The following is a 115489-nucleotide window of genomic DNA, read 5'->3' as shown; positions in this document are numbered from 1 at the left end:
TTTTACAGCATTTTTTCACACCTGCCTAAAACTTTTGCACAGTACTGTGTGTGTGTGTGTGTGTGTGTCATATATATATATATATATATATATATATATATATATATATATATATATATATATATTTTTTTAAAACAACAAGCCTACAAAAGACCCTTTTGCAATCCTGTCACCACATTTAAAAAAAAAAAAAAAAAAAAAAATTTCTTTGTTTGACAAAAATGAAGCTTTGCACAGCCCCAGAATCAGCTGCTGCTGTACGAAAAGAAAGTTTATTTTCTTTGAGTGAACTAAAAGGACAATTAAAATTCAAACTCAACTAAGTGTAAAGGCGCTCCAGAGATCCTCCAACAGACCTGTTTGGTATTTTCCATTTCACAATTTGATTATACCGCATTACTCAAAGACTGAAGAGGCTGCCTCTTCTTTTGTGTTTCATTCTTTGAAATTTTCCATTTCACAATTTGATCAAAATAATTTTTCTCAAAGACTGAAATAACCTTTCATTTCGTTCTCTGATAATTTGTAAATGCTCACATCACGAAATGGTTATTTTTGTTGGTGATTGACCAAAACCTGACTATGAGTGTAACGTATATATTTTATTAGTTAAGAGCAGAGATGAGTGGTTTAATTTAGGCATGGGATAAATAAAATAGGTGCATGTCAACACCATTAAAAATGTATTTGAATAAAAACGTATGCTATTTTATGTTAAGTAACCTTCCAATATTGTTACTAATGACAATACACATGTGGAGTTTGTACAAAAAAATACATACATGTATTCACTTACCGAAAAAAAAAGTTTGAATACTGCAAATAAGAAACATAATTACCTTGAGAAAAAGTTAACTATCCTACTGCTGATTTTAATTGAGATATTGAAATATCTATGTGTTGTTGACAGTTTCCTTCAAAACCATTATCAAAATCTTCCTCAGAAACTTTGTTAGTAAGATTGCAAGTAAAATTGCTTGGTTTAGAAGGAGCTTTGCAGTTTTGGGGCGAATGGAAGTGATTTTTTTTTATTTTTTATTTTTTGCTAAGAAGCTCTGCTAAAGTTAATTTTTACTTTTCAATCTTTTTCAAGTTACTGTTTTTGTAATAGTAAACCCACAAAATTGGACAGGTGTTTCAGAATAAAATATAGAATACTTACTAACTGAGCATTTATCAAGTACAAACACAAGTAACACCAAATGGCATCCGAAGCTATATAACTATCCACCCCCTCATGAGGCTCTCTGTGAATGGAAGGATTAAGACTGGTTTCAAACTTTTAAATTTAGGTCCAAAAAACATTACCACAGTTTTATTTTTATTTTTTTGTATTAAGCAATATGTATAATATTGAAAGTCTCTTGGAGTTGTTTAATTGTGTCTGTGCCAGAGTACCATTAGTATAAAGCACAGTATCATCCACATATAGGTGATAATGGGCCATTCAGATTCCAACACACATCATCAATATACAATGAAAACACCGTTTTTATCTCTTAGAAGACAATACCTCCTCCCTTTACCTGTTGTTGTCTATCCGTTAAATAACTATGAAACCAGTCAAAGGCTTTATCAGACAAGCACAATGCCCCCAACCTATCACATACTAATGTGTGGTCATTTTCAAACGGAGCTTTACTATGAGACAATCAAGATGCAAACTGTGTTAAAGGAAAATAGCTATTCCTAATAATGTGTACAGAGGATTTATTTATTTATTTATTTATTTTTTAATGTTAGACGTCTGAACTAACAAAACACGATTAGTATTTACACAATGTGCGTCCGAAAATAGTCTTGAGAAACAATATTCTATAATATGCATATATCAGATCGATCTATCAGACTATTATAACAGAAATGAAATACTACAATGTCACCATAACAATGAAATATTAGATTATGTTGTAAACATAATCTGTATACACCCACCTTGTCTTGCCTCCGGGAAAAATGACGAGTCCTGCAAACAACGTCGCACGCTTGGTGAGATCACAACACAACCACGTATAATTGCCATGCAAATCAACGACCCTGTCACGTGCTAAGGCACTGAACCAATCACCATCCAGCTCTGTCAGAAGCTTACTTCGAGGTATTGTGGATTTTCAGAGCTAAGTGAGAAAATGGCATCCCTGGGTAAATGTGTGAGTTTGTGTGAAAAATTACGCAGTAATAAAGTAGTCCGTGAAAATATGCAGTGGATCTTTCTGGCCATTACGGTGACGGGGTCCCTATTGAAGGAGATGCAGCTTCTCCCTGATTGGTATTTTAACAACACAAGGAATGTCCTAAACGTGTGAGTACTGTACTGTTGTCTCTGAATTGGGAGTATTGTTCACCTTGTCATTGGTTGAGAATGACAGACCAATATTTATTGGGACACGTGTGTTGTGCACAAATACATTCGAAGTAGGTTTCTGCTGTTTTTAAACGCATGTAAGAAGAGAACTTTGATCAGTTTTTCCCCACGATTGTTTTGGGATTTATGGTATATTATAATAAAAGAAAAAACATTTCTCGGAATTATGTCAAAACAGGGATGGGAATATGACTCCCACTGCATAGCAGTTTGGTGGATTCTTTGTTTTACTACGAGTTTAATAAGACAAACCTGAGCTTGTTAACTGCACACTGGCTAATTCTTGTGGTAAAATCTGGAATGGGTAAAACTGCCAATGCAGTAGGAGTATTATTCACATCTGTGCAAATCGCACTTAAGTTCAGGTTTCCATGCTTCTTAAAAACGACCTGTCTTGGATTTCGATGTAGCTGCACATAAAATGTAAACTTTACCTAAACGTATTGGAGTGAGCCCTTGTAGGTATAACTCTAACAAATAGCTCAAAGTTTAGCAGTTTCCTGTGATAGGCCTCTCAGAGGAAGTACATGAAAGCTCTAGTATGTTTTTAGGTCTGAAAATAGTCCTGCTTTTTATAGCATCCTTTCCAAAGGACTGTGGGATCCAAAGAGGCAGTACATTTCGATTGGACATTGTTTCAGTGACTTTGCAACAATGAATTGATTTAAGTCGCCAATGTAAGTCCACTTGAGCTGCAGTGGTCCTAGTATATTTAATTTACATTCAAAGTTCTGAGCTGTTATATATTGAGGGGTTATCTTTTACATGTAACAAATTTGCCTTGTGCTGTAAGCCACATTGTAGTTAGTTAGTTTGTTTTTTGACAGGTACTTTGTCAAGCTTGCCTGGGGCTGGACGCTGGGGTTGCTGCTGCCCTTCATTTCCATCTCTAACTTTTACATCTCTAAAAAAGATCCCATGTTCGTCCTGCAGCGCTTGAGTTCGCTTCTGGTTGGAACAGTGGTTTGGTACACTTGCACTCATTTGTTTGTTTTTATCGAAGACCTCACAGGTGCTTGTTATGAATCGAAGTCAATGGACGTTATCAAAATGGACTACTCTTCTATGTTAGAGTGTAAGAAGAGCGGCTTGTTCTGGCGTGGGTATGATATCTCTGGGCACTCTTTCTTACTTGCATATTCAACTCTTATAATTCTGGAAGAAACAGCGTTGATGAGTGACTTGAAGAACATAAGCCAAAGACCCCCTGAGTCTGTTAGTGCCATTGTTAGTGTGTTTTATATTGCTTTAAACATGCTAGCAATGACCTGGATCTGGATGTTCTTTTGTACCTCTGTATACTTTCATGACTTTACTCATAAAATCTGTGGGACATCCTTTGGAATATTGGCGTGGTACATGACTTACCAGATTTGGTACCAGAAACCATTTTCTCCAGGACTCCCCCTCACTAGTCAAGAAAGAAAAGTCATGCCTAACCAAAGACGATACTCTCAAAATTCTGATTAATGAATAAGTTGTCAAAAGTTTTTTTTGTTTGTTTGTTTTATTGTTTATTTGTCCATGTTTTTTATTTGCTTTACTGGGTCCAAGTCACAAATGGATTTAATAGGTCTATTTATTTAGTATTTCAGTGGTAGTGCCCTATTCATTTTAATTCCTCAATTTATGGTCTGCCTGTTATAAAACAACACAAAATTGTCCTCTTGTGTATTTCGTGTATAGCGATTTTCTGCCAATTAAATGTTTATGTTGTCTACTTTTGCAGTGTGTTATAATACTGAAGAATAAAGTGATGCAGGTGCCTCTTTCTTTAAAAAAAAAAAAATAAAAAATTGTAAGTTTCTTCCACAGATTTTTGGGAGATATTTTATCTTGATTCATGGAATTGGCAGTAGTTTTTTTTTTTTTTTTTTTTTTTTTTTTTTGTCTGTTCAAATGTTACAGCTAAGAACACTTGATAAACTACATGCTAACACCTTCATTTAGAAATAACAAAGTATTTTATGCTTGAAATATAGAATGCTGCTGTAACTATGATTAGAATAGAACTGCATGTGTGTGTGTGTGTCTATCTATATATCTATCTATCTATAAGTTATGAAACAATTTATATTTTAGTTCACTCTCAATTAAAATAGATACATATTTGCTTAAGCTTTTGTAATGTGTTTTATTGACATGATTAAAAATACAGAACAAACTGATTACAACAATCGAGTGAGCTGGCTTCATTTCTGTTTGAAATGCCCATGGGATGTTTTAAAAAAAAAAAAAAAAAGGTTTACTTGGCATTAAACTAGTTTTGATAATGGACTAACTATGACGCAAACATGTTCTCTTTAACATAACCTGACAGGCATTTCTATACAAAATTAGAATCTGACTGTAACAATGATGATTTATTAAATAACAAAACAGTATATATTTATTGTACAAATTAAGCATGGTTCATGACTTGCTATTTTGTATAGGATCTTGGTATTCAGGTAGAACAGGGGAGTATGTTACATCAAGATATCACTAAGACTGTGGGTGTTACCCAATTAATTACTGAGGGTGTGGTCACTTGGACACTGGCACTATTGTACCAGTATAGAGTTTTAAACAAGAGCAGCCTCAGGGATCACACTATTACGCTGTTCTTCTTGCACAGGTTTGTTTATTTCTTTATTTATTAGTTTAACCTGGGGCAGTAATGAAATTAATATTTGACACTACAGTTAATTTTGAGTCATTTTAATGACTAGTCAATGATCAAATGCGCTTGATATTGGTTCATTGGTTTTGAAAGCCTAAGATTGAATGAAATCTTTGGAATGTAGGTAGTCTTGTACATTTAAAGCGTTCATACTGTGTATGATAGAATATATACCATCCTAGAATGAAAATGATTCTGCATACAATTCTGTTGCTTTACTGTGAAGGCCATTTTCCACCTTCTGCCCAAAAGATAATACAGTATCTGTCCTATGGGGAGAAAAAAAAATTATTGCAATTGTATTTTGTCCACTGGGTGGTGCAATTTTAAAACCTTCTGTGTTGTATACCACAAAAAATAGCATCGCAATATAGGACCTTTTATTCAAGCTGTGCGCTGAAGTAGATGTTCTGTTCAAATGAGTTAAAGTGAAGGGAGACTGTGATAAAAGGATGGATATGGATTACAGTCTATTTCTGATGCCTCAATGTACTGTTAGGTAGCTAGATCCTTAGCCTACAGGCTGAAGCACCACATTGTGCCCAGTAGTTATTGCAATGTTTTCCATTTCAGCACGATATTAATCACCTTAATCTGATCCAATGTGAGAACTCAATTCTAGCTACACAAGACTCTTGTATATTACATCAAAGCAAGCTACAGTAACTGTATGTATTGATGTAAACATTTCTAGGTTTTCCAAATTCAGTACATCTTTGATTTAGAAAATGTAAACTGTAATAGTTCAGCCATCTTTTGATGCTTAAAGGCATTTGGAATGGCCGACAGTGCAATATTCACGATCATTGTAATTTTAAGAGCTGCCTTCTTTTGCAGAACCCTTATAGTAAACTGCTTAAAGCAGGTAGCAGCCTAACCAACTGTGCCACCCTGCACCTTCTGCATTAATTATGCAGAGCAGACTGAGGAATGTAGGGCACATAACCCTCCCCTGGAATCCAAACGCATGCATCACAGTCCAGACATATTTAGCAAACCTGCAGAGTAAATCGAATGCTTTATTGTTTTGTGTCAACAGAATTGTACAACTTCCATTTCTTTTACTACAGTAGAAGAACTACTATTAGTATGGAATGGTCGATCTTCCAAGAACTTCTGAAATAAACTGTTAGTGGATCGAGAAATGCAGTTTAAGTAATGCTGTTAAAACAGCATCAAAAGTGACTGCAAAGCTTTATTCAGATGATACTGATGTCATTGTGACTCAGGCTTGTGGTTGGATCTAGTACCCTCAGGGACAGTTCTGCAGCTTAACAAAATGACAGTATTACAAGGTCATTGCATCGGAGAATACACACTTATCACATCAGAAATAGCTTTTAAATATACTCGTTCTTTCTGATGACACAAGCACAGAGTTTACAGAAAGACTGGCCCCAGATAACTAATTATATTAAGTGACTCAACCTGAAAACAAAATAAAAATGGGCATAGATTTTAATATATTAGATTTGTTTACTGGCAAGCTGTTTTCAAGATAGAGGTTAGGGTCTTATTCATAAAGCTTTGCCAGTATTTACATTGAACTTGTGTGCATTTTATTGGATGCTAATGCTTAATGAATAAGGACAACAGATAATGAATAACCAATCACAAGCCAGAAATAAGTTAGCTACAATGAGTCTGATTCTCATACTCTGAAGAACCAAGTTTCGTCACGACTGGATGATCACATCTTAAACTGTAAGTGGGACATCCCTATGTGAGAGGACAAATCAATGCATACCATTACAGAATCAAAACTAACTGCATATGAAACGCATGTTTCTCTAAATCCCTGTCCATGGAATAACACAAACCCGAGTCCAATTTAAGTTTTATTATTATTATTATTATTATTATTATTATTATTATTATTGATGGCAACTTAATAAAATATGGCTTGTGAACAGACATCATTAAAAAAGCACCATAAATCCATGCATATTTCTAAATATAAAAATAAAAAAATACAAATTAAAAAAATACATACCTTACATTGTAGCCACATTAACAATCTAGTATTTTATGTTTGTAGCAAAATCTATGCCATTATTTTTTCTTAATTTTGGTGTGTTTGTGATCATCTACGTATTTGGTAGACTGCACTATTCTTGGCTTGACAGAAACAATACACCAATAAACAGTTGTTAATAATAGATGTGGCACAGATATTCTCAAAGGTAGAATCTCATTTACAGATTCTCGCTCCACTTTTCTCCTGTCTGAAAATACACTTGCTATCTGTGCCATATTATAAGCCTTGCAAAATAATAATAAAAAAAATGTTCTTGTTTGTTTGCATGCAAAAGAAAACATGAATTTAGCAACTCAGCATTGACTCTTTATTGAATTACTTCTGATCGCAATGCATTTGAATTATTCTATCAGACAAAATCATTATTCAATCATTCAGCTATTACCAGCAATAGTAACATAATATATATATATATATATATATATATATATATATATATATATATATATATATAGAACAAATGTCACTGATATTGTACCATCATACTATTGTTATACCATTGCAATGTCAAAATGTATTGCCCCATGTGGTGCAATACTGCCAATGGCTCTTACCATTGTAGCTGCCTTTATGCTTAGACATGTGTGCACAGTATGAAACAAGTTGTTAAATAGCTAGCCCCTTGTTTGCTACCATTGTCAGGCTCCATGAACCTAACAATGCTCTGAGCAAGAACACTTATATTTTCTGAGTCACAATATCTGACAATAAGCTACAAGTCATGTGTCACAGTTTCAGTTCTGTTTCTGTTATGGATGAGTAGCAGTGACATTCTGTGTGAAATAAGCTCTCCAGCTCCTACCATCTCTGCTGCAGATACCCAACACACCGCGGAACCCTTTTCTCCATCACGAGGTTTCGTATCATCAGCCACAATCGGACACACTTAAGAATTTGGTCCACTTGAGCTAGAATGAAACATGTATTTATAACAGCTTATGATAGCAAGTTATAAATATGTCTGGTACATTAACAGGCTTTAAAGGTGCTGGCATCAGTATTTAATGCCCAACCAGCACAAGTAACCACTGATGATTTTTTTTATTTATTTAGTTTCACTGGTGTATTTTCATCTCGACCAATTACACCAGTTAGTAGCCAGCTTTCTAGGAAAGCTAGTAAAATAGCAGTCAAGGCAGCATACTACAGTTCTGTCATAGTGGTTTTCTTAGCCTTACCATACCTACAGAATTCTAGCAGCCTGCATGGCCTTTGCTATAAGTTGCTTCTAAATATACTTTGGTAATAGTTTTTTCCTATTCTAATGCATGATCGTTGAATTAAACCAAAACCTTGCTCTCTCAAATGCTGATGTTATATTTGGATCTTGCCTTACCTAACCTTAAGGAGATTTTACAATAGCAGAAGTAATGGTGACATTGTTTAATAGGTCATTTTGACATTTATACCAGCAAATATTGGACACTGCTGGTAAAAACTGTGCTGACGGTCACCTGAACTAAGTGACCAAGGAGTCATTTTCAAAATCATTGACATTATCAGTAACTTCATACCTAGCTTTTTGTGTTATCTTAAAAGCATTCAAGTACTCACTGTTAAAACACACCACTTCTATAAGGGCAATTTTCTTTTTTTAATTATAAACATTTTCATCGCTGCTTTATACTCAGTTGTTCTTGCATTTGTTTTTAGATAGCTATGAAATAAAAAACTCATTTTGCAGAAAAAATATCACGTAAAGTAAAATGAAAAAAAAAAAAAAAAAAAAAACATTTGTTTATTTCTATGACAAAATCTAAATAAAAATAAATCAATCAATAAATAAATCAACCATAAACATAAGCAATTATTTTCTGATAACAATGTGGTGTTGATATTTCAGCGTCATGGAACGTATGTGTTCCCAGGTAAGTGTTAATATTATTTAATTTTCATTTTTTAGTCAAACATCGTTACAGTTAATAGGCTAAAATGCCACACAGTACACAGACACCAAAAAGAACAGAGTGTTCCCTACATGTATTTCTTTTTTAAATACCAATAGGCAAAATATCCCATCCCGCCGAGGGAACCCATTAGAAACGAGGCGCCAAAGAAAGAAGGGGGCTTTCTCTTCACCATTCGAAATGCGTTTGGTAAAACTGCAGAGAGAAGCGTGGTGTGGATGTCTCCCAGGACCTTCCGAAAGGCGAATCGCTTCAGCACACGCTCAAAGAAAGATTGCAAATTGGGCCGGCTTCCATCCTCCCAGTATTTTTTTGACAGTCCCAGGAATTTGAGGCGGTGTAAAGTGGCCCCTAGTGAGATATCGGCTAAGGTGAAATCAGGTCCACACAGCCACAGCTCACACTTCTGACCTGGAGGAGAATACAGAAAATACAGGTCCAATGTGGAACATTTATAATTGAGGCCACCAGTGCAAACATTTTGAAATGTGTTTCCACATTGAAACTGGGGTAAACCATGTCGTATTCTGGCAAGGTATCATACCCAACTCCAGTTCTATGCCTTCTGTTTAAGGCACTTGCTTACAAAACAGGCACTGATATAACTTCTAGACAGACACTTTATGAAAGCTATGCAATAAAAACAAAATTTTAGGTTTCAGAATGTGAAAATATCACATAAGGTAAAATAGAAAAAAAAAAAAAAAACTATGAAATTATTTATATGAAAAATAAATACAATTGTTAATAAATTAATAAAAAATAGATGTCAAGATGAGACGGATGAACAAGGTGAGGAAACCATGTAAGGATGATGTTGTATTTTATATATATATATACACACACACACACACACACACACACACACACACACACACACACACACACACACACATATATAAACAATAACAATTTTCATTTAAAATTTATCCACAACTTTAGACACTCAATCATAAAATAAAGAAGTAATAATATAAACTTTTAGACAAATGTTTTTCCGTTTACTTTAACCTGTCTTGCCTGGTGGTTAAATGTAGTTGAAGTTTCTCTGAATAAGATTTTTGCACAGAGCCTCCTCCTCCTGACTCAGTGCTTGAACTGCATGTTCTTTTTGCAAGCAAGCATCTGAATGGCGTTGTGACTTTTACTGAGACATGTAAAACGAGCAACAATGCCCCCACACCCAGGCGCTCTGTATTTACTGTCCCGTTACCTGCTGGAGGGGTGTATCTGCATATGCACCTGGTTGATGTGATGACAGCATCTGCCTTACTCTCTGAATCACACCACCTCGAACCCCAGGCAATTGGTTACCAACCTTCATATTCTAACTTCCTCTTCTCCAGCTCAGCCTCCACTTGATCCAACACCATCCCAAGTTCACTGAGGATTTTCTTCAGGTAGTTCACATTGTCATGGTCCAGAATCTTGGCCTAGGCAGAACAAGCAGCATGAGCTGACCCGCTAGGTGGCCTATTCAAAACAGCAACAGCTTCGGCCAAAAGCTTTGCACCGCTCTATCAAATTAACTCATTTTGCTTCGTAAAGTCGAATGAAACCTGCTGAATAATGTTACGTCAACATATTGAATTACATACCGCTTTGTAGTTTTCCATATATTTAACAAAAAACTGAGAAAAATTGAAAGAAGTGACATTTCGAAATCGAACATGAAATTCTGTACTATTATTATGGCTTCTGTTAGATTTTTGCAAGTTTTATTGAGTACACAACGGTAAATAAAATATCTTATGTTTTTTTTTTTTTTATAATTATGCTCAATCCTAAAATTCTAGGTAATGAAAAACTTTTGGCCAGTGCTGTATATGTAGAAATGGGGATTTTATCCTGATAATCCCTGAACAGTCAAGTCTCGCTCTTGTTCTGGTTGCACACAAACAGAAACCAGAATCCAGAATCGCGTTACCTGTAAATGTAATGCCGTTCTATACAAATAAAACCAGCAGGATCAAACCATTTGTTTTTTCCTTGCAAATATTGTTCACTTAATAATTGCTCTCAAATAACATATCATGAATATGTTTTATTTGTGCTAAAACAGACCAGAAAAAACCTGACTGAGCTGACAAATAGCCACTGCCCTTACATTGTCCAGGCACTATCATCAGCATACTGCCTTAAGCTGTGAGGTTTGCAGTAGATTGGTCACCCACATATACTGCTCTGTAAATGAATAGCATTGCTCTATGTGAACACATTGCATTGTGGGTTTAGCAGCTCCACTGTGCATCAGATGGTTTACCAGCCTCGGGTGACACGGTCAAGCAGACACACGCTCGCTGCTTAATCAAGCCCCTTTTATAGCATTTTTGTTTGTGAGAAAATGGTGTGAGAAGTAGTATTACAAGATAGGGACCCTTTCTCCATTCCCCATGTGCTAAACAAGTTGTGTTTAATTTGGGTAGTGCAGATCATTTGCAATGCTCGGCCGCCAACGTCTGCTTTCATAATGTGCAGGAATTCATTTCTCAGAGAGCTGCCAGCTGCAAAGTGTTAGCAGGTGATGAGGTTGAATTACACGCTTACTTTAGGAGAGGGTAGCAAATCTCGATCCATTGTACAAGTAACAATGTACAGTGTGTGGATTTTGAATAGATTTCTTACCATTAGTTTTTTCTGCTTTGATAGATAAGGCTCTGTCAGCTGAGGTTCCTCGTGGTCCAGTTTCATCAGTTCTGAGGCAGCGTTGGCCAAGTGTCCTGTAGAGAGACAAACAGCACATTCTGTGTAAGGTATATTGACCATTAATCCTGGATAGCCCTAGCATTGTAGTTTGTAACTTTGTATCCGTCAGTTGTAGTGGATTACTACTTTTTTCAATGTTTTTATGTACAGAAAGATGGCCAGGCAGGAGTCTCAGAGATGCTGATACTTTCAATAACTTGTAATAAGGAATGTCCTGAAAACGTTTTTATTACAATTCGATAAGCAGTGCTAGACTTACATAAATGTGTAAGCCTGTAGTGCGTAGGATAAAAAGGCTTTAAGTATCAATTTTGGCAGAGCAGGTAAGAAAACATTTGTATGACACAAAACGCAGCCACTTGTTCATAAACTCAAAAGTCCACTCATATATTACTATAGTGCATTACTTGTCTACTAGTCTTTCAAAGCTTCCTTTCTGGTGTCTTGCTCTTTCTGTTACCGTGTGTACTGCTTTGACAGCAAAAGTTGCATGCAATTAAGCTAAAACCATTACACAGCAATTTCCCAAAGGCTGAACAAAAATCTATTTTATGTTTTAGTGTGCAAGGGATTAGTGAGTGGGTGTCCTTCTGTGCTTGAACTTTGAAACTGCAAGTGTATTGGTGCGAAACATTCTGCAATAGAGAACCACTGTACCAATACAACAGCAGATCAACTGAGATTCATATGTTGAATATCTTTTCAGAAGATTTATTTTAAGGAGTTTAACATTGCAATAAACTACAGTTTATTCTTTTCACATCTCATTTTTCTGTAAAAAAAAAAAACAAAAAAAACAAAAAACCCAAAAGGAACATGCAAAAGAAATCAAATCCAGTCAACTCTATTTATGTTATTTTGACTTACTCCAGTGCATGATCACTGCTTGAACTCCTACCACTTTCCTGAATTAAAATACCAAATCATTTTGTGAGCACATATTTTTTGACTGCTGGTGTTGCTTGTTGCTTTTTTCATGCAATGTGCTGCTGCCTTGCACTACAGGTGTCAGCATCCCAATAAGCAAGTCGAAATCCCTGACCCTTGCCATTGTCCAGAAATGATTTGATTGGGCTATTTGATTACATAGACACATTTCTGTGACTTGAGCTTGTGATATGATTGCTTCATGAAATCACTGAAAACGTTCTCCCAGGGGGTCCCAACCCCCACTTTAAGAACCCCTGGTCAAGCTAAACATCCAATTAGATATTGAGCAAGCTGCAGATCTTTACTACTAAGTCTCTGAACTCTTGGTTGGTCTTTTGAGTGATTGAGAGCCACCTGTGTGCTGTCTGTAGCAGGCTATGCTATTGGAATACTTAATCTTGCATCATCTGTGCTTAAAGGAACTGCCCAGGTACTGTTCCGGATGGTGCAACGGTTTATATATGTACTGTCTAGGTATCATTATTTTCTTCATTATCATAATCTTGGCCTTTGTTTGCCTGAATGAATGTATTGATCTGATTGTTATTGCCTGTATTAAATTTACGGTGGTTATTAATATTCGTAAACAAAGAGATAGTCCAGACAACCTTAGCATTTAGGCTTGTGATTTGTTTCATAAATGCTGAAAAGGATTTAGAGATGTAAGGCATTGCACTGACTGCAATCATAAAATGACTCGATCATGTTCACTCTCCGGGTAGTTAATGACAAACATCTTGCAAGGTTTTCAGAGTGTAACGATCTGGCCGGCACAGGGGATGAGGTCTATGCAACTGGAGCAACAGCGAGAGCTGGGTGAGAACCATCAACCTTACGCTCCCTTGAGAAACCACCATTTAACCATTGCACAAAAGAAGCAGGAAAGTTAGAAATCTTTTTTATTACATCACTTTATCTTAGCTGTAGGAGTCAGTCACATTCTGAGACTTGCACAGCACTTTTACCTTCATAGCCCGACCCCTGGCCAGTACAGTAACAAGCTGCTGTTATTTAAACCTCCAAAGATCTCGTTTCTAGAGGCTGTACAGTTATTTTTCATAATACACTGTATATTTTCACCCTATGAAAATTACCTATTACAACATCACTTAGATGGAAACAAAAGACTAAAGTCTACCAGTATTCACACATTCACCGTAGGGTAAGAAAGTGAATAATATTCCAGATTGAACGCATGCTAATGTTTATTAACATGGTTCTTTGTCTGATTTAGGTTTAAAAGATGTTTGCCTCCTTCTCCCTGCATTTCTGCTTGATGGTGTGTTTAGGCTTCATCTTCATTAGATCAATACCCTGTCACATTTCCGTTTGCAAAGCACACTAAAGAGCTCTTTGCATTAGAGTAACACTGCTTCCCAAACTTTTCCTTAGTTACATTTTCAATTAAAGTAATTTGAATATGTTATTGAAGAAATCTGATCCAAAACACTAAGGTTGTTTTCAAACTCAGCAGGCTATGCATCAAGACAAATGTAATTTAGCAAGCCGATTCACAAGTTGCCGGCACTAACAGACAGATTCTTAGAAATTACATTTAGCTTCCTGGGGTAACCCATATTTACAGTATCACAATCTGATCAGGTGTTCTCTAGATGCGTAAATATGTAAGTGAGGCTAATGCACGGATACCGCCACTAGATCCCTGTTGCTAGGGACATGCAGCCCCTGTAGGACATGATGATTGGATCCCTGTCGCTAGGGACATGCAGCCCCTGTAGAGCATCATGATTGGATCCCTGTCGCTAGAGACATGCAGCCCCTGTAGAGCATCATGATTGGATCCCTGTCGCTAGGGACATGCAGCCCTTGTAGGACATGATGATTGGATCCCTGTTGCTAGGGACATGCAGCCCCTGTAGAGCATCATGATTGGATCCCTGTCGCTAGGGACATGCAGCCCCTGTAGAGCATCATGATTGGATCCCTGTCGCTAGGGACATGCAGCCCCTGTAGAGCATCATGATTGGATCCCTGTCGCTAGGGACATGCAGCCCCTGTAGAGCATCATGAATGGTAAGAAAGACACCTGAACAAGAAATTACACTTCAAAACTGCTCTTAATGTGAAACCATTCAATTACAATTTATAAAGAAGCACTAATGGCTGCATAAAGCATACTAACGTTGGATCAATATCAGCCACAAAGCCATAAACCAGAGCCTGCAGTTGATCCTGTATTATCCTATACACAGCAATAGTATGTGAGCCCCGGAAGGAGCTAGCATCACTTACTACGTATTTCAGCGGTGGCGTACTTTGGGATCATGGAGTCGGTAGTTAGCTCTGGGTGGAGGATGCAGCCGTGGGTATAGGCGTCCATTGGCAAACCATCTAGAAGCTCTCGGTACTGATTCACTCTGGCATAAAGAGGAGTCTCAGATTCAGGTATCAGCTGAGCAACATTCTCTACAACAGAAAACAGTAGGAATGTTACGGTACACAAACCTGACAGAAGTAACATTTACTGGCATGCAGTATTTTAAATGCACACTATATCAAGGCGTTTTAACATGAATAATGAGGATCATTCTGATCTCAAAATAAAAATAAATATTTTTATAGATATAGATATTAGCTGTTATTAGCAGCTACAGTTCAGGTCACAGTATGTTATATTTATTGAGTCTGACAGATTATATCTATCTAGAAAAGTTACAGAATTACAGAAATAATGATTAAACATATCAAATACAACATAAGTACAGCAGCAACTGCCTTTCAGATGTATGGGTCAAGTTACATTAAAGAACTATGATATCACACAGGCATTACCACAATAGCTACATCTATCCTACCATAGCGCCAACAAAACAACATAGCGGTAAATCACTACGCCTGCAAAATTACGTTCACCTAATGTTACTTTTCAAAAGTCCTGAATATTTTTTTATATACATATGCATACTCTTTCGTCAGCTTAGAATTGTGGGTTTAAAAAAAAAAGCATTAACTTGGGAATCGATCTGTAGAATTTTAACCACTGACGTGTCCAGGCACATACAATTGAAATTTTGTAGACAGCACCATTCCTTATTAGTTTAGCAAGGGAATGTGGGTTCGAATACAACCAGCGAAGGCATTTAAAAACCCTGCCTTACTTTAAAAAACAATAATAACCACAAGTGTACAAATTTGATAGGAGTAATAATGAACACCTTATGTTTTCTAGTTTTCTCCATTGAGGCATCCTTCCCAAATTCATGTATGATCTGAAGAAAATTTAACACACGATCAGAAGAGTTCATTCCACATTTCAAGCGGTAGATTAAAACTTCTAGCAATTCATTTCAGATGCCTCAGGGAAACTGTTTCCAGGAGCTCTTTCCTCTTGAAATGTTTTTTTAAATGAGCAGCAGCTAAACGCAATGGGAAGTTTCAGATGGCCCACTCCCTATTCATCGTGTTTACTGCAGTGCTGCTTGCTCTGCATTCACAAGAGAGTGTTCAGGCTCGGATCGTGGTTTCGACAACAGCAACAAATGTCAGGTTTAGAACATATCCACTATTTTAGGAGCAGCCATCAGCCTTTTCAAAAGAGAGCTAAGAAGATACACACTTTGAAACCTTTGAAACCTAATAAGACAAGCCTTTAAATTTTGACATGGGCCTGGGGCCCATTCTGATATAATTAATCGAACAGCGTTGGAGTGTACAGAACACTTTAGTAATGTTCTGAAATTGATTTCCCATCACATAAGGGATAAACAACAATTCTAATTCAGCTAATGCTCATTTAAAATGCCATCAATTGTCCACCACTTCTTGGCAATTAAATTAGGTTAATCCTAACAATTTAATTTACTTTCAGATATGTGCAATTGACTGATTCCTTGACAAATACACTTTTTTAAAATAACTTACAGTCTGAATTAGACAGTGAATATTTTTAAAAGGACCAAAGACTTCATTTGAAGTATTGTTTTGCAAATGATATGTGACACCTGTATTTCCTCATCCTGTTGGCAATGGCAACATTTTACAGAAATGTAAAAACATGCTGGATTTGCTCAGAAAGGCACAGGCCTGATCAGGTAACGCATTTGTTAATCAACCTCAGGGTCTTTGTTTCGATCCCCATCACCTACACTAACTGTTAAAGGGACCCAAGTTCCTCTCGTACACAAAAATAACATTTTTTCGTTTAAAAAATGAGTTGATCCAGAGCAGTATGTTTAAATGGAAATTGGATTCTTATTCTAGTTTGAATTCCAAACAAATTTCAAATAGGACATGTGGAATTGTGGCTGAGTGTCCCGCCCCTTTGTTTATTATTCTATTATTATATATATATGTATATATATATAGTCGTCCAATATTATTATTTGTTGTGTGTGACCGGCGAAAAGCCAGTCTCATAATACAGTCACATGAATGGGGTTAAAATCCCCATTCATAAAAACCTTGTGCAGAAGGTGACCATCTCCCGAGTTAATTCATTGATTAATTGTTGCTAATCGGGAGATGGTCACCTGTATAAAAGCCTGCAGCTCTCTGCACTCAGAGATGAGGGTTCGGAGTAGAGAACGAGAGACCGGAGGTAAATAACCACAAATATAACAATTGCTAAGCGGGTTGGCTTACACATCAGCACGATACTTGTTTGTTATTTGTTTATTTGTTTGGCCAACACACCTTTTGTTTTGTGTAGTTTTGTTTTGTTTAAATCTTTTATTTTCTATTATTTATTAAAATACATGGCGCTGTAGCGTTACGGTCTCGCCCCGCCATTCACTGTTTAGCAGACAGGATCTGTGTAGCCCAGTGTTCTACATGACCTTGCCAGCCTTTGCTACATTTATTAATGGTATTCCACATACATCATTTAAAGATTACTTTCCTTTGGATCGTCTAGCACTCGTAAGATCAATGTGGCCTTGAGCTGACACATCGACTCTGGCAAGAAGTACCTACATTATCAGTATAGTTATGTACATACTCTTGATTGCCAATAGTTAAAATTTGAAAAAAAAAAAAAAATCTGCATACATCATTACCCCTCAAAGTTATATTCTGTTTGTGCTGTTCTTCTTTGAAAAGGCATCCCTGTTCAACTACCAAGCAGTCAAGTCAATTATAAAAAATAAATTAATAAATAAATAAAAATAGCAGTCTACAATTAGTTTCCTAGTGGAAGAGTACTATTAGTTATTAAAAACGATTATGCGATTACGCTATAATACACTGCCTCAAATTAAAATCGCTTTTCCTACCTCTTAGGATAGGAGATACAGGCCAGATACAGATACAGGCTTCGGTTTAAAAAAAAAAAAAAAAAAAAAAAAGTATATTCTATGTTTTCAATATACAGTAGTTTCACAATTCACTGAAACATCTACACTTATAACCTCCATTGGGTATAGCACCCCGCTGTAGAATTTAAAAACAAGTGCTACTGATGGTTAACTACCAGTATATTGTTCAAAGTTTTAAACATCTAAAAATAAACAGCCTAATGTCATGTTGTCATTCAAAAACTCTGTATCGCTGTTTGTTTCACTTTATCTTTTACTGGTGTTGAATTATCAAACAGGTTCAGTCGTACCATGTACAGTCATTTCTGCTTCTGTGGACCACCAGTAGCACCCACTGGTCTAAACTAGTACCGTATCACTAATGTACTGGACAATAACCCCAGAAACTGAATTCCAAGCTGGTGTAGAAGCACATAAACCCTGTGCTCACGAGGGGTTTCTTCCAGGGATTTAGGTTCATTAAATACATGAGCTGGGCTGCATACCAAATGATGTAATTATACATTAAACTTGAGAACAGGATTAATCATCGAGCAGAGAAAGGTTATCATATAACACCTGGAGGTATAAACGTACAAGAAATATTCATGCAATGCACTTGCTATAATACCATTCGATGGACTGAAAAAGATTTTTAAAAAACTGTTGCTATTCATTTAAACACCACAGGATAAATTGACCAACCATGGATATTTGACAACCCCTAATTTAAAATGTTTTTTAGCTAGCTAAATCATTTTATAAGTTATTTCCTAGACAGGTCTGAATCGTAAAGTTTTGAAAGAGAGACATGTTACACAAAACATATTTTGCATCATTTTTTTTTTTTTTTTTTTTAACACGATATCTGGTACTGTACTAGATTAAAGAAGCTGTTTGCAAGCCTTGTTTTCAGGTTATCTTGCACTTCCTTGGTCATTTCATCCAGAGAGTGAAATTGTCCCCACCCCTTGAACACTTTCTTTCCTGTCATTAACATTCCACCTGCTTCCCCTTTTGAATGACATGCTTTGCAGCCAGTAACATGCTTGATCCCAAAGTCGGTGTAGAGGTGAAACGACCAAGGAAATGGAACAGTAACAGAGTTTCTGAGAGCAAGACTTAAATCTTGTGCAGTTCCAGACATCGTGCGTTTCTTTCAACACTTCACCTTTGAGACCTCCGCAGCAAATGTAGGACGGGCTGGATTTAGGGAATCATTTTTCGACAGTTTCGCTCCCCCCCCCCCCCCTTCCTTCTTAACACAAACTGCAAAAAATAAATAAATAAATAAATAAAAAGACTGTGTTATGTTGAATTCAAATACCTCCCACAAAGTTTTTCTCTAAGTAATCAATAATCTGGTTGTAGTCACTGACAATGGTGTCGCCATGGATGAAGACTGGTACCTCCTCCCCCAGATTGAGCCTCATAAACCAGGGCTCTTTGTGCTCTGTCAGAGGCAGGCTGACATCCCGCTCATCGCACACCAAGCCCTTCTCATTAATAACCAGGCGGACCTGCAACGACAAAGGCAACAGCATTTTAAATGTATACCATCTCCAATCAAATACAAATACGAAGAGCAACCTACCTTTACTCGCTTTCTCATTCCCCACCCTCCATCTACCACCTTCAGGTCTAACTATACAGATGTATGTGAAGGCTTTATAGTGTTGAGACAACTGCCCATTCGAGTCCACTGTGATGCCATGCTGTTACACCAATTTAAGCTAAAAAAAAAAAAAAAATGTCCATTTACCCTAGTTTGCATTGTGTTATGAAAACAAAACACAATTTTAATAGTGATTGACAAAATACACACACATACTCTTGCTAAGATACACCCATAGTCATCAACACATTGAAATTGTAGCTCATTTTACAGCATGCAGTTTAACTCCTTGTGACAGACGCCCTTACAAAAAAAAAAAAAAAAAATCCTGTTTCCCCACTTCTATATTCCCAAATGATTCTGTTTTGGTGTCCAGCCAGGATTTCTATACACCCCATTAACAGCCTTCAAAGATTGTATCACTGTGTTGAATGCATTGACCTATTTGCTTCTTAGTTGTCTCATGCTTTCTTAATATTGAGTACTAATGCTCATTCACGATCAATCTGTCAGCTGCAATGGTTCTTCCTTAATGCTATACACACACTCAGATAAACATATGGCTTATTTTGAACAAGTGCAAATGTGATGGACTTCCGAGAGGAATAAAACAACTAATTGCATAAAACTAATAAGAAACAGCAAACTGTAGTGGTAGTCTGGACCAGTTCATTACTGTTCAGAGCAGTTTCTTGCCAGTCAAAGTTAAAATCATTTTAATCCATTGTGATCATTTGTCACTGTCACCCAGATTACAAGTTTTCCACTTTCAATAAGATATACACACTATCCAACAGACTACACATTTAATAGATGATTTTTGTTGGGATAACACTGTGAAATTAATCTGTAATTTGAACCTGTTAAATGTTATTCAAGTCTTTGATACAAAACTAGACAAAACGCACTACGGTGCAGTTACACTGTTCATGTCTAGTGTTATAAAAAAGGATAACTGCATATTTTCTTTTAGAAAATAATACAATTTGTGGGAATCTGCCAATGAGTGTTGTCCATTGAAACGCAGGTGCTGGGTTCAGCACCCATTTGTCTGTGATTCAAGAGAACCGTAAAATCCTTCCTACATAGATGCAACAGAAAACTTGAATAAGATGGCTGTGCAAACCAAGAAATAAAGTAATAATTTTCCTCTGACCTCCTGCCTATCTGAACTGCATTTGTAGTCACAGCATGATTTACAGCGCATTTGCTTTATTAATCAGACATCCTCCTTTTTCAACCCCGTCATCTCAAAACTACACTTCTGCAAAATTCCTCGGATGCACATCAAAATCTTTTTCTTTTCTAAGTACAATCAGGACTAGGTTTCAAATGCAATACCAATCCCCCGACCTCTGTATCATAACACAGAGCATATTTACTTCCACTGTGCTTGCAATCTCTTCTTCATACTGTTTTTACAAAATAACAACAAACAACATACTATAGGAACACTTACAAGTATTAAAATGAGTCCTTGACTTTTAGCTTTTTTCAAGCTGAGACTTTTTTTGATGTTTTTATTAGTTTGTATCTCGTCGTGCTAAGGTTATGCTCGTCATGCTTGGAACCCTCTCCACTTGTCAAACACCTGTCTATTCAGTAAGACTTATCTCTGGGCTACCGTTTAAGTAATACGACACAAACTGCATTTTACCACCTGCGCAGCCTTGCAAAGATTCATTCTCACTTGGACTTTGACAGAGTTGCTATCCAGTCTTGTGTTTAGACTTGATCACTGTTAAAGGGGCTTTCTCAGCTTACCAAGACCCCAGTGGCATGTCTTTAATAAGAACTAAAACATTTGCTCACATTATCACCCTCAATACTTCCTATCAAATGCGTTTCTTTTTTTTCTGAAACTTCCAATACTTTAACAATCTTGTACTGCATATGTTATTTCTGACAGAACCCTTGAAGGTGCATTCCATCTCCACAATCTTTTATTTGTCAGTATACTACATCAGTATCCCTTTTTCAAATGCCCTGGCTTTCCTTATTCACAAATGATGCATGCTGACGCCAGGAACACTACAGAAAGCTATGAAATATCACTCAAGCTTTACTTCCAAATTGAGGACAGGGAAGGACAGTTTGTTTATGTTGAACTGGATTGAAATCAAAGCCAGATTTAAGCAGGGAAAATGCATGTCTTCAACTAAACAAACTACTAGCAGGTAAGTGCAGTGGTATTCATTTCATCCTTTAAACATATAGGGGTAGATTCTCAAAGCTATTTACTCTAAATTATCATTAGCGCAATATCTATCTGAAAGAAAGAAAAAAAAAAACTCATTACAATTCTCAATCCACTAAGAATCAAATTAACACTACTGACAAGTTAAAAGTCTTGGTTGTTTATATCCGACTAGGTAACTTTGTTGGGTGTGTTTCTCCTTTCTGAAAAGGATGTGCTAATGAAGATCTGGAGTAAATGGCTTTAAGTTGGTATCTAAGATCACAATTAATTTATCTTAGACGCCTTATCAAAAGTAGAGTTAGGTAGCTCAAGATTAGTTCTAATCAGAGTTTGTGAAAAGAGACATAGATAATAATACATACTCCAATTAAATCCAGCTATGGCTTACCCTGTCAATTTTAGTTTTGGGGCATGTTACAGTACCTGGGTATCCACCTGGACTGCATTAAAAAAAAAAAAAAAAAAAAACGAAGGTATTTAATTACAGCAAGATCTGTTCTGACTAACTGTTCATGCTTTAGGGCATCCTTTGCTTACATTAAAATTCCACTCATCTCCCACAGCGATTCCACAATGACATCTCTTGAAAATGAGTAAGACAAGATTATTATTTTACTAATGAGACAGGCTGGTATATGTGCTCAATTAACCTCTACCTGTCTGCCAATAAAAGGGCTTCCTTCAACAACAAAAGCATTTCTGAAATGTCTGGGAGAAGAGGTAGGACTGGGTATGATACAAGACCAGATATCTTTTTTAATTAAATTACATGTGAGACGTACCGTACATGGTGCATGACAGGTCAGATGTAAGAGTTAGATATAACCATGAAATAACCCTATTGCAACATTGTAATAATACATACCTGGGCTATCAAATTGTTGGTATTATATAAAAACAGTCAGGCACGACAATTTCCATAGAAATTACTAAAAGGCAGCTAGAGAGGGAAATCAGTAAAAGCATTTGGAAATCTGCCCCTGTACTAAAAAGAGAGAACAACCAAATGGGAAGTTATGCAGAAACAGTGCTTGGGTAAAGCATAGAACACTTGCTGCATATCTCTTTTTAACATGTCAGCAAGCAATTTGGTTTATTAGCAATCAATGCCAGGTTAAAGGAAGCTCTCAGTTTGCCTTAAATCTCTCTAGCCCTTCAATGCCTTCTTTCCTGTCATTAACCAACCAGCTGCTGCTTCCCCTAATGATTTGCTTTGAAACCACAACCCCGAAGGTGCTGCTGAAGTCGAACGATAAGGAAGTGCAAGTGCAAAAGACAACATGCAAGTAAGCCATGCAAACTGAGAGCTTTCCTTAACCCATTATGGTAGCAAATGAAAATACTGGTTTGCTCTAAAGGATGCTCTTTCAAAACTGTTACCTACATGCATATGGCAATAAGTGTCACAGTCATTGAAATGATTGTGGCATATGGGACTAATCTCTACATTTTCCCCTCTAATTTCCAGTTTCCCATGGATAATGGCTAAAATAATTTGACTGGACAAGAACTAGGAAGGGACACACTGGTTCAGCCTGTCTAGCTAGCAACTCTTGCCTGAAATCAAAGTTCGATCATCCTGCCTGAAGGTGTCTTGTAAGATTGCCGCCTTTACCTCCAAAGAGGTCACCAGATTACCCTGAAAGGTGCCCTGTCAGTCAGAGAAAGACTTCTGTGTGGGCTTGATCAGGACCCTGCCTAGTTTGCATGTGCAAATGGTCAGAGGTTCAAATATATTCTGGGGGAAGGGTGTGGGGGTGCTAATGTAACAGGGCAGACGAAGGCTGGTTACAAATTGATCACCATGCAATCCGCAAACCAGCGGCTTAACCATATGCAAAAAAGCCAGTGTTGTCTGCATGTGTGGTTACAGAGCTGGGGTCAGAATCTGTAATGATGTGCATCATACAACATGCCTGTTATACTCTTCAACCTCAGCAATGAGCTGCAGGTAATCGATGAGAACAGAGTCACAACCCCAGTGACAGGGCAGAGGCTGGGTGTGAACAGGTAACCATGCCCACTGCAAGCTAGCATCTTTACCACTATGCCACTATATAAAAAAGCCCAATCACCCTATTGCCTAAGTGCCCAAATGTGCGCAGGCCAATCTACAAATCCACCACAGGTGTCACTTTCTTTTTTGGATTATTGACAGCAAATAAGGGTTTATATAAAGAAAGCAACCTTTTGATATAAAGTGCCGTGAAAAAGTATTTGCCCCCTGTCTGATTTTCTGCATTTTTGCACATTTTTCACATTGAATTTGGTCAGATCTTTTTGTGGGTTCTAGTAGTATACAGAGTGAGACTGAGAGAAAAAAATGACACCAAAGTTTGGTGCTTCTTTCATTTGTTTGGTGTGCAAGGTAATCAAACAGGTAATCTTCCGGTGTTAAAAAGTTATTGCCCCCCCTAGTTAAATCAACCCAATTAAAGGGATAATTATGATCAGCTGTTTGAATACTTTGGTTAGCAATCAGGCCTGATTTAGGCCAGCCCTGCCCAATATAAATCTGACTAACTTTGGCCCTTACCATCAGTGAAGTTGTCAGCACACAGGTTCTAGAAGCACAGTGCCACGATCAAAAGAAATTCCTGAAGACCTCCGGAAAAAAAAAGTGGTTGATGCCTATCAGTCTGGAAAGGGTTACAAAGCAATTTCTAAGGCTCTGGAGCTCCACCAAACCACAGTCAGAGCCATATTATCCAAATGGAGAAAGTTTGGTGCAGTAGTGAATCTTCCCAGGAGTGGCCGTCCTGCCAAAATTTCTCTAAGAGCTGGGCGTAAAATCATCCAGGAAGTCACAAACAACCCTAGAACAACATCCAGGAATCTGCAGGCCTCTCTTGCCTCGATGAAGGTCAGTGTTCATGACTCCACCATCAGAAAGACACTGGGCAAAAGTGGGATTCATGGCAGAGTAGCAAGGTGGAAACTATTGATATGATGAAGAACATGAATGTTCGTCTCAAGTTTGCTAAAAAGCACCTGGATGATCCTCAACAGATCTAGAACAATGTGCTATGGACAGATGGGTCAAAAATGGAACTTTTTGGCCAACATGGGGCTTGTTATGTCTGGTCAAAAAACAAACACTACATTCCACAGTAAGAACCTCATACCAGCGGTCAAGCATGGTGGTGCTAGTGTCATGATTTGGGGATGCTTTGCTGTATTAGGACCTGGATGACTTGCCATCATTGAAGGAACCACGAATTCTGCTCTGTATCAGAGAATTCTACAGGAGAATGTCAGGCCATCCATCCGTGAGCTGAAGCTGAAGTGCAGCTGGTTCATGCAGCAAGACAATGATCCAAAACACATAAGCAAGTCTACATCAGAATGGTTGAAGAACAAGAAACTTAAAAGTTTTGGAAGGGCCTAGTCAAAGTCCAGACCTAAACCCCATTGAGATGTTGTGGCAGGACCTGAAACAAGCAGTTTATGCTCGAAAACCCACAAATGTCACCAATTTGGATAGAACTATGTGGCACTTTAGCCTTACCAAAGTAGCCATAAGCAATGCTCGAATGCATGACAAATGCATCTTCAAAAATCAAAAATCCCGGACACCATAATATTTTGCTTGATGTTTGTTGATCCCATCAACATCTATCCAAACATATCATTGGTTAATATTTTGGAGTGCCCAGCGCAAGTTATTACGGCCTAAACTTGGTACAAACAGAAAAAATTCAAATTTCAAGGCAGTTTAATGACCAGTGGTGGGACCAGTGGTGGTACAGAATTAGGATGACTGGTACCTAAAGGTCTTACAGCAATATTTACATTTTAGGACCCACATCCCCTACAGGGTAAAGGGTTAGTCTGAAGTTCGAATAAAACTTGGGAGTTACCCCTCGTCTGGCAATTTCCCAGAAGTGAGTAGGGTGCTCCTAGTATTTTATTTCTAAAAAGCCCTATTCAGTACGAGTAGAACGAAGTGGTACATATGATGGTTGCATCTAAAATGCGCCCAGGGTGATTTTTCTGATCAAGTTCCCTTTCTCGCTTTGGATTGACCTTTGCAAGGTCACAGGTCGAAGGAGAAATAATAATAATAAAAAAAATGGCTATCATTTCTGAACTCAGCATGTCAGAAAACCCCCAGGTGAATTTTTCTAGGAAAATTTGAGACGGACGAGCAACAAAACGTCCCTTTTCTGTTGAGTTGCCGTGGAATAACACGCATGCATAACCTCCGATTGCTGCATGTTGTAGCACGGACATGCATTTTTGGTTCACAGAAGACTCCAAGAATTACACCTCAAGACTTGGCAGGTATGTTTCTGCAAGCTTTTCAATGCTACTGTACATTGGTTTATCAGTATGCAAGATAGCCCTCAACACTGAATGCAACATTGACAGAAAAAGCAAAGTTCAGTGGACAGCTCATCTGGAATGTTTTGTTTTCTAAGCTATATCAAAAGGTTGAAGATATAATGTACAACATCCTACAGCTGCAAGTAACAGCAGTACCACTGTCCCCATGGAATGACGTAACGGCAAACTAGCAAGGTTGCAGGGTGCATATGTCCATACGAAAAACAAACTGGACGGCAACATATCAGACAGAGGTGGCTAAAACATGGAACAATGAAGGAAACATACGCCAAAAGGTACTCAACATCATTGTTGGGCACTGCCACTTTAAGGGTGGGCCTGTATTTTGTATAACTGCACTATCCTATAGGCTGCATCTCCTATGTTTTAGTCTTGTCAGTTTGTGCAAATGCGACCACATTATGTGAAAACTGTAATATAAAGCCAGTTATAATAAGAACATTTGAAACTCATTTACCGCACAAAAGGATGCATTCCTACTGTATAATATAAAGTCATATTTGTGATTTTTTTTTTTTTTTTTTTTTTTTTTCCAAAAAGTCACATTTAATGATTTCATATGTTCAAATACATTTAGCAAAATAAACTAAACGATTATGGTCTCCTAGCGTGAAATGTATTCAAATCATATGCAATGTCATCTTCATTTGTTTGCTTTCCACTTTCGTTTTAATATTAATTATTTATAATTTGTGTAATATTTTAGAAGCACCTCCAGCTGACATTAAAGGGCGTACAAATTCAGGATTTACAAATAAAACGTGATTTAAAAAAAAAAAAAAAAAAAAAAAAAACATATTCTTAGGAAAGAAATACATTCCACCCATTAAATCCTTGAAATGCTGTTGCAATAATGGAAACAGTGGTATTGACCACGACCCTGCAACTGTATACACCTGCTGGAATAGATATGTGTATGCATTTATTCAATTACTACCGCTTCTTGATTTTTATGCACCCATTAACCTGTGGTAATAATATACAATCATATATAATACTGCTGATAGGTTGCATATACACACACACACACACAGCACAATTAAATGTGTAGAAGCTGGAGTGCCAAAACCATGCATTTCATACAAGACTGTACCTTTTGTGAGCTAAAAGATTGCGTCCAGTGATACAAAACGAGCCTGTCTTTTGAATTGGGTTTGCAGTCTATTGCTGGTTCTTGAGTTCCCTCCTCGTCTGCGATTTTTCCGTCTTCGTCTCTGGCAGAAATTGGCCACCAACTACAGTTAGTGGGGGTTACATTATTGGAGGACGCCATGACAGAGTATTACTGGGAGCGAAAGCGGGCGAGCAGGAAGAAAACTCAGCACCACAAACTGAGCATCATCATCACAGCACACACCAGCGAGCGCTCTTACCACCCCACACACAAAGCAGTAGGGCAGGAACCAACAACAGGGCGGTATGTGCTGCTGACGTTCCCAACGTTGAACAACCTTACGTTCTTCCGCCATGAAAAGACCACAAGGTTACTTAAAACGTCATGGAAAATAGACATATAGATCAATATAATTTGGTATGTGTGTTACAGCATAGCAAAGTGATACGCTGAATACTTATTAGAACACTTAGGTCGGAGAACAAGGTCACGAAGAGCTGGTTTTCCTAGAGCTGGTAACTGTTCAAGTTTTACCGGTCATGGGGCTCCACTATAATGATTCAGAAGCCTGCAATGCTGGTTGAGGAGCTAGGGGTACTGGTTAATTTAACGTTAATTTACTGTAAAAATCCAAATTGGTGTATTAATCGAACTGCCGTATGCCTTAAATAAAAACATATTAAATGCATAGACTACCCACTAAGTCTGTTGTCTGGATATCACACACATGCACACACAGGTAGAGCACAATTGCCATGGCAACCTTCTTTCTCCCACCCTGCACTGAACACACACGGCACCCAAGAGAGCTGCAGGCCAGTTTTGTTCAGGGACCCCTGGAATCATACCCTACTGGAGCACGATCTCAGTGTCGATAATTCCAACATTGCCTTTCTGCACAGTGTAAGGGGGACTCAACAGGGGTGGGGCTTCAAAGCAACCATGCCATATCAATGACCTGCTTTGGGTTGGGCTGCACTGTTTGTTTAGTGTCGCGTGTTTGTCCATCTCCAATGTTTGCACTGCTTTCAGCCGCTCACCAAACGACTACTGCTGAGATAATAAACAAACACAGTTGTGTCGCCCAGATTGGTTGCTGTCTGCATTATATTTGGGGGGGAGGGGGGTAATCCTGTATCCCTCACAAGAAAATGCCATAACTAGTTAAGTATATCAATACACATTCAGCAAACCAAATGTTTAAGGATTACAAAACAAAAACAAATAAATCTTATGCAAGATACACCATATTTTAGTGTTTTCTTTGTTTGCTCCTAAACAAATAAACACTAAGATGCATAGCTTATTTTTATGCATACAATACAATTTAGCTTTTTTTTTTTTAGTGAAAATAAACATATTTAATCACAGCAATAAACAATACAAATCCCCTGTCCCAATACGGACTGCTGTGACTAGGCACTGCACGTTTTTAAAGGCAGTTGCTGTATAGGACCCAGTGTACTTTCAAATGTTAATTTAGACCTTGTCTCTAAATTGGCCGCACTGCCAGTTTATTGAAACAGTTCAAGTTGATGTTGGCTTTGTATCTTACGGGTGCTGTGTCCCATATCGCTTGTTAAACACGCCATGTACCATAAATCACCAGGAAGTGACCCCTTAACATAAGGAGAAACTAAAATAACAGGTCGCTTTATTAAATGTAAGTTTTCAGATACTTCATCTTCTTACCATTAGAGGGTGCTATTGAGTTAAACCTCTGATCCAGGTCAGCAAAACACACCTCTATAAAGTATTAATTAACTTTGGTTGATTAATATTGTTTACAATGCTCTTTTGTTAAGTATACAAACATGTTTATTATTCTGCATAACCAAATAACATTCCATTTAGTAAGGTATAGGCTATAGTCACACTTTCTGTATTTAAACTTTCAAATGTTAGTGTTAATTTACATTGAATTTGTTTTCATCCCTTTAAATTGAATATTTAATTTAAAACGTTTTCAATACAACCATTTTTGCTAACTGTGTGCAGTAGGTATACTGCAAGTAACCCTAATTGACTTTTAACTGATAAACAACATATTTAGCAATAAGAAATCCATTCCGAGTGGCTTCATATTACATTTTCGTGTTGTTTAATGTCCCTTTACCTTCATTTGGTGTTTGTAATTATTCAGAGCGATTCTTACTACAATCGCTCAAATGCCGTGTCCTGAATTTATCAGTTCTTCTGTTTTAATGCCAGCCATACACATCTATAACATAGGTTAGATCAGCCAGTGTCTTTACAGTAGTCAGAGTCAGCATCCTCTATTGCACAGCTGCTGTGTATTTCCAGCATTACAAAAGTAAGTCCACAGTCTCTAGAAGGCTTGCACCACTATAAAGAGAGACTAAGTTAGCCTGTATTAAATATGACATGACTGTCTCCTAGAACTGAAGAGCAGATTCTGAACTGGATGAGACACCAACACTGACGGCACATCAAGGAAAATGTTCTAATGTCATTTACTGAGATATTTTACAGTTCCGCTCATGAGGTATGTTCAGTTCTATCTATGGTAGAATATTACACGATGATGGGCATTTGTTTTGACCTGCAGACATGTTTCTGCCAACTTGGCATCTGCTTCTACGTTATCAAATGCAAGAGACACCATACCAGAGGAAGGCACCCTGATGAGGAATAACCTTGTTTGAGAAGAAGATAAATAAACATAGACATGAATGGATTCGGTGGGGGGGTTCCTGGGGGTCATCGCCCCCCCCATCAAAAATGTCAAAATACTGTTTCCTTTAACCGTATGTTTCGTACCAGGTATGCCCCCTTCATGAAAGTCTGTACCCTGCATAGGCTGTCATAATACTATTAACTGGTGAATCCAAACACAATGTATTTAAACATTGGAATAATTAGAAAAGTACAATATTGAGGTGGTAGCTGCTTTATCTGTTAAAAATCTATCAACTTCCATAGACACTGTGGTGCTCACTAACTGCATTCAGTGCTTGCACAATCCCTCGGTTATGGGCTTCTCTTAAAAGTCCCCAGTTGTTGAGACAATTGCCTTTCCATAAAGACAAGCAAGACAGTTCTTGGTTCCTATTTGTTCTGCAGTTTGGGATACACGGGACGCACAATCCCACAGTGATAAATCTCCGTTCAAACATTACAGGGGCACATGGCTCAACTGCTTTGCATACCTGTGACCTCACAGTTGTATGCCTTTTATGGTATGACCCTGATGGCATGCAGTCCTGTTATTCATTGGTGACTGCTTTGCTGGAAGTACCTGATGTTTTAAGCAAACAAAATGGAAAACCATCCCAAAGTTATTAACAAATTACAATATTGTGTTCCTCCATTCTTCTGGCAAAAAAAAAAAAAAAAAAAAAAAAAAAAAAACATCAAATACATAAACGATACATACATAGAATCACATAGGCAAATTTCTTTCCAGGAACAGGTTGTTTAGTTTTGAGTTTGCATCCTAATGTTCTGAGTGACTATAACTTGCGCATGCTTGAGAGTCTGATGCTAACACTGATTCCAATCTTATTCCTCACAAACAAATGAATGCATTATAATAAAGCGTCTATAGGCTGGTTTAATTATATAACAATAAGATATACTCTATTATGATCTATTAATGTATGCATGCATGTTTTATGTTTTCCGACAGACTTCAGATAAACCATTATCACCACCTTAATACAGTACGAAGTGTAATTTCTAATTATTCTAATTTTTAAATAAATTGAGTACAGATTTACCAGTCGTGCATTTTTAAACAATAATTGACTTTTTGAAATATAACACGTTGTTTACAACTTGACGTTTTTGAAAGCTCTTAGCAGGTGCCAGCCAGCTTCATAGAAACCATATAGAAATTAACGTACTCCTGTTGCTTTTCAAATGTCCTATTGGTCGATATATATATATATATATATATATATATATATATATATATATATATATATATATATATATATATATATATATATATAATAAAAAAAAAACACGTGTATACTGTACAAATATTTAAAGGTCTGCGAGTCAATATTAAACTTCGAAAGAAAGTCATCGTAGCGATCTTCTAATGAGATCATAGTATGCACAGCCAACCCCCCCCCGCCCTCTCATTCCCATGACGAGTCCATTGGCAAGGCTTTTAAAAAGGCCATGGAGCAGCGAGGGGATTGGGTTTTATTTTTGGAACCGAGTGGGATCTGATCGCCTTGTTAGGTCTGTTATAACATTTCCAACACCCCCGTCTGAAAGCAGGAGAGAGGGAAAGAGGGAGGCAGGGACATACGAAAAGTGACTTTCCTCCCTAAAATCATTACAATAATGCCTGGCATGTTGACTGAGAGATTACAATCGGATCCTCGGAAAAACACGTAGCCAAGATAAACTTCGTTTTCCACCAGAATTCACAAACCAAACAGAAGAAGGAAAATAGTTGAGGAAGACCCACAATATTTAATTTATTTATTTTTTTTTTTTTTTTTTTTACTTTTCTCTTAAAGGAGCAGCTCTTTTTTGGAGGTTAAATGGCATACGAGAAGTCGCGTTGGTTTAACATTTTGAGAGCTTTTGAAAAAAAGCAGTGAGAGACTGTAAATATACAGTAAAACAAAACTAAACAAACACTCTCTTTGAGTGCCTAAAAGCAACTACATTTTTAAATGTAACATTTTCTATGGGCTATTTGTTTATTATTACATTTTGATTATTATTTAGATAAACCGCAGTTTAATGATGTCATAAAAAGAAACAAACACACAAACCATAAAACAATTGAACAAGTCAGTGGTTCTATTCTGTTGGCTACCGAATTATGCTCAGATAGAAAACCACTCTATAGTGGAATTATTAATTTAAGTCTTTAAATTTACATTCAGTTAGAATTAGCGCAGTGATAAATAGAAGCCATGAGTGGAGGGCGCTTTGAGTTCGATGACGGCGGCGCTTACTGCGGGGGCTGGGAAGGGGGCAAAGCTCACGGACACGGTATCTGCACCGGACCCAAGGGGCAAGGCGAGTTTTCCGGCTCCTGGAACTATGGCTTTGAGGTAGTCGGGGTGTACACTTGGCCCAGTGGAAATACTTACGAGGGCTATTGGTCTCAGGGCAAGCGGCACGGCCTGGGTGTTGAGACAAAAGGACGGTGGGTTTATAAAGGTGAATGGACCCATGGGTTTAAGGGAAGATACGGAACCAGGCTAAGCCAAGGGAGTGGTGCTAAGTATGAAGGAACTTGGAATAACGGGCTGCAGGATGGATATGGTACAGAGACGTATGCAGATGGAGGTAAGCGCAAGTACTTGAGTGTCCCGCAAAAAAGTGTTGTAAGCGTTTCTTGTTGAAAAAATAAATAAATAAATAAATAAATAAAAATACAATACATTAGTTAAAACATAATTTAGGAAACGTGTTATATAGTAAACCAATGCTGACAATGCAATCCATCCTAATCTCTTATTTCTGTATTGTTTCCTGAGCTGTAGCAGGCCTTGAAGTGGTCATTTATAATCAATTCGTTCTGCAAGTAGGAGCAGGGGCATGCCAGTGGGTGATATGAAACACAGATGAGACACCGGATCCTATTTTTCATGTTAAACAACCGACTTTAATAGAAAGAGAAGTACAAAACATGTGTTTAATACCCAGCCTTTGTTGAATTATCTCTCTGAACAGTGAACAGGTTTCAGTCGGGAGTGAGGAATATTGCGACTGTAGAGTGGGCTATCAACAAAGCCTGCCTAGTGACAAACTCCACAGAATACGAACATATAGAAAAATGTGATGAACATGCACTAATAATAATAATAATAATAATAATAATAATAATAATAATAATAATAACTTTGGTTATATGATATGTGCAGTTATGTTGTGTGGCTCTGGGTTGTGTTGGTCTGATGTTGAGTAATTATCATGCTGTTTTGTATCTTTCATGACCTCCCTGCTCAGACGATCTCAAGGCTATTCGGTCACATGGTTCAATTCCATTTGAACCATGTGACCGAATAGCCTTAAGATCGTTGTACTGGTTGGGCCAGCATAGGAGTTGAAAGGTTACACGGTCGGATTATACAAACAACCTCAAAGCAAATTCAAAAACAGATAGAGAGGAAATGATAACACTATGTAACACAATTTTTGTTCCTGGGTAGTAAGTGTTATTTCCTAATTGCTTATGCCTCAAAAGTATAGAAAATGGCTATTATTTCCCACAAACTTTGCTTTTGTGACCAGGACAGTGATTTTTCAAAATATCACTATTTCCAATGGGAAAACGGGCACATGTGTGTCTTTTAGTTCACATAACGTCAGAAAAAAACAACATATGAATCCAAATTAACATGTATTTATACTAAAGTAATACAAAAATGACTGCAAAAAGATTTAGAAGTGAGTAGTTTTTTGAAATTTACGATTATACTGTATTTACAGTATAATCATAAATCTCGAAAAACTACTTTGTTACACGGTGTAATAAGTGCATTTGTGGAGCAAAGAACCCAGAATCACTCCCAGTGAGTGCAAACATCATAAAAAGACAAGAGAAAGGGGGATCAAATAAATACTAAAACGACTTGCTCGTTAGGTGTGGTACATGTGCAGTAATGTACATTGTCACCTTGATTTTACTGTGTTTTAAAGATTCATATTTTTTTTTGTTTAATTTATAACATTTTATTTTTTAGGAATCAGTGAGGGTAAAGACTTAATAAACATTGCCTAGCGGGCCACATTGCAAACTCCTGGGTGATATTACTCGGCACTGGACGACGTTAAAGCATTTTAATTCATTTTGCTTGTCAGAAGGAATATTTTACCCAAGGCTTCTGTAATATTTATTTTGAGGCAGAAACATCAATAACATAATTGATATTCACTTCGAGTTCCTTCGAGACATATTTGGTTTGGAGTCAACGCGAAAGTAAATAATGTGTTGTTTGTTTAAGACTTTATTTTTTTTTATTATCCAAAAAGTTTGGCTCAAGAGTCAAACTAGCAGCGGGGTCTCAAATTTCAAAATAGTAGCCTCACAAGTCAAACTAGCAGAGGTGTCTCAAATTTGAAATACAAATGAACCATTTGAACCAGTATTAATAGGTACAATTACAATAGAAATGTACTTTGGCAACCTGTTTTGATAGGAAACATTTTTTTCATAGTTTATGCCTGGACCCTAAAATAAAGCTGACTGGGCACAAATTAATGCAACGTGAAGATGTAATGTGTTAAATGACCAGCAGGTGGCTTTATCCTACAGGTAGCAGGGGAGAGTATAGCCATTGGAAGACTTCAAAAGCTGTCACCCTGTATTGAAGTAAACCTAAAAAAAAAAAAAGAAAAAAAAAAAATCTGTAATTTGTTAAATGACTAATGAAAGGCTTAGGGGCACTCATTGTGATGAAGCATTAATTCCAACAGGGACAGGAGAAGATGAAGAGAAAGACTTCAAAAGAGGTCAATCTGATAGAAAATAGAGACTTACTGAAGTTGCTAATTTGAAGTCAGTGTCATTTCTTGGAAAGTTCTATTTTTTATAGTTTCTGAGGCTGTGATTGCAGTAGTCATTAACAACTGACTAGGTCTAACTGCTGTGATGGTATGGCTGGTTAAAGACACCATAACGAATAGATATGCCTAGCTGTGTAGTTTGAACATTCTTTTGGAAAAGGCCAATCACATGGAAGATTGCTTGTGAGAGAATCAATAGGATTCTTTATTTATTTTGATTTTAGAATTCTGAAGGCAATTTGGCTGTGAAATAGTTAAACGAGAAGCAGTGTGTCACCACAGATGAGTTTTGGTATTATGCCCATTGCCAAGGTAAGCACCTAACAAAGAAATAGGGGACAGTCTAAAAGTGACTACGATTAGTATTCTCAGTGAACTTCTGGGTTGAATAGCACGCTCACTGAGTGTCATACACATGTAGTTTTTTCAGTGGATTTGTGGTTCAGTTTGACCTCAAAGTTCTGCAAAACGAGTGTCTTATGTCGTTATGGTTTTAAGCTGGTAATATTAGTCTTCAAATGAAAAACAAGCAATACAAAAGCGGAACTCAATCATACAAGGCATGATGTTACACAGATGTACATGTGTATATATATATAGAGTACATCTGTAGTTACACTGTGTGGTTAACATGTATGTAGTGTACAGGCGGGGTTATACATACAGTACCTTGTTTCTTGTGTTTTCATAGGACTGTATGTAAACGGGTAGATTTGAGTGCCATTTATGTGTTCAGATTTACATTTGTCAATTTATTCCTTATGGATTGTGAGACAAAATGGCTCTAACTGGATTCCGGATTGCTTTTGTATTGCATTTCATTCATTAGGGAGAGGCATTCTGTCTATGTTAGCCTACGTTTGCTATGTAACTGTTCCCTAACTTCAAAACACTCAATCAGAAAGGTAAAACTACAGAAGACAACCCTTCTTCAGTGTACTGTTACTCTGATGAAGGCACGGGCTGAAACGTTTGTGTAAATGATCCAGTTTCCTATAGTTTCACCTCTGCTATATTACTCTGAGCCAGGGGATGATATGTAGACTCAAGTAGGGTGCCCTACAAAATAATGTGTAAAACAGTGTATTATTGGTTGTCTGATTATTCATTTCACTCTGGTTTAAACTACCTATGTGTGTTCCTTCATCAGTAAGAGTTATGGGCAAAGAAGCCAAGCATAAATTAGACGACCCCACAAACGCACACCCACACTAGTATTACTGAATAAGGTATTGGTAACAGTATATAGGCTACTGCTCATTTTTTAATGCAAAATTCAAATAAAACAAGTGAAAAAATAGCACCTGTATTATTAGAGAGATGGTTAATTGCAGGCTGTATGTTTCTAGTGGTATTTTTAAAGCCCACAATGGAATTTGAAACTGCTGCTTACAGCTTGTGTTAGTGTGCTGTATGCTAGCTATAACTGATGCACAGTTTTTTGTTTTTTTTTTGGTAGCTGGGACTCTGAGATGTATCTAATTTCCAGCTAGGCTGCGCCTCCAATGAGTTTTACTTCCCGGGCAATGAAGGGAACACAAGGTCAAGGCACACACCTAAGGTCACACAGGACAGCCATTGCCTGAGACAGAATGTATTTATATATTCTATCTGGAAAAACATTATCATAAAGTTACCAATACAGCTGTCTCATATTGACAAGCAGTATACATGCTCAATTCAATTCACTTTTATCTGGGAAAGGGCCTTTTAGGAAAACAGAAGCAATAAATAGTGTGAAAGAGTGGCAGTATTTTATATATACACACACACACACACACACACACACACACACACACACACACACACACACACACACACACACACACATATATATATATATATATATATATATATATATATATATATATATATATATATATATATATTTATATATATAATATGTTGAACTCAACTACATTATTTTTTCCTTGTAGTTTTTATCACTGGTGTAATATTTTATTGTGACTGCAGTTATTAAGAGTTTCACAGTCTGTGAATATACAGAGGTGCATGTCAACCTGTGTTTATGTATGGGTGTTTTACAATTTAAAATATAAAGAGAAACTCAAGTACTCATGTAGACAACATTTTGGCCTGTGCCAGGAAAGGATCTCTTGGCTTTACTTCTGCTCTGTTGTCAGTAGATGATGCTTTGTAGCAAGCATGTCACGAGAATCTTCCTTTATACTTGCATGCAAGTTAAGAGATGAGAATGAAGCCCTGCTGACTGCAACAACATTCTGTTAAATTTAGACTAGAGCAGCACGGTATGAGTTACAAACAGACACCAATCTTTTGGGTTGAAATATATATTTATATTTAGGGTTTTAATCAATTAATGATTAATCGATTCATCACACCTGTGGGCTCTGATTGATTAAAAGTAATTGATCGATTATTCTTGTTTACCTGAGTGCGGTATTTAAAAAACGGTGCGTGAAAAAGAAATCTTGTAAAATGACTGAGGGGACTTCTAAAGACCTTGGCAAAAGGACAACTGGAAGGTATACCCGATATTTCACAATACCTCACAGTCTCACAATGAATACAATACAGTGTATCAGAATGAAGACAAAAAGACTGAAACTTGCAAAATGTGCTCATCGGTGCTTTCCTTTCTATTAAAGTTGTGCATGGACAGCTAATTTATTGTAATCAATACTAGTCAGTGTATAAATTGTCTTTTACCTTTAAAGGAAGTCTTGTGTTTCATCAACTACTTGATCTATTCTACACACAATAACCCATCGTTAGTAAAGCACTGCACATAAATTGACTAAATTGAATCTTGCTGCATGTGGATTGTTAAGATAGTGTTAAACTATGTGTCAGGAAATAATAGAAATAGATAGATCCTGCCGATCCCTGAAGATGGGATACAGGTGTTGATGGGATGCAGGTGTTTGTGGGATGCAGGCGTTTGTGGGATGCAGGTGTTGGTGGGATGCAGGTGTTGGTGGGATGCAGGTGTTTGTGGGATGCAGGTGTTGATGGGATGCAGGTGTTGGTGGGATGCAGGTGTTGGTGGGACGCAGGTGTTAATGGGACTCAGGTGTTGATGGGATGCAGGTGTTGGTGGGATACAGGTGTTTGTGAGATGCAGGTGTTGATGGGATGCAGGTGTTGGTGGGATGCAGGTGTTGGTGGGATGCAGGTGTTGGTGGGATGCAGGTGTTGGTGGGATGCAGGTGTTGGTGGGACGCAGGTGTTGGTGGGATGCAGGTGTTGGTGGGATGCAGGTGTTGGTGGGATGCAGGTGTTTGTGGGATGCAGGTGTTGATGGGATGCAGGTGTTGGTGGGATGCAGGTGTTGGTGGGATGCAGGTGTTTGTGGGATGCAGGTGTTGGTGGGATGCAGGTGTTGGTGGGATGCAGGTGTTGGTGGGATGCAGGTGTTGGTGGGATGCAGGTGTTTGTGGGATGCAGGTGTTGGTGGGATGCAGGTGTTGGTGGGATGCAGGTGTTTGTGGGATGCAGGTGTTTGTGGGATGCAGGTGTTTGTGGGATGCAGGTGTTTGTGGGATGCAGGTGTTTGTGGGATGCAGGTGTTGGTGGGATGCAGGTGTTGGTGGGATGCAGGTGTTTGTGGGATGCAGGTGTTGGTGGGATGCAGGTGTTGGTGGGATGCAGGTGTTGGTGGGACACAGGTGTTGATGGGATGCAGGTGTTGGTGGGATACAGGTGTTGGTGGGATGCAGGTGTTGATGGGATGCAGGTGTTGATGGGATACAGGTGTTGGTGAGATGTAGGTGTTGTATTCACAGCATTAAGAAAATTGTATTAATTCCAGACTATTCTCTAAAAGTAAGCATCCACCATACATTCAGCAATACAGTATATGCAAAATACTGGTATATAAAAAGCATATGTCCTTTAAAAGTACTATTTTATATTAGATTTTTTTTGTTCATGTTATATAGAATTGGCCTTGTATCAGATTTTCTTTGTAAAAAATAAATGAATATGTAATTGTCAAGAGGGTCAAGCTAATAACTGTACATGATGCACAGCCTTTAGTTTTGTAATGCTGTAAAGTTACTGTGACTACAGAAGCTGGGTCACCCAGAACTTCAGGATAAAACACTCAGCAATGCTTCATTTAGAAACAGAAATATTTAGAAAGAAACATAATGAAATCAACCACAGAGTATTGACTAGAGATATTTTTCAATGTCTTAAGTATCTTTAATTGAAAATACACTGAAATATACCTCTGGTCAAAATGTTTGTCATTTATTTGGGGATTTCTAAATACTGTGGGGTTACAAAGTCTGTGATTTTAATAATATTTCTATATGGGAGGCACCTAGTTTATTAAAAAAAATAAAAAAATCAGTCTGTATGTTTGAATGTAAGTTTGTGCTTTCTAGAAGCGTATGCAGCGATACTCTTAGATTACACACATTGTTTTTTAAATAATGCATGAATAGTTCCTCTCTTCATTACCCCCAGCACTGGGCGTTAGCAGCGAGACTGCTCTCTTTCCAGTCAAGTGAGATTAATACAGTGTGAGGCAGTGGAAGGCAGCATGTCGCTAGCCCTTCTTGCCAGCATAAACAACTCAGCAAGTCATGTTGCCAAACATTGTGAAACCTTAACACCATTGTATGAATGATAATGGCAATATTGTATTTGCTTTTTAAATTCAGTTATAAAGCAATACAGGGCTTCACAAACATCTGAATAACCGACACACACACACACACACACACACACACACACACACACACACACACACACACACACACACACACACACACACACACACACACACACACACACATATATAGATGAACATTTATTTTACAAATCAAAACAAGAAAATGTAAATAAATAAACATCTGAACAGGTATCGGTTTACAACATACATATTTATAAAACTGAAACGATAGCAATACATTTTTAACTTTTCAACAGCAATCGGTTTATTATCAGATGAGCAAAAGCAACTGAGCAACGTAGATAAATAAACTTAGAAAAAAACATTTTACAGAAGCACACAGCACAAGAAGTTAGAAAACAGTCATTTCTTTTTCTTTTTTTTTTTTTTTGACAAAAGGGTATTCCTTTACCTTGTGTCTAAGGCTGTTCACAATAAACACAGATAATGCACTTCTCCACACCTCCTTTCTGCACAGGGCACAGCTGTCTGAAGGTTTATTGCACTTGCGAACCTGGCATTGGCGTCTCTTGCTGCTCTCAACAGGGTTGCCAGCTTCAGCTGTGGGTACACGCTTGGCAGTCTCCCTCTGTTCCAAATGCTTCTTGTGAAGTTCCTGTGCTAACTGTAAAATATATTCTGTCCTTGGTAAATTCTTCTCTGTGCGTTCTTTGTAAAGTACCCAGGATTTGATGGCTGCTAGGCCCAATACATTGTAAAACACCTGAACAGACCACCGTGCCATCTGATCCAAAGCATCATCTCCAAATTGTGTTGCGTTGTAAAACTCCACGGTCTCTGGTGTTTATTTTCACTAGTCCCGATGCTAATTGACTGAACAAAACAGCACAGCTGGCAAGCAGGCGCCAGCTTTCAAAAGGCTGATTGAAAACAATAGACTGTCAATCATTCACTCAGACAGAGAGTAGAGACTAATCTGATTACAGCTAAACACATTTCGGACTGGTAAATAAAAATATAAAGCAGAATACCGTTCCGTATAATCAAAATACAGTTGTTTTCTGTGTGGCCGTCAATGTGTCTGCTCCCAGGGCTTTTAGGTATAATGTAATAAATCTCCTTTATTTCTGCACTCCTGCATTTCATGCTTTGTGAGAATATTGAATACATACAGACAGAAAGGTAGATGAATGCACAGCCCCATATGTGTTACATAAGCGGAGAAAATTATATTTTGAAACCCAAAACCGCCAAAATGACTGCAGCTAGGATTCTAGTGTTAAGGGATATTTAAGCAATGAGTGTTGAATCAATAAAAATAACTTGTTAGCTGTTGTTAATCCTACTTACAGATTTTCTGATTCAACTGATAATCCAGTCCATGATTTTAATTACTTAGCTGAACACCTTACGAGGCTTCACACTGCTGTTGAAGCATTTGGTTGGAACAAGTGCTAGACTGGAATGAGGTGTACCACAAATCTAGATCCATCGAGACTTTTCCCTTGACTTTTCCCTTGGAAAATTCCCCTTATTCTTTGATCACATAGATCAATACCACCCTCATATTCATGTACCCTATGGAACTGGAAATATTTTACTGTTTTACTAGCCCATGGGATTATTTGGAAGTTCATGGTATTATAAAGATTTTTTTACCACTGTAACAAAACAAAGTTCCTTTGTTTTCCAGGAACTTTTCAAGGCCAGTTCACCAGTGGGATGCGTCATGGCTACGGTGTCCGGCAGAGCGTTCCTTACGGGATGGCGGCTGTGGTCCGCTCCCCTCTTCGCACCTCTCTCACCTCCCTGCGCAGTGAGCAAAGCAACGGCACCCTTCTGCAGCAGGACATCCCTATCATCACCACGACCCCTGCCTCCCCCAGCCAGGACGCCCCCCCAGGCCCTGTCTATGCGACCCCCACCCGTGGGGGATTCGCCCTGACCCTCCACGTGGATCCAGAGACCACCAAACCCAAGAAGAAGGGGCTTTTCCGGAGAGGCTCCCTGCTGGGGAAGCTGAAGAAATCCGAGTCCAGGACCTCTCTCTCCAGCCAGAAGAGCAAAATCAGCTTCCTAAAGAGCGAGTCTGGCCTCAGCTCTGCTGCCAGCGATGCCAACTCCACTGTAAGCTTCGGGGAGGGGACAGAGGAAGGAGAAGACTTCCCACCTGTGGAGTCGGACATCGACGCCACCACCACAGAGGTTTACGCTGGGGAGTGGAAGAATGACAAGCGTTCAGGGTATGGGATCAGTGAGCGATCCAGCGGGCTAAAGTACGAAGGGGAGTGGCTGGATAACCAGAGGCATGGATACGGCTGCACAACACTCCCAGAAGGGAGGAAGGAAGAAGGCAAGTACAGGAATAACATGCTTGTGAAAGGGATGAAGAAGAGGGTAATACCCCTGAAGAGCACAAAGATACGACAGAAGGTGGACAGGAGTGTGGAAGGAGCCCAGAGAGCAGCAGCTATTGCCAAGCAGAAAGCAGAGATTTCAGCCTCAAGGTAGGTACTGGAACATGATGCAGCATGCTTGAATAGACCGGTCCTCCCCCCCTATGAAGTGTATTATGTTTCACATTATGTTCTGCGTGGTGCTATTCTAATGCGTTGCTCTTTAGCCTTTTTTGTTGTTCTTTAAAGAACAATGTTACATTTTTTTTGATTGAATCTACCCCTGAGTGTTTGAAGGGGCCATGTAGGGGCCATTTTTCTAAATGCATTTTTAATTCAATGAAGTTCAGTGATTAAATAGAACTGTTAACATCACTGTTATACATGTACTAAATAAAAAGAACATCTTTAGACAGCAAACAGCATGCAGAACAAAATGGGAAACACAGTAGGGTCAGCGTTTGTTAAATGAAGGAGCGTTCCAACAGACTATAATTATAATTAGCAATAAGTAATTAAAGTGCCTGGATTACACATTAAAGTAAGTGTCAATAATTCCTATTACAAGTACTGATTGCTTAAAGTTTGAATTTAATAGTAAAATCATACGAATGGTCATGAGTGTTACCAGTGCATGTCGTATTTTGGATTAGCATAAATGATGCTCGTGAATGTCAAATGTATTTTAGTATGCCCTTTTTAAGCTCTTTTCACAACATTTAGTTGCAGTCTGTGGCACACAGGTTAGACTGATACCCTTGAAATTTAAGGCTGTGTGGTTTGTGGTTGAAAACATTATCCCTTGACTCCTCCCACAATCCTATCAGTGCAGTAACTGTCTGAATGTGGCTGCAGGTAAATGGATCTGCAAACATACATACACTTTACTGTATACTGTGTAATGCTTTTTGTGTGATGCAACTGCCTTAACTTAAGTTACAGACTGGAAAGTGTGGCTTTTGCGAGCTTTATCAAGTTCTCTGCACTTAATGCGAATTGGTCCGCGTGGTTATGCAGTAGTTATAGGTGCTTTCTAATAATCCACAATCATTAGGGAACAACAATTGTATAAGTGGGGTTCTATTCTAAAACAGTTGCACAGTCGAGTTTATCGCAGGATAGAGTCCTGTGTGGGTCAGATTTTTACGACCTGCTTCCGACCCAGACCCGCTACTACAGGACCCAACCCGAACACACAACCCACTGCAACACCGTCTTCTTACCCGCGACCCGACCCGACCCACAAGTGTTTGTCCTTTACCTACTGCCTGCGTCGACTGAGTCTCTCACGCTCTCATTCACACACAGATATCTCTACCATTCTCCACAGATTGAGTTTATTCAATAGGCTATTATTATGCAGTGTGGTAGCTTTTTCTAGTGGTCTGGCTATATTTTAACATTGTAACATTAACTATCTCTCCTTAATTTACTATAAAATACCTGTCTTCCTTTCGTACCACCAGTTGAAAACAGAGTTTTGTGGCTGTCGTTAACAAAAACATAATGACACTTTTTACAAGCAACAAATCCAGTCATGTTCATTATTTTTATTCGTTCACAGGCATTTTTAATATCACCAAGCAGACATGATAAAAAGATCTTGCTACTTATCAAACAAGTGATAGCAACACTGCTTAGTGAGCTGACGCCTCTCTTATTCGCCTCCTGCTTTATTGCTGGAAATACCAGTACTTTTACCTTCTGATGCGTTATTTGGGAAAGGGTTACAGACGAGTAATTCAGACCCGAAAATATTTTTTTTGACCTGCACCTGAACCGCAAGCCACTAAAAAGTTCACATTCTGAGCCGAACCCGACCTGCTTTTGCGGTTCACCCACGGGCTCCGCGGGTACCCGACCCAATGCAGGACTCTTTCGCAGGATATACCAACTCTGTACTGAGGTATATCTTAGGTATATTGTACAGTAGGAACTCTTATAGCTACACATGGGTCAGTTCTACTGCTGTGTAATGCGTTTTGCATTTACTAGGAAATACAACTGATGTAATTTTAGCATACAATACCTTATACTAGTTTAGTGTTCTTCACAGTAAAAGCATAGCAACGTACACGTAAGGATAGTGAAAGCAAGGTACGTCTGGTAAGTGGCTTTATATTTACTTTAGTAGTTTGCTAGCTGACAGAGATGTTTTGGTTGTCCCCTTGGCAGCTGGCAGAGACTTGGATTATCCAAACGCTCCATAATGGATGGATCTATGTGCTGTTTACCTTCATGGATGAAACAAGAGAGAGTATGACTTGTTATACAGTATGTCTCAATAGGATAATATTTATGTTTTATTGAAGCCAGGAGATGTTCTGGATCTCATCAGTATCCACTTTGTAATAAACTGAGCGCTAGGTTTGGTAGTTGCTGTGAATTTGGACCACTGCCTTGTATGGAGATCTGTGGACAAATGGAAAGTATAATTAGTGCCCATAAAACATATGTGTGGGGTTTTAGACTGGTTGTCTTTCTGAAGATGTTAAAATATACAGGTACTAAAAAATAAAGTAAGGCTCTTTATGCAAGACATACAACTATTACTGTTGTGATGAAGATGGGCATTGAATTTTGGGGTGCAGAATCTCATAACACAGCAATGAGAACATATTTCAGTTACAAACAGGTAAAGTCATGGAGACCAAGTGAAGATACCTCTACCTGACCTTTCCTACGGCGTCTGCAACTGAACCACAACAGGAGTACCAATGCATAGTTTTATGTTGAGGTCTCTTTATGTTGAAGATTATGGCATTAAGCACTGGAAAACCTAAAGCTGGAGAAATCCTGTAAGTACTGTTCAAGGGACTATTACACAATTGTCAGAAGTGAATCTATTAAAATCAGGTTAGCCATCTGTGGCAGAGCAAAGCTCTGCCCTTTAAATTGGCAGGGATGGGGTTAACTTCCCCTACCTGCCTGGGTTTATTATGTTCAGGTGGCTGGGGTTGATTAGTTGATTAGGTTGATTAACGATCAATCAGCGCCCAGCCACCTGATATAAAAGGAGGCCTCTGCTTCTCATTTGGGGAGAGGGAGCTGAGGAAGCAGGTTGGTTTTTTTTGGTTGTTTGGAAAGCTTGAATCCAGTGAAGGCATTGCCCAGCCTGGAGATTGTTATTTTTGTAAATTTTGCTTTTTGTCTTTCTTGGTGTTTAAATTGTTTTGTTTTGGCCCTTGTGCCCTTTCATTTTGTGTTTATTTATAATAAAATAGTTATTTTTTTGAACTGCAGTCTGTCTCTGGGCCTCTATCCACTCGCCAGCCTGCCACACCATCTTTATAGATCACTTTTTGCTTAAAAAAACACAGATTCCCTTACAAAGATATCTGGGCTGATTTCTAAAGCCTTTTATTCTCAAAAGGAGAAAGACACCAGCTGAAGAATCAAAAACAGAAAATAAATAAATTCTGTATTTAATATGAACCAGTTTATGTTGTTTATGTCTCATTTTGTACCCTGCAAAGTTGTCTTCTTACCTTTTATCTTACACTTTTATCTTAGACTTTGAAAGTCATCCTGGATCTTAAGGAACTCAGAAGATCCAAAATATGATAAAGCACTAAATACTGCTCTTTTCTTTTTTACAGTGGCTAAAATTGCCAAAGAGCAAACACTTTAACATAAGCAAATATCTCCTCCTGTCAGGCTTTGTCGCTAGAAGACTGTACCTCACTCCCTGCTTCTCTGTTCCCAACACAATGCTGTGTTGGTCCCAGCCAAACACACACTAATCACATCCATTCACCTGTATTTATAATGGGGTGGCAAGGTCATTGATTAATTAAATGATTGAAGACCCAGTCATTGATAGAATTCCACACATTCTCATGTGGGGATTCAAAGGAATGAATGCTGTCAGCTAATTTCACAGACATGTATTAGCATTCTTGGACCACTTCACCAAGGGTGTAAAAAAAAAAAAAAAAAAAAAAACATTTAAAATAGCTGTTTTGCTGGCCATTGCAAACTAACTATAAATAATAGTAAAAGTTATAATTTTCACCCAATGGTGTTTCAGCCATGTTCTGAGTATGTAACATGTAAATATATATTAAAATGTCTTTGTACGCCATTTTCCAGCTCATAATATACACTGTGATTGCACAGATTCTAAGACTTGTGCAAAATACAAGGGTGATAAAAATATTTTATACAATACATTTTTAATTGAAGTTTTAAATGTCAACACAAAGTACACACAACCAGTATGTCTGTTTTAATAGTGTGGGACAGAGGGGGGTGATGCTAGGACGCCAGAATCACTGTTGAGTCCTCTTGAAGAGTGGGCTAGTCGATGAAACACCGAGGATGGAAGGTGCCCACCTGAAGACCCCAGAGATGTACCCTACTTAGCTCAATCCAGACAGTTGTCATGCTGATGCGCTGGGGAGACCGCACTGTGCTTGATCTCCAGAGCCAGCATTGCAGCCGTTGTGTGCTGATGCTCTGGGGAGGCAAAATAAGCTGATCCCTGGAGCCAGCATTATCTGTATCATCAGATGGAAAGAAATGCAGATGGATCACTTTAGTTTACATTAGTTTACTGTAAAGCTATGTCGTAGTTGGCATTTATTTTGGCGAGGGCCGAGTTCAAATCAGTTTTAAAATCTACTCTCATGTAATTGAAATCACGAACTGTAAGGTTTGTATATATCTACTGAAATTGAAGTGTTGAATGACGTTTCATAATTCCTGGACTGTGGACTTCTTGTTGATGTTTCTATAGGGCCTTGTCTGCAGGGGCCAACCACTGTAGTGAGGTAAGAGAATATAAATACATTCTGCCTATTCAGTAGTCAGATCAGTGTTACCTAATGCTCCCTTTTGACATTCAGTATTTCGACTTGTGCGTTGCACAATGAGGAATGAGAAACTCTATTAGGGCAGGGTGTAAATGACGCACACAGAGTGAGCACAGCGCCCTGACTAAATTAGGAAACGCACAGGGTTGCTATATCACAATCACAGGGGAATGCAACAGCTGACAGGTCCTTTCCCCAGCTCTCAATTAGATCCAGCAGCCAGATGGATCTGCTGCTTCTGCTACAGCAGCCTGCTTTATGATTAAGGTTCTCGGGTTTCCAAAAAGGAGCAGCCTGCCAGCACAAACTCAACAGCAACTTTTAGAAGTTTCTCACTGCAGTAACTGCTGCCTGCTGTGCACTGCTTACTGTGGCAACCTTACTCACAATTGCTTTCCGGGTTCAACCAATTTTCTTGTGTAAATACAAGGCAGTCATGCTTTAGCTTACACATGCTATGTTTCCATACATTTTTTTTTTTGTATCTAGTTAGAGCAAGAACATGTTCAGTCCTATTACAATCAGAGCCTGCCAGAAACATCACATGTTTGTATCCGTTTAAGATAAAGGGACTTTGGTTAAGAATTTGGTGTTGTACCATGTACACAATAGTAGCCCCTATCTCAATCAACAGTTGTTAGATTCCTCAGGCAGCCTTGGTCATTGAAAAAAAAACAAAACAGTCCTCTTTCCTGTAAATATAGAACTGCTTCAGGGTTGGCATGACCTGCCTTAATGTTCAGCAAAGCATCCATTCAATAAAGCTGGATCTAAATAACCCTAATCTAAAAATACGATTGTAAATTCTGAAACCTCTGAATGTGCAAAGCCAGCCCTTCCAGAATGATGAAACAGCTGTACGTTCCTCCTCCTTTCTGGGTGTCTACTTGTGAAATATTTCAAATGAATTAATAGTATCACAATCTGGTGCTGTTGCTGTCCATTAACTTTAATCGCAAGTTGAGATTAAAAAATGATCCCCTAAACACTTGAGAGAAACTCAGACTGCAGAACGTATATTTCTGTTTACATTGGTAATACGATGTAACATGCATAATGTGTGAAACAGAACAGAGCTGTCATCATCCTGGTGTTCTACTCAACATTGTCAGCAGTGGTACCACAGACTGTATTCAGAACCAATGCACACCCTCTGATACAGATCGAGTACACCACCATGTTACTGCGGTGAGTTGCCAGTGTGTTGTGGTACATATCTTAACTTCTGCTGGTACAGCAAAACATGGAAATGTTACCACTGTGGTGCCCTTCTACCATTGGCTCATACTCTTGCACCTTTTGGTAAGGGTATAGCTCTTTTATATTTAACAGTTTTTTTGTTTTGTTTTGTTGAATAGCTTTAATACAGTAGTTGTACACGTATATATGATTCCTTTGCCTATTAAGGGGTGCAATGACTGGGCTGGGTATTGTATCTTATTGCTTGCGTCCTCGTGCAGAATGGTACAATATGTCCCCTGGTTCCCTGTTGTACTTCAGAACAAGGTCTGCGATGACAGACCCAAGTAGAAATTGAGCTTGATGTAAAGAACAAGAGACATGTTTAAAAACCAAGACTAACAGGCTTTGCCAAGTTGATAAGAAGGAAAAGCATTTGTGTGTGATTTGTTATAGGGTGCCAGTAGATGGTAGGGTTGGGTGAGGTAGAGCCTGTTCACTACTGCCATCATGACTTTGCAACCCAATGGCTTGGATTGCCAACTTCAATGGCCAATAGTGGGATCTGTGTACAGTGGTGGCAATGAATAAATGTAAGGTACACAGATAAATCTAGACATTATTGTAGTGCAGTTTAGACAACATATACAATACCTGTACTAGTGGTTTTTCAAGGTTATATTCCAGGGCATTTGACATGCCAGGTCATTTGCCTATGGTATTGAAGCAAGCTCCTACAAAAGTATTCTTTACCTGCTTGAAAATGTTGTCTACATCAAATATTTGCATATACAAAATATTCAAAATGGGACTAAAAGACACAAAAGTCCTTCTATCTTGAGTCACAGTGAGATATATACTGTGGTCACTGGTGGACTGGTGGGGCATTCCTAACTGATCAGCATACATCATATACTTAAAAAGCTTCCAAGTTCAATATCTGTCATGGCTTTAAGAGTATACCAAGAGACCAAAATGGTGGCATTGTTTGACTATATACATGGCTTGCTTGTCACAGACATATAGGCACAAAATTGAGCTAATCTAAATCTAATCTAAATAAGGCAGTGTATTAATATTGCTGGGGTGTTTGAATAAACATATGTCTTTCAGTAATTTTGGGGTGTTGTGAAAAAGTAGTTACTTATGCCTGAAGCCTTCTCTTTTTGAGCATGAAGAGGTTCTTTTCCTAGAAATCCACTGGTGCCCATGAACTGAACACCCACCCTGGCTAGAGAAAAATTGACTGTAGCAAAAGGTTTGCTGTGAAATAACCATCTGCTCAAGCCTTTAACTCCCACATCAGGAAGGATGTGCCCGCTGTGTGAAGGAGAAAGGTTCCATACAGTATAATACGATTATAATATAATTATTAATATTAATATTTAATAATAATATGATAATAATAATAGAAACTTCTCAGATTGTCTAACAATTTTCGTTAAGTATCCGTTTAGGATCCCATCAAAAAAAAAAAAAAAAATACTATATATATATATATATATATATATATATATATATATATATATATATATATATTCGATATATATTTGCTTTTGAGGACTTTTTTTTTTTTTCAATGACATTTCCACTTACAGTGTTTTGATTTCATATGCACAACAAAGCAATGGGGTGTTTGCATATGAAATCAAACCACTGTAACTGGAAATCTTGGAAAATTGTCAAAATAGACAAATTAGTGATTGTTTAATTTAATTGATAACTTTAATAGTCCACACATGCAATTATTAAAAAAAAAAATAGTAAGAGAGAGGGAACACCTAGCTACAAATGGCAAAATGCATGAGACTGTTTCAAAGTTGTTTAAGATGCCTAATTAAAGCACAAAGTGGTCTAACATGTTCAAATATGAGTGCCTATTGTTTCTATAACACTGATTACTGACCGGAAATTGAAATTCTCACACAGAGGTAGGTATATAAAGGGTATAAATGACCAATCTTTATGTGGTCTAATACATGTGTATATATATATATATATATATATATATATATATATATATATATATATATATATATATATATATATATATATATATATAGGTTTGTAGAGTGTTGCTGAAGTTCTAGCCGACACTCAGAGTAGTATCTGTTAGAAAGCGGTATGTACTGTACACTGGTTTGTAATGAGATCATCAGGAAGCAGTCGTAACAAGGGAATCCCTTGTGAAGAAAGTTGTGGGACGATGATGTAATGATGTAAGTATCATGCGTGATACTAAAGCCAAATTAAACATAGAAGTAAGGTGTTTGTAATAGAAAACCCTTGTTCATTTAGAGAAGAATATAGGGAGGATATTTTGCCATTCAAATGAATACAGGCCATATATAGTTGTCTTGTCTATCATAACTAAAACCAAATCTTAGCAGATGCAGCTTTTATGTATTACAGTATACTGTACATGTATTTGCTGGGGGTAGGATTAGGGTTAGGGAATTTTTGTCCAAATACTTTTTTCAGTTGTAGTGCATCTAATATGTTTGCAATCACTGACAAGTATCTCATGTCATAGCATTTCAATACTAAGAATGCCTGTACTATCACATATAACATATGAAGAACTACTATGTGCTTGAGTTACTTGGGACACTCTTAGCATCCAAATCTAAAATGAAAATGCCGGTAAGATGACTTGTGAAAGACAGCTGCTTGGACTGTCCATCCCAGGGATTAGTGTCAGTTTAATTGTTCCATGGGGAACTGTCCCACACTTGCAGACTGCTCCTGTAGGGACAGCTATTTCTGGATCGGTGTAAAGTTACAGTATTTCAAGTATTCACAGAGTAATCACAACTGCTAAGACTCCCAGAGCTGTTGAAATATTGGTAGCAGTGAACTTTACCCAAAATTCCACAGGGAAACCTGGAGTTACCATGCGGTATCCCAGACAGGATAATTGCACTTGTAAATGAGTAATCTCACTGATGCCTAGGGAAGATTCTTGTAATAGTAAACTTAGTGCTTTTTCATAGCCAATCAAACTGCATGAAAGTCGCCAAAAGACTTACATTCACAGCAATTTTTAAAAGTCAGAATGTACAAACCTTTTGGTGACTTTCCCGCGATTTAGTTGGCTCTTGTAATGCTGAAATGTGCTTATCCTGATTCCCCATAATATAGCTACTGCTTTTTCTCACCTTAACTTGAAAGCTAATTTTATATGGCATACATTATTGAGAGTACTAGATTGTGGGGATGGCTGCAAGTGTCCCTCTGTTTGTACACTTCTGTGTATGCTACCCTTACATTTGTCCATGTATCTAGAGAGCATAACGAGTCATTCCACATCCTATAAATCAGTCAAAATAAAACACTTTAGCATGATACTAACACCACATGTTCTTTCCTAATGACACCTAGGTCTTAAATACTGCTTATCCAATTTCCACCAGTATTTTGCTCTATGCATACTGTTGATATAAATCTATCATCGTGTAGCTCTTAATTTTGAATATAGAGCCGTGACAGGGGTGTGTTTTACTGACATGCTTGTTTACCCATTTTAACTTGGAATTGTTGAGAAATAAATAGATTATATAAATAAATGTACATATCAATTTGAATGAAGTCTTACAGCCTCTTACCTTCTAGGCTCTGTGAATAGTTTTTGCAGTGCTTTCTAACTGTACTGCTGGTAACCTTTATTTAGTTGGTCCCCAATGACCTGCTGTTTTGAGCATGTTGGGATTAGACAGCTTGTCATTAAATCCAGGCATGACAGTGTATGATGTGCTTGATTTCACTGCCTCGGTGACCCTCTGGAGACCGTGAATATCCAAAAGACTTTTTATAGTCTCTAAAGTGCAGAATTACCCTTCATAATAAAAAGCCATGGAATTAGAAGCAGCACTTCACTGAAAATCATCTCCTCAATTCAGATATTCTTGTTATGGAGATATTTCAAGAATAATGATTTATTAGAGGTGCTCAAAGGATCCGAGGTGTAATATATTTAAATATTGAAATCTGAGATTTCAATTTAGCCCTCTCATTTTTGTGTGGCAACATCTGTATTAATGTCCTTTAGGAAATCCCTTATATATATATATATATATATATATATATATATATATATATATATATATATATATATATATATATTCAAAGCTGTTTCAGAAAAATACATTATTACAAAAAGCACAATTTTGATTTTCATATTGAAAGTTGGTAACACCCGGGGTATAATAGGCAAATCTGTAATGCGCAGATTTACTTATAAAAGTCAGCCCCTGTAAAGTGCACAGTGTTTGGGAGACCATAAATTGGGGAGACCATACACTCACAAACCGAGCATATACTGTGTTTGCAATGAGTAGATCACTTACGATAAAACGAGGCTGCCAAGATTGTATGTTTTCAGTCACAACTTTGAAATAACTGAATTAACCTTTCTGATAATCTTCAATAATGATTTATCCAAGAAATGAGCCATTAAATCTCATCTGGCGTAGTGCCACGGGTTCTAGGACATACTTTAAAAGAAACTGCAATGGCAAAAACAATTTCTCCGGAAATTAATAAAACAATTCTAGCAGCATAAAAATAGCAAGAAACTGCTGAGACTACTCCTTTTTGCTCATCCAGTATGTTCAGCACTCAGCCACTATAAAATGAGTTTTGGGCATAAAAGCATATGTAGCAAGTTGTGTGATATGTAGCCATTTGGTAACCTTTCCTGTTTTTCTTTGCTTGATATATCTTCAATCATGGCCTGTTTTTATATCCCCCATATGGGCAATGTTTTCTCAGACATGTGTCACTTGTTGGTTCTGCAGTGAGACAGCTAATCTAAATATTGACTCTTTGTAGATGGAACTGGGCCGTAACGTTCCGAGACATTGAGCTAAACATTTATGTCTGAGCAATATATGTGTGTGTGTGTGTGTGTGTGTGTGTCTGTCTGTCTGTCTGTTTGTCTGTAGCAAGAGCAGCTATTCCTGCAGGTGACATGTTTCAGTATCTGTAAAAAATATACAGCAATACATTCTCACAGATAATAAAAAAATAATAATATAGTAGCGTTCAGAAACACAGAAATGTCCTATAGTGTACTGTACTACATACTGCAGTACTGTAGTATTTAGGTAAGTGATTTATTCAAATGTACTATATGGATTTTTAAAAAAATGCAATTACATTTTCAATCGACATTTGGTTAACATTTAGCAAGAAACCAGCTATTGCATATCTATTAAATATTAATTCAACATTAATTTAATATGCAATTGTATATCTATTTAATATTACCTGGAATCCTTCCTCTTGGCAGTACACTTTCTGTCAAAAATGTCTGATAAACTAGTGAGAACAGATAGCTGCACTTAAGAAACATTTACAGTAGTAAGGGCTAACAAACCTTTTCATGTGATGACTTGGCCTTTCAACTACTGTGCACCGTACGTGAAAGGCAACAGAGTTGAATGGTCACGGAATCAATTAAATAAAAACTGGACCGTTGATAGCGGGTTGTGCCTGCAGGTAGTTTTCCCAAATCCTTTCTCCATAACTGAAAAAAGCAGACAGTGGTACAAACAGGACAGTAAAGCACATAAACAAATAGTTTGTACACAAACTTTCCGAGAACATTGCCCAGGTGTGTCTGGAACATGCAAAGCAGCAGTGAAAAATATGTATTTAGTTATTTCATTTGTCCTTTGTGCTTCTTAGAATGCGTGAACCTATTGTTCAGTATAATTATACTGTAAGTCATTACCTGGTGCTTCCTTACAAAATGTCTAATACATTGTGCCTGTCACATTCTCAACCAGGACACGGAAACAAAATTAATTTTTCATTCAATAAAGATCAGGTCATTTTTCATTCCAGACAAGAACACAATACTTTTGCCTCCGAATTTTGAATATATAATAGCTTTTCTGAAATCCATGCCCAAGCTATTGCTTTATTATACCATATATATATATATATATATATATATATATATATATATATATATATATATATATATATATATATATATATATATATATATATATATATATATATATATATATATATATATATATATATATATATATATATATATATATATATATATATATATATAGATCGTATAGGATGGTATTACTTTTCTGGAGCAAGGCTGGAGCAAGGCGACAATGCTCAGGGGTTTGTAGATTCATCAAGGGAGAATTAAATGCTTGAGGGAGAAGGGACAAGGGCCTCGCATTGATCAATACTTCTTACAAAGTCAGTCAAGTCAGTCAAATGAAATCCAGTGACAGGAAGCAAACCACAGTTCGCAGGATATCAGCACCCCAGTCATAGACATGAGGAGGACTTACGTGGATACAACTAGTGATGAACTTAATGATCCTTGCGAACCAGGTCAGATGAACCAGTGTAAGAGAGAAAAGATCCTCAATGGGCATAAGCCTGGAGTTAAATGGCCAAGAGCTTGTGAGAAAACCACAAGGGATACAGTAAACATGGATCTCTGTTTTACTTTGGAAAGGTTAAATGGAACAGTTGAAAAGAAGCCGGCTGAATTAGGGGACATCATCTACGCATATGGAAGCGAGAGGTTTGGATTTGAAAAAGGGAAGGAAAAAGTACCAACTATTCCTGGAAAGTCTAGACGGCAGCAGGAGATTGAATGCTTAGTTAGAGAAAGGAGGCAGTTGAGGAAGAAATGGAGAAAAGCAGAACAAAGTCAGAAGGAGGGACTCTATCTGTTACAAAGGGTCATAAAAGATAAGCTTGCAACATTGCGCAGAGCTGAGCGCCTACGGAAACGCTACAAAAAGAAAGAGCGTGCGAGAACTAACTTTTATAAAGAGCCATTCAAATTTGTAAAGAAGATCTTCACCAGTGAGAAAAATGGCACACTAAAATGATTTAAGTTTTAGCTGAGAGATATTTGGAGCAAACGCATACAGATTCAAAAAGGCAGGAGCCTATGTCAATTCCTTCAGACATCCCACCTATCAATCCACCGAATACCAAATGGAGGACTGTGCACCTAAGTGGAAAGAAGTAGAGCAAGCTGAGAAACAAGCAAGGGCATCATCATCTCCAGGGCCTAATGGAGTTCCATACAGAGTGTACAAGAGTGCTTCTGGAGTTCTACGAATCCTGTGGAAATTGATGAATTGGCATGGGAAAAAACAGGTTGTACCAAGAGCATGGCGCCAAGCAGGTGGAGTCTTTATACCAAAAGAAAAGGATTCTACAAGCATCGGTCAGTTTTGTCCTATTTCCTTATTAAACGTAGAAGGCAAGATTTTCTTCAGCATTATTGTGCAGAAATTGTCAACCTACCTATTAAAGAACTGCTTCATTGACACTTCAGTACAAAAATCAGGCATTCCAGGTTTCCCAGGATGCTTAGAACACATCAGCGTAATCTGGCAACAAATTCAATCAGCAAAAAAGGAGAGGAAGGAGCTTCATGTTACATTTCTGGATTTGGCTAATGCTTATGGTTTAGTGCCCCATGAACTTCTTTGGGCAGCATTTGATTTTTTCAGTGTACCGATGACAATAACAAATTTAGTGAAATCCTACTTTGGAGATTTGCGATTTAGTTTTTCAACTTCAGAATTCAGCACTACATGGCAATGCCTAGAAGATGGAATAATGGCAGGATATACCATTTCTCCACTGGCTTTTACCATGACAATGGAATTATTGCAATTCAAGCCAACTAAATCAAGGAGCATCTCTATAATTAAAGGTAAAGTAGTAGATAGAAGGTTCTACATCAATGATGAGGCAATACCAACAGTGTCCGAGAAGCCATTTAAAAGTCTAGGGAGATGGTACGACAGGGATCTGAAGGACACAGTTCGTGTGGGAGAAGTAAGACAACAAGCAGTGGAAGGGTTGAAGAGCATAGACAGCAGCGCTTACCAGGCAAACTGAAACACTGGTGCTTTCAGTTTGCTCTATTGCCAAGACTGCTGTGGCCACTGACTGTGTACGAGGTTTCCTTGACAACAGTTGAGCAGCTGGAAGCTACCAATCTCTGCTCTAACCGATGAGTTTAAGTGCACCAAAGTCCGATTGGAAATGACATTAGTAGATTTGTGCTACAAATACGTAAGGGAGGCAGCACCTGTTTTAAAAACTGGAAGAAAATGGACATCAGTGAAAGCTGTGGAAGATGCTAAGTCTGCCCTTCGAATCGGAGATATTATGGGGCAAGTTCAGCATGGAAAAAGAGGTTTTGATCTCAGTTCAGCTCCTCCTACATGGCACAAGGCAACCCCAGCTCAACGGAGGAAGCTGGTAGTCAATGAGGTGCAAAAGCAGGAGGAGAGGATCAGGTGTGTAAAGGCTGTTTCCCAGGCCAAGCAGGGAGAATGGATGAGATGGGAAAGTGTGGAACAACGCAAGATCGGCTGGCAAGACCTATGGACAATGGAACAGAGCAGGATCAGTTTCCTAAACCTCTGGGTTGGTGAGGATCCCTCATGTCCTTTGTGTTCATCACCTGCAACATTAAGGTGCATTTTGACTGGATGTAAGATGGGTCTTAGCCAAGGACGGTTTACTTGGCGCCATGACCAGGTGCTGCGATGTTTGACCTTAGCATTGGAAGACAAGCGTAACCTGACCAATAAGTTGCCACCAGTTCCATCAAAGCATTACACACAAAAGAAAATATTCCTCCGTCCAGGAGAGCAACCACCAAGAAAAGGTGTTAAAAATAAGCCTCGCCCAGGACAACTGGAAGCTGCTGGAGACTGGAAGATGCTGGCAGATGTTGGTCAACGGCTTATTTTTCCACCTGAGATTGCCACCACTAACCTTCGACAAGACATTGTCTTGTGGTCTGGATCAGCACGCCTTGTTCATCTGGTAGAGTTAACAGTGCCACGGGAAGATGCTGTGGATGAGGCATGTGATGAGTAGCTGCTGAAGCGGAACACGAGGACCCAGTGGAGGTGGGTTGTCAAGGATTTGTGGCACACTCTACAACCCGGTTTCTCAGAGACGTCGGATTCACTGGCCAAGTGTTGCGTCGCACAGTGAAGAATTTAGCTGAAGCAGCAGAAACGAGCAGCAACTGGCTGTGGTTGAGACGGAAATATTCTGGATGGGGATCTCAAGCACAACAGAAAGTAAGCAACGCTGATATACAGGTAAGAAAGCTGGGTTGAGCTGAGTGGGGGATGGAGGAGGGTGATGCTGGGATGCCAGAATCACAGTTGAGCCCTCTTGAGGTATCGTGGGCTAGTCAACGAAACACCGTGGATGGAAGGTGCCCACTTGAAGACCCCAGAGATGTACCCTACTTAGTTCAATCCAGACGGCTGTCATGCTGATGCACTGGGGAGACCGCACTGGGTTGATCCCTGTAGCCAGCATCGCAGCCGTTGTGTGTGCTGATGCGTTGGGGAGGCAAAATGAGCTGATCCCTGGAGCCAGCATTACACTTCAGCAATCAACACCAGGCAGAAGGATATCTACATCATCAGATGGAAAACAACGCAAATGGATGGAGGTGCAGATGGATCACATTAGTTTTCAGCAAAGTTACATCTTAGTTGGTGCTTATCTTGGCGAGAGCCGAGTTCAAATCAGCATGAAGTTCAACATCTACTCTCATGTAATGGAAATCAATCTTAGCATTCTTATGCCCATTGTCAGAATGCACCAAGAAGACAATATTACACAGCCACTATTTTTTCATTTTTAAGGATATAATGCAATATATATTTTTCTTCTAAAATGAGCCACTGCAGGTTAGCATTTCATTGCTTTAAAAAGTGAAGCCTTTTGCTAATGTGTTGTATGGGAAAGGTGGGTTCATTTGTAAGTCAAATTCTAGGTACAAAAAAACATGTAAGCACGTATCAATCCAATTAAAAATATAAAAAGGCTACAAGTTAATTGACCTACCAATTTGCTCCAACCAAAGATCAGATGTTTGTTTGAAGTTTTAAGTCTGATTATTTGCCCAGGCTCCTTCAATCTTTAGTGTTTATGCCTAACCCTTTCAAATTCTTGGTATAACAGAAGTGCAGTGCACTAAAGAATAGCAAGTAGACCGATGGGATGTATAATGGTGTAAAGCTATCACAATGGTAGCACAGCAAGAGTACTACCTCATCATAACCACTGTACTGTAATTGCTGATGATGGGGTGGTGTGCTAATGGTTCTGCTAGGGCTTGTCAGGGTAATACACTGGAACTGAAACTTATTTTTCTTTCAAATGGGAATTTACAATGCCTTTTGCTTTGTTCTAAAGGATTTCTTATTTCCACAGGACAGCTCATGCCAAAGCCAAGTCGGAAGCAGCAGATCAGTCAGCCGTGGCTGCCAACAATGAGTCGAGCATCGCCAGGGTAGTTTCCAAAGAGCTGTCTCCATCATTCTACCAGCCAGGTACCACAGACTCATGCATGAAATATAAAAAGGGGCCATCAGAAGTGAGGTATACCGGCATAGATCATACAAAAACTTTCTGACCAAGATAGGAAGCTCCTCTGTTGTTCGACGTAAGATAGCTGTCACAAAGTCACAGAATTATTGTCCTAATGTGAGGTTTAAAATGTACTTTAAAGTGGGAATAATGAACTAATACTATAACAATACACGGGTGCTTTCTAACTTGACTTAAGTAAAACTCTTAATAAAATTCCTAAACTAAAACAACCAATTATGTTACCTAAACAATTAAATATAATAGCATGTTCAAATAAAAACAACAGACTGATATACTTTAGACTTTTATTGTAATAGCAAGTGAATCTGCATACCACATGTTTTAATAGCCTGCATGAGTGGTTTAAAGTCATTGGATAAATAGGCTAAAAAAAAAAAGCATACAATAAAGAAATGGACGGAGTCTCTCTAGGATGAGCGTCGTCAGGCTGCCAAAGCGTGACCTGAGTGATACAGAGGAACCATGCCCACCCCAGGATCTCCCGAGTCACAGATGGAAGAGCAGCTGCCACCAACAATCCGCTATAATTGAAACTGGCAAGGGCTCCAGACACTGCTGGATACGAGAGAAACACAACATAAACTGTCAGTGGAATGCAATTGAGTTGTGTGCATGTCCAGTGATAAGTCTGTCTGGTTTCAGCCCATTTCTCTTTATAATAAACTTCCTCAGGAACTCTTCATCTCGCCCACACCCCTCTCATTTCTCTCCAGAATGCAGTTCTAATCAAATGTATCATCTCCTTTTAAGACCACTATAAATGAGCAGATTTGCACGTCCTCCAGAGCAAGCTAGAGTTTTGTCTAAAAAGGAAAAAAGCGACAGATCAAAGTACTATTTTGTTCCACAGAAGCTCTTGAAGTTTTAAAGTTAGTTGGATGAGAATAGTTTTTAGAAGGCTTCAAGGAAGGAATATGTTTGTGTGCCTACAAATAGATCAGTGGTGCACAACTCAAGCCATGGAGCGCCGGTGTCTCTCCTGGTTTTTGTTCTAACCATACCCTAAATTAGTTAATTGGACCAATTAAGCTTCTAATAAGGTCCAATAAAGTACTTTATTGTGCAGTTGGAATAAAAACCTGCAGGGACACCAGCCCTCCAGGACCGAGTTGTGCACCACTGGAATAGATGATACCTGTAGAGAATGAAAACAGAATAGAAAGACAACGAAGTGTGATTTCTGATGAACACATGCTAAACTATGGAAGAATGAGGACACAGCACACAGACACTTGTATCAAGTAGATAATCTCCTGAGTGGATGCAACCTAACACAAAGTCAAGGATGTTATACTACAGCTATGTTTTGCATCACCCTATAGAATGGCCTAATTTTGTTTCATAAAGTCAAATGAAACCTGCTGAATAATGTTACTTTAACATATTGAATTACATACATGAAATACTGTACTACTATTATGGCTACTGGTAAACTTTTACATGATGTCTCAATCCTAAAATTCTAGATTATGCAAAACCTTCGGCCATAGCTCTAGACTCTTGTCTCCAAGCACACTATGTGCACCTTGTAGCTATACATTATCTGTTATATGAGCAGTTGACTTTTTGTTTTTTCAGGGATCTTTAATAAAAAAAAGTCAGGTATGTGTCGACTTCCGCGAGATCGACTCGACTACAGTCGCGGTGGACTCTCTGTGACGGGTGCTTAATCAAACTGTACTATGTTGTTTTATCACTGGACAGGATTTGGAATCCAATTGAAAGTGACTGGCAGAGAGATGCCACTTGTCATATAACAAAGTTTAAAATGACATTTGTGGGACATTGCAGCTTTAAGTGAACTTTTTGGTGTGACAGAAATGAATGCCACCTCCTTTGGTAAAAAGTGTAAGCATTCATAGAAGGGTGACCCAATATCATCTTGAGTGTGCTCGATTCCAGCTCCTTTTCGTTATTAATTTAAGCTCTGCAGATTTATTATTTCCATCCTGGTAATATTGCCAAAGCATGTCCCCTGGCAGACAAAATGGCACCACAGCTTTCTCCTTGATATAAAAAATAGGCTGCCACCCGCAGGGCTACATTTTCTTTCGATTCATCACTTTGATAATCAATCGAGAAGATTTCCAAATAGATTTGGAATATGAAAGCTTTTTTGGTTTTTAACTATAAAAGGAGACACTAGATTTTTTGAGATGGCTGAAAGATGGAGAGGCTGTTGTTACAGTATGGGAAGGGCAAACAACTGGTGAAAAATTATTTTTATAAAGACTGATTTAGAGTGCAGCTGGAAGGGTTCTTCATTGCAGATATTAAGTTGACATGCTTATTGATATACTGTTTGCATCCAGATTTTAGGTGTATTATTACTTGCTTTGAAAAACAGTATTTACATCCCTTGTGTCACTGAGCAATGTGTTCCAAGATGGAATTCCATTTGTGAGAAGTTAGGCTAACTTTAAATATTGTTCTGTGTTATTATAGGTCCTGAGTATATGAAGAGAAGAATACTGCAGGAGATTATTGAGAACACAGGGAATGTGGAGAATCCCGAACAGGAGACACCGTCTGTAGAGGAGCCTCCACCTACCCCCCCAGACAGCCCGCAACTTCATGAGAAGGACAGCATCGAACGAGGCTCCCCTGCCCCCACCCCTTCACCCAGCCCCACAGGAACCCCCCCAGAGGGCAGGAGGTCGAGACAGGGCATTCTGAAGGAGGGGACCAGCTTCCTCAGCCCCGGGAACTGGAATGGAGATCAGAGTAGCAGAGGTGGAAGCCGAGCAGGTAGCCGTCCAAACAGTAGGCCGAGCAGTCGAACCAGCAGTCATCCAAACACTCCCTCTAACATGCTTATCCTTCCGGGAGACGAGAGGTCAGCCTCCAGTAGCAGAACTCCCTCCCAGACCTCAAGCAGGCACAGCAACAGCAACTACGAGACAGAGCTCAAACCCCTTCAGAAGTTTGACGCTCCAGAGCCTGTTCAGAGCTTCCACAGTTATCCAGTAAGGACTATGATTGTATATCCATCCGAGCAAGACGACCAGCCAATCCCTTCCCCTAAAGTGCCTTCAAAGCCTGCAACCCCCGAACCAAAAATCGAGATTAAAGCCAGAGAGACAAAATTGGAGATTCACAAACCAGTGGCTGAACCACAGCAGGCAGCAGAGTCAGAACCAAAGCCTGAGGCCAAGCTGGTGCCAATGGAAGAGTGCAAGCCAGCGCCCAAGGTGGAATCCAAACATTTAATTATGGCTAAAGCAGAACTTACTCCCCCGGCCAAACCCGAGCCAAAACCGGCACCTAAGCCTGAACCCAAACCAGTGGTTAAACTAGAACCTAAGCTAGTGGCTAAACCAGAAGCAAAGCCAGTGGCAAAACCAGAGTACAAGGCTATAGCCAAGTCTGAAGCAAAGCCAATGGCCAAGCCAGCTGCAAAGACTGAGCCTCAGTCAAAGGCTGAACACAAATCTAAGACTGTCGCCAAGGCCCATTCTGAAGTAAAGGAGTTGATGGATATCGATCAGGTTTGTCAGAGTTTCATCAGACTTGATTTTCTTTACCAGTTTAACCGGTACAAATATGGTGATGTGTGGCGGGATGGCATCATGGTGTTCGTGATTAGGTGGCAAGAGTGTTGATGACCTTATCAGGGTTTAGGGTTTAGTAAAATAAAATGTGCCTATCTGTGATTTTAATTTTTCTTCTCTAATTTTATTATTCCATTAAGATATTAATCCAAAATTTATGACAATCGAGGTGTGTGAAACCAGCCATTATAATTTAGGCTGGACCTCGTCTCAACTCCTCGTGTCATAGATGTCTTTCATCCATGTGCTAGTAAAGTCCAACCTTAGCATCTCAGGAGCTCACAGGGACTCAATAGGTAGTTGTCTCCTGTCATTAGTTTGAACTTGACTGAAGTGACTACCATGTCTCCTAGTCTGCAAGCTGTACCGATACAGTGTGGTTATTTTCTACACTTTCATTTAACACTCACATGTATAAAAGGCAATGCTGGGAAGGGTGCTGGGGAACCCTTTGACATTCAAAGACTGTTATAAATAATGCAGAGCTTCAGGTCCAGACTGTTCTCAGCTGCATTTGACTTCAAAGGCCCCAGTCCTGCTGTGTGTTTCTTGTTTTATGTTTACTTTTTTACACGCTTCACTACAATATGATTTCACCTTGGTGTCAAGGGTTTTTGATTATGTTTCATTTTCTGAAAACGCACACTCACATACAGACACACATGTACACACGCACACACACACACACACACGCACAGACACACACGCACAGACACACACACGCACAGACACACACACGCACAGACACACACACACACGCACATACACACACATGCATGCACGCACACATATATACATATATATTTATATATATTGTAACTGATAAGATTTTAACAACCCTCAACATACAAAGCCCTCCAACAGAGTGCTGTTATTTTAAATAGAATATTTTGAAAGTGCTACAACACATGTAAAAAAGAAAAAAACTATTTACAGTAGTGTACAATAAGTAGTGGGCAAGTCACATCTGTTGGTATACTGCAATAGACTTCTATAAGAGTACATCCGAAAGATTCACTCTGTCCTGCAATCGTATCTTGTTTTCGTTTCCCTCTGGTACTGTAATTGTTTGTGTATACTGTGATTGTTTACACCATTACAGCATTATCAAGACTCCTCCCTTTTGCTTTGGTAGTAAATAATAAACAGAATAGTGAAGACACAGTACACATTAAACTAAATAGGCATTATTTTTAAATAACAGAAAGTATATCACATTTGTATTATGAATAAGTAATATATTTTCCACATCTCCTAAAGCTGTAGTTTGACAGTGTACTATTTAGTGCTTCAGCTGTGTGCTGTTCATCTGGGGGACTAATTACTGTATGTGAACTACGGAACATTCTCAGATAAGGTAGTCACACGGACATGGGGAGCAGGAAAGCCAAGGTTTTACAGTTTTTAAAGTTTGTATTTGCTAATGCTTTACAGTCTGGAGACAATAAATCAACATTAACCTACATTTTTATTAATACTGCCCAAGGTCATATTCAAATTTGCTTTTAGTGCTGTCTGCTTTTTAAAGGCAGATTTTGACTTGTTTATGCCATGGGATAATGAAGTCTTGAGAAATTAAAAACGCTCCGTAATTAGTACACAAAATAGTCTTATGAAGAAAATTGTTGATGGATGTATTTGAACAGTTTTGCAAGTTGATACAGTTCTGGTATAACCACCCAAAGCACAAGTACAGATTGTGGTATAGGTAGTTTTGAAATATACTGGATTGCAGTATATTATTGGTTGTAGTTAATTGTAAATGGTTACATTTGCTTAAACTAAATGAGTTTACAGCTTTATTATTAAAGTGTAGTGTGACCACTGTAAGATAATAAGATGGCACTAAAAGAAACACAAATGTGTTTACTGACAGCTGTACAAGCCACAAGCAGATAAAAGGACATCCGTATGTTTTATTATTTTAATATCTGAGAAATACATTTAAAGGAAAATACTGCAGCAGTGAAACAATGTTTATGTAAATTGAATAGGAATACGAGAAATCAGAGGAACTAAATAAATTGTTTACAACTATTTATTACAAATAAAGTACATCCTATTGAGAGAGAGAGAGCGAGAGCGAGAGCGAGAGAGAGAGCGAGAGAGAGAGAGAGAGAGAGTGAGTGAGTTAGTTAGTTTTCAATATTCCAAACTTCTGAATTGTTAGTCACTTCAAGATTGTTTGGACTATTTTGGGTGTTAGATACATTTAATTAAGACCTAAATTGAACAGTTCTTTAAGCAAGCAATGCACTAAAATGATACATCCTATTGACTGGCATCCATTTCAAGCCAAGTTTACATTGTAGGTTTAACTACTAGAACGATTACTCGCTTACTGGGAGGTTAGAATTGAATACAAAAAATAAATAAAAATACAGCCTAGGTGTTATTTCCCTAAATTCTTTGGCGACAGGTAATCAGTTTCTACAAGTTCCAGCTTTAGTGCATTCTGCTGTTTAGAAAATGTTATTATCTATCTGTACAGATACTTTGTGTGTGTGTTTAATGTCTGTTTCCTTTTCTTTTCAAGGGACCCAACACTATCGTGATCTGCATGGTCATACTGCTGAACATCGGTTTGGCCATTCTCTTTGTACAATTCCTAACATGAGACACAGGGAATCAGGTAAGCATTGCCACAGAAAGGCACGTAAGTAATAACTTACTCATTCGATTATTTAAGGTATTATTGTCATATAAATTTCACCTGTACATACAGATAAGCATGTACTATATATCAAATATGCAGCATACTGTAAATTCACTTAAACTACCACATGCTGAGTCACAGTTGTAGTGAATTAACACTTTTATAAAACTTGCATATCTTGAGTTAGAAACTGTTAATAAATATTGTTAGTATGACAATATTTAATGACTGTGCCATCAACCATTAAAAGCAGTTATTATTTAAGCAATAGAGCCAGTTGATGTGGGCTCTACCATGTGATAGATGACCGCGAGTTATGCCTCCCGAGCTTATATTTACCTTGAACTTTTGATATTGCTCCTGGTATTATTTAGCTAACATGTGCTATATATTATTGGGGTCTGACATTGCTAGATAAATTAAGTGCACAATTGTTGAATAGTCTGTGTAGTACAGAGTCAGACTTGAAACTTGCTGTTGGAGGCGAGAGGTCATTCAAGCAGGCAGGGAGGGGATTGGCTGGTGCGGAAAGAACTGAAACAGGGTTGGCATTTTGACTGGCTGGTTTTGAAGCAGGGCGTTGTTTGGATCGAGCTGATGACAGAATTGTGGACCGATCGTGCCTTTCCTGTTGATTCGCTGTCCAGTAGCTGCGAATTGAGATTTCCATTACATGAGAGTAGATGTTGAACTTCATGCTGATTTGATCTTGGGCAGAAAGTTTTTGTATGATCTATGCCGGTATACCTCACTTCTGATGGCCCCTTTTTATATTTCATGCATGAGTCTGTGGTACCTGGCTGGTAGAATGATGGAGACAGCTCTTTGGAAACTACCCTGGCGATGCTCGATATATCACCCTATAGCAAGTCCAGTTCCCATACAACACATTAGCAAAAGGCTTCACTTTTTAAAGCATTGAAATCCTAACCTGCAGTGGCTCATTTTAGAAGAAAAATATATTGCATTATATCCTTAAAAATGAAAAAATAGTGGCAGTGTAATATTGTCTTCTTGGTGCATTCTGACAATGGGCATAAGAATGCTAAGATTGATTTCCATTACATGAGAGTAGATGTTGAACTTCATTCTGATTTGAACTCGGCTCTCGCCAAGATAAGCACCAACTAAGATGTAACTTTGCTGAAAACTAATGTGATCCATCTGGACCTCCATCCATTTGCGTTGTTTTCCATCTGATGATGTAGATATCCTTCTGCCTGGTGTTGATTGCTGAAGTGTAATGCTGGCTCCAGGGATCAGCTCATTTTGCCTCCCCAATGCATCAGCACACACAACGGCTGCGATGCTGGCTACAGGGATCAACCCAGTGCGGTCTCCCCAGTGCATCAGCATGACAGCCGTCTGGATTGAACTAAGTAGGGTACATCTCTGGGGTCTTCAAGTGGGCACCTTCCATCCACGGTGTTTCGTTGACTAGCCCACGATACCTCAAGAGGGCTCAACTGTGATTCTGGCATCCCAGCATCACCCTCCTCCATCCCCCACTCAGCTCAGCCCAGCTTTCTTACCTGTATATCAGCGTTGCTTACTTTCTGTTGTGCTTGAGATCCCCATCCAGAATATTTCCGTCTCAACCACAGCCAGTTGCTGCTCGTTTCTGCTGCTTCAGCTAAATTCTTCACTGTGCAACGCAACTCTTGGCCACTGAACCAGACGTCTCTGAGAAGCCAGGTTGTAGAGTGTACCACAAATCCTCGACAACCCACCTCCACTGGGTAAACTCGGAATCTCCATCCTCGCTGTTCCGCTTCAGCAGCTAGTTGAGCATACCGAAGTTTCTTCCTCTCATATGCCTCATCCACAGCATCTTCCCGTGGCACTATTAACTCTACCAGATGAACAAGGCATGCTGATCCAGACCACAAGACAATATCTTGTCGAAGGTTAGTGGTGGCAATCTCAGGTGGAAAAATAAGCCGTTGACCAACATCTGCCAGCATGTTCCAGTCTCTAGCAGCTTCCAGTTGTCCTGGGCGAGGCTTATTTTTAAAACCTTTTCTTGGTGGTTGCTCTCCTGGACGGAGGAATATTGTCTTTTGTGTGTAATGCTTTGATGGAACTGGTGGCAACTTATTGGTCAGGTTACGCTTGTCTTCCAATGCTAAGGCCAAACATCGCAGCACCTGGTCATGGCGCCAAGTAAATCGTCCTTGGCTAAGACCCACCTTTCATCCTGTCAATATGTGCCTTAATGTTGCAGGTGATGAACACAAAGGACATGAGGGATCCTCACCCACCCAGAGGTTTTGGTTCTGTGGTGATGGGAGAACATCATATGCTGATCTGATGAGGAAACTAATCCTGCTCTGTTCCATTGTCCATAGGTCTTGCCAGCCGATCTTGCGTTGTTCCACACTCTCCCATCTCATCCATTCCCCCTGCTTGGCCTGGGAAATGGCCTTTACACACCTGATCCTCTCCTCCTGCTTCATTACTATGTCCTGTCACAGACATAATTTCCCTTGTGTCTAGACCAGTGTCAGAAAGCAACTGAACAGTAGTTGCTCTTAAACAGTGATACTGACCATTTAGTTTGTTGTCTTGTTCTTAGTTCAATTTTGCAGTTCCAAGTTTTGAAGCTCATGTTCCTGTACATTGCTATCTCTTTAGTTTTATTACTGGGGATTTTGTTGTTGCAGATGTTTGGCAGCTGGATTGTTTGTAGCCGGTGAGGATGGCAAATTTACCCACTTCAGTATTGATATGTTTCAAAATAAATCTAAATTGACATTCATGGAATCAATGTTTAAGTAGCTTTTTATGTTATCAGATTAGTCATAGATTAGAATGTTAAGGGAAAAAGTTTGTATTTATGGGCGGATTGATTTAAAATTTAATTCACAGTTAAGCACTTCAGCGTTCCAGCGGGCATCTATGCAAAATAGAAGCGCGCTAGATCGGGAAGCTGATTGGCTGTTCGCACTCAATCGTTTTCTAAATGTTTTTAGTTCATTTTGGAACACCTATTAGAAATTGTAGCTAAATAACAATTCTCAGAGCTCAACAGAGGCAACATTCCCTCTATATTAGAAGCAAAGTCTAGGTCTGTTTCTGCTCACACTCTAGTTTCGTTGTGTCTGAACGTTTGTCAAGTTATGAGAATCATGGAGCAGTTGAAAAGCAGCCAGTCCATATTAGGCTTTGCTTCCCTGCAATCATCCAGGACTGGTATTCATGTTTCTCATGTATTATTGTCAGTAAGTTCCAGCTATTAGTTGGGAAAATAAGCAGAATATTAACCCCAGTGGGGCAGGCTCAGTCACTAGAATTCTTCCTTGCTATTTATTAGTTAACATTTTCAAAACGATGGCCATTGAAGAATGACTAATACAGTTTTAAATTCCACTTTCTAGCCTCATTATCGCTAATCCACTTTTTTCCTCAGCCCAACAGTGCAATAAAACTATGAACATTACAGAACAGGAAGTGATTATGTACGAGCAAGAAGCAGTTTAAACTTCAAGGGCATAGGGGACTATTTTAATGTTCTAAACAGTGGTGAATCTTAATACCACCAGCACCTCCATTCCACAGTTTCTTTATTGGCTTTAGTGGCGTTAGTAGGAGTCAATAAATCCCTCCTCATGGAAAATACCAGAAGTCTTACTTTTGAGTTAAAGGGTGGTGGGAGCTCTGTAAAGATCATTATAATAGAGCCTATTGAAAAATCTACAGACAAGCAGACAAAGAACCATTATTCTCAGGACAACATAAGGAGGACCGCTGATAATGCTGAAAATTCAAATAGGAGATAAGAAAATACATTTTAAAAGCTGCGGATACCTTCTGACATTTTCACCTCAAGATTTGTCATATATATTCTTCATATACCTACCTGCATGAAAACCTCTGGGTGTGAAAATTTCAATTTTTGGCTAGTAATCAGTCAGTAATCAGTGATATAGAAACATTAGGCATCATGTGAAAATGTCAGACATTTTACTATATGTGGCTATGTGTTCATTTTCTCTTACTAGTTTAAATTAATTGCACATGTGGCCTATTAAAGTAATCAATTAAATTAGACAATCACTCATTTGCCTATTATAACAGTTTTCCAAGATTTTCAGTTCCAGTGGATTGATTTCATATGCACAACAAATCAAAACTACATAAGCAATGGGGTGTTCTAATACATGTGCACACTGCTGTATTATATACACAAGCAATGGGGTGTTCTAATACATTTGCACACTGCTGTATTATATACACAAGCAATGGGGTGTTCTAATACATGTGCAGACAACATAATAAAACAATCGTGTATGTACTTCTATCATGCGTTCATGTGTATTTTTATATTATGCTGCTCTGACTGCTTCTTTCTTTTCTCAGAGAGATGAATGATGCCTTTCCGCAGTTGTGTGCATTGATGACGGTAGCCTTCCCTTTAAGGAAGCACACGGAAGGAGAAGAATACCTTAGAAAGTCACTCATCTGACTGCACCTTAAGACTGATACTTTGGGATTTTTATTTTTTACTTCAGTAGCCTGTGTGATGAATTTGTTCATCCGAGAAGATTGGATGGATATTTTAGAAAGTCATTTAAAACTATCAGCTGCCTTACCATTGTGACAACCAAAGTATAAAGACACTCATCTGCCAGTGAGACTGGGTGCAACACAACAAACAAGCAAACAAGCAAACAAGCAAACAAACAAACAAACCAAAATGGGTTGAAAACTTCTTATTTCTTGCATATGAAAAATCCCTTTAATGACTGGTTAGGTTTCTACTAAGAATGGGTATTCGTGTATGTGAAAAGGAGAAAGACAGAATGCATATTGTATAAAACAAGGTTTACAATCAAAACCAAACAAAATGATAGATTTTAGTTATTTATTGGTATTGTTTTAGGGTATTTTGCATGGTCAGTAAAGTATTATATATATATATATATATATATATATATATATATATATATATATATATATATAATATTATATATAGATATATATATAGTATTATAGTAATATATATATATATATATATATAATATTAGTAAATTTAAATTAAAAGTTCTTACCATTCATCCACAACTTGTAAAATTCAAACACTATAAGCAAACTAGAAGACTTTTAGACTGAGTGGACTAAACATTTATGCTGAAATACAATACGCCTCTGTAATACCTCTGTACTTTAATTAGATATTGGCTCAGGTTGGTTTTAATTTTAAACACTGGTTTATATAGTCTGTGTGCTGCATTGGTGTTACTCTGATTCAGACTGAGTACACTCGTATGTATGTATGTATGTATGTATTTATGTTTATTTTAGTTTTTTTAAGTCATAACAAAGCCAGTTAATAGCATTCTGTATGCATGTCATCTAGAACTAATCCACATAAAATTGCTTACTTTTGCTGCTGCTGATGCATAATGGTTCCCGGGAAGCAACATAGACACGTTTTAAAGGCTGTGTATCGTACATACAGTCATTAAAGGGTTAAAAACAACAAGATGGGCGTCCTTATATGTCTAATTCTTACCTGCATAGTGTCCAGAAATAGCAAGAGCGGTACGGCTTCAAAAGGGCCAGTGTATTTGATTGGCTTGTTTTCAAAATAACAATTTAAATAAGACAATGAAAGGGTCTATTTTAATTATCTAAACAGTGTTAAATCTTTATGTATTGCCACCCCTGCTTTATTGCACAGTTTATTCCAGAGTTTTTTTTTTTTTTTTTTTTTTTTTTTTTTTTAATTAGAGACTTAGGGGTTATATCTAACGAAACAATTAAAACATGTCATGCACCATTGTACTTTAATTTAAAGTCTGTTAAAATACAGAGAAAACAAAGTTCTTAGTTGCATGCCTTCCTTTCAGGTAGTCTGGTTCACTTCCTAGGTTATTTTACCTCAGCAGAATGTCACTTAAGGAAAGAAGAGAGGTGGAAGAGCTGGGGACAATTTCACTCTTCAGGTGAAATAACCAAGCATGTTTAACACTACCTGTAATAAGGCATATGGAGCTTTCTTTAACTGCTAATATTTAGATGCATTGCTGTCTATATTGTTAGAATAAACACAGAATTGTATGTTATACACGTCACAAAACAGTAATTAGTAATGTTTTTAACTGTATCTATTAAAGTAGAAAAAGCAAGAAATACACAAGATTGTATTTACCGTTATGTTTTAATGGTTATGTGCTGAAAACTATGTTTTGTACTGTTGCTATGCAACAGTTTGTGCCTGTCCTGTTTTTCATAGATTTTCAGTTTTTTTCACCAATTGATTTTTTTTTTTTTTTTTTTTTTTGGAGAAGAAACCTTTATTTTAAACTGTGTCGGTTTTTAAATTCATGAAGAGGTCTTCCACTGCATCTGCTTAGTTGGTTTCTTCCAGATTTTTTATGCATGCATGCACTTTGTAGCATGTGTTTCTGTAGCTTTTTAAAGGGTTTAGCTTTATTTAATATAACGCTAGTATTCAGATGGATTTTCTGTGAATGGAAATAGTAATAAAACTTGGATTGTTTTTTGCTATAAGAAGAGATGTGGAGTTACCTCAGGCTTGCATGTTGTTAGCAGTGATCATTAGTATGTTTTAATTGAGCTCCAGGTCTTATAAACACTACAGTATATGAAAGTGACAAACCTCTCCAGCATGTGTCATGCACGCCACAGAACAACCTCTATGAGTATATCAGAATTCACAATGTTTTTTGCTTCAGTGCAAAGCTGGGACTGCTTTCTAAATGTAAAATGTCATTTTTCATGATTGTACCCAAGCTTCCAAGAAGATCCATCATAAAGAAGCAGTCAGTCAGAGTGAGTAATGTCCCAAGTGGGCTTCACAAGCTGTGTGCTCCAAATTATCATTCGTGACATTTCTTTCTGTAAGGAAAATTTTTGATAAATAATTGATAATTTTTGATAATTTTTCTTTAAAAAAAAAAAAAAGCTTCAGACTATTTGGAACCAATTTGTCCCACAAAAAAACAAAAAACAAAACAAAACAAAAAAAACAAAGCAAAAAAAAAAACAGTTAAAGTTACTATAGCAACATGCAACTTAAATTATTCATACACATTTTTTATTAGTTGTTTTGTTATATTTATTGCATTCTTTTGTAAAAACACATTTTGGTGTAAAGATCTTGATATATCTGAGACCATGGAAGATTCTCTTTTTTTTTTTTTTTTTGTTTACTCCAAATTGTTAAAAGTTAAGGCTACAGCCTTAAAACTTCAGTACTGAATATATATGTCACTGTGAATCAACCCTAGGTCAAGGTCTATAAAAGGAGAAGGTTTGGAAAATGTTAGTGTTTTTTGGGCACCACTGGGAACTATTCTGTCTATATTAATGTGGTTGAATATGAGCATGTGGGGAAATGGTTGTTTCACAGGTTGGCAATTCAAATGACATCCACAAAACACTGTGTGCTTGCAGCCTCTTTGCTCAGTGCCTTTGCCACCTTTCTCTCAATTCTAAAAAATATATATATATTGATGCGTATTGTGTTTTCAAAGACAAGATTAGCTAGCGATTGGGTGCAATAGACTATTACAATACATTTTTAAAAGCCCTGACTTGTGACTGTGCTTGTGGTATTATTTAGAATTCATAATTGTATCACCCATCAACAAAATTATATTTTTCACACTATTTAAGAGGAATAAGGGTACATTGTGAAGACATGTCTGAAATCTGTATGCTGTAAAAACTGATCCAGCGCAAAGGAGCTATTTTGCAAATAAAGAAGTTGTACTAATTTCTTTAATAAGCACATGTGCCCTGTCTTTCTGAGAACCACATTACGAAACTGTTCTTGTTTTTTTTTGTTTTTTTTTATAGGCGTTAGATGGAATGGAGCGTCTCAAATTAATGCAGCAGTGTTTTGCCATAAATGTGATGAATTAACAGAATTATTTCATGTTTTAAACTTTCAAATCCTACCATGCCTGTATTATGATCTCTTGTCTTGACTTTTTTAAATGTATAAATGTCAGCGAGGTTATAGTTGCTGTTAATGGCACTGCACTGGGTATCCACAAATACTGGAAAACTCAAGCCTGGTAATTTATTACAACTGACCTGTGCTGAAGTAGGACTGGACCATATTATCATATTATAACTTCTCCAAGTTGCAAAATGATCTAGCCTACATTGCAGTATCTAAGCAACAAAAACTGATAAGCAGCTGAACTCAAAGTCAAAATACCTCCACACATACTTAAAAAATGAAAATAAAACTATTTGAGTAATTGCAAAAATAACTCCTCAGGATAATTGCAAACATAAAAAAGTAAAAATGACAACAACTAAGATCTAGGACTTGAAGCAACTCTTTAATACCAATGGTAGCTGCATCTTTGATTTTGTTAAAGGTACTACAGGATAGTTCATCTTGTGAAGGACATTGGAACAACGACCAAGTAAAAGTAAAGTACTGGTATGAGAACACACCACCATTTTCTCGTTGTGACTTTTGCTTGAGAAACGACTGAGCCATGCATACCAAGATGCAGTCACCACTTTCTGCTGTGTGCTTCACATGACTGACTGTCAGGATGGGTATTCTGACAGTCATCCTTCTACACAGCTGCCTGAGGCACACAATAGTGGACCACCATGTTGAGAACACAGCACCAGCAATTCATGTTTTTAATGTCGACTAATGTTACCTGCAAATACATTTCAACCGCATTTTAGTTTTAAAGGGCTCTGGTTGCACTTTGAACCTGGCCTTTCACATTGGGCTGAGATTAGGCAGGGATTTCAATTTTGCTGGCAGAGCCAGTCCACCCAGAGGCTCAATTACAGCCCCTGGTCCACCTGCTGCTGTCTGTCTGTCTGTCTGTCTCTTAAGACACTGCTCCAGGGGACTGAAGCTGGAATCCAGGCTCTGGCTGAACAAGATATATTGGATTTCCCAGGAGTTGAGGATGTGTACATTAATTTGGCAAGCTAATGCTAATTAACATCAGAGCTGAAGAAAGAGAAAAATAAATGTTTTTCAAATTATTTTAAGGAGGTACTGTATTGTAATGTAATCTCAGGAGGATCCAATGCATTTATTTATTTTATTTTTTTCACAGAACCACGTTGTGCTATTTTATATCAGCTATTACCTAAAAGAAACTAAATGCAGAAGAAATATTGGCTGAGGAACAAATACAGAGTAACGGACTCATGACCTGTATATTCCCATATGCTTCTGTTAAGTAATTTACCAGCTGAAATATAACTTTTAAAAATCCCATTACTGTGTAATTTAGATAACAGAAACAGATTGGAGTTCATAATCTGATTAAACTCAACAGAAGAACTTACATTTCCAAAGTATAACAACACAGCATACAATATGACTCAAATGTATGAAAATTGTTTTAGACTATACATCTGATGTCCAGGCTTAACACAAATAAACATTATGATGTATATCAATACTAAAATGTGTTTATAATCTATTGAATATGAGTTATCTACTTAAATACACGTGTACTATAATAATAATAATAATAATGTAGGTGTAGGGAGAAATCGGTGGTGATGTAGTCGGTGAGGAAGGGGAGAATTCTGAGTATGTTACTGAGGAAAAAGTGACAGAAGCGTGCCAGAGTAGAGATGTGCTCAGTATAGGAGAGGGAGGGGTAGAGGGTGACACAAAGGTTCTTGGTGGATGAGGAGGGAGAGACAGTGGTGGATTCAAGAGGAATAGTGATAGAGAGATGAGTGGTGGGGAGGAAGTGGGAAAAAAAGGGAGGTCTGATTTAGAGAGGTTGAGTTCAAGATGATGTGAGTGCATCCAGGAGGAGATGGCTGAGGTAGAGATACTGGAGGAAAGGGAGGCAGCAGGGGCAGAGTAGAGTTAGTGACAGAGAGAAGAGCAGTTTCAGTGGAGTGTGCCAGGTGAAAACCAGATTGGAGGGGGTCGAGCTAGGTTGCTAAGGGAGATGGGGTGAGTCAGCAGAGGACGGGGTGGGTGGGGAAGGAGGCGAGCTATTGAAGAGTTTACGGATGTCAGTGATTTTGCAGGAGAAGAAGGAGGCAAAGTTGTCAGCTGCTACAGAATGCATGATTGAGTAGAGTGGGCAACTTCAAGGGTTAAATGAAGAAAATGTCCACGCCATCTTAAAAATATAATGTTTGAAACCAGATCTATGGAAAGGCATTCATGTTTGTTTTAAGGGACTGTTTTAACAAATGCCAGGAGTTCCAAATGGTACCAACAAAGGCGGTATTTTTAAACTACACCTGTCTGCCAGCTTCACAGATCACTAAATGACAGAGTCTATACATTCCAGGCCCAATTTTAGACCTGGCTTACGAGTGGAGCTATCCTCAGAGCAATTGTATATACTTCAGATTCACACTCACTGTACAGTTTAAACATAGGGGCCAGGACACATAGGCTGCTTTCTTCTTCAAATTTATTTTCCACCTGGCCAAGGGACAGTCCCAAATGCTTGTTTTTTGACACTTAAATTATCAAGGTATCAGAAAATAAACATCATGGAATAAATGTTGAATAATGAATTTCCCAGCGATTTCTGAGGTAACTTTATTTCACACATTTTAGTAATGGTGTTTATGTATTGTTATTCATTCGGTTTAAGGGGCAGTTTTGTGTGTGTGTGTGTGTGTGTGTGTGTATGTTAAAAGTGTAGTTTGGGTATAACAAAAACAATGTGAGTGAAAAGGCACTGTTTACATGTCTTTTACTCTTTCAAAGCTGTAACATGTATTATGTTCTATAACTGCTAGCAGTTGCAAAATGCCAATGTCACTTTTGGCTCCCAACAAGTTTTAAGGGCGTTGGAATCTGACACTTAAAGTCTCCGTTGGGGAAAGTAAACAAACTTGACTGTCAACACAGTGTGTAATACTGTTCAGGCAGCAGGATATTTATCCTGAAGCCTTGTGGTTTCATCAGTTGTGTATTCTAGTTCTTACTATTTATTGACTTATCACCAGAATATGTATAACAGAAATATGCAAAAACCAATACAATATTGCAGACAGCTACAATGTCAGAGGTAATACAAAACCATTACTTGTATTATCTCATCTTACCAGCAGGGGTCAGCATTCAATACTGAAACAAAATATTATTGTGTACCATTGAAGACCAGCAAACCACAGTTTTACCAGCAATTTTAATACAATGGATTTGGAATAAATAATATTGCATAGTGATCCTGATACAGTAGTGCATTGCTACTAATAGTGGTGTTGTACTTCAATGGATTATCAGGGTGCACTGGTTCATATCTGCAATGTTAATGACAGCATTGAAATATTAAATTGTTACAATAGTAGTTTCAATATTCCAAAACTACTGACAATGGAAAGGATGTGATATCCAAACGTAACTGCCAGAGAGTATACTAACATCTGACTCTTCCTAATTGTTTGGTTGTAGTTTTGTTAAATTAACAACTCTTTTACCTCATTCAACAAATAGGAGTTCATTTGAGACTGGCATAAACACATTCAGAATATGGCCCTTTAACTTTAACCTAAGAACAGTAAAAGTAAATGGAAAAGCCAGCCATCCCCACTTCATACAGTTACAATATGATCCAGCCTGATTTTTATAGCGCTGCTTGGTCTCCCAATAAAAAATTGGCATTAGCTACCAGCCAGGTCTTGCTCACAAGGAGCCCCTGCAATATTTTCCTGCACGTATTCCAAGTCTTGTACATGCGAAAAGTTTGCTTGTGAAAGAGGCTGGCTCTTGACAATCCCCAGCTCTGTTTAATATGCAAGCTTGTAAGGACCTCTTATGCAAGCGCACACGAAACAACTGCCTAACACTGTCAATATCTGCAGCCCGGCAGGTTCTGAAAGGATATGCTGTCATTGCTGTGCTACCTTCATTTCTTTCCCCTGTGAAACAGTTATTGGTGCGCTCCTAGAGATCAGATCTGCCCATCGTGACTGAAATTGACAACAGAGAGATGCAACTTGTATATAATACAGAATATTTCAAGAACAATGCATTATTTGTGCAAGGGACATTAACACAAAGGCTGCATGGAATTAGTTAACATTTACTTTGGATTACAGTGGCTCTCAAAAGTATTCACCCCCCTTGGACTTTTCCACATTTTATTGTGTTACAACATGGAATCAACATGGATTTAATTAGCAGTTTTTTGCCACTGATTAACACAAAACAAGTTCATAATGTCAAAGTGAAAAATAAAATCTAGAAATTGTTCTAAATTAATTACAAATACAAAACAGAAAATAATTGATTGCATAAGTATTCACCCCCTTTAGTCAATATTTGGTAAAGGTACCTTTGGCAGTAATTACAGCCATGAGTCTATTTGGATAAGTTTCTACCAGCTTTGCATATCTGGACACTACAATTTTTGCCCATTCTTCTTTGCAAAATTGCTCAAGGTCCGTCAAGTTGGATGAGGACCCTTGGTGAACAGCAATTTTCAACTCTTTCCACATATTCTCAATTGGATTGAGATCCGGGCTTTGACTGGGCCACTCCAGGACATTGACCTTTTTGTTTTTAAGCCACTTCAGTGTGGCTTTGGCTGTATGTTTGGGGTCATTGTCCTGCTGAAAGATAAATCTTCTCCCAAGTCCCAGGTCTCTTGTAGACTTCATCAGGTTTTCCTCCAGGATTTCTTTGTACTTTGCTGCATCCATTTTGCCCTCTATCTTCAAAAGCTTTCCATGCCCTGACACAGAGAAGCATCCCCATAGCATAATGCTACCACCACCATGCTTCACGGGATGGTGTTCTCAGGATGATGTAAGGTGTTAGGCTTGCGCCAAACATAGCGCTTAGCTTGAGGCCAAAAGCTCTATTTTGGTCTCATCAGACCACAGAGTCTTCTTCCACTTGGTCTCAGAGTCTCCCACATGCCTTCTGGCAAACTCTAGCCAGCTCAGCTGTGGAAGACTGTAACTCCTTTAGAGTTGCCATAGGCCTCTTGGTGGCCTCCCTGACTAGTGCCCTTCTCTCCCAGATACTCGGTTTTTGAGGATGGCCTGTTCTAGACAGATTCACAGTTGTGCCATATTCTCTCCATTTCTTAATAATGGACTTTACTGTGCTCCGGGGGATATTCAATGCCTTGGAAATGTTCTTATATCCTACCCCTGATTGGTGCTTTTGAAGAACCTTATTTCGGATTTGCTTTGAATGTTCCTTCATCTTCATGATGTAGTTTTTGTTAGGAAATGTACTAACCAACTGTGGGACCTCCCAGAGACAGGTGTATTTAACCTGAAATCATGTGAAACTCCTTAATTGCACACAGGTGGACTCCATTCAACTAATTATAACTTCTAAAGACAATTGGTTGCACCAGAGCTTATTTAGGTGTGTCATAGCAAAGGGGGTGAATACTTATGCTATCAGTTATTTTCTGTTTTATATTTGTAATTAATTTACAACAATTTGTAGATTTTATTTTTCACTTTGACATTGTGGACTTTTTTTGTGTTGATCTGTGGCAAAAACTCCTAATTAAATCCTTTTTGATTCCATGTTGTAACACAATAAAATGTGAAAAAGTCCAGGGAGGGTGAATACTTTTGACAGTCACTGTATATTCTAATGAACAGTTTAAAAGGATTAAGCCTTTGATATATAAGGCAACTGTTAAAGCATTCAGTTGATATTTTTACCAAGGAATTGTCACCAGTTTTAGGGAGTGTCCTAACTGATCAATGCCCTTGAGGTATCAACAATATAGACTGTATTCTTTACGTCTGTTTCCTGATCATAATGAATTTAAATCTGCAGAGTTATATTTCAAAGAAATTCAGTAAGACTTTGTATCTGATGTAACTGAGTTGTTATAAAGTGCTGTTTGTAACTGCAGACACAAGGTGGACTCACAGTCCTGCACTAGTATTTTGTTGCTGTTTGTCTCCATTTTGTGAGCATCGTAATTATTGACCTTAAAGGTAGTAGTTTATTTCAATGTCTTAATACATCATGGATGTAAAGTCTATATTCTCTCTGTTGTTGTGAGATTTTACAAGCGGATGCAAATTTGTTTTTCTTACACACAATTAAGAGTTGAGTCTTTCTTAAAATAGCACAGTAATTCCCCTCCTCAGAGTGAAACTCACAGAAGAAATCTCCTATCAGTCCATACAAATCAAAACATTAACATGTAAACAGGTCAGACAACATAAACAATACATTTTTATTTCTTGTAAAGAACTGATAATGCTGTAACAGGAATAATTTTTTCCATAGCAGCAGTTAAAGTGGCATACTGTTCTTTGCCTTAAATACATAATCCGTGTGTGTTTTGTATTGTTACAGCTATGGCCAAAAGTTTTGTGTCATTTAGAATTTTAGAAAAAAACTAGAAAAAAACTATTCTGAACATAATTTAGATATTTTATTTAACATCATATAATCAAAGAAACTACAAAATGATCTTGCAAAAGTTGACCGGAATGGTAGTACATGTTGAATTTAGAAATGTCATTGTCAGTAGTATATGGAACTACAAAGCAGTATATCAATCAATATGTTAACGTAACATTATCCAGCAGGTTTCATTCAAAAAGTCAAAACCTGATTTTCTGATGTCCCTGTATTTTTATTGTGTGTATGTTAATAAGTTGGTCAATTAATCACCAGCTGGGTTAAAGATTGGCCCTGGTTTAGATCATTCAAATCGAACCCTATATCTCTTCGTGTCTTTTTAATATTCATTCTGTCTGTGGGTAAATTACAGGCCTGGCGTTCTTTGATGTCTAGCAATCCTGATTGTGGAGCCACTTGAGGACAGCACTGTATATCACACTCTCGGGATTACAGTGTTTATTGTCCCCACACTTGGATACATAAAGAAGATGAAGTGACTGACCCTAATCATTTTTCTCAAACTGTTTGCGAGGGTGAGGGCTATTAAATTCTGGCAGATTATTTCTGTCAGAAAGTGTCTAATGCTTTGGAAGCTGTTTTACTGTGTCAGCCCAAGCACAGAAGAGCCACCTTCAAGATTTAAAGCAAAGACATGTAAATCAAGGATTGTGCGGTAGAGAAAGGGACAGGGGTCTATAAAATGAGATCATAAGGAACTATTTACAGTGGAAGTAGTTTCACCTGCAATGGTGCTCATTTTATGGTAATTTTTCCTATGCATCATTTAGTTTAATCTTTAAAGAACTTAATATTCAGTATTGAAAACTTCATAAAGGATCCCATTGATAGCTTAGCACAGCACAGGCTCAGGGTGGAAGCATACTAATAATAAATCAGTCCATAACAAGAGAAAGCCAAAAGCACTTGACATACACTAGCTATACCTAGAGGATGTATCAAGTGTACTCCCTCACCAGAACACAAAACTGGATTCCGCCTAGGATTTCATGCACTTTCAAGACTGTTCACTCCTTGTAGACTCATTGCAGTCTGAATAAATTCAGAAGGGTTCAAAATGTATTTTCATTTTTCGATGAATTTGATTCTTAAGATGTATTTGATCTGGATTTATATATATATATATAAATATATATAATATATAATATATATATATATATAATATATATATATATATATATTTATTTAATATATTAAGCCACATTCCCACAAGAGTTCTAGGGAAGGCCACATTCCCACAAGGGTTCTAGGGAAGGGGTTTTAACCCCATCCCCATGATATAATAATATAATAATAATAATAATAATAATAATAATAATAATAATAATAATAATAATAATAATAATAATAATAACAACAACAAATGAATACATGCATAAATAATAAAATACACACAAGGGGTGGGCACCCCGTCACACTCGCTCCCCTTTGTGTGTAGCAAACATGGCCCTATGGCCACCTCTCCCCTTAAAACTCCAAAAGTCCACATTCTGGGGTGGGAGCAGAGGCTTCCTCTTGCCTCCCAGTGGCAACTCGGGCCGTGGCATACTGGCAACTTCAGCCAGTAGCAAGCAGGCGGCATCCCTCGGTGGAGGCATGAAGATGTTCCCAGGTGACGAGAAGCAAGCGACCCCAGACGAAGCAGAGCCTGCGACCACAGACGAAACAGAGCTGGCGACCCCAGGCAAAGCAGAGCTGTGTAGAAGCAAGTCCCTGGGAGGCAGCAGCTGCAGTGGCCCCCCAGGAGACGATGGCCCCAGACACCCTAGCAGCAACGGGTCTGGACCCCCAGACAGTGGAAGCTACGGACCCCCAGGTAAACACAGCTCCAGGCTCTCCTGCAAATAAAAAAGGAGAGACAGCGGCAGCTCTGGACTGTCCAACAGCAATATCTCCGGACTCTTGGGAGGCGAGAGCGACAGCGAACACTCGGGAGGAGACGGAGGCAGCGGACCCTCGGAAGGAAACGGAGATGCGGCGCAGTAGGCAACCCCAGGAGATGAGACGCAGCAGGCAACCCCAGGCGATGCAGAGCAACTGGCAACCCCAAGCAATGCAGAGTAGCAGGCAACCCCAGGTGATGCATGGTAGGCATCCTTGGGCAGAGCAAGGCAGGCATCCTTGGGCGGTGCGAGGCAGGCATCCTTGGGCGGTGCGAGGCAGGCTTCCTTGGGCGGTGCAAGGCATGTATCCCCGAGTGGTCACATGAAGGCATCCCTGGGTGATGGCAAACTCAGCTGCAGCTCCTCTCCCTTGGGTGGTGGAGGTAGCTCCAGCTCCTCTGGTGTTGGAGATGGGAGCAGCAACACAGTGGTGGAGGCGGAACCAGCAGGTTTTCACCCTCTGCTGGTGGAGGTGGGAGCGGCAAGCAATCCTCCCACAGTGGTGGAGGTGGAACCAGCAGGCATTCACCCTCCACTGATGGAGACATGGGTTCTTGACCTGTGAGCCTTTCTGGGCTGTGGCCGCACTGGCTCCCCCCCTTCTGAGTGCTGGATATACGGGCTCCACCATTCTGGGCGCTTGATGCTCAGACTCCCCCTACTTGGGCATTAGTTCCTCCTCTTCATATTGCAAGGGGCATATGGCCAATGTGTGCCCATATGCCCCACAGCTAGGGCACAACTCTGCCGTGAGGTTCTATAAAAAGGCCTCCCAGCCGTCATCCCCGACCTACTACTGCTGTTGCTGCGGTTGCTGTTGCAGCTTTCCTCTCCCTCTTCTCTTCCTGCTTCTTCTCCCCACCTTCCTCCCTTGGGCTGGTTCCTCCTCCTCTTCCTGGAAGGGGCAGACAACCACTGTGTGCCCGTATACCCTGCAAGCAAGGCACCAGCCTGGGTCCTCCAGATCACCGAGGAGGTCCTCCAGTTCCCCGCAGCCGTCTCTCCAGCACCAGCCTTTCATTTATTATTTTTATTTTTTAAGTAATTTTTTCAAAAATAATAATAAAAAAACCTGCACTTCACTCCTTCCTGGTCTGGCTCCCAGAGGCATTGTTTATTCCACGTAGGACACCATATGTGGCAGAGTAGTTGGAGTGTGTAGGTGCGGTGATGTCACGGTCTAGGAACAAGTAACACAAAACAAAGAAGGACGGGGCAAAACTGAAGTGCAACAGCGCTCAGTGCGTTTATTAAATAATAAAAGAAAAGATTTCAACAAAACAAAATACCAAACAAAAGGTCACAAAGGCCAAACAAACAAACCGTAACAAGTAGTCTGCTGGTTGAGAAACCAGCATACGTAGCAATTGTTTACTTCTTTTTCCCAAACTCACGTCTCTCCTCTGACACTCATCGCCTTCTGAGCCAAGAGTGGGTCTTTTATATTCGTGGCTGGAGCCTTAATTACCCATTAATAAAATTACCTTATTAAGGCTCCAGTCACATTCCCACAAGAGGTCTACCGGAGGGGTTTTAACCCTATCCCAAAGACTACACATTACACACGATTCTTCACTGGTCTCAAACAGTAAATAATAAGACGGACGGTACTTGACCACCCGCACATAAACACAACAACAACAACAACAATAATAATAATAATAATAATAATAATAATAATAATAATAATAATAATAATAATAATAATAATAACAACACATGAAAACATGCATAAATAATAAAATACACACAAGGGGTGGGGACCCCGTCACACTGTTACAACACTGAACAAATCCACCATAGGCATCCAGGACAGTGCTGAGTTAATGAGACAAGCCTACAGTATATGGTGACAGTTCAAGATTGCTACCTCAAATTACTTCAGGGGAATCTGCAGCAAGGACTGTTCCCCCAAATCTTTTGAATCATCAACTCTGAGTTTCATCAGATCAGCAAAAACACGTACAGCGAGTCCTACATCAAAACCCTTCACTTCAGCTACCCTGCTCATACTGACTGAAACTGACTTGCAGAGATCTCTTCGCCAGAATCTTCCTTGCTGGCTCTGAAACAGGTTCAGATGGACGGGAACAGGTTTATGAATATGCATTACAAGCCCCATATAACAGAAATAAAGAAATACATAAATTATTTTTGTGGGTTAATGTGGAATTAGAACCAGTAATAAAACCTTAAGCGAGAACTCTACTCCCTAACCAACAGCGTTAAGACGGACAACAGATTTCTCTGCCTAGGTTGTAAAGTGTTCTGTTAGACAATGTCTTATGCACATTTTGAGTACAAACATATATATTGATATGGTTGGAAGTATACCCACTGTACATCTTTCATCTTCGCTCTAACCGGGCGGGGCTCTGGAAAGTGGATGTTGTGATTTACGAGGGTTGTCATGCATATTCATAACCCTATTCCCATCCCTCTGAACCTGTGCCAAAGTGAGCTGGTTGGACACATGAAAACGGTGACATGTTTCTGATTCAACAAGTTGGATTGAAATGCTGAGGTTGTCTAACCAATGTCGAATGAAAATAAGTACTCAAAACTGATTTGGAACCAGGAATGTGTTAATAAATATATCAAAACAATTTCAATTAGATAATGCAGGAACATGTACAACAACACAGGAACATAGGGAAAGTTATGTGCAGTGTTTTAAACCCTACAGCCTGTTCAGTAACATTTTAACTTACATTGACTGTCAGAGACTGTACAATTTCCAATATCCCATGCAACAGAGATTTTTTTTTTGTCTGGAATAAAACATATTTGATTTTTCTTTTCAAATGACCAGAAGGTTCAACATAATGTTCTTTAAGGTTCCTTTTGAATTTCTGCTACAATATTGGCATGATCTAACCATGAACACATCACCAGGCATATCTCTATACTCCCTAGTAGTTTGAATCTGTAAAATGAACAGGCGTGTTTCTCCTTGCAAGAGATAAGAGTAAATTACAGAATGACACTTTGAAAACAGGCTCCTAAGGGTAAAGCAAGTACTATACTACAAGTTACTTAAAGTCAAAGAAATACTTCTTACAGAAAGGCATACTGTTTGTGTAATACCTTGAGTTAATATTTCGTATTTAGTTGTTAGTTGTCACCCTAGTATTATGATAAAAAAAGCCATCTTAAACACTTGGATAGTATAAAAAGCACAGAATAAGCATGAACATGCATTGGTTTTACCTAGAACGATACAAAACTTACCTGAAAAAAATGTACATGACACCAGTGGAAAAAAAAAAAAAACAATTCATCCAACAGCAGATGATTAGTTTTTTAAAGCTCCTCCACTCAGTCTAGTCTTACACATGTATTTGTTTTCGTAGCAGTATATCAAATTGGAATAGTGTCTGATTATCTGAGAAAAGATGAAGAGCAAAACCTTGCTCATGATTACTGAACACACCATGTTATGATGGTCTTAGTAGCTGAAAAGAAAAAAAAGCCCCAACAGAACACCAGTCACAGCCACTGAAAATGGCGATTAATAAAATAGAATGAGGCTTGTTTTCCTGACCTTACTCTCCTACAAATGCTGTGTGGGGAGTCATTCATTTAGAAAAGTGAAACAAACTGAAGGTGAGTAAAACTATTATTTATCATTATTTAGACTATTTCTGTCTTATACATTTTCGTATGAAATTATGTTTTAAATTAAGTTAAAACATTTCTGTGCTGTCACCCTTTGATATTTTGATTGATGAATTCTACGAATCTGCTGATTAAAATCGACTGAGTAACGTTGAACAGAAAGGGAGAGCGGGGCAGATATATTGTTGCTTAAAGAATCCACAATTAGTGTTACGAATCCACAGAAAACTGAATTTGTGGCGCTCTACCCCGAAAACCATGTATCCTTGAGTCATGCAATCCTAAATTTCAACTTACAGCTGGAGCAGCAACTTTACTAGCACTTTTAAAGTGGTTGGAGTTAGATCATAATTAATGCAGGAAAATTAAGGAATTCATTTAAAAGACATCAAAGTGCAGATTCGCAGTTTATTGAACATCAACATCAAAGAGGCAATTCAGCCACGCAACATGGACTCAGTGGAAAGTGCAAGAAAGATCTACACTAGACCGGGTTATGTCACAGCTTTTTTCAGAAAAATGACTACTTTTCAAAAATGCCTCCACGCATTAAGAACATGTTACATTCAAGAACAGTAGGGCCCAGAAACTATGAATAGCAGCATTTGCAAGTACAGAGGTATACTGAAGCACATTATTTAATTTTCCTCCTAACTGTAAGAGTAGTTTAGAACCAGTGTCATCCTTTTTACATTAGAGGGGAGAATTTGGTAACTACATTAAGTGTCTCTTATTACTGTATATTTACATAGTTGTTACAAAGTCAATATGTGTTTACTTACACAATTACAATGGTATTATGCATAGCTACAATGCACTTAACGTACACATTGCTTTGCACAATATAAGTAAAATTAGAAAAGGGTTAAGGTTAGGGATATATCATGCAAAAAGATTTACTCATTAAGTATGTTGTAACTGTGAATAATAACATTGCATATATGTGTAATTACATGTGTATTTACTAAGTAACTACTATGCAGATACACAGTAATTAGAGACACGCAAATATTCTTGGTAAAATATTTCCAAGAATATTTGCATGTCAGCAGTACAATAGTGATGACATTATATTTAATAGTTCACCAACTTTCCAACTTCATGACAGTTGATTGGTTACTTATGCTATATTTGAAAAAGGACACTACTATTTATAAACCTTCATAAAGGCTACATAGCATTGCATAACTATGTGCATGCTCCTTCAGAATACGTATTCATAACACTGTAGTTTTTATAGCTTTTTTATATAATGCTACAAAATGTTATTATTTAATAGATAGAGGACACTTATTTTTCACAACCAGTCACATATGTGCACTCAAATTTTTAAATGCTCTTTTTCAGTATGTAAGCACATATTTTGGTTATGTGACTTTTATGTTATGAAAGCTACATAATGCCCAATTCAAATACAAAGTAACCTATTTGTTTAACAAAAATTAAAGCCTTGACACTTATGTTTTGTTTTTGTCAAAAGTCAAATAGGCACAACAACTTGCATGAAAAGCAGATATAATTTGATGTGTCCAGTGAAATGACACTAAGAATTATTAGAAGTGCACTGCACTGCCTGGAAGGGTCTATTATCACTTGACTGCAGAAGTCGAGAGAAGTGGCTGTGCCTTTATTATTGAGTCTGATGGGAGATAGTTTAACAGTTTCATGACATTCTGGTATGCAAGTCAGGGAACGCAGTGCACCATATTATGAGCTAGAGCCATCTAAAATGCCATTTATGGGACTGCATATTCAATATTCAGAACAGGAAAACCATTAATATTCTCTTAAGAAAGGGCAGTGTACCATTACCGAGTTATTAAATAAAACGTCAATGAATTTAATAAACTGGATTTTGAAGAAAATTGATTTTGAAAACATGTGATATCGTGGAGCCTTTCATGCATTTGAAAGAACAGCAAGATTCATCTCCGACCTTCTTAAACCATCTCTGCATTCACACACAGCCCAGCAGAGTTAGAAATGAGACGAGTTGATGTTTTTTAACATTTTAAATCATTAGCATTTCAGCTTTGAAGTAATGATTATCAATTTGACAACAAAACCGACACTATACCAAAGATGGATAAGTTAATTTCGATCATTTGATCTTTATTAGTTTGCAGAAGAACTTTGTAAAATGGGGGAGGGGGTGGGGTGTAGTATAAAGTATACACCAGCACATTGTTTTCATTACTGTCCCATTTTAAATATATTAAGTCTCACTGTATCCCTCTAGATGAATTTGTCAGCAATCGTACTTACATCCAAATGTCTAGTAAGGACAGCAACATGATTCAACCTCATTTGTACCATTTATGAGTGTAGATGGTTCTTAAGTCTTAATTTGAAGTACTCAGATAGCATATTTAGCAAGTATTTGCTTCCTTCAGTTTTCAGAAAGGTGCTGACATCATGAACACTGGAGATGATTTTCTCATGAGCTAAATCCAAAAGCATATCCTGATGAAGTTTTCATCTCTGAATGTCAAAGTCATTTGCTACTTTCTTGGCTCTAACCAGAGTCTGCACCTATAGTCAGCACAATCCGAGATATGCAAATAGGAATTAGCAGAATTAACATGTGTGTCATGTTGTCATTATTGCTTGCATAAACAGTGCTTTCTAACTTGAAAAAAGTGTTTATGCACTTTAATATACAGTAAGAGCACTTGCATTGCCCTCAAACTTAATTTATATGCTGCACTTTCTGTAGGACTGGGAGCAGGTGGGGTCCTAATACATCTTGTATAGGAAGTGCTATTTATCTACAGTTGAGCAACTGGTTTTGAAACTTTAGTCATCGATGGGATGGAACCCGCTCTTGGATTTACTGTGATTGGATTCGCTCCCCTGTCTGGCTGGCTGTGCACCAATAGATGTGTGTTTCATTCTTTTAATTTTCCCAGTACAAATCTGTCTAATAGCAAGTGAAAGACTGATTCATCAAATTCTCTGTGAGAATGCGCTGGGGATTTTCGTCAATCGGTAAATCGCCTTATTAGCTGTGGGTATTTAGAGCAGGTGCATCCCCTTTATTGCACTGTCAGCAAAGAACTGAAGACCTGAGTGGCTGAAACCAAGCATGTTCCTGTTTGTGTTTCTACAGAATCAAGCATCTATAATTCAGATACAAGAATTCACTGTAACTACAGTAGTGGTTAATTTATCATATCAAAATTGTAGTAGTCACCAGGGAAGACTACTAATTAATTCTGTGGAATACCTTTATCTCAAAAGGTCATTTTGAGATAAAGGTATTCCTGTACAACAGGAGCTGCTGTCTTCCTACTGAATGGTTGGGCAGTTCATCCCAGGGACAGTCGGGAGCCGGCCATTCAGGAAGAGGGCTGCGTTACGGTACCTGGAGTCATCGCCCTAGTACGGTGAGCGAAGTTTCAGTCATGAATTGGAGGAGACGTGATTGAACTAGCTATCGGAGGGGGCGGGGCTTAGGGTACTTTAGGGGGACGTGACGCCGTAATAGACTCCTTTGTTGTGGTTAATGGGAGGAGACAAGGACGGTACCTTGAATGAAGTGTGGGTTCATTGAGAAGTGTTGTGTTTGTTTTGCCAGACGGCTGATATGAAGCTGGAGCTGCAGCGAGAAGCCCAGATCTGAACGCGCACGAGCACCAGCAATCAGAGCACCTCACCTGCACCAGAGCACCCAGTTTGGAGACGTGTTTTCTGTGGTTATTATTTCGGGACTGCAACCCCTTTGTTTTGTAGCTGGTAATACCCATTGCTGGGTAGAACCAGCTTTATTATTTTGAGTCCAGTTTTTGCTGGCAATACCCATTGCTGGGTATAGCCAGCTTTATTATTTGAAACCTGGTTTAAAAGGGCATTAAAAGAAACCTGACCAGTAAACTTTATGTTTGTCCTTTGTTGGAGCACCTCAAATCACCTATACACCGGAGCACTACAAACCACTTTGCCACAATTACCCACACCCCTTCCACAATGGTATATAGATTAAGTATATGGCAAGTTTACTTTTAAAGAAGTTCTTCATACAACAATATGAGGTAGATTACTTATAGTTACTTCATCAAGTTACAATAAAAGTTATTTCACACGCAGTATGTAAACTAAATAATTAACAGTTCAATTTTATGTGAATGTGTTAGAATTAATTAATTTAGTTCCATGGAAGGAAAATGCAGCTGGAATTACACTCAATGGGTCCTTGAAGCATAGACTTTTGGTTCGCTGGTTTAGAAACTCAATCTGTTGAAGTGTCCAGTACAAAATTCTCCTCTCCGCAACAAAGTATTCAATCCCACGTTGGATCAAACTCGGCAACGAAGCTTTCAATTCTCAATAGAATTAACAAACAACTGCAACAAAGTCTTCAGTCCTCTGTATAGGATCCACAACAGCACTCGTCTGTTCTGTCCTCTTTGCTGAATCTTTTTGATAAGAAGGTAACAGGGCACAGTTTCTTTTGGATACTGTGTTTTTTGGTGTACAGCAGACCCAGATTGGTTTGTCTGATAACAGTCTCTAAGTTTTACGACAGTCTTCTAGCCGGGCCTCAGTCTCGTTGCTTGTGGTCGTTGACTCGCCGATAGCTTGCTTCCTCGTCTTGGGTCCGTTTCAGGCAGAGTTACAGCTTTGCTTAGCAGAGTGAAAGCACCTTGTTTAGTATTCGATGTAGAACGTAAAATGTTCAATTTCACTTAGATACTTAGATATTTAGTCTTTTTCACTCTACTGTGTAACTACTTTCATGAGGTCATTTGTGTATCTTGCCTCTTTAAACTACCGGTCCTTTGATGTTTTAATATCCTTTTCCACTGGGACATTGCTAGTTTATGTCTTCCTTGCGTCAAAATGATTGTTGTTGCATGTGTGAATTATCTATACATAATTCAAATGTCCTCTCAGCCTAAACCAGTTCAGGCGCCAGTCCTCTAATCAGTAGGTCACATAGTTCAATATGTCTGCAAATGAAAGGCCCCCTTCGTCAAGACACAAAAGTTTGCCCTGTTTCTCAAGACATACAGTTTCATTAATGAATCCACTTACATGTCTAATTCACGTTCATATATATATATATATATATCTACAATGCCGTGAAAAAGTATTTGCCCCCTGTCTGATTTTCTGCACTTTTGCACATTTTTCAGATTGAATTTGGTCAGATCTTTTTGTGGGTTTTAGTAGTATATAGAGTGAGACTGAGAGAAAAAGAATGACACCAAAGTTTGGTGTGCAAGGTAATGAAACATGCACTCTTCAAAAGTTTTATTATTGTGTATCCTGCTGAGAGATACATGTATAAATGTATAAATTATTTCTCAAAAGAAATATTTATAAATAAATAATAGTTCTTCATTACATTATTATCAGTAATAACGTACCTGATAAATTTAGTTCATGAAATATCATCTGCTTATATCGTTTCTTGATATTTATAAATGTTGTAAAAACATATATATTAAAACACACGAATAAATGTTCTAATATAACTATAAGTCAAATACATCATATTTACTGTGTTTTAGCTATAAACAACTTGTTGTGTCATGTTTTGTTTCTGCGTGCTGCAAAAAATGTATCCGCCCATCTCAGTTACACGTAAAAAAAACCCAAAACAACAGCTAGAGAATTTCAATCCCTTCCCCATACCAATAATACACATTAACTAGCTGGCCCAGCAAGTCAAGGAAACAAAGTATGTTTTTTATCGTGGTGACCCAATCACAGGCCCAGAATGACACTTCAGTAAGATCATGTTTACAGCAACACGGTCTTTAAAAGGGTTAATGAACCAAAATAGTTTCCAGTTTCCCAGAAATAGCTGTTAATTTCTGGAAGCAGGTACAAGGCAATGCCAATATAGGAGATCATATACCAAAGTCTTGTCGACTATTAAAGTTCTTTGCGTTTTCATAGCCATTTCCAGGTCACAATACAATTCTGGTCTGTTTAAAACAAAGTAGTCTTTGTAGTGTAGTAGCTCCCTTCCATTGGTTACTGCACAGTCCACAGTTTATAGAATACACAGACAGATTGCCAGGGAGAGAGTTAAAGGTTACCCGATATAGGCAGTAAAGGTTAGTTCAACATGTGAAACAAAAGCATCAAGAACAAATACAAGCTGACTAATAAATCTCTAAGGTGTACCTGTGTTTCTTTACAATCTCTGGATCCCTCAACACTACAGTCTTCCATCTCAAAAGCTCTGTAAATGGATTGTGAATTGCTTGATCTCAGATACCATCTATTCAACTTAAAAAAAAAATAATAAAAGCATGTCTGAATACTAGAGAATGGTGCTTACAATCAAATAGCTTAAACCTATACGCCATTGATTTCACAGTAGGAACTTTTATCAGAAAAAGCAATACAAGAGAGGAGCACAATTTAAGTGCAGGAGACAGAGAGTTATCTCAAGGCATTCAGAGAAATCTAAACAAGAAAAACAAGCTAAAGGACGGTCTTCCCGAGGCCCTGGTCCTGTATTTTTAACAGCTGGCTGAACTCATTTTCAGTCTATTTTAATTGGCAGCAGACAGTATTTCTTCTGCTTGCTCAGCATATTCTGCTGAGGTCGCAGTCCCAGAGTTATGTGCTGCTCATCTTCTCATTTATCCAGAATGGATGTATGAAATTGTATCAGCTGAAGGCTATTACAAATGCAGCTTATAAATCCTCACATCTGATGGGTACCTGCTCAGCTGATCTATGCTGGAATGAAACCTCAAAAGGAGGTCAATGAAAGGTTGATCATCAGACTATGTGTGTTTGATTAAAGCTGTTCAATAACTATTTTGACACATGGTCCTGTGGCTGAATTTGTTAAAATATCATCTGCAACTGATGAATAATAAAAATCAATAAGAATAAGTGCTAAGGAGAAATCAAAAGCAAAATTATTTATAAGCTGTCAATCTTCACTCACCCTTCAGACATGAAGAAATATGTTTTTTTTTTTTTTTTTTTACCATAAGTACCCTGTCTGGCTCCATCATAATGAATACATTTTTTATTTTATTTTTTTAACTAGATGCACAAAAATCAGAACAAGCTCTTCACTAGCCCCAGGATGTATTGCGAGAGAATGATTCATATTCATGAGCAAGACAAGTGTCACGGGTGGGGTAACCAGGGGTACCCATAAGTAAATAATTTAAATAGTACCAGCTACTCCACCTGGAGTTTGAAAAGGGCAAGGACCTTTATGAAGGAATAGTAATAAGCTTCCCGAAACAGGTTCTTTTGCTCCCCGGGGATCCAACACACACACTAAGGGAAACCCAGGTAGGTTAAAACGCATTTTATTGCTTCTAAACAGGGCAACAAATGCTCTTTAAAAACCACACACAAACTCGCAACAAATAGAAACAGTTAAAAATGAGGAAGAACCAAAAAATACAAACTGAGGTAATCCCCTTTCCTGTTGGTAAAAGTCTCTAAAAAAATATATAAAAATAATATTTGTGTTTAGCTGCCACACAAAGAGTCCAGTAAAAGTATTGGAAGACTGATTAAAGTTGCTTCCCAAACTGCTCAGCTGCCCACTTGTCCCGACGTTCACTATCCCACGTATTGAACCACTAATGGACCTCACTGCAACGATACGCCGACCCACTGAAGAAGAAGGAGGGAAACCTGAGAGAGGGAAGGGGGGACAAAGAAGAAGGAGGCCATCAGAAACGTGTACAATGGTAAGCAAAGCTTTCTCATGCACTCCTGTGTTCCAGCTGGTTACTTCCCCTTAGCTTATCTTGGACTCGTGTATCTCTCTCTCTCTCTCCGGTTCTGGAACCTGACTGTTGTACCCTGGGCTGGACCACTGGACCGACCCCCAACGGTGGACAGGTAAGTATCACCCTGGAATGGAGCCCTGGACCTCAATCTCCGACGTGAAACCGGTAAGTATCACCCTTGTGGGAGTCAGGTGTACTCTGACAGAACATAGAGCTGACTCAGGGTGGGTAAATATCATAGATATACAGTTTATAATATATCAAAGACTCAAAAAATAAGAAAATAATAATGAATGTCACTTCCCTTCTCTCTCTTCATAGGACTTCTGGCACCGTCTGCTCAAACCTGGACAGCCCCTGCAATGTAGCCCGGCCAAAAGCAAGCACGACCAGAAGAAAATAAAAAGATGTATACAGCTCCAAAAAACATCTTTGTAAAATCCCAGTGAGTTTCGCAGTGCCTGGTAGCTTTCAAATAAACAGCCCAATATGACAAAATATGAAAAGCAGTCACAAAATGCTGGTGTGGTACATAAACAAAAAAAGAAAATCTAAAAAAAGAAAGAGACAAATTGTAGCATAGTCCCAAACACCAAAAACCCCAAAACAGGTAGATCGTTTTCCAGTATTGCATTGCATTGTAACTGGTTAGTTATGCTATATAGTTTTCTTTTATTTGCATAGCATAAGTGGGCCTTTGACTGATGTTGATGTTAAGAATAGTGGCAGTAGTGATAATTAAGGAAAAATTATAAACAATATAGCATAATGAATGGTCTTTCCTAAATCATGATTAATTGATCACTTGTACTTTTGAAATTGAAATGCCTCTTGTTATTTAAATTGGCGGTTGGAGACAAATCATTAGATAGCTGTGTTATTTATTTGTTTATTTAATTGATGGTTAAGTAATCTATAATATGCTAAATTTATTATGTGCAATATATTTAATTAGCTACTTATGTGCAATATGTGTAACGAGTTTATTAAGTGTGCAAATATACACACACACACACACACACACACACACACACACACACACACACACACACACACACACACATATACACTGAGTGTACAAAACATTAGGAACACCTGCTCTTTCCATGAAATAGACGGACAAAGTGAATCCAAGTGAAAGCTATGATCCCTTATTGATGTAACCTGTTAAATTCAGAGGGCAAATGGGCAAGACAAAAGATTTACATGCCTTTGAACGAGGTATGGTAGTAGGTGCCAGGCGCTCCGGTTTGAGTGTGTCAAGAACTGCAACGCTGCTGGGTTTTTCATGCTCAGCAGTTTCTCATGTGTATCAAGGATGGTCCACCACCCAAAGGATATCCAGCCAATGGCAGGCCAGTAGTCGAAAATGGCTCATTGATAAAAGAGACAAAAGGAGGCTGACACGAACTGTGCAGAGCAACAGACGGGCTACAGTTAGTCAACTGACAGTCCAGTACAACATTGGTGCCGAAAGACCCATAAAAGAATGCACAACTCATCGTACCTTGAAAAGAATGGGGTATGGCAGCCGACGACCTAACAGAGTTCCACTGCTTTCAACAAAACACAGGAAAATCATTGCCTGGTCTGATTAATCCTGGTTCTTGCTGTTTCACGCTGATGGGAGGACTAGGGTATGGAGAAAACCACATGAGGCTGGTGGTGGTGGTGTGATGGTGTGGGGTGTGTTTTCATGGAACACATCGGGCCCCTTGATAAAAGTGGAGCAACGTTTGAATGCCACAGGATATTTGAACATCATTGCCAATCAGGTGCATCCTTTCATGGCAGCATTGTATCCATCTGCTAATGGATTTTTTCCGAATAATGCCCCATGCCACAAGGCTAGGATTGTCCAGGAATGGTTCCATGAACATGATAGTGAATTCAGCGTACTGCAGTGGCCTGCCCAGTCACCAGATCTCAATCCAATTAAGCATCTGTCGGATGAGATGGAATGAGCTATTCGGAGTAGAGATCCACTACCAACCAACTTGACACAACTGTGGTAAGCATTGAAGTCAACATGGGCCAGCATCCCTGTCGAACACTTTCGACACCTTGTAGAGTCCATGCCCTAACGAATTGGGGCTATTCTGAAGGCAAAAGGGGGTGCAACTCAATATTAGGAAGGTGTTTCTATTGTTCTGTACACTCAGTGTATATACAGTCAGCTTCGAAATTATTGGCACCCTTGATAAAGATGAGCAAAAAAGGCTGTATAAAATAAATAACACAGGTAATGAGCTATATTGTAATTTTCCAACATGTGGAATATATTGTACTTTATTAATGACTCAAGGGAATCAACCAAAATTACACATTTCTCAAATTATAATTTAATTTCCAAAATTACACCCTTCCATTGGCACCCTTGTTTTCAGTACTTTGTGCACCCTCCCCTTGCAAGAATAATGGCACTGAGCCTTTTTCTATAATTTTTTTATGAGATTGAAGAACACATTGGAAGGGGTCTTAGACCCTTCCTCCATACAGAATCTTTCCAGATCCTTGATATCCTTTGGCCTGTGCTTATGGACTGCCCTCTTCAATTCTAACTACAGATTTTCAATGGAATTCAAGTCCGGAGACTGAGATGGCCATTGCAAAATGTTGATTTTGTGGTCAATTAACCATTTCTTTGTGGATTTTGATGTGTGCTTGGGGTCATTGCCTTGCTGGAAGATCCACTTGCGATCAAGTTTCAGCCTCCTCGCAGAGGAAACCAGGTTTTTGACTAAAATGTCTTGGTACTTGGTAGAGTTCATGATGCCATTGACCTTAATAAGGGCCTAAGGACCAGTGGAAGAAAAACAGCCCCATAACATCAAAGATCCACCACCATATTGTACAGTAGTGTGACAAAATGCCCGCCTCTGTGTATATTATCTGTTATATGTTGCGTGTGGTGTGTTAAATGTTGGTGTATAGTCATTGGTACACGGAATAAAAACGGGTCTGTGTAACATGAGTGTTTAAAATGTATATTTGTATTTAGGCATGAGGATTGCACAGCACTTCACATGCAAGTAAAAAGTAATAATATGTGAGCACAGGGAATTGCACTTTATTAATTCACGTACAGTTGTATCGAGACTTCAACTGAATGATTGATTACACCGTGTAACACATTTTTTTTTTTTTTTTGTTCCTGGGTAGTAAGTGTTTTTTTCTAATTGCTTATGCCTCAAAAGTATAGAAAATGGCTATTATTCACATTTGCCCGTTTTCCCAATGGAAATAGTGATATTTTGAAATATCACTGTCCTGGTCACAAAAGCAAAGTTTGTGGGAAATAATAGCCATTTTCTATACTTTTGAGGCATAAGCAATTAGGAAATTACACTTACTACCCAGGAACAAAAATTGTGTTACATAGCGTTAGCAATCGAGTCTTGGTACAGCTTCATAAAAGCAGCATGTTTTCACCCACTCGGGGTTGGGTGTTCAGTGAGTAGAGACCTCTTCTGGTCTCCGATTGGAGGCGTGGGCTCAAATCCCTCTTCTGACACCACTTATCACAAAGACGGACGAAGTGGGCGGAGTCAGAATGAAGTGAAATGATGAGATGCTTACTTGCGCAGGTTTATTGTAAATAAAAAGGTTTTAAACAGACAAAAGGCAGGACACGGCACATTCGCCAAAATAAATAAACAAAAAAACGGACTATACTTAACAACACGGTGCACAGACAGACACACTGTGTGTTCGGAAGTGGAGAACAGATGAGAGAGAGAGGAGGGTTGTGATTAAAATAGCAATTGCTACAGCGTGCTGGAAGTGCCAGCACGGTACTTATTTGTTGGGCTCGTCCACGTCCATTTTTGTCTGTCTGTTTGTTTGGCCAACACGCCCTTTGTTTTGTGTGTCTTTTGTTTAAATCTTTTGTTTATTTATTATTTAATAAATATACTGACCGGGATAGCATCTCAGTTTTCATCTGACACTCATTGTTTAGAGTCTGCATTTCTGGTCTGACTTCACCCCTGCAAAGCCATCCTGTTCACAGCTGGTGTCAGACACGATACGACAACGCCGCCAAGCATCAGACCAGGAGTGTTTTTGTTTTTGTTTGAAAAAAAAAATGGGAAGAGATGCAGCAACAGCAACACAGGGCCGGTCACAGGTCCCGTTGCATATCTACCATGCCGGTTGTTTGCCTGGCCTGTCTGGATGAGGAAGGGTGGTGCTTCCTGTGTGGCGAGGTCAGCTACCGCCCACTCAGCCAGAGCCAGATGGAGAGCAATGGGAAGCCTGGGAAAAGCAACACAGCCCAGTGTCCCTCCCAGACATTGCGGACATGGTAATCCCCTACCTGTCTGCAGATATGGCCCCGCCGCTGCCACCTCCAGCGCCAGAGGGAGAGGAGACATCTCTGCCATCTCCAGTGCCAGAGGGAGAGGAGACATCTCTGCCATCTCCAGTGCCAGAGGGAGAGGAGACATCTCTGCCATCTCCAGTGCCAGAGGGAGAGGAGACATCGCTGCCATCTCCAGTGCCAGAGGGAGAAGAGACATCTCTGCCATCTCCAGTGCCAGAGGGAGAGGAGACATCTCTGCCATCTCCAGTGCCAGAGGGAGAGGAGACATCTCTGCTGTCTCCAGTGCCAGAGGGAGAGGAGCCATCGCTGCTGTCTCCAGTGCCAGAGGGAGAGGAGCCATCACTGCCATCTCCAGTGCCAGAGGAGGAAGCCCTGTTATCTTCAGTGCCAAAGGGAGAGGATCCATCTCTGCCATCTCCAGTGCAAGAGGAGGAAGCCCTGCTATCTCCAGTGCAAGAGGGAGAAGCCCCACTATCTCCAGTGCACGAGGGAGAAGCCCGCTATCTCCAGGGCAAGAGGGAGAAACCCCGCTATCTCCAATGCAAGAGGGAGAAGCCCCGCTATATCCACTGCAAGAGGGGGAAGCCCTGTTGTCTTCACCAGCAGATGGAGAATTCCTTCCTGATCCGCCTCCACCGCAATGGGAGGACTGCTTGCAGCTCCCACCTCCACCAGCAGAGGATGAATTCCTGCTGGTTCCGCCCAAGGATGCCTGCCTCGCTCCACCCAAGGATGCCTGCCTCGCACCACCCAAGGATGCCTGCCTTGCACTGCCCAAGGAAGCTTGCCTCACACCGCACCAGGATGCCACGTCTGCATCGCCTGGAGCTGCCTGCTGCTCCACATCACCTGGGGCTGCCTGCTGCTCCGCATCACCTGGTGCTACCTGCTGCTTCGCATCACCTGGGGCTGCCTGCTGCTCTGCATCGCCTGGGGTTGCCTGCTGTTCCGCATCCCCTGGAGTTACCAGCTGCTCTGCATCGCCTGGGGAGCTACTGGTTACAGGGTACGAGGGAGAAGTAGACCTCCCACTGCCATTTCTATGGCCAGGGGCTCCCCTCCCGAATTCGACTTCTGAGGTCTGCTGCTGCTGCCGTCGCCTCCGGAGGGTCCGCTGTTGCTACCTTCGCCTAGGGTTGCCGGAACTGCTTTGCCTGGGGTTAGTGTCAGCCCTGCGTTTCCGCAGGAAATACTGTGGCCGGAGCCCAACAAGGGGGAGCTGCTGGCTACAGAGAAGGGGAAGGTCAGGAGACCACCCCCACAGACAGCTGGGCGGCAGCCAGGATTGCCTTGGCTAGAGGAGCCAGCCTGGGTACAGTCGGCCTGGCCGCTACATCTGTTGGGGTGGCCGCCACCTTTGGCCCGTTGCTGCCCTTGTTCCTGGGCCGGGACTATAAACCGGGACTTTAGGACTGAGGGGGGAGGTGGCCATTGAGGCCAGGTGTGCTGCGCACAAGGGGGGGCATATGTGGTGGAGTGTCCCGTCCCTTTATGTCTATTAGTGTTTTATGTTGTATGTAGTGTGTTAATGTTGGTGTTTATACATGGGATATAAATATGGGTTACGAGCACAAGTGTTTAAAATGTATATTTGTATTTAGGCACGAGGATTGTACAGAACTTCACGTACAGATAAAATAATATGTGAGCACAGGGAATTTCACTTTTATTAATTCACGTGCAGTTGTACTGAGACTCCAATTGAATGCTTGATTAGCAATTGAGTCTCGGTACAGCTGCATAAAAGCTGCATGTTTTCAAGCACTCAGGGTTGTGTGTTCGTGAGTGGAGAACAGGTGAGAGAGAGGAGTTTTTGAGATTAAAAATATTGCTGCAGTGTGCTGGAAGTGCCAGCACAGTACTTGTTTGTTGGGTTAGTAAATGAGGGTTATACGAGGGCGGCCTTTATTAATAATACTATGATTTTCAAACAGTGAAATATTTAATTACTTATTTTCTGTAATACGATAGGTAGCCTTCCTGTATGTAGCAGCGTGTGGCTAACTTACTTTGACTACAGTGCATTTATCGGTGACAGTTACCGAGAGCCTATTAGGTGGGAGTTGGAAGGTCAGAGGAGTACTGTACCAGCTAATCAGGAGTGTGTATTTGTTGTTAAGGGGTGGGACAATGCTGGTGTGGCAGTTAAGTCCAAGAGTTAGACGTAGATGTTTTTCTACACTAAAAATTAGCTCAGAATATCAATTGATTTCTGTAAAAACTGCAGAATATCCTACTTGGTTATTTTTTTTCTCACTGTAACTTGCTTGTTTGTAATTTCTCTGCAAGAGAAACCGAAAATAAATAACTTCTCATAGATAGTAAGCACATGGTTTTTATTTGTACGGAAATTACAATTAAACTAAAAACAAAACAACAAAACCACCTATAAGAACTTCAGAAGGCGTGCTGTTCTGTATATAGTTTATCTTGGATTTCTTTCAGAACTGTACTACCATAAAATAAAATGTGCTACTATGTGTGTGTGTGCATTAGTTTGTAATTTACATGCTAGATTGAGGCTCCCGTCTCTTCAGGGGCGTTACATGTACATAGTGTTGCACGTTTATTTGTTTACTCTGTGTTTTTTTTTTAGTAGGTGGAGAAAAAAAAATACCTTAATGTTTCTTTATTGATAGCGTCGTTTATTCAAGAGCAGCCTGTATTATAAAGCTGATATATGACTGCGACGTCAATATGAGGGCCGCACAAAATTGAAGTAATACGGTATATATATAGTCAATTAACAGTGTGTGACAGAGATTGAATGATTCTTGGTGTTAGATCTCCCTCCCGACCTGTGAGGGCACTATGTGAAAAGAACAGAGTACCCTTAATTAAATGGCATGACAAGTTATTCCTTAGGGTAGGTGGAAGTCAATCATTTAGGAAGGGGGCTAAGCTATGACATCCAAGTTCAATGACTCAGATGGGAGACGGTGTGGCATCCTAGGGGCAATGGGCGAGGGTATAAATAGGGGGGGCATAGTGTAAGTGACCTGTTCCTTGTTAAATGGTTAGTGTTTTAAACCTACAAGGAGTCTGTGTTGCCATATTGTGAACCATGAGTTTTTGTTTTGTGTCTGTTAGTGTTTGCTAACTGTTGTCTGTTTTTTAATAGACTACCAGTAGCACGATCTGGAGCTGTAGCGAAAGCCAGTATATACCCGGACGTCACTTTCACGGAGAACTGTAATACACCACGAGCACTTATTCAGTACCACTAAGAACTGTGTTTGTGTTTAGTGTTGGTGTATTAAACTTGACTTTTGGTTGTGGGTCAAACCCATGGGATCTTTTTAAACAAAGTGATACACACCATCATTTATTATTTACCAGTGTTTTCCATAAGGCTCTGAACATTGTAGTCATTTCAATAAACAGCCTTGCACCTGTTATTGTCTCTGATTAATCCGCTCTGCACTGCACTCGCCTGTATTCATGCACCACTTTGCCACACAGTGTGATTGGTCAATTCACTAAGTATACACTTCAATTGTACATTAATTAAGTATATTAAATGAATTTGTTTAAACAACACGTTTGTTTTTCCAGTGGACTGCGTCTCAATATTTACAAGGACTATATGGTTCCAAGGAGTGCGAAGAAGAGATCGACATTTAAAAAAAAGTCAAATATATAGGGTGTAGTGGTGTCATATATATATATATATATATATATATATATATATATATATATATATATATATATATATATATATATATATATATATATATATATATATATATATATATATATATATATATATATATATATCATCACAAGGGCAGTTACTGTACAATGGTAGAATGGTTTTCATTTGACCCAATACACACTATGTCACTACTAAGATGATACTGCATCAGCACCAGTGTGATTTTTATTGGGCTATAGTTGGCTTGGGGTTCTTCAGTTTACTGCAACACATTGGTAGTATTCCAGTAGAAGTTTTCACTGTTTTCTGTGTAGGTCAGTGCCCCAGAAGATGTGAGGCTACAAGCAAATATTAAATATTAACATTTCAAAATCCTAAGTTATAAGAGCTTAGTGTACATGTCAGCACATATCAGACATAAAGTCTGACAGGGATGGAGGTGCCACTGGAAATGAATTAGGCTATTAGACCAGTGCAACAAAAGATAACAAATGAACCAAAGTTTAAGCAGAATTTAAAACAAAAGTATCATATGTTTTCTCTTGCTTGTGTCACTCAATGAATCCAGGTTGAGCTGCAGCAGCCTGCTGCTTTGCAGTTTTCTGATCGAAATGTTATTATTATTATTATATGACAAAACTAAATATACACAATGAAAAGGATAACTTAATGAACCAAGTTTATTATATGACAAATACAAACAATTGTACATAATGAGATAGCTGGTATCAGGCTATAATCCTGAGGGAGATCAAAAACGGTAATGCAGACCCTGAATACTCTCCTTTCTTCCCTGTACTCTCCCTCTGTTTCTGGGTTGTTTAGGAAGGTTCTGAGCCTGCACTCCCAATCGTAACAAATACATTATGACTGCTGCCACAATGCTCTTTCCTACCAGCCGCTTTTTGTCTTTATCTCTTTGAAATTTGATTTATTTGTGGACCCTTTTAGAGCTGGCACAGCTGTTCTGCCGCTTCAGAAATCTAATTTTAAAATATCACAGACTTCATTTACAAATGAGCCCCACCTACAGTTTGCCCATGCATATATTTAAGGCAGTGCATGGCGGAGCGCATTTTGGCGGTGCTAACACGGTCTTAACAAGTGTCATAATACACGCTGGGCAATTTTAAGGCCGACGTTAACCGGGCGCTAAATGCACTTTTGATGGCCAAAATGTAAATTGTAAAATGAGAGTAGGTTAAGATTCAGAAAACCAAGATGATGTTAGGAGTTTCAGATTGTGTTTGTGATATGCTGTGTTATAGAGTAGACTTGTGTAGTAGATTAATGGTTTCAGAGTGCAGTTACATTATTTTGGGGAACTTCAATAAACAAGCAGAGAACATTACACAGTTGAAGAGGGCCAGTCATACTGTAGGTGGCGAGCTGAGTAGCTGAAACAATACAAGAGATTGCTCATTTCTATAATAAATGGATGAAAAGCCAGCTTGTATCTTTGTTTCTTTCAACTTGAGCTTCTGTTGTCCTTCAAGGATACCCTATCAAGGGATCATTTTGCCCCCTTCACCAGCTGTGATGTGAATAGGGTTGAACCACTTTTCCTGTACTGAGGGAAGCATGGGCACTGTGAACTTCCTTGCTGATTATACAAGAGTGTTGTTCATTCTCTTGTTGTCAGTAATGCGCTGCTTATAATGCAAGACACACCAAATGATTCTGAACAAGGACTTTCGTTTGATTTGAAAGTTCCTGGAGTGGGACACCTCGTTTATAAGGCTAGCGCTCACCCTGTGTGGCACCTTTTATTTGTAGTTTTTGTATTATGTTTTATTTTGCATTTTTGTACAGCTTGCTGTATGTGCCCTGTCACATGACCCCTTTGTTTACTTTGTTTTGTGTATGAATAAATCCTGCGTGCCTGTGCCGGTGTTTTCAGCTCCACCTCCATTGTCTCTCTGTCATGCATAATCAACGGTTACCCACACGTGTGACACGAACACCCTGTCACAGTTCTCCATGTGCAGATTTGAAAGCAAGGTGTTATAGCCAACAGGCATTTTCATTTTGAAAAATATTGGTTACTTTATTAAGTTAGTAGAAGTTCTCAGGTTGCAGTATTTACTGGATTCAGAGGAAGCAGCTAGTGGATTAATGACAGGGAGGAATATTGGACAGGGCAACTTTACTCTCCAGGTGCAATGTCCCAGGAAGTGTAAAACTACCAGAAATCAAAGCTTCCAAACAGTTTGTTTTAATCAAATACAGGTTAAATATGTGTGTTTCAAAACTACATACGTGAAACCCATATATTGAATGCAAGTGCAGCTATTTTACGCCTGTACAATTATGTTCCCTCAGGAAAACGGACGGATGGATGTCCTCCGATCACACTGCTAATCCAGTTGTCTGTTTACACTTAGGAGCTCCATAGCGGATGCTGATGATCTACCAGCCCTGGACGACAAAGGCCAGTCCTCTACAGGTGCTCCTGATCTCACTGCACTCAAATCAAAAGTACACTCTATAGTGGGCACTACTGATAAAATGTTATCTTGGTTGTTTTAAAATGGGCGTACAGTATTTGCATTATTCAAAACGCTAGTTAACCTTCCAAAAAGCATATCTTAAACATTTATTTTTACCATCATTCTTGATGTTCTTGGTCATTTTCCCCAACTCTGTATATTAAGAGTTTTGATGCTGACAATCTCCTTTCTGTGTTTATAATGCAAGACACACCAAATGATTCCGTGCAAGGACTTTTGTTTGATTTGAAAGAAAAATTGTATGGAGGATATAGGATACATGTTTGACATATGCCGTATATTCATATTGTGCAAGAGCACAACAATGAAATATTAAATCAATATTTGAACTGATAAAATGTATCAATGTACCCTACCAAAATCAAATTAACAAATTAAACCTAACCCTTTCTTGGGTCCTAAACTAAACACTTATTTTTCCCACCAAACTAAACAGGGGCAGGCTAATTCTATTTACCCTGAAAGAAACTTTCCATTCAGTTTAAAGTCCTCTGTTACCTCAGCGTTTGGTCTCTTCTCTTTGTTCTCCCCTCCCCCACCATCTTAACTTCACCAGCTTTAACTGCTACACAATTAGTTAGTTAAGCAATTAAGATAAATTGATGATAACTCCTTACATAGGTATGCTCCCCAGGGACGTAAAGCCTTTATATATCCTTTCTAACATAATACCTTATTTTCAACAAAACATAACATAAATCTAAATCTGTGATTTAACCCAATACATACATCTGTGGGAACCAATTTACATTAATTTATTAACTATAATTTTACTTTTAAACACATTACATTATCTCACAGTTTGTTTACTACCAGTTGGTTTATGTTGTCTTCACATTTTATTATTTTAGTTTTCTTTGAACCCATCACCACAACTGTTACCCAGATGGAGTGTGCATTCTTTAGAGCCACGGCCTCATGGCTGACCAATTTTGCTCCGGAATGTACACTCCATTACAATATATATATATATATATATATATATATATATATATATATATATATATATATATATATATATATATATATTCAGTGCCTTGCAAAAGTATTCAGACCCCTGACCAATTTTCTCATATTACCAAATTACAAATGGTACATTGAAATTTCGTTCTGTTTGATATTTTATTTTTAAACACTGAAACTCAGAATCAATTATTGTAAGGTGACATTGGTTTTATGTTGGGAAATATTTTTAAGAAAAATAAAAAACTGAAATATCTTGCTTGCATAAGTATTCAACCCCTGTGCTGTGGAACCTCCCAGTTTGCACTGATGAAAGAAATTGCCCTAACAGGGACACAATTACCTTACCATTGGCCTCCACCTGTGAACCATTAAAGTTGCTGTCACATTTTCTGGATAAAAACCCCACTGTTGAAGGATCATTGGTAAGGCTGTGAATCTGAAGGAAAATGAAGACCAAAGAGCATTCTATAGAAGTTAGAGATAAAGTAATACAAATGCATAGATTAGGGGAAGGGTACAAAATAATATCCAAGTGTTTGGATATCCCAGTGAGCACAGTTGGATCAATAATCAGGAAATGGAAGCTGCATCACACCACCCAGGCACTGCCAAGAAAAGGCCTCAAAACTCAGCGCTCATACAAGAAGGAGACTTGTGAGAGAAGCCACAGAGAGGCCAACAATCACTTTGAAGGAGCTACAGAGTTCAGTGGCTGGGAGTGGAGTAATGGTGCACCAGTCAACCATATCAAGAGCTCTGCATAACACTGGCCTGTATGGGAGGGTGGCAAGAAAGAAGCCGTTACTCAAAAAGTACCTTCTGAAAGCACGTCTGGAGTTTGCCAGAAAGCATGAGGTGACCCAGCTGCGATGTGGGAAAAGGTTTTGTGGTCAGATGAGACCAAGATAGAGCTTTTTGGCCAAAATTCAAAGCGCCATGTGTGGCGCAAACCTAACACTGCCCATGCCTCAAGACACACCATCCCTACAGTGAAGTATGGTGGTGACAGCATCATGCTGTGGGGATGCTTCTCATCAGCAAGGACTGCGCATCTTGTTACAATTGAAGGAAGAATGGATGGAGCAAAATACAGGAAAATACTGCAAGAGAATCTGCTTCAGTCTGCTAAAAAACTGAAGCTTGGGAGGAAATTACCTTTCAGCAGGACAATGATCCCAAGCAGAAGGCCAAAGCAACATTGGAGTGGCTCAAGAACAAAAAGGTGAATGTCCTACAGTGGCCCAGTTGAAGTCCTGATCTCAATCCCATTGAGAATCTGTGGCACTATTTGAAAATTGCGGTCCACAAGCGTCATCCAACCAATCTGAACAAACTGGAGCAAATCTGCCAAGAAGAATGGGCCAAAATCATTCCGACACTGTGTGCAAAGCTGGTACATACTTACACCAAAAGACTTAAAGCTGTTATTGCAATGAAAGATGTTTCTACCAAATATTCATGTGTGGGGGTTGAATTCTTATGCAAGCAAGATATTTCAATTTTTTATTTTTCTTAAAAATATTTCCCAACATAAAACAAATGTCACCTTACAATAATTGATTTTGAGTTTCAGTGTTTTAAAATAAAATATCGAACAGAACGAAATTTCAATGTACCATTTGTAATTCAGCAATATGACAGAATTGGTCAGGGGTCTGAATACTTTTGCAAGGCACTGTATATATATATATATATATATATATATATATATATATATATATATATATATATATATATATATATATATATAGGGTATTAGGGTGATTAGAAAGTACATAATAATATGGTGTAGTGATGTGGTCAACTTACTTTATGTTCTGTTTGAATCAAAACTAAAATGTAAGACCATTTGGCTGCACAATCACTGGTCATGTCTTAAAGAATACAAAATAGTTTTTTGAGTGTGTGACCAGTCCGGATTCCACAAATATCAACAATTAAGAGAGGTATGCATGAATGGTTAGTTGAAAAGTTTCATGACTTTCCTTGGTGTACAGTGTGCCATATATTGGTCAGCACCTCTTTTTTAGAACGCTTTGATGTGCATGAATTCATCCATGATTATATATACATACATACAGGTCTGTGCAGGACCTCAGTCATGGGGCATGAAAGAAATCATTTTAAAACGCTATTCATGGAACACAGTGGAAGTGTATTTTGCTGGAGTGAATTCAATTGCTGCATTACTCTGTAACAAACTACTGCATGTGGTTTGCTCCATTTGGCTCCTCTGGTTTGCAGAAGAGAAGTGTGCCACTTGACATTCAGAAAAAGTGCATTTTAGATGTACTGAGTAATCATCTCCAACCATCACTATAAATCCTTTGCTATATAATTTGCTGAGTGCATTTTTTCTTTTTTTTTTTTGATAGAGCTGAATGCTAAATGTACAGTACTGTCAGCAGACTCCACTCTGATTACAAATTCTACCTTCTTTCTTCCTCTCCTCCACCCAGTTTAATAAAATAATCTTTTTTTTTTTATTTTTGCACATGCAACCTTCTTAAGAAAAAAGATCTGAGGATCTGTTCTAAACAAGTCAATAATGCATCAGCCAACTGTAAAGAATGGTATAAACATGAAAATAAGGCATTTCTAAGAAACCTTCAAAGCACATGTGATAAGTCAGCTGGCGTATAAGAATATTCTGTTGCGAAGCAGCCGTTTAGAATTTAAATAAAAACCTTTTAAAACTGAATTTTCTTTCTGCTACACATGAGCAACCTAACCAGTTGATCCCTTTTATAAAGCAAATATGAACTTGTAATGCATTCTAAGGGGTTATAAAAGCCTTCAACAGAATATTAAATAATAATAATAATAATAATAATAATAATAATAATAATAATAATAATAATAATAATAATAATAATAATAACCAGTTGTCACACTTAGGAAATGTCTTTAACTGCTTTTTGTTGTTTTAATCTATTTTAAAAACCACTACTTATAATCAAGTGTGACATGCTGTTAGTGCAGAAATTAATAAACAACAATTATCATTAATTCACATTGTTGGATGATATTTTAATTACTGTCTACTAAAGGTTTCTGTCTTATTCACCTGTCACGCTTGTACTCGTGGGATACTTCAGAAACATTGCAGCCTCAATGCATTTATGATGGATTTTAAGATAGGCTACCTTTCTCAAAGCATCCCTCAATTTTTCTTTAATTTCCTCTCCCCCTCTCAATTTCTTCCTGACTCATGAAGAAAGACCCAGCTGTGAAACAAATCAAAATGATGGTGGCGCCATCTCCATTCTAAACTGTAGTTCATAAACACATTTAATTCAGGCAAAGCATAGGAAGGTTTTGGTAAGTAAATCACAGGAAGGGTCTACACAGCAGACACCATCTGAAGAGTATCCATGTTAAGGAATGCTTTGTAAATTCAAATGAACTCTCTAAAACAGTGAGTAAAAAAGAGGTTTTCAACAAAATGTGCCTTATCTTTTTATAACTAGGACAATGCATCTAGAACAAGCCAGTTGCCATTCTATGCACCTATTGCAAATACTGTGGAAGTTTGTTACAGTTTAAAAGTATATCTAAACATGTTGGTATTTGTTTTGTAATGGCAGTGAACAGGTTTTACACGTAGATGTTTCATGGAGCAGCTGGCTATGTTGAAAGAAGTTTAAGGTGCTCCTTGTAAGAAATAAGCTGCTAGCTTGCCTTGACGTTTTTTTTTTTTTTTTTTTTTTTTTTTAATGACACTGAAACAATTTAATCAGCCGGCCCAGGTTTTTTATGTGGTACGAAAGATTTGCATTGTTATCATTTAACACTGGGATATTAAATGTTATACGTTTCTAATGATTATTGCTGCAGTATTGTCACTTGCCCAGTTTAGGTGACAACACGGATCAAAACATTAGAAAATACTGCAACAGGAGCTCCCAAGCCATAGCCTGTTACATTCAGGTAGTTACAGTATAGTTCTGAATGTTTTATCTGTGCTGCTGAAGAAAGAAATCATCTGGGAACAAATTAAGAGGGACATATACAGCAGATTACGTTGAGAACACGACTAAGAAGCCTTATTATATAGTGTTATCGGTATCTTTCTATTTACCATATCTATCTCAGACACCTGTATATACTGTATACAGGAGCCTAAGCTAGTATAAAAGTCTCTGTGTAGTATTACAATTGCCATAATCAGTAAAAAATAAAAAAAGCACCAGCTAGGTCTACTACTTAGTATATGATATAGAATAGAACGTGGTTGTAAACCCTAGTCCTATTTAATGCCAGTAGGAGGACTGCACCAGTTGCCCAGAGGCAGCTGATGCTGGTGAAAAAATTCGGGGTTGCTAACAAAAACTGTCAACTGACTAATTTAAAAGAAAAAAACATGTTAAAAAGACTGTAAATTAAATAGTCAGAGAAAAGCGGGCTGGTACAGAACACTCCGCCCAGAGCCTACTGGTCGACAAAGGTCGTCATGTCGCCAGTGGACTCCTCGTGGGCATGCTCCAAATTAACCCAGGACCGGACCAGGGCCATGAACATGGCTCCGCAGTCAAAGAGACCTTCCCAGATGATCTTATGCTTCCTGGTCTTGCAGATGTCCAGTCTAGCAAGAGCCAGGAGCAGATTCACCAGGTGGTCTCTCTTCTTGGTGGAGCCATGAACAGGGTGCCCAAAAATGAGAAGGGTGGGAGAAAAATGCATCCAGAACTGCAGCAGCAGGTTCCTTAGCAATAGAAAGAACGGTTGCAGTCTGGAGCATAAAAAGTAAATGTGAGCTGCCGACTCGGACTGACCGCAGAAACGGCATGCGGCGTCTGAGTCCGTGCAGCCCCCTCCATCCCAAGTCCCTAGCTCCTCTAGGGACCAGCGGAGAGTAGTGGGGACTCTTGCCCTCCAGGGGTCGGAGGGGCTCCCACCAAGCGGTGTCTCGGTGGGAAACAAGGGCGAGGAAATGGAGGGTGGGGAGCACCACCAAGTACAGGGTTCTCCTCAACGTGGATTGTAGGGGGGTCGAGGAGAGCTCCGAGATCCTGCTCAGGTTATTCTCAATGGGAGGCCGAGGGTGGTCCTGCACCTTTGGTTCGATCAGCACAACTGGAGAGCTGGGGGTAGGGAGGGATGTTGGCTGGATCCCCGGACTTGAAGACCCCCTCGAGATACCTGGGTGCAATGCTACTTTGCACACCTGGATTGCTTGGCGGGCCATTGTGATGGTCCCCCGAGCTGCTCTAGTAGTAGTACTTAGAGTGTATGAAGACAATAATAACGACGCACATTCAAAGTCATAAGTTTCAAAATGTAAATATAATCTTTGCTTGAGCCCAGGCACCTCTTTCATTACAAATTAAGGACTGCATATAAATCACGAGTCACCAGGAACCTGAGATGAAATGACACGTACAGTGCTGAGAAAAAGTTTGTGAACCCCAATGATAATTATGGAAATTCCATAGTTTTACCATGATAGCCTTCTTGAATCAAAATCCTTTCTTAAATATCCAATAGGGTTTGTATTAACCAATTCCATGTCTTTTAAAACAAAATGATGTATGATTTAGACAAACAATGAGTAATTAAGACAAAACCATTTCTAAGGATTTGGGGCTCCATCTGTTAGTCTACAAATGGAGAAAGTTCAAGACCACAGTCACTCTATCCAGGAGCGGTCGTTGTACCAAAATCTCTCCAAGAACAAACTGCTAAATCATCAAGGAATTCACAAAGAACCCCAGAGTAACATCCAAGGATCTGCAGGCCACTCTCACCTTGGCTAATGTGAGTGTTCATGACTCAACTATCAGAAAAAGACTGAACAAGAATGGTGTTCATGGAAGAATAGCCAGGAGGAAACCACTGCTGTCTAAAAAGAACATTGCTGCCCGTCTGAAGTTCACCAAAGAGCACATAGATGATCCATAAGACTTCTGGAACAAAATGTTCTTTGGATAGACGAGTCACAGGTAGAACTTTTTGGCCTCAATGAGAAACGTTATGTTTGGCAAAAACTAACACAGCAGCAACACAATGATCCTAAACATACAAGCAGATCTACAAAAGAATGGCTGCAGAAGGGAAGAAATTCTGTATTTTAGAATGGCCTAGTCAAAGTCCGGACCTGAACCCTATCGAAATGTAATGGCAGGACCTGAAGCGAGCTGTCCATATAAGGAAGCCCTCAAATGTCACAGAGTTGAAACAGTTCTGTAAGGAGGAATAGGCCAAAATTCCTCAAAACCGATGTGAGAGACTGACCAACAGTTACAGGAAACGCTTAGTTGAAGTCATTGCTGCTCAAGGGGGTGCCACCAGTTACTGAATCTAGAGGTTCACATACTTTTTCACACATGGATATTGAATGTTAAATCATTTGTGGATAAATAAATATTGAAAAACTATCATGTTTTGTGTCATTTGTTTAATCAGGTTAGCTTTATCTATCATTAGGACTTGGATTAAGATTTAATAACATTTTAGGTTTGAAATATGTGAAAATCCTAAGGGGTTCACAAACTTTTTCTCAGCACTATATATGCACAGTTTTGGTGTATTTTAGCTGTTATAATACAAGGTGACATTAAAAAGTGTCACGCAGATCTAAAGGAATTGCATGTAACTGAATATCTCACTGCTCACCAACATCTCTTACTTTCTTATTAAATTTATGTGACTTTTTCATTTTTACTTGCGTCATTCTGCTCTTCCAAAAAAGGTCTTTCTCAGATACAACTTCTGCAGAACAGTGTTGTTTGGTTTAGATGTGACGTTGCTTTGTCGTGTACCTGTACTGGTAGTTACAGAAATATTTTTGAAAAGCTGACGTCAGACAATTTAACGTTTGCAGTTATATTACAGCTGGGGGACACATGTAGTGGGGTACAACCTGAATTATATAATACAGCGTGAAACTCAGGAGTTTATAAGAAAATTATAGGCTACCACATATATAATTGTGATACATTTTTTTATTAAAAAAAAAAAAAAAAAAGATCCCAGCTATTTTTTTTCTCTCAGGCTGACATTTGAGTTTGAGTTTTCTTTTGCCAAGGTAACCAAGCTATTAGTGCAGTGCTTAATATATCTATTGGCCACTAAAGACAGAATTAATTCCCTGCAACAGCTTTGTGAAGTCTACTTACGACTGGGTCTCACAATAACAAGCAAGATTTCAATCAAAATCTGTATAATTTTTAGGCTTATAAGGCTTAAAGCTACAGAATCACAAAAACTAGAACATATTGCATGGCTCTTTTAAGAATCTAATTAAGCCATTTTCAATGAAGATAAGGTCTCCTCACCCAATTATGTTTGGATATAAATCCTCAACAAAGACGGTATTCTAGCGAGAAAGCCTCGTCCAGTTATCATAATTACATATAATAGAATCTATTACTTTAATAATAAAAAAAGTGCTTTAGCTTCTTACATGCAACATAAAAGAAAAAAAAAAAAAACTTTTTAATGAGCGGAAGATTGAGCATGTAGCCTGTTATATAACCCAAAAACATTTTCGAGACCAGTTCCAATTGTCACAACTGCCTTCATTTTCAGACAGTGACTGCAAACTAGAATATTTCACACAGCAGCAAGAGAGATGTTTCTTCATCTTTTCAGCCCATAAGCCCTGAAACAATACTATAGAAACGCATCTGCTTAGAAATACAATATATGGCATATGAATCAAACAAACACTGTCAAGAATATTTGTTTTCGGATCGTTGCTATCTATTTCTTCACTTTTATCTATTTAGGTTCAGAATTCTTTGGGATCCTAGTAATATTTTTTCAAGGATGGCCCTTATAATAGTTATACTGTGTTATACAATGGTAAGAAGATATGGAAGAGTAGTAAAGTATGGTAAAGCTAAATCAGTAATTGTGAACTATTGGAATGTATGAAACTGAAATATTACAGTGCAGTATAATTACTATGGGAAATGTTTACGGGTTAATACAGGATTTGGATTACAAGGATTGTCTTTTAAACCCTAAGTGCAAGTGTTTGTCTTCTCAAGTTATCCAAGTCTGTAAGAAAGCTACTTGAATAGTAAAGAATTGCCGAAGCATCATTTGTCACAGTATTGAACTCCTCCAGCAGTATTTATGGTACAGTACATAATCAGGGAAGGAACCTATTTTCTAGGTATATCAAATAGTTGCCCTGGTGGCTTCAGTTGTGATGAAGTTTACTTGTATTCAAAATGCTAGTTTATGATGCAATTGAGATAAAAATAAAAACACTGTGCATTTGCTTTAATAACCATAAAACAGGTCATTTCCGTTGGTTGCTAGAACTGTTTATGATATTCCTTGAAACTTAAAAGGAACCTTTACCAATGTACTAGCCAAACAATTGTCTGCTTAACTAACAATTATAACCACTACATACTAGCATAGTCAGTTACTGTATCTTTGAATTGAAATACATATTCTAATCACTCAGGTAGCACGCTACAAAACTGGTGACTGTGTTACAGTCCTGTTCCATTTCCAACAGTCCAGCTTTTAAACTATGGGGAGTTTGGGGGTTATGGGCAAATTACCCCTGTAATACATTAACTATGGAAGGTGTAAATACGGAAAACAAAAAGTGAGCTTATTTGTGTGGAATATAAGACTTTAATAAGCAAGACATTAATATCCCAGCCTTGTCATGGGAAGAGCACAGCAGCGCCTTAATCATCGCTGGCTCCCTGACATGGCATCGTCAGTCCCTGGTGGGTTTGGACGTGTCACCCCACCTCCCTGCTTATGGCCTCAGCTCTGTTTGCTCTTCTTGCAAGAGTCAATCCAGGTCAATTACTCCTTTACCCTACATGGTTTGCACTGCACTAAAACAAAACAAAATACAATAGCAAACACAAACACACACACACACACACACACACACACACACACACACACACACACACACACACACACACACACACACACACAGATTCACAGAATTATAAAACTGTTCTTTAGAATTCCAAATCTCTACCTAAGACATGAAGGTGAAGCATACTAGATCTGTTATGCTTCATACATACTCAGTTGCTGATTATCAATTGCTGATCTAATGTGAAAGCTCTGTCAGCGTGTTCTATTTGAACCAAGGTTATTGCCAGTGCTGAATAATATAAAAGTATGCAATACATTCCAGTGTTGGAAACAAGGCTCCCATTGCATAACAGTTCAATCCATTCCATTCTTAACTATAGGGTATTGTCACAAAGACGGCCGGAGTGGGTGACGTCAGACCAGAAACAGGAAATAAACAACAAGAGAGGTGGAGTTTGGTGGAGCTGAGCAAATGGTCTTGATCAGCATTTAATGAATGAACAGACACAGAAAATAAACGGTTGCAACAAACAAAAACAGGACACGGCACATTCGCCAAAATAAACAGACAAACAAAACAGACCAAACAAAACACGATGAGCAGATATTTTACTACTACGACTATTATTATTATTCGTATTCCCTCCGTCTCCAATCCCGTTCTCCACTCCCTGAATACACAACCCCGAGTATGTAAAAACATGCTGCTTTTATGCAGCTGTACTGAGACTCAACTGATAATCAATCATTCAATTGGAGTCGTGGTACAACTGCACGTGAATTAATAAAGTGCAATTCCCCGTGCTCACATATTATTACATTTTACTTGCACGTGAAGTGCTGTGCAATCTACGTGCCTAAATACAAATATACATTTTAAACACTCGTGTTACACAGACCCATTTATATCCTGTGTACCAATGACTATACACCAACATTAAAACACAACACAAAATACACACAGGGGCGGGCACTTTGCCACATATACCCCCCATTGTGCAAAGCAGACATGGCCTTAATGGCCACCTCCCCCCTTAAAATCCCAAAAGTCTCTGTCAAAGTCCTGGGCCAAGAACAGGGACTTTAAGGGGTTGATGGGCGGCAAAGTTGCCAGTAGCCAGGCTGCTACTGGCCATGCTGTCAGCAGACGTGCCGACAGTGGGGCGAATCTCTCCTCCCGCTGTACCACTGGCAGCGGAAATGCTGTCAATGGTGCGGCCGTCAGCAAACATGCTGACGGCTCCCAGACTGACTCCTTCAGCCTGGGGAAATCCAGCAGCGAAACTGCTGCAGGGGAAGGTGGTCTCCTGACCTCTCCCCCCTTATAGCCGGCAGCTCCCTCTGGGGGAAGTCCAGCCCCCAGAACTCCTGAAGCGAAATTGCTGTGGGGAAAGGTGGTCTGACCTCTCCCCCCTTTTTCATAGCCGGCAGCTTCCTCTGGTGGGGCTCCAGCCACACTGACCCCTGCGGCCAAGCAGAGCAGACTGCAACCCCTGGCGAAGCAGTTCCAGCGACCCCAGACGATGCGAAGCAACAGGCAACCCCGGGTGATGCGGAGCGGCAGGCATCCTTGGGTGAAGCGAGGCAGGCATCCTTGGGTGAAGCGAGGCAGGGATTCAGGACAAGCTGGGATGCGGGTGTTGGCCCTCTTCTCGGCCACTGTGGCAGGGCGGTTTTTCCCTGTGCTTCCCTCAGCAGCCTATGCGAGGGCTGCTGAGGACCGCCAGCATCTATTCCTGGTCCGTCTAGTGCAGGGAAGCTCCTGCTCCTCTCCCCCTGATGGTGATGGAGGCAGAGTCAGCTCTAGCTCATCTCCTCGTGATGGTGGGGAAAGTGATACCAGCAGGCATTCATCCTCTGCTGGTGGGGGAAGTGATACCAGCAGACATTCATCCCTTGGTCAGTTTTCCGTCTCTTTCAATGTTTCCCTTGAACTTCTACATGTTCCCTGATTTGATTGAACTATTTGAATATACTGTAGAACATCAGCAGAACAATCAGCAGAACAAGCACCCAGATATTTATTAATATGTTGGATGACTGCGTTATGTTTCCACATACACAAAGAAACAGCAATTGCTTCCTACAAGATGATTGAATTAATATTGAATGTATATGTGGCAGAGCAAAGCTCTGCTCTTTTTAAATTGGCAGGGATGGGGTTAATTTCCCCTACCTGCCTGGGTTTATTATGTTCAGGTGGCTGGGGTTGATTAGTTGATTAGGTTAATTAATGATCAATCAGCGCCCAGCCACCTGACATAAAAGGAGGCCTCTGCTTCTCATTTGGGAGGAGAGAGCTGAGGAAGCAGGTTGGTGTTTGTGGTTTTTGTGATTTGTGAATCGTAATTTCCAGGCTGGGCAATGCCTTCACTGGAATCACGATTCACAAATCACAAATACCACAAACACCAACCTGCTTCCTCAGCTCTCTCCTCCCAAATGAGAAGCAGAGGCCTCCTTTTATGTCAGGTGGCTGGGCGCTGATTGATCGCTAATTAACCTAATCAAGTAATCAACCCCAGCCACCTGAACATAATAAACCCAGACAGGTAGGGGAAATTAACCCCATCCCTGCCAATTTAAAAAGGGCAGAGCTTTGCTCTGCCACAGTATATGAAGTAACCATTATTATATACTATGCAACTCCGAAGAAAACTCTCGTTATTCATAAAGGATAGCTTGCTATGGAATGACTTGCTATGGGTGACTTTCACCAAAAAAAATTTTAAAACAAGGCACACAATAGCTCTGTCTGGGCCAAACAAAACCACAAACAACCATAAACAACTTCCAACCATGACAGTGTGTAATGAATTGGCATCTCAGGTCACTGAATTGAAACGAAAGGCAAACGTACAGTTCATTAATGAACGTCTTACCATTCAACTAAAGAGCAAGCTGTAGTCAGGAGGTAAATAGATGGCTCCTGCTGACGTCATTATGAATGAATTCAGGTTTGTGGAATGTCATCATTAACGTTATACAAATTCAACTGCCATCACTATTATTAGTAAGGATATTAATATACCCCAAGGTTTTAAAATCATCTTGTTTCCCACTCATTAGCAGCGTGAACTCTTATTTGTTTTGTTTTACTTGTTTCTTTACTTGTTTTATAATCTTTGATTCTGGATTTTTAATATTAAATGCCTACTAGATAATAAAATAAAACAAAAAACAAACAGTAGCAGATATAGTTTCCAAGGATGGCTTTGATCAGTCGAAAATACAGAAACAACTTGAAATTCTTCAGTCCATTACCAGGGGGAGAAAAAATAAACTAGCTTGAAAAATTGAATTTCCTATTCCCACAATTGCACATCAAACAAGTATTCCTGGAACTCTTTTATTAATGTAC

At 38.8% G+C, this 115489-nt stretch overlaps 3 protein-coding genes across 4 annotated transcripts; 2 read left to right on the top strand and 1 right to left on the bottom strand.

Moving 5' to 3' along the window:
- The first annotated feature begins 2071 nt into the window (after nt 1–2071).
- On the top strand, nt 2072–4642 carry LOC121319238 (acyl-coenzyme A diphosphatase FITM2-like). The gene is made up of 2 exons (XM_041256455.1): nt 2072–2302; nt 3193–4642. The coding sequence occupies exons 1-2, from the start codon at nt 2130–2132 to the stop codon at nt 3833–3835; spliced, it is 816 nt and encodes a 271-aa protein (XP_041112389.1). The 5' UTR covers nt 2072–2129; the 3' UTR covers nt 3836–4642.
- Nucleotides 4643–8811: 4169 nt separating this feature from the next.
- Nucleotides 8812–27503, bottom strand: LOC121319237 (ganglioside-induced differentiation-associated protein 1-like 1). Its single transcript, XM_041256454.1, has 6 exons — nt 27116–27503; nt 19188–19380; nt 14862–15035; nt 11598–11692; nt 10291–10405; nt 8812–9383 (listed from the first exon to the last, which is right to left on the bottom strand). The coding sequence occupies exons 1-6, from the start codon at nt 27293–27295 to the stop codon at nt 9040–9042; spliced, it is 1101 nt and encodes a 366-aa protein (XP_041112388.1). The 5' UTR covers nt 27296–27503; the 3' UTR covers nt 8812–9039.
- Nucleotides 27504–31333: 3830 nt separating this feature from the next.
- Nucleotides 31334–69183, top strand: LOC121319236 (junctophilin-2-like). 2 transcript variants are annotated; one of them, XM_041256451.1, is made up of 6 exons: nt 31335–32416; nt 40957–41770; nt 57910–58028; nt 60535–61577; nt 64177–64272; nt 68656–69183. In XM_041256451.1, the coding sequence occupies exons 1-5, from the start codon at nt 32038–32040 to the stop codon at nt 64255–64257; spliced, it is 2436 nt and encodes an 811-aa protein (XP_041112385.1). In that variant the 5' UTR covers nt 31335–32037; the 3' UTR covers nt 64258–64272; nt 68656–69183. The 2 variants fall into 2 exon arrangements, with proteins under 2 accessions (XP_041112387.1, XP_041112385.1); XM_041256453.1 differs by lacking the exons at nt 57910–58028; nt 60535–61577; nt 64177–64272; nt 68656–69183 and adding an exon at nt 43835–44590 and having other exon boundaries at nt 31334–32416.
- The last annotated feature ends 46306 nt before the right edge of the window (nt 69184–115489 follow it).

This window comes from Polyodon spathula, chromosome 8 (assembly GCF_017654505.1).
Source record: "Polyodon spathula isolate WHYD16114869_AA chromosome 8, ASM1765450v1, whole genome shotgun sequence".
NCBI lineage: Eukaryota > Metazoa > Chordata > Actinopteri > Acipenseriformes > Polyodontidae > Polyodon > Polyodon spathula.
This window is presented reverse-complemented; position numbering and strand designations above follow the sequence as displayed.

Coding starts and splice junctions, on each gene's coding strand:
- LOC121319238 (XM_041256455.1), top strand. CDS start 2,130: ATGGCATCCCTGGGTAAATGTGTGAGTTTGTGTGAAAAATTACGCAGT. Junction 2,303..3,192: donor ACAAGGAATGTCCTAAACGT/GTGAGTACTGTA, acceptor GTTTTTTGACAG/GTACTTTGTCAAGCTTGCCT.
- LOC121319236 (XM_041256451.1), top strand. CDS start 32,038: ATGAGTGGAGGGCGCTTTGAGTTCGATGACGGCGGCGCTTACTGCGGG. Junction 41,771..57,909: donor GCAGAGATTTCAGCCTCAAG/GTAGGTACTGGA, acceptor TTATTTCCACAG/GACAGCTCATGCCAAAGCCA. Junction 58,029..60,534: donor TCCATCATTCTACCAGCCAG/GTACCACAGACT, acceptor GTGTTATTATAG/GTCCTGAGTATATGAAGAGA.
- LOC121319237 (XM_041256454.1), bottom strand. CDS start 27,295: ATGGCGTCCTCCAATAATGTAACCCCCACTAACTGTAGTTGGTGGCCA. Junction 15,036..19,187: donor AGAGAAAAACTTTGTGGGAG/GTATTTGAATTC, acceptor TTTCTGTTGTAG/AGAATGTTGCTCAGCTGATA. Junction 10,406..11,597: donor CAAAGCAGAAAAAACTAATG/GTAAGAAATCTA, acceptor TGTTCTGCCTAG/GCCAAGATTCTGGACCATGA.